General features: G+C 49.1%; 3 protein-coding genes across 3 annotated transcripts; 2 read left to right on the plus strand and 1 right to left on the minus strand.

Annotated features, from left to right (window-relative positions):
• The first annotated feature begins 26,833 nt into the window (after positions 1–26,833).
• On the plus strand, positions 26,834–60,769 carry PPP1CB (protein phosphatase 1 catalytic subunit beta). The gene is made up of 8 exons (XM_066595103.1): positions 26,834–26,973; positions 44,056–44,187; positions 46,116–46,346; positions 48,121–48,225; positions 51,472–51,543; positions 55,967–56,118; positions 57,022–57,156; positions 59,279–60,769. The coding sequence occupies exons 1-8, from the start codon at positions 26,922–26,924 to the stop codon at positions 59,381–59,383; spliced, it is 984 nt and encodes a 327-aa protein (XP_066451200.1). The 5' UTR covers positions 26,834–26,921; the 3' UTR covers positions 59,384–60,769.
• A 23,547-nt stretch (positions 60,770–84,316) lies between these two features.
• SPDYA (speedy/RINGO cell cycle regulator family member A) lies at positions 84,317–97,413 on the plus strand. The gene is made up of 6 exons (XM_066595105.1): positions 84,317–84,512; positions 87,596–87,654; positions 88,873–88,958; positions 91,664–91,835; positions 94,729–95,032; positions 97,188–97,413. Exons 1-6 carry the CDS (start codon positions 84,317–84,319, stop codon positions 97,268–97,270), a joined length of 900 nt encoding a protein of 299 aa, XP_066451202.1. The 3' UTR covers positions 97,271–97,413.
• On the minus strand, positions 97,302–108,100 carry TRMT61B (tRNA methyltransferase 61B). Its single transcript, XM_066595104.1, has 7 exons — positions 106,681–108,100; positions 105,703–105,805; positions 103,944–104,134; positions 103,777–103,868; positions 102,108–102,322; positions 97,842–97,925; positions 97,302–97,477 (listed from the first exon to the last, which is right to left on the minus strand). The coding sequence occupies exons 1-7, from the start codon at positions 107,560–107,562 to the stop codon at positions 97,410–97,412; spliced, it is 1,635 nt and encodes a 544-aa protein (XP_066451201.1). The 5' UTR covers positions 107,563–108,100; the 3' UTR covers positions 97,302–97,409.
• Between the last annotated feature and the right edge of the window lie 2,506 nt (positions 108,101–110,606).

Raw genomic sequence — 110,606 nt, forward strand, 5'->3', positions numbered from 1 at the left:
AACTATCAAATGACCTGATGACGGCAAAGTCGAGAGGTGACTAGTCCCTACTAATCCTCCTTGACCTGTCTGCTGCATGTGACACTGTTGACCATAATCTCCTTCTCACTATGCTCCGCTCTATTGGTCTAATGGACACTGCTCTCTCCTGGTTCTCCTCCTACCTCTCTGACCACTCTTTCAGCGTCTCCTTCGCTGGTTCTATCTCTGCTCCACTTCCTCTTGCTGTTGGGGTACCCCAGGGCTCGGTCCTTGGTCCCCTTCCCTTCTCTATCTATACTGCCCCAATTGGACAAACCATCCTCAAATTTGGCCTTCAATACCATCTCTACGCTGACGACACCCAACTATACACCTCCTCTCGTGAGATCTCCGAACCATTCCTCCAAAATATTTTATTGACTGTCTGTCTGCTGTCTCTAATACTATGTCCTCCCTTTTTCTCAAACTTAACCTCACTAAAACTGACCTCCTTGTCTTTCCGCCTCCAACCGACCTCCCCTCAACATCTCTGCCTTGGGGTCACACTGGACTCTGACCTCTCCTTTACCCCCCACATCCAATCACTGGCCCAAACATGCCACATGCACCTCAGAAATATTGCTAAAATCCAGCTGTTGCTCACCACGGACACGCTAAAGACACTCATGGTTGCCCTCATCCACTCCCGACTCGACTACTGCACCTCGCTATTCATCAGCCTTCCCCACACCAGACTCACTCCACTCCAATCCATACTAAATGCAGCAGCTAGGCTCATTTCTCTATCCAGTCGTTACTCAGACGCCTCTGCATTATACTAGTCACTGCATTAGTTGCCCATCCACTGCGCCAGCATACATCACCTCCCTCCTGTCAGTACACCACCCAGCCCGCTCACTCTGATCCGCTAACACTCGGAATAAAAACCCCTCTAATACGCAACTCACTACTCGCCTCCAGGACTTCACCAGAGCAGCACCCATCCTCTGGAACGCTCTACCCCAAGGCATCCGGCCAACCCCCGATACACAAAACTTCAGATGCACCTTAAAACGCACCTTTTCAGGGAGGCATACCAAATCCCCTGACCTAGTCCCTCGCCCCTCCCTATGGCTCCCCACACCTTCCACCCTGCCTATCACATACGACCTCTAACCCTGCACCTCCTTACCGCCCCATTTGCTTCTTAATAACGGATTTTCACATGTAATTCCAGTAGTGCCTGTGTTCCCCCCCTCAACCCCACTTGTACCTTCTGTATCACCCCCACCCCGTTTGTTTCAGACTGATTGTATATCACATATACTTGTTGTATTGTCTGCCACGCTTGAAAGCGCTGCGGAATAAGTTGGCGCTATACAAATAAAGATTATTATTATTTACTGCCCTAGACCACCAGGGATGCACTCATTCACACATTTACTGCCCTAGACCACCAGGGATGTATTCATTAACGCCTTACCCTAGATCACTGCAGACAGTACTAGTACAATACCACTACTGGCATTATTGTATATAAGGGGCACCATTAGTCAATATAGGAGTGCACTGCCTGCTGCACAGTTTCACAGGGACTCTGCTGGTACTGCTGTATATCGGGGTTAATCTGCTTGTACTATTTTGAGGGTACTCGGCTGACATGATTGTTTAAGGGGAATATGCCAAATTATAAAGTTACCTCCTATGATCAGGTGGGGTCTGACTGCTGGGACCCCCACCAATCCCAAAGGTCCCCAGCATGAATGGATTGGAGATCATGTATGTGCACCGCAGCTCTATCTACTTTAATGGGAGTTCCGGAGATTGCTGATCGGTTGCACTCAGCGATTTTCGATGCTCTCATAAATATAAATGGAGCAGCACGCATGTGCAACCTCTCTCCATTTATGCGGGGACGTTCAGGACCCCCATTTTCGAGATCGGTGGGGTCCCAGCAACAAAACTCCACCGGTCATACAGTTATTCCTTATTTTAGCCCAGCTGTTCTGTTGTTTATGGGGGTGCTGCTGGCTACAATAGCTCTATTAATGGGGAGACTCTGACAGTCTGTTAATGGGGGCACTCTGGCTATTGGGGTCCTTTGTGCTTTTATTCAGTCTAGGGCAGGGGTGTCAAACACATCACCGAGGACCACATCAACCTTAGGGATCCTTCAGACAAGCATATGTACAAATCCGCACGCTTCAGTATTTGCACTATGAACAAAGGTTGATTTGCGCAATATACGGTACTTTTTTGCGCACGAAGGGCCTATTCATGTGCGTGCGCAAAGCATCCACGCTCTGATTTAAAAGGCTATTTAGCCTAATGAGGTCTAGGCGTCATCTTTTCCCTGAACTTTTGTGCTGTACTTCGCAGATCCCCTCACATATTGTGCCCACATTTGCGCGACCCCCAAAGGATTCTATGGGCCCATATGGTGCACCAATGCACACAACATACAGCATGCTCCACTTTTTTGCATGTAAAAAGGCCACTGCAGTAAATGGGCCGCTGCAAATACGCAGTGTATTCACATGTGAATGAGCCCTAATAGTGACCCCTATAGTGGCTGAAGTAATAGTGGCCCCCATAGTGGCCCCAATAGTAAGTCCCTTATATAAGTGGCCCCCGTAGTAACAGTGCCTCCCATAGTAGTCCCAGTAGTAATAACCACCTCCATATTGGCCTCGAGCCGGGCAGCATCCGTACGGGCATTCCACTCACCTAGCCTCCGGGTCGGCAGCGGCAGTCCCGTCTGACTGGTGATCTCTCCATTTGGCATCTGTGCTGCATACAGGTCAACACACACAGACACCGGGGAGGGGGGGGGGGGGGGGCGGAGAGAGGTCAGCGGTCAGACTGCACTGCCGCTGTTGGGTTGGACCCCAGTAGAATGCTGCACGGCCGTTGGACCACATAAATTGAGGCGGCCAACCCGATTCGGCACACGGGCCTTGTGTTCAACACATGTGGTGTAGAGAATATTCAGTGAGCCAAATAGCTTTTTAGCCTCTGGATGTTAGACATTTCCATTCAATGACAGTAAGCAGAGGGAGGTCCTGAGTTCTCCAGTTTTATGTAAATGAAACTCTCTACAGCTTCCTAATGGACTTTGTTTCAGCTCATCTCCATTTTCAAGATCTCTGCTGTCAGTGAATGAGAACAGTCTTGTTTGCACCCAGAGACAGTAAGGGCTCTTTCACACCAGTGTCGTTGTAACACTCAAATAGCTGCGCTAAAACAGTGCGGCTATCTAAGAGTTAAATGGGGTGAACGACAAGCAGCCACAAGGCCGCCCGGCTGCTATTAGCGAGTATGCGGCTCCCCAGCCTTTTACGATACAAAATGATACAATATAATCAATGCAACGGAGGACAATGTGCGGCTACAAACGGACCGAGATAAGCCGGGGGCTTGGGGGGGGGGATGAAGTTCAGTGTTGATAAATGTAAGGTTCTGCACATGGGGAGGAGAAACGGATGTCACCAATATACACTAAATGGGATACTGCTAGGGAAACGTGATATGGAGAAAGACCTGGGGGTACTAGTGGATTGTAGATTAAACTGGAGTAACCAATGCCAGTCAGCTGCTGCAAAAGCTAATAAAGTCTTGGGGTGCATTAAAAGAATTCAATGCATCAGATGGTAGTGTATATCGTCCGACTGTGAAAGCAGCGGCCGATATACGTTCGTGTGAATAAGCCCTTAGGCTGTGCACAGCTAGTCCTGCTCTCAGCTAGAAATGGATACAACAGTATCCAGTGTAGACAATGCTCTGTGAGCTAATCATCCTGGACTCCAGACTGATACATTGTACATAACCAGTTCTGCTCTCAGCTAGAAGTGGATACAATTGTATCAGCCTACATAGTACCGTGTACAGTAAACATATCAATAGCAACTGCACAAATCTCTCTGCTAGTTAGCAACAATGTATCAGTCTGGACTGTTTAGCACACAGAGCATTGTGTAGACTGGGTGTGATTGTATCCAGTTCTGTGGTAAGAGCAGGACTGGCTGTGTACAAGGTGCCTCTGAGGCCTTAGTCAGACGGGCGTTTTTTCGCGCGATTTGCCGATCGCATGACGGATGTGCATGCGCAAATCGCGTGACCGGGGGCGAAAAATCGCGGGAAAAATCTGCACCTAGCCGCGTTAATCGTCGCAGCAAAACGCCCGTCTGACCGGAGTAAAATTGCCGTGCGCATCAAAATGCGCATGAAACTTAGAGAGGCCGGCGAAAAAAACGCTGCAGTAAATGATTTTGGTGCGCACATACACTACCGTTCAAAAGTTTGGGGTCACATTGAACAGTCCTTATTTTTGAAGGAAAAGCACTGTACTTTTCAATGAAGATAACTTTAAACTAGTCCTAACTTTAAACAAATGCACTCTATACATTGCTAATGTGGTAAATGACTATTCTAGCTGCAAATGTCTGTTTTTTTGTGCAATATCTACAAAGGTGAATAGAGGCCCATTTCCAGCAACTATCACTCCAGTGTTCTAATGGTACAATGTGTTTGCTCATTGGCTCAGAAGGCTAATTGATGATTAGAAAACCCTTGTGCAATCATGTTCACACATCTGAAAACAGTCTAGCTCGTTACAGAAGCTACAAAACTGACCTTCCTGTGAGCAGATTGAGTTTCTGGAGCATCACATTTGTGGGGTCAATTAAACGCTCAAAATGGCCAGAAAAAGAGAACTTTCATCTGAAACTCGACAGTCTATTCTTGTTCTTAGAAATGAAGGCTATTCCATGCGAGAAATTGCTAAGAAATTGAAGATTTCCTACAACGGTGTGTACTACTCCCTCCAGAGGACAGCACAAACAGGCTCTAACCAGAGTAGAAAAAGAAGTGGGAGGCCGCGTTGCACAACTAAGCAAGAAGATAAGCACATTAGAGTCTCTAGTTTGAGAAACAGACGCCTCACAGGTACCCAACTGGCATCTTCATTAAATAGTACCCGCAAAACACCAGTGTCAACATCTACAGTAAAGAGGCGGCTGCGGGATTTTGGGCTTCAGGGCAGAGTGGCAAAGAAAAAGCCATATCTGAGACTGGCCAATAAAAGAAAAAGATTAAGATGGGCAAAAGAACACAGACATTGGACAGAGGAAGACTGGAAAAAAGTGTTGTGGACGGATGAATCCAAGTTTGAGGTGTTTGGATCACAAAGAAGAACGTTTGTGAGACGCAGAACAAATGAAAAGATGCTGGAAGAATGCCTGACGCCATCTGTTAAGCATGGTGGAGGTAATGTGATGGTCTGGGGTTGCTTTGGTGCTGGTAAGGTGGGAGATTTGTACAGGGTAAAAGGGATTCTGAATAAGGAAGGCTATCACTCCATTTTGCAACGCCATGCCATACCCAGTGGACAGCGCTTGATTGGAACCAATTTCATCCTCCAACAGGACAATGACCCTAAACACACCTCCAAATTGTGCAAGAACTATTTACAGCAGAAGCAGGCAGCTGGTATTCTATCGGTAATGGAGTGGCCAGCGCAGTCACCAGATCTGAACCCCATTGAGCTGTTGTGGGAGCAGCTTGACCGTATGGTACGCCAGAAGTGCCCATCCAACCAATCCAACTTGTGGGAGATGCTTCTAGAAGCGTGGGGTGCAATTTCACAAGCTTACCTCCACAAATTAACAGCTAGAATGTCAAAGGTGTGCAATGCTGGAATTGCTGCAAAAGGAGGATTCTTTGACGAAAGCAAAGTTTGATGTAAAAACAATGTTATTTCAAATACAAATCATTATTTCTAACCTTGTCAATGTCTTGGCTCTATTTTCTATTCATTTCACAACGCATGGTGGTGAATAAGGGGGACTTTTCATGGAAAACACAAAATTGTTTGGGTGACCCCAAACTTTTGAACGGTAGTGTAAAACGCCGAACGCAGATAGGCGCGATCTGCGAATCGTCGTGTCCTATAATTTATCGCATATCTGCATATCTGCATAAAAAGTACATGTGATCGATAGCATAGCGAACCATTGGTTCTATATATGCGCAAATCGTGCGAAAAAACGCCCGTCTGACTAAGGCCTGAATGTGAACAAAAGTGTTCCCATTCACTGACAGAAAACACATCTTGAAAATGGTGAGAAACTGGAACACAAAGTATATTAGAAAGTTGCAGAACTTTTCATTTAGGCCGCCTGCAGACAACCGGGTCGGATCCCGCTGTGAGAATTCTGACCGTGCCCCTGCAGAGACCTGCGGCTCACCCGCTCCCGGCATTTCCTCTTCTCTGTGATGTGCCGGCTGCCGCCCAGCCGGCACATGCGCAGAGCGGAGCTGGCGAGTCTCTACTGACATTTCTGTGCGGGCCTCTGTGAGACCCGCACAGAAATAGAACATGCCGCGATGTGTTTTCTGCATGTGTTTTCACGCGGACAAATCGCGGCTGTGTGTATAGGATTGCGTGCATGCATGCAATCCTATGGCAGCAGGCACAGGCAGAAATTCTGCGGGAAATCCTGCCGCGGAATTTCCGCCCGTGTGGAGGGGTTCTTATACAGAGATTAAACTTTAGTTACATAAAACTGAAAAATCCCTTTAAGGAATGTTGACTGGCTAGAAAATGACCCAGCATATCAGCGGACTGCGGTCCGGACATGGGATTAGGGGGTGTAAAATCCAATGTGCTCCGCTGCAGCGCTTTGTGCCTCATTACACCAGTAGTGACAGCAGGGCGCAGGGAGCGGGGAACATAAAGCATCAGGAAATAAAGTGTGAAATGGGCTTTTACAAGCACAGATGTTACAGATTGTCAGGGTCCCCGACACCAGAGAGATACACAACATATCCATCTCATAAACAGCAACCTGAACATAATATATATATCGCTAGCGGGAGGGATATGCCCTCAAGACCGGATGTACAAAACACATCATGGATTAATTAGACAAGCAAAGATACAAATGTATAGTCATAACAGGGAAATCCGAAGCAACATAAGGGGAATGGGGAGTCTGACCACAGAAGTCGGGGAACCCTGCCTTAAAGCTGAGTCACACGGTACCCACCACTTGTAATTTTATGGACTCTTTGGAATAAAATATGCGTTTGTAAGGAGTCTGAGTTGGATATTCTCTGTGTTGTTTGACACATGGCCAGCCTGAGGACCTTCAAACTAAATCGACTTGCCCTAGATGGAAATAGGGATAGAGGCAGGGAACACCAGACTGGGTCAGAGCCACTACAAACAGGACATAGTTCACACCAGGCATCCTCTCACCTACAGACATCACCCATCTGACGGAGTAGGGACTATGGCGTCAGACATCATCCATTTGACAGAGTAGGGACTATGGCATCAGACATCACCCATCTGACAGAGTAGGGACTATGGCGTCAGACATCACCCATCTGACAGAGTAAGAACTATGGCGTCAGACATCATTCATTTGACAGAGTAGGGACTATGGCATCAGACATCACCCATCTGACAGAGTAGGAACTATGGCGTCAGACATCACCCATCTGACAGAGTAGGGACTATGGCGTCAGACATCACCCATCTGACAGAGTAGGGACTATGGCGTCAGACATCATCCATTTGACAGAGTAAAGACAGCCAATGTCTGGATCCACACCTGACAGAAGGGTAAGGGAGTAGGGGCCATCAAACCATGCAAACAGGGGAATCGAGTCTCCAGAAGTCCCGCCCTTTTCTCAAGACTAACTGGTGGCCACCTTGGCTATAAACAGATTTGTAGACATGCCAAAATACCACTATCACATTGCTTGATTTTTGGCATAGTTGGCAGGATGGCGTCAGCAGTGGCAGCAGAGGGCAGTGAACTCCCCGTGTGCCCGAGGATGGATAACGTAAAATAAGGAATAATTATGCACCCATGCAAATGTTTAATCGAACAAGCGAATATTTGTAGGGCTTGAGAGGAGCCCCATCTCTATCGCCAGACTATCTGGCAGCCATATTGGCTATAAACAGATTTGTAGCTGCGCCATAATACCACCATCATCCTGCTTTACTTGCAGCTTCAGAGGGCATGTAATATTATAGGACGGCCATTCACGACCATCCTTTAATAAGAGGACACCAGAAGGTCCTCCCGGGTAGGAGCTGCTCTAACAGAATGGCTCTACGTCCAGAGACATAGATGGGCTTCCAAAGCGGAGAACCCCACTCTATGGCGTTTATTTGCCATAACAGGGCATATGTCATCTTGGCACAACCCCTTTAACTACACTGGACTACCAGAGATATTGGCATTGTTCATTTACCCTGAAAAGACCACCAGTGACGCAGGAGCAAGAGGGGCCCTAACCAGTTAGCTTAAGAACGGGATAAGATGGTGATTACGCCCTAAAAATCACTATAAAAGGGGCGCTCCATCGCATAATGCCATGGTATAGTACTGGAATAGCCTACACATCGGGGTGTGACCTCTAGAAGCGCCGCTATCCATCTCTGTCCTATAATCCCCGCAGTGCGATCATCTCCTCTGTCACATGCAGGTGACAGGGCTCTATAAATGTCATCTTCATAATCGCTGCTATAAGCTGCTTTCTTTATGCTCTAAGTTTCCAGCAGGAGGATCACCTTTTCCATTATGACACGTCTGATTAGTACATTGGCAGTACTACCCTCCATAGGCAGACGGTGCAGCTCGGAGGGGGCTGAGACTGCCTGGTGACATAAAGGAAGTGATGGGACATAGCAAAGAATGATAACACCCTAAAAGGGACATAACGGGTGGATGTAAAACTGATACCAGCTGTACATATATAATTATATACTGGGGATACCCAGGTTATACCAGCATGGTACATATCACTATATACAGGAGATGTATAACTTATACCAGCTGTACATATATAATTATATACAGGAGATACCCAGGTTATACCAGCATGCTCCATATCACTATATACAGGAGATGTATAACTTATACCAGCTCTACATATATAATTATATACAGGAGATACCCAGGTTATACCAGCATGCTCCATATCACTATATACAGGAGATGTATAACTGATACCAGCTGTACATATATAATTATATACAGGAGATCCCCAGGTTATACCAGCATGCTCCATATTACTATATACAGGGAGATGTATAACTTATACCAGCTGTACATATATAATTATATACAGGAGATACCCAGGTTATACCAGCATGGTCTATATCACTATATACAGGAGATATCCAGGTTATACCAGCATGCTCCATATCACTATATACAGGAGATGTATAACATACCAGCTGTACATATATAATTATATACAGGAGATACCCAGGTTATACCAGCATGCTCCATATCACTATATACAGGATGTATAACTTATACCAGCTGTACATTTATAATTATATACAGGAGATCCCCAGGTTATACCAGCATGGTCCATTTCATTATATACAGGAGATGTATAACTGATACCAGCTGTACATATATAATTATATACAGGAGATACCCAGGTTATACCAGCATGCTCCATATCACTATATACAGGATGTATAACTTATACCAGCTGTACATATATAATTATATACAGGAGATACCCAGGTTATACCAGCATGATTCATATCACTATATACAGGAGATGTATAACTTATACCAGCTGTACATATATAATTATATACAGAAGATACCCAGGTTATACCAGCATGCTTCATATCACTATATACAGGAGATGTATAACTTATACCAGCTGTACATATATAATTATATACAGAAGATACCCAGGTTATACCAGCATGCTCCATATCACTATATACAGGAGATGTATAACTTATACCAGCTGTACATATATAATTATATACAGGAGATACCCAGGTTATACCAGCATGCTCCATATCACTATATACAGGAGATGTATAACGTATACCAGCTGTAAATATATAATTATATACTGGGGATACCCAGGTTATACCAGCATGCTCCATATCACTATATACAGGAGATGTATAACTGATACCAGCTGTACATATATAATTATATACAGGAGATACCCAGGTTATACCAGCATGCCCCATATTACTATATAGAGGATGTATAACTGATACCAGCTGTACATATATAATTATATACAGGAGATACCCAGGTTATACCAGCATGGTCCATAGCGCTATATACATCAGATGTATAACTGATACCAGCTGTATGCTGTATGTATATAATTATATACAGGAGATACCCAGGTTATACCAGCATGCCCCATATTACTATATACAGGAGATGTATAACTGATACCAGCTGTATGTATATAATTATATACAGGAGATACCCAGGTTATACCAGCATGCTCCATATTACTATATACAGGAGATGTATAACTGATACCAGCTGTACATATATAATTATATACTGGGGATACCCAGGTTATACCAGCATGCTCCATATCACTATATACAGGAGATGTATAACTTATACCATCTGTACATATATAATTATATATAGGAGATACCCAGGATATACCAGCATGCTCCATATCACTATATACGGGAGATGTATAACTTATACCAGCTGTACATATATAATTATATACAGGAGATACCCAGGTTATACCAGCATGCCCCATATTACTATATACAGGAGATGTATAACTGATACCAGCTGTATGTATATAATTATATACAGGAGATACCCAGGTTATACCAGCATGCTCCATATCACTATATACAGGAGATGTATAACTGATACCAGCTGTACATATATAATTATATAGAGGTGATATCCAGGTTATACCAGCATGCTCCATATCACTATATACAGGAGATGTATAACTGATACCAGCTGTACATATATAATTATATACAGGAGATACCCAGGTTATACCAGCATGCTTCATATCACTATATACAGGAGATGTATAACTTATACCAGCTGTACATATATAATTATATACAGGGGATACCCAGGTTATACCAGCATGCTCCATATCACTATATACAGGAGATGCATGACTTATACCAGCTGTACATATATAATTATATACAGGAGATACCCAGGTTATACCAGCATGCTCCATATCACTATATACAGCATGTGTAACTTATACCAGCTGTACATATATAATTATATACAGGAGATACCCAGGTTATACTAGCATGCTCCATATCACTATATACAGGAGATGTATAACTTATACCAGCTGTAAATATATAATTATATACAGGAGATACCCAGGTTATACCAGCATGCTCCATATCACTATATACAGGAGATGTATAACTTATACCAGCTGTACATATATAATTATATAGAGGGGATACCCAGGTTATACCAGCATGCTCCATATCACTATATACAGGAGATGTATAACTTATACCAGCTGTACATATATAATTATATGTAGGAGATACCCAGGTTATACCAGCATGCTCCATATCACTATATACAGGAGATGTATAACTTATACCAGCTGTACATATATAATTATATGCAGGAGATACCCAGGTTATACCAGCATGCTGCATATCACTATATACAGGAGATGTATAACTGATACCAGCTGTACATATATAATTATATACAGGAGATACCCAGGTTATACCAGCATGGTCCATATCACTATATACAGGAGATGTATAACTTATACTAGCTGTACATATATAATTATATAGAGGGGATACCCAGGTTATACCAGCATGCTCCATATCACTATATACAGGAGATGTATAACTTATACCAGCTGTACATATATAATTATATATAGGAGTTACCCAGGTTATACTAGCATGGTCCATATCACTATATACACGGACATGTATAACTGATAAAAGCTGTACATATATAATTATATACAGGAGATACCCAGGTTATAGCAGCATGGTCCATATCACTATATACAGGAGATGTATAACTTTTACCAGCTGTACATATATAATTATATACAGGAGATACCCAGGTTATACCAGCATGCTCCATATCACTATATACAGGAGATGTATAACTTATACCAGCTCTACATATATAATTATATGCAGGAGATCCCCAGGTTATACCAGCATGCTCCATATTACTATATACAGGGAGATGTATAACTTATACCAGCTGCACATATATAATTATATACATGAGATACCCAGGTTATACCAGCATGCTTCATATCACTATATACAGGAGATGTATAACTTATACCAGCTGTACATATATAATTATATACAGAAGATACCCAGGTTATACCAGCATGCTCCATATCACTATATACAGGAGATGTATAACTTATACCAGCTGTACATATATAATTATATACAGGAGATACCCAGGTTATACCAGCATGCTCCATATCACTATATACAGGAGATGTATAACGTCTACCAGCTGTACATATATAATTATATACTGGGGATACCCAGGTTATACCAGCATGCTCCATATCACTATATACAGGAGATGTATTACTTATACCAGCTGTACATATATAATTATATACTGGGGATACCCAGGTTATACCAGCATGCTCCATATCACTATATACAGGAGATGTATAACTGATACCAGCTGTACATATATAATTATATACAGGAGATACCCAGGTTATACCAGCATGCCCCATATTACTATATAGAGGATGTATAACTGATACCAGCTGTACATATATAATTCTATACAGGAGATACCCAGGTTATACCAGCATGGTCCATAGCGCTATATACATCAGATGTATAACTGATACCAGCTGTATGTATATAATTATATACAGGAGATACCCAGGTTATACCAGCATGCCCCATATTACTATATACAGGAGATGTATAACTGATACCAGCTGTATGTATATAATTATATACAGGAGATACCCAGGTTATACCAGCATGCTCCATATTACTATATACAGAAGATGTATAACTGATACCAGCTGTACATATATAATTATATACTGGGGATACCCAGGTTATACCAGCATGCTCCATATCACTGTATACAGGAGATGTATAACTTATACCAGCTGTACATATATAATTATATACAGGAGATACCCAGGTTATACCAGCATGCCCCATATTACTATATACAGGAGATGTATAACTGATACCAGCTGTACATATATAATTATATACTGGGGATACCCAGGTTATACCAGCATGCTCCATATCACTATATACAGGAGATGTATAACTGATACCAGCTGTACATATATAATTATATAGAGGGGATACCCAGGTTATACCAGCATGCTCCATACCACTATATACAGGAGATGTATAACTGATACCAGCTGTACATATATAATTATATACAGGAGATACCCAGGTTATACCAGCATGGTCCATAGCGCTATATACATCAGATGTATAACTGATACCAGCTGTATGTATATAATTATATACAGGAGATACCCAGGTTATACCAGCATGCCCCATATTACTATATACAGGAGATGTATAACTGATACCAGCTGTATGTATATAATTATATACAGGAGATACCCAGGTTATACCAGCATGCTCCATATTACTATATACAGGAGATGTATAACTGATACCAGCTGTACATATATAATTATATACTGGGGATACCCAGGTTATACCAGCATGCTCCATATCACTGTATACAGGAGATGTATAACTTATACCAGCTGTACATATATAATTATATACTGGGGATACCCAGGTTATACCAGCATGCTCCATATCACTGTATACAGGAGATGTATAACTTATACCAGCTGTACATATATAATTATATACAGGAGATACCCAGGTTATACCAGCATGCCCCATATTACTATATACAGGAGATGTATAACTGATACCAGCTGTATGTATATAATTATATACAGGAGATACCCAGGTTATACCAGCATGCTCCATATTACTATATACAGAAGATGTATAACTGATACCAGCTGTACATATATAATTATATACTGGGGATACCCAGGTTATACCAGCATGCTCCATATCACTGTATACAGGAGATGTATAACTTATACCAGCTGTACATATATAATTATATACAGGAGATACCCAGGTTATACCAGCATGCCCCATATTACTATATACAGGAGATGTATAACTGATACCAGCTGTATGTATATAATTATATACAGGAGATACCCAGGTTATACCAGCATGCTCCATACCACTATATACAGGAGATGTATAACTGATACCAGCTGTACATATATAATTATATACAGGAGATACCCAGGTTATACCAGCATGCTTCATATCACTATATACAGGAGATGTATAACTTATACCAGCTGTACATATATAATTATATACAGGGGATACCCAGGTTATACCAGCATGCTCCATATCACTATATACAGGAGATGTATGACTTATACCAGCTGTACATTTATAATTATATGCAGGAGATACCCAGGTTATACCAGCATGCTCCATATCACTATATACAGCATGTGTAACTTATACCAGCTGTACATATATAATTATATACAGGAGATACCCAGGTTATACCAGCATGCTCCATATCACTATATACAGGATGTATAGCTTATACCAGCTGTACATATATAATTATATACAGGAGATGCCCAGGTTATACCAGCATGCTCCATATCACTATATACAGGAGATGTATAACTTATACCAGCTGTAAATATATAATTATATACAGGAGATACCCAGGTTATACCAGCATGCTCCATTTTACTATATACAGCAGATGTATAACTTATACCAGCTGTACATATATAATTATATACAGGAGATACCCAGGTTATACCAGCATGGTGCATATTACTATATACAGGAGATGTATAACTTTTACCAGCTGTACATATATAATTATATACAGGAGATACCCAGGTTATACCAGCATGCTCCATATCACTATATACAGGAGATGTATAATTTATACCAGCTATACATATATAATTATATACAGGAGATACCCAGGTTATACCAGCATGGTCCATATCACTATATACAGGGAAATGTATACCTTATACCAGCTGTATATATATAATTATATACAGGAGATACCCAGGTTATACCAGCATGCTCAATATCACTATATACAGGAGATGTATAACTTATACCAGCTGTACATATATAATTATATAAGGAGATACCCAGGTTATACCAGCATGCTCCATATCACTATATACAGGAGATGTATAACTTATATCAGCTGTACATATATAATTACATACAGGAGATGCCCAGGTTATACCAGCATGCTCAATATCACTATATACAGGAGATGTATAACTTATACCAGCTGTACATATATAATTATATAAGGAGATACCCAGGTTATACCAGCATGCTCCATATCACTATATACAGGAGATGTATAACTGATACCAGCTGTACATATATAATTACATACAGGAGATGCCCAGGTTATACCAGCGTGCTCCATATCACTATATACAGGAGATGTATAACTGACACCAGCTGTACATATATAATTATATACAGGAGATACCCAGGTTATACCAGCATGCTCCATATCACTATATACAGGAGATGTATAACTGACACCAGCTGTACATATATAGTTATATACAGGAGATGCATAACAGGTTGTATTACACATAATTACAGTCTGGTAAATTGCCTTCCCTTTATCTGTACGGTTTTCACCTCCGGTTATATTCCGGGGACATGAAGGATGAGATTGCACTGTGTAATAATAGCGGCTGCCCCCAGTCATTTCCCGCGCTCACATCTCCCTGCCTATTAGCCGAGGCGCTGGGTTAACATGATACATGATGGGAGTCATTTTCTTATTGGTGTGCAGGAGATTAGCTCAGCGTGAGCGTAACAAATGAGCCAATTTCCTGAAATAGATGATGGCAGGATTATGTAATAAGCGGCAGGCAGAGGATTCCTATTGTCAGGCGCGGGGCTGAGTGATCTGCACCCGGCGCTGCCATTACTGCGTCTGCTTGGAGGTCGTGTTGTTTACCAGGAGGATGAAAGGCAATGTTCCTCACAGTCCGGACCCTTACATGGGACTGCCTGACCTCGGAGTGTGAACCCAATCAGCCGCGTTACAATGGAATGAAAAAGCAGCAATCATGAATCTTTGGGGCAGATTGTCGCATTTGCCTCTAGCAACCAATCAGACGTTACCACAACAAATACGAAATGAAAGCTGCGTTGTGATTGGCTGCTGGGGCAACTGGGACAGTTTTTCTTTTAGACAGTTTAAAAAAATGGCCCCCTTTGTTTACATAACCTCGTCCTATCAGACGCTTCTTAACCCCTTCCCGCTCAGCGCTGTACATTCACTGCAGTGGGGGTTAATGGCCAGGATGGGAGAACCTCTGATCACATCTGTGTAACCCTTGGGATGCCGGGGTCAATAGTGATCAATGGGAGATCCCTGCTCTAGTAAAGACCCTTAGGCCGGCTGTCCACGGGCGTAGCGTTTTTCGGCAGCGGATTTCCGACGCGTGATAACGCTAAAGTCACATTAATGATGGTTTCATCACGGAAAATCGTGGCCAAATCTCAGCATGACGCAATTTTTATACGCGAGCTGCACATCGCGGAGATATTGCGCTCGTGTACCTTGGGCTGCGCTTTCCATAATTATCCTATGGAAAGCCTTCATTACGCGACCCGCATGCGGATTATCACCGCGGACAACGCAATGGAATATCGCCCGTGGACAGGAGGCCTTAGCGCTGTCTGCAGATAATCCCTACTATGGGCGCACCCGAAGATTGTCCTAACAGTTATAATGTATCGAAGTGTGCAGGTACATTATAAAAGGGACGTTAATAGTATACACCGAATGTCTCCTTTATTAGAGCCCCCAGGCCTTTCTTGGACCTTCTCCCGACCCTCTTACGATTGGCGCTTCCCTGTACGGTAATTCTCCCCGTGACCCCGGAGAGCGACATAAAATCACGTGACAAGTTTTCCGTGGATCAGTGTGAATCCACATTAGATGGGAGCATTCAGCGGTCAACAACTTCCAATGAGGCCGGTCATCAGTGCTGGACTAGCGGGGAGCTCACTGCTGACAGTGTGGAAAGTACGCAGAGAATGGCGCGATCGAGGAAAACATCCAGCGAAAGCGGATCCTGTGGACAGAAACAACTCATCACTGAAAGGGGTCGGAGGAGGATGTCAGGAATCGTTCTGACCAACAGGCTGCACAGTCAGCTGAATACAACGCTGGAGCTCCAACTAACGTGTCCGAACGCACAACTCGCCGTTCCTCCGCACGGATGGTATAACAGCAGACGACCAGTTCCAGCGCCATTGTGTCTAAGAGAAACAGAAAGATGAGACTCCAGCGGGCAAAAGAGCGCAAAACTTGTATCACCGAGCAGCGGGAAAACATCCCCTGGTCAGATGTACCCTGATTCCTGTTGAGAATTCCTGGTCAGAATTTGGCACAAGCAGCATGAATCGCTGACCCCTTCCTGTCAGCTGAACAGAACATGTCAGCACCTCCATCTAATTTGCAACAACTACAAGAAGCTTCCTGTCCGCAGGGGCCGATATTCCCGCAGAACCATTTCATCCCTTAGCAGAATCTAGGCCACAACGAATTGCTGCAGTTCTGAAGGCCAAAGGAGTCCAACGCGCTCCTAGATGGGGGTCTCTAATAAAGGGGCCGTTCAGTGTATATAGAGTGAGAAGTCTGGACGCCATAATATGAGAAGGTTGCAGGAAGGCGCACTCCAGCGCAGCCCCTTTAGTTGAGGAAGCTTCCAGCTAATTGTGTTTGTCCTTGTGCAAAAATCCTCCGTTTTGTCGATGCCAGAACTGTCAGCAATGCCACAAGCTCCTTACCATAAACATCTTCTGACTCATTTGTATCAAAAAACAACCCGCAGACCGGTAGATCTGGCTCCGTGTGTGCCCCCGCCTTACTACATCCACATATAAGGGCCTCAGCTATCTGCTCCCAAGACCACCGCTATGGAGTTGGTAAGCCAAGCTTCTGACTCCTCGTCATTTCACACTTCGTCTCCATGCTTCACTCCCTCATAAGTGGCTCTCGTATAATAAAAAGCGATGAAAGCCTTACTGTAGCGAGCGGACATCAGGCTTAATAACTTACAGATCAACACATAATACAGTAGTTCAGATTTTTATTCTGGGACCAGTACATTTCTACCAACTCTGACTGCAACCAAAACTGACTCCGACTCCGATTCCATGACTCTGACTCCACAGCCCTGCCCCAAACCCTAGCTGCCATCAATGGACATGTTTTCTGCAGTGCCTGACGGATGCCCACCACTGTCACCCATGTGTATCTATCATGAGGATGCCTTTTCTGTCAAGTGACTCCTCCCCTTCCTTCATTCAGCTTTGTCAGAAAGCCAATGATAGTGAGAGAGCGCTGCACCTCCCATTCCTCCCTTGCAGAGACATAATGGATTTCCTCCATGTCTCAATCTGAGTGACAATTGGTTTATTTGTCCATCAGGGATGTGTCCGGGTGACTTGATTCTTCACCCTCATTTATAGAAGGGATTAAAAGTTATCCTCTAATCACAGATTGGGGAATAACTTTCAGATCGGTGAGGGTCTAACCATTGGGACCCCCACTAGCTGTGAGAATGGGGGTCCTGAAGCTGGTCAAGCATGTGCAATGCTTCTCCAATCATTGCAGTGGGACTGCTAGAGGTAGCCAGGCACTTGTACACAGCTATTCCAAGCAGTTCCACTGAAATGGATGGAGAAGCATTGTGCATGCTTGACCACAGCTCCATGAATAATAAGAACATGAAAGAGAGGTGTTACAGCCCCGCCCATGAATAACAAAAATATAAGAGGTGTCACAGCCCCGCCCATGAATAACAAAAATATAAGAGGTGTCACAGCCCCACCCATGAACAACAAAAATATAAGAGGTGTCACAGGCCCGCCCATGAATAATAAGAACATAAAAGAGAGATGTCACAGGCCCGCCCATAAATAAGAAGATGAAAGAGAGGCGTCAGAGACCTACCAATGAATAATAAGAACATATGAGAGAGGTGTCACAGTCCCGCCCATGAATAACAAAAATATAAGAGGTGTCACAGCCCCACCCATGAATAATAAAATGATGAAAGAAAGGCGTCAGAGACCTGCCAATGAATAATAACATATGAGAGTGGTGTCACAGGCCCGCCCATGAATAATAAGAACATGAAAAAGAGGTGTCACAGGCCCACCCATGAATAACAAAAATATAAAAGGTGTCACAGCCCCACCCATGAATAATAAGAAGATGAAAGAGAGGCATCAGAGACCCACCAATGAATAATAAAAAGATGAAAGAAAGGCAAAAGAGACCCACCCATGAATAATAAGAACATAAAAGACAGGTGTGACAGGCCCGCCCATAAATAATAAGAACATAAAAGAGAGGTGTCACAGGCCCGCCCATGAATAATAAAAACATAAAAGAGAGGTGTCACAGGCCCGCCTATGAATAATAAGAACATAAAAGAGAGGTGTCACAGGCCTGCCCATGAATAATAAGAACATAAAAGAGAGGTGTCACAGGCCCGCCCATGAATAATAAGAACATAAAAGAGAGGTGTCACAGGCCTGCCCATTAATAAGAACATAAAAGAGAGGTGTCAGGGGCCCGCCAATGAATAATAAGAACATAAAAGAGAGGTGTCACAGGCCTGCCCATGAATAATAAGAACATAAAGGAGAGGTGTCACAGGCCCGCCCATGAATAATAAGAACATAAAGGAGAGGTGTCACAGGCCCGCCCATGAATAATAAGAACATAAAAGAGAGGTGTCACAGGCCTGCCCATTAATAAGAACATAAAAGAGAGGTGTCACAGGCCCGCCCATGAATAATAAGAACATAAAAGAGAGGTGTCACAGGCCCGCCCATGAATAATAAGAAGATGAAAGAAAGGCGTCAGAGACCCGCCAATGAATAATAAGAAGATGAAAAAGAGGCATCAGGGACCCGCCCATGAATAATAAGAACATGAAAAAGAGGTGTCACAGCCCCGCCCATGAATAACAAAAATATAAGAGGTGTCACAGGCCCGCCCATGAATAATAAGGACATGAAAGGGAGGTGTCACAGCCCTGCCAATGAATAATAAGAACATGAAGGATAGGCGTCAGAGCCCCGCCCATGAATAATAAGGACATGAAAGGGAGGTGTTACTGCCCCTCCCATGAATAATAAGAACATGAAAAAGAGGTGTCACAGGCCCGCCCATGAATAACAAAAATATAAGAGGTGTCACAGCCCCACCGATGAATAATAAGAAGATGAAAGAGAGGCATCAGAGACCCACCAATGAATGATAAGAACATAAAAGAGAGGTGTCACAGGCCTGCCCATGAATAAGAAGATGAAAGAAAGGCGTCAGAGACCCGCCAATGAATAATAAGAGCATAAAAAAGAGGTGTCACAGGCCCGCCTATGAATAATAAGAACATAAAAGAGAGGTGTCACAGGCCTGCCCATGAATAATAAGAAGATGAAAAAGAGACATCAGAGACCCACCAATGAATAATAAGAAGATGAAAAAGAGGCATCAGGGACCCGCCCATGAATAATAAGAACATGAAGAAAAGGTGTCACAACCCTGCCCATGAATAACAAAAATATAAGAGGTGTCAGAGCCCCGCCCATGAATAATAAGGACATGAAAGGGAGGTGTCACTGCCACACCTATGAATAATAAGTACACACATGAGAGGCAGTCACAGACTATGAATAATAGGAACATGAATAAGAGGTACTCACAGTCCCACCAATGAATAACAAGAACATGAGAGAGGCATCACAGCCCCACCCATGAATAACAGGAACACGAATGAGAGGCATCACAGCCCCACCCATGAATAACAGGAACACGAATGAGAGGCGTCACAGCCCCGCCCCTGAATACTAAGAATATTCTTACCTGTAGCCAAATATTATAAGATTCTGTAAGTATGAGCAGAATCATAGGCTCCTTGGTAGTAATAATATACATATTTATCGGGTGCGCAGTAATTGCTCATTAGACTCGCAGTAAGCGGATGGTAAAGGTTGTCACCTCTGCTGCAACTTATTTTACAGGCAACCGTAAACGCTGGCATGCAAGAACTATCACACAAGGCCAGAGTGAACCCTCCTGTTTATACAAGTCACTGAATATACAAGATATCCAGTAAAGCACATAATGTACACAATGAAAGGCTCCGTAAACAATATGTCAGCTAATAAAAGGAAATATTACCTGGGTGGATTTAGTTTCATGACATCTACTCATCCTTTCCTCCCCTCTATTGTCTGAGTCCATACAGCACTGATTCAGTCCCTGCACTCGTTCCAGGAAACAATAGTGTCTGATCTTCGATGAATAGAATGCTAGCACAGTAAAGACTGACACCTACAGAGGCAGAACGATAGAGCACAGCTTTAAAGGCCAACTACTGGTGGACTACCCAGAGGATAGGTCATCAGTTAAAAAACCCCGGAATACGTGCCAAGAGCATAACCCCTAATATTGGGTCATGTGACCATGATAGAGCGGGGTCATTCATGCGCTGTCCGGTAAGGCCGTATTACACAGGTGAGTGTGATATCGCACTTGTATTTCAGTGATTTTTCCTGCGATCGCAATGCATTTTGTGAAAAAAAAAAAATCGCACTTTGTTTCGATAGTAAAAAAAAAAGAAAAATTTGCATCGCGATGCAATATTTTTTTTCTCTCATAGGAAATAATGGCCGATTCCTGAACGGATTCACGAAAAACGGGACGTTCTGCCATTTTTCTATCTTAAACCATCAGTCCGAAAAAAAAAAATTGTTCATGTTTATAAAGACATTGAAATTTTTGGGTTATTTTCACAGACGAGTCACACCCATACCGCTATCGGACGGAACTCGCCCGTGTGAATACGGCCCAACGCACCTCCACGGGAAATGTATCGCTGTCCATGGCTCCTCCTGGTGAATTCAGCTGATCGCCGCGGGCGCCGCATTCCCAAATGGGATTGTGCATCCCTGAGACTTGATCTGTCTCGGGCAGAGGTGCGGAGCGGGCGGGCGGGGAAGGTGTATGTTGGCGCTATATAAATAAAGACTATTATATTATTATGATTTTTGGCTGTTTTTGCCCGGTTGGTCCCCCATCGTCACATGGTGCGAGCTTTACAGTTGGGATACATCAGTCATACACGGCAAAAAGGAAACTTATGGTATCAGACGAGCGGATGTCACATCTGTCACCATGGAAACTTGTTGCTTTGAATCCATATAGAAAACGGAGTCACGAAGCGACATCTTAGGGTCCCTCATGGCAGAGGGAACGTGAAGGGGCCGCAGTGCGTTCTCACCGGCGGAGCGTCCGATTATAATGTAACGTTCTCTAACGTCTCAAGAATAACGGCCGCGAACCCCAATATCCCTGGTGATGTCACACGCGCCTGTGCAGCTGAGATACGAGGAGCTGTTTGCAGGGTCCTGAACTGTCGGTGACATGCGGAGCACCAAGTTCCCCAATACCTTAACCCCTCCCTGTACAAATATGGCGCACGTTGTATGAAGCAAGCGCAGGAGCCGAGCCCACTCCGTATGCAGCGGGTATTGCTTGTCAATGACAGCTGAGAGCGAGCTGCAGCCGCGGGGTGAGAGGTCAGTGACCTACAGCACACTGGATGCTCCTTCCTATGTGGCACAGGGGTCACTCGGCTGTGATTTCCACCTTTGCCCCAGCTGTAGCCACGCGCCGGCCCTCTGTACTACTAATCCGCAGCATTTACAGCAGCAACAACGTGGAGAAGACTTTCAAAATCTCGTCTGCGCGGCGCCGCAAAACTCGTCACCTGCGATGCGGAATACAAATCCACAACATGTCGATGTTAGCAGCGGATTTGGTGCAGAAAACTTTTAGATTTCTGCCTCCAGATAGTTTCGGACGGCCGTTTGCGCAAATGCACTCGCAGGTACGGAGCTTAGTTGTGCCTCAACAAGGATTTTCGCCGTCCGCTGAAACTCCGCGCAATAGTACAGGAGTCTGAAAAAAGTAGCGGGAAGACAATACTAATACTCTATGCAGGAAAGGCAGGGCAGGTTCTATACTTGCTGGCCCGTTAACAGGCGAGAATCCCACTAATGAAAGTGAAGCCTTTGAGATCGGTGGTTTCGTTTCGTCCCATAATGCGGCCGCGGTAATCGTAAATCACGTTTGTCTGAAACCGTCCTCAGACTTCAATGGCGAGGCAACAATCCGCAACAGTAGCTGCAGATCTCACATACACCACTGTTAAAAAAAAAAACGCCGCCTTTTGAACGTGGCATTTTAACGCATTTTCAAACGCATTCGAAAGCTTTTTTAACGCACCCCGTCATGACAACGGGTGATGAGGTGCGATGAAAAGCGCGAAAACACACTACAATAGAGCAGACAGCATTCGAAAATCGTGGCATTAAAAACACCATGTTCGAACGCTACTCCGCGAAGCCAAATTGAAATCAAGCGCTATGGTAAATGCTGTAAAAAGCGTTGCGTGTGACGGCGGCCGTGAGGCTTTGTCCACGCGGGGCGGATTTTCTGCAGTATAAAATCCATGTTGAAGTCTTTACATGAGCCTTTTTTTTCCCGCAACGCGGTACCGGAAAAAATCATGGCTTGTCCTATCTTTGGCGTTCCCTCAGAACACCTCAACATTGTTTTCAACGGGGTCAGCAAAGACGTTTCGCGGCAGGCGAGGGGCACGTGAATGCCATGCAGGCTTTCTCGTTGAAAACAATGGAAAATTCTTGCAGATCACCTCGGGATCGCTGCTTCCCTGAAGTGGCGCGACGCGTTTTTGACACAAACGTGGATTTTGTCAATTAGTGCGGACTTTGTTGCTTTCTGTAGAACGAATTTTTTGCGTTTTTTTTTCCATGGACTTTAATTGTGGAATTATATTTCCTGTATATCAGAAATCCGCAACAATTCCGCAAGACGCTCTTAATTCTACAGCAGGAAGCTTTAACGCTGCGGAGTTTAATGTCGCGGGTTTGAAGTAACGCCACGCAGATTTTAACGGCTGCGGAATTCAAGCCGCAAAGGGATAACATTGTGACACAGAAATGTCGCCGCGGACGGCGGCTGCGACAGAAGCGGTGGACCAGCACGTCACTGACACGGGCGGCGGCTGCGACAGAAGCGGTGGACCAGCACGTCACTGACACGGGCGGCGGCTGCGACAGAAGCGGCGGACGAGCACGTCACTGACACGGGCGGCGGCTGCGACAGAAGCGGCGGACGAGCACGTCACTGACACGGGCGGCGGCTGCAACAGAAGCGGCGGACGAGCATGTCAGACACAGACGACAGCTGCAACAGAAATGGCGGACCAGCACGTCTCTGACACGGACGACGGCTGCGACAGAAACGGCGGACAGCACGTCTGACACGGACGACAGCTACAACAGAAGCGGTGGACCAGCACGTCACTGACATGGACGACGGCTGCGACAGAAGCGGTGGACCAACATGTCAGACGCGAACAGCGGCTGCGACAGAAGCGGCAGACCAGCACGTCACTGACACGGACAGCGGCTGCGACAGAAGCGGTGGACCAACATGTCAGACGCGGACAGCGGCTGCGACAGAAGCGGTGGATCAGCACGTCAGACTTGGATGGCGGCTGCTACAGAAGCGGTGGACCAGCACGTCAGACACGGACGGCGGCTGCGACAGAAGCGGTTGACCAGCACGTCAGACATGGACGGCGGCTGCGACAGAAGCGGTGGACCAGCACGTCAGACACGGACGGCGGCTGCGACAGAAGCGGTGGACCAGCACGTCAGACACGGACGGCGGCTGCTACAGAAGCGGTGGACCAGCACGTCAGACACGGACGGCGGCTGCTACAGAAGCGGTGGACCAGCACGTCAGACACGGACGGCGGCTGCTACAGAAGCGGTGGACCAGCACGTCAGACACGGACGGCGGCTGCTACAGAAGCGGTGGACCAGCACGTCAGACACGGACGGCGGCTGCGACAGAAGCGGCGGACAAGGCACGTCAGACACGGACGGCGGCTGCTACAGAAGCGGTGGACCAGCACGTTACTGACACGGACGGCGGCTGCGACAGAAGCGGTGGACCAGCATGTCAGACACGGACGGCGGCTGCGACAGAAGCGGTGGACCAGCATGTCAGACACGGACGGCGGCTGCGACAGAAGCGGTGGACCAGCATGTCAGACACGGCCGGCGGCTGCGACAGAAGCGGTGGACCAGCACGTCAGACACGGACGGCGGCTGCGACAGAAGCGGTGGACCAGCACGTCAGACACGGACGGCGGCTGCTACAGAAGCGGTGGACCAGCACGTCAGACACGGACGGCGGCTGCTACAGAAGCGGTGGACCAGCACGTCAGACACGGACGGCGGCTGCGACAGAAGCGGCGGACCAGCACGTCAGACACGGACGGCGGCTGCTACAGAAGCGGTGGACCAGCACGTCAGACACGGACGGCGGCTGCTACAGAAGCGGTGGACCAGCACGTCAGACACGGACGGCGGCTGCGACAGAAGCGGTGGACCAGCACGTCAGACACGGACGGCGGCTGCGACAGAAGCGGTGGACCAGCACGTCAGACACGGACGGCGGCTGCTACAGAAGCGGTGGACCAGCACGTCAGACACGGACGGCGGCTGCGACAGAAGCGGCGGACCAGCACGTCAGACACGGACGGCGGCTGCGACAGAAGCGGTGGACCAGCATGTCAGACACGGACGGCGGCTGCGATAGAAGCGGTGGACCAGCATGTCAGACACGGACGGCGGCTGCGACAGAAGCGGTGGACCAGCATGTCAGACACGGACGGCGGCTGCGACAGAAGCGGTGGACCAGCACGTCAGACACGGACGGCGGCTGCGACAGAAGCGGTGGACCAGCACGTCAGACACGGACGGCGGCTGCTACAGAAGCGGTGGACCAGCACGTCAGACACGGACGGCGGCTGCGACAGAAGCGGCGGACCAGCACGTCAGACACGGACGGCGGCTGCGACAGAAGCGGTGGACCAGCATGTCAGACACGGACGGCGGCTGCGATAGAAGCGGTGGACCAGCATGTCAGACACGGACGGCGGCTGCGACAGAAGCGGTGGACCAGCACGTCAGACACGGACGGCGGCTGCGACAGAAGCGGTGGACCAGCACGTCAGACATGGACGGCGGCTGTGCCTGATTCTGCAGCGGACCCGTGATGGCGGCTGTGCCTGATTCTGCAGCGGACCCGTGATGGCGGCGGTGACCTCACACGCACGCAGTAATTGTTTACTATTAGCAGATGCTTTTATTATCATTTACTTCCTGAATGGGGATAATTAGTTTATTAGTCAGGGTGTAATGGCGGGTTTTCTCCTCATGGTTCGCAATGTCTTCCTGCTGAGCCCCAGTTATTCCCATTGCCGCCCAGCTCTGGTTGACAGGGCTTATCATGGCCCATGTATCCCCCATTGTGCGGCCAGCACGGCCGCCACACATGACAGCAGCCAGTAATGCCGCCACATATTACGGCTCTCTCGGCTCCTCTCAGGATTTTCCCGCCTCCCTCTCCCTTCGCCTCAAGTGAAAAACACGGCTCAGTCACATGACGTCACTGTTGCCATGACACTCACTGAAGAGGACTCAGGCCAAACCCAGCACAATTCATCCTCCCCGAGTCTCCATGACAACGGGCGGGTTGCGGGGCGGAGCTTTATGAAGTACGATCCAAAGCAAGGACGCGAACGATGGGAGGGGATTAAAAAGGCGGGATGTTTCTTACCCCTCCCAGAAGGGCGTGGCGAGGGCATAAAACTGCCATAGCGCTCTAGAAATGTCAAGGCTTTTAACCACGCCCACGTGCCTAGTTCCCTCCCATTGGTGGATTTTCCTTCTCCGTGCCATTGTTTCTGGAAAAAAGGGCGTGCCTCAGGGGGTTAGCTCCTCCTCTTTGCATGGTTGGCCGAGGCTCTCCTACGTTTCCTCCCCCTGGGCGTGGCTCTCTCGTGTTGTGACGCAGCTCCGCCCGGCTTGTACTGCTCGGCTCTGGTGAGGGAAGCGCAAAATGGCGGACGGAGAGCTGAACGTGGACAGTCTGATCAGCCGCCTGCTGGAGGGTGAGTGCCGGCGGCAGGCCGGGGAGGATGGGAGGGGCAGCGGGGAGAGGCCGGGGTGTAGATGGGGAGCTGTGAGGAGCGGCGGGCGGCTGTGGGGTGATAAAAGCGGGCGGCGGGCCCGGGGCGCAGGAGCTCCGCTGACGCCCGCCAGTGCAGGCCGGGGGGCTGTTACCATAGTAACTCATGGGAGTGACGGGCGGGGCAGCAGTTGGGGTGCAGGAAGTGACGAGGGGGTCACCTGTGGGCCCTCGGGGGGCCCTGGGGGTTGTAGTCACGTGACGCCTCTCAGTGGGGGCCGTTTCTGGGGTGTTGGTCATGTGACTCGCTCCGCTTTTTGGTGCAACAAATCACTTTGCTTGAAATAAATTGCGCCAAATTTGTTGAGCTGAAAACTCCGCCTCCCCCGCGGCCTCAAAGTGGCGCCTGCCGTCCCGGATAAGTGGCGGAGGCCGCGGGTGACGGCTTCGCTTTTTCTTTCTCCCCATCAATCTCTCGCTCTCCCACGTAGTCGGCGCTCCGGCTGCGACTGGATTACAGATGAGCCGCGGAGCGGGCGGCTTCCGTAGCCTTGGATGTAGGCCGTCCGTGCCGAGACGGCGGTGCTGCGCCTTGTTCTCCTGACCAACATGTCCGCCTGCTGTAATGCTTCTCTACGGGCAGCAGGGTCTGTGGGTCTCCTGGGCCGTGGTCTCTGGGGAGCACCCCACATGTCTCGACTGCGGGACCCCTGGTTGTGCGGGGGCAGGACGACCTGGCGGGGGGCGGTGTACCTGGCGGGGGGCGGTGTACCTGGCGGGGGGCGGTGTACCTGGCGGGGGGCGGTGTACCTGGCGGGGGGCGGGCCGACGTCTCGGGGCGGTGTACCTGGCGGGGGGCGGGCCGACGTCTCGGGGCGGTGTACCTGGCGGGGGGCGGGCCGACGTCTCGGGGCGGTGTACCTGGCGGGGGGCGGGCCGACGTCTCGGGGCGGTGTACCTGGCGGGGGGCGGGCCGACGTCTCGGGGCGGTGTACCTGGCGGGGGGCGGGCCGACGTCTCGGGGCGGTGTACCTGGCGGGGGGCGGTGTACCTGGTGGGGGGTGGGGGGCGGTGTACCTGGTGGGGGGTGGGGGGCGGTGTACCTGGCGGGGGGCGGGACTACTTCAGAGTCCTGAGGGGATCAGCGGATAGTCATACACCAGCTGCTCCCGGCTCTTCTGTAGCCCAATGTTGGGTTTTGTCGGCCCCTCGGCTGCAGAGCTTACGCTCTATACTGAGGGGTGACCGGTGCTGGCTGTGTACCGCGGGGTGTGATAGCGGTTATGTACTAAAGGGGTGTGAAGTTATACTTCTTCTGGGCTTGTGTGTTGTTTGCACAGTGTTTGTTTGTGCCCGCCGCTGGGCTGCAGAGCTTGCACTCTAATCAGAGGAGAGAGGGGTGTGACTAGTGTCATACAGGGTCGGTGTGCGAGGGATCTACTGTGGGCGTCTAGAAGTATCCGCTCCTCCCAGTACGCTTCAGGGGGGTCAATACTGGTGACGCCGCGGCACAGAACCGGTCAGGTATCGGGGGGGGGGGGGGTATATATCTGTTCCTTGACAATAGGACAGTGTCTTATATTAACTCTTGCTCAGATGCACCTTTTCCCGCGTCTCGCTGCCTGGACACTATTTGAATTGACTCTTTTAATTAACTGTAAGCAGGGCTTAATTTTGGAGTAGGGCTTATACTTCAGGCATCCCGGAAAATCATGCTAGGGCTTATTTTCAGGAAAATGGTGTGTATATATAATTTCTGGTTAATGTTTAGCTTTGGTGAGCACTTGGCTGCAGAGCTTACGCTCTAGAAGGCTGGCCTGGAGATGGCTGTGAATACTTGGCCGCTCTCCCTCTTTCTATAGGTGTTCTGGATCTCTTGGCTGCAGAGCTGACCATCTAGGTGGTGAGCTGCGGGGGAGGGGGCGGCCCCCGGGGTGATGTCTGTGTAGACAGGACAGTCATGTGACAGAGATGGGGGGGCGTGCAGAAGGGGAAACCGCCAAATTCTACGCGCAGTGTCGCATGCGACCGCAGTGTGTGGCGCCTAGAGCCCGTGTCGGGTGCGTGGATTGTGCCGCCTCCGTGATGGCGCTCATCTGCGGCTTGTTGCTAATCTACTCCTCCGGTCCAAACCAAGGTGTAACGAAGGGACGACAACGCTGCGACTAATTAGCCCCGCCCCTTTACTTCCACAAATGATCCTGTTCAAAATGGAAGAGGCGAACAGACATGAGGCGTCCGTGGGGCCGGTGTGTGGGGAGGGGGACACAGTCTTAGTAAATATTGGCGCCTCGCTCTGACTTTTGGACTAGATCCCCGTTTACAAGAATCCTGTTACTCGTTTGTTGCGATTACAGCTCATCTTTATCGCGTTTTGCCCCGCTAACAGGAGATCGATGACGGTAATGATCGGTTTAGTGTTTGATGACTTAAAGCCCCCCCGGGCGTGGAGACGGCATCGCGGGGCGTGGAGACGGCATCGCGGTCCGCGGCGGGATCCAGCTCCGCCTCTAGAGCCCGCCGCACAGGCCACGGTTTCGGCCGCAGATTCGTGCGCAGGTTTAGCACCGGAAAAACTCACGTGTTGAATTCTGCCATGAAAAATGGCGTTTGCGCGTCCAGGAGTAACTTGTGGAAACGTGACGGAGTTCGGCGCTGGGATTCCGCCCGTGGACGGGGATCACACCGCTGTCTTTAGAGGCGGAATTCGCATGGTAAACTCTACGGTGAAACGGTCATCTGACCGCGTCTTTGGTTGTAGCCGGCGCCTCCACGTAGAGCGTAACGCCGCATTGTATTATATTTGGGGGGGGGGACGGACTACTCCTGTCGGAGTATTATACACGGCGGGGGGGACTACTTCTCCTGTCGGAGTATTATACACGGCGGGGCGGGACTACTTCTGCTGTCGGAGTATTATACACGGCGGGGCGGGACTACTTCTGCTGTCGGAGTATTATACACGGCGGGGCGGGACTACTTCTCCTGTCGGAGTATTATACACGGCGGGGCGGGACTACTTCTGCTGTCGGAGTATTATACACGGCGGGGCGGGACTACTTCTGCTGTCGGAGTATTATACACGGCGGGGCGGGACTACTTCTCCTGTCGGAGTATTATACACGGCGGGGCGGGACTACTTCTCCTGTCGGAGTATTATACACGGCGGGGCGGGACTACTTCTCCTGTCGGAGTATTATACCCGTAGCGCCGCATCATAGAGGGATCCGCTGTCAATTTAAAGGCAGAATCCCCGCAGTTTTGCGCCCCGATACGCCCGAACGCGACGTGGTGAGATATTCACGTGTTCTCGCCGCAAGGACCGCAAAAAACAACCCTCAAAAGCCCCCCTTGGTTTCCCCGGCCTTCATGCGTGAATCCGCTCGTGTGGTGCGCACTTGTGATCCCGCTGTCGTCAGTCCGGTTTTATCCTGATGTTGCACTAATAACGCCGTGTAGATGAGGCGTCGCGGCAGATGTAGGAGTCTGCGTCAGAATCCGCCTGAATCACCGGCGCGGACCTCCTCGTGCGCCCGGATCCGCAGGCAGGTTTGTGGCGCGGCAGCTGAAGACGCTCCACGTGTCGGGACGTTACAGATGAATGGAGTCTGTAAGCATATTTTGGCGCGTACTACACCGCGCAAACACAGCGGCTGTCCGGTTTTCCTAGCGGGTTGTTGGCCGCTCTGGTGGGGGGCGTCTTGCGTGTAAACCTTCCGTGGCGATCAGCGAAGCCGCTCTGACCGGCTGTCCGGGCGCTCGCCGTGGGCCGCTGTGTCGGCCAGCAGGTTTACAGCCGCTGCTGCTGTGGAGCGTCTGCAGCTTGTGGGGTGGCAGTCGGAGGTTGGTGCCACAATGCCACCTTACATGGGCATGTAGAGTCTGATGTGAGGCAGGAGCTGCGGGCTGCTGATCAGCTCCAGTAGTTACCGGCTGCAGTATCAGGGGGGCCGACAGAAGCCGCCTGCTGAGGGGTCGCGTCTCTGAGGCCGCAGGGGATCCGACCTCTATTACGCTTATAGGCTTTTCTGTTGTAACCATTTGTATAGATCCGCAGGGCTGCTCAGGGGCCGCGGCGTCCTACGGCGGGCCGCAGCGGGGGATTTGGGTGAAAAAAGTAGATATTTACCGACTAGGAATATAAAAACCCGATGTTATCGTTTCACTACAGTAAACTTGTTGCTGATTTACATATGAGCCGCGGGGCGGACATGCTGGTAACGGCACTAGGGTCAGCCGCTGAGCGTGGATCCAGAAACCCCCCCAGCATGCCCTGGAACTACAACCCCCCCCCCCCCCTCCCCCAAGCATGCCCACAGAGCCGCACACATGGATCCTGTTGACCCCTCTGTTTGGTGGTGAGTGCCTCTCGGTGGTTGTCAGGTGTTTGCTTGGCTACTGTTTATCGCCCGGGGTGTGGTAACTCTGCTGCCCCCCTCGCCGTCCCGCTGCAGCCGCAGGGCCTGCTCCCCTCTGTACCCCCCGGGCCGCTCTCGTCAGCAGTTTCCCTGTTGCTAACGGCCCCCGGTGGGCCGGCCGCAGCGCTCACTGAGGCAGCGCTTTCTCGCAGCCGCTGACTTTGTCCTCATTGAAGTCGATGGATGGCGGCGCAGTATCTGATGGCAGAGAATCCCATCGCTCTGCGTCCCGAGGTGCCGGGCTCCGGGTGCATGGAAGTGACGTCTCTGCGGAGCTGAGGTTCCAGGAGGAGACGCTCCGACTATATTTGGCCATAGTTGGGACAGAGGAGATCTCCTCCTGTACGTGCGACGGCGAGACGCTCTGCAGGGTAGATCGGAGCGCAGAGCGCGGCTTCTGATTGGGTCGCCTCAGACGCTGCAGCTTGTTTTTGTTTTCTTCTTCCCTCTTTCAAAAACTAACGTTCCTTCTGCGTGGATCCGCCGGCCGTCTCGCGGTTTGTGGATCCGCCGGCCGTCTCGCGGTTTGTGGATCCGCCGGCCGTCTCGCGGTTTGTGGATCCGCCGGCCGTCTCGCGGTTTGTGGATCCGCCGGCCGTCTCGCGGTTTGTGGATCCGCCGGCCGTCTCGCGGTTTGTGGATCCGCCGGCCGTCTCGCGGTTTGTGGATCCGCCGGCCGTCTCGCGGTTTGTGGGTCCGCCGGCCGTCTCGCGGTTTGTGGGTCCGCCGGCCGTCTCGCGGTTTGTGGGTCCGCCGGCCGTCTCGCGGTTTGTGGGTCCGCCGGCCGTCTCGCGGTTTGTGGGTCCGCCGGCCGTCTCGCGGTTTGTGGATCCGCCGGCCGTCTCGCGGTTTGTGGGTCCGCCGGCCGTCTCGCGGTTTGTGGGTCCGCCGGCCGTCTCGCGGTTTGTGGATCCGCCGGCCGTCTCGCGGTTTGTGGATCCGCCGGCCGTCTCGCGGTTTGTGGATCCGCCGGCCGTCTCGCGGTTTGTGGATCCGCCGGCCGTCTCGCGGTTTGTGGCTCTCGGTATGTAAAGCGATCGTGTGATAATCAGCGGGCGCCGTACGGGGTAACCTGGGCGTGCGTGTGCGAGGCCGCGGTCATACGGGCAAGTGCAATATTGGTCCGAGAAACTCAGAACGGCGTCGCGCTCAGACCTGCGAGTACGATGCGTTTTGGGAGAAGTGCGTCCAGCGCTGCGCCTGTTCCTATAGCGGACTCGCATGGCGGTCGCACAGCAGGCGGCGTGATATTTATTTTTTAAGGATCCCATAAAAATAGCGATTCTTTGTGGATTTACATTAAAGTAGGACCTTCAGCGGGTTTCTCTGAATTAGATCGTTTCCGACGACGGGTCCGTCTAACGTGCGAGGCCCGTCCGGATGCAGTTGGACAGAACTGTGCATGGGAATGAACCTTTAGGCTGGGCGCACTTGCCGTGTGCCCAAGAGGTTCGGTCACAACGCTCATTGGCCGCCACATGAACATCTGCCCGATACTGACATGTTTGTGCCCAGACAGGAAGTTGGGATGGGGGGGGGGGGGGGGGGGGGTACTGACGTCCGTGCAATCCTCCCCCTGCAGCGGACCTGCATACAGAAGGCGAGGTATCTACACGTGGACCTCGGTGGCAGCGCAACGGCTGCGGGGTTCGGCCGAGCGCTGCGCTCACTCCTTCTGTTGGACTTTTTAAATGGCGCGATCATCTGACGGGCTAACGGCCGTGCCCGGAGTTCGCTGTCCGCCTCACATCTTGTACAACGAGCTGCTACTCGGAAAATCAAGTGACTTCCTTTAAGGTGAACCTGATGGGATCTGCCGGGGGCCGATACAAAGTGACAAGCCGCACGTTCTGGGGCCGACGCGCTTCAGCTCCCCCTGTCCGGTCTGTCTGCGCCATTGTCTTGGAGCGCCGTAGCTGCTTTATCTACATATTTATACGTCAACTTCAGCTCCGACCACAACGATATTTCTTGCGTCTCGTAACGCACGAGAAAATGGCCGCCGTAAAGAGGCCGCATACCTGACTGCGCTGCTGGAGGATCTGTGTCCTTGCCGTTTCCGCTCGTTGGGCGCCGCGGCTCCGTGCTGTATTTAGCCTGGTGATCCAGGCGCCCCGCGGCGGTGATGTCGCTGTAATGAGATCCTCCCGGTATATTTAGCCAACAGGTCACCCGTGTCGGTCTCGTTTCTGCGGCTCGTGGTCTGATGACGGAGAGGCCGCAGCGCCCGCCACACTGTTCAGCTGCAGAGTAGACGTGCGATTAGTCGGTGACTAGTGTGGTACGTGCACCTATTGTATATAATGCTGGGCACCCAGATGGCACCATATCTCACCCCTGCTGCCTTTGGACCGTCCCGTTGGCTGAGCGCCCTGTACCATGAAGTCAGTGGGAATGGAAGGGTTAACGGGATATTGCAGGACGCGCTTATTTACACGGTTTTGCATGCCTTCTGTACGATTGCGCAATGAACAGAACCGGCGCGGCGTTAACTCATTATTTCCAATGGGTTACCTTCATGCAGGTGTTTTTCTTCTCTTGTACCGGTAGTGCGATACGGAAAAACTGCAGCGGGTCTAATTTCCTGCAAACGGGACTTGCAGCGCGCAGCGTGTCGGCGCACGGACGGCCTGAGAATCTCGCGGGGAGCTTGCCGGCGGCTGCATTCAAGGTCTTCGGTAGTCCCATTGACATGAACAGCGGTGCACGTGGTGGACCGCGGCCCCGATCATTGGAGGACGCTTGGGACCCTGTTGTCTTCAGCAGTCGGACCCCCACAGATCAGCTCCGTTCTCACCTTTCCTACAGACGGGAGGATAACTTTTTGTTAACAGGGATCTCCTCATCTTATTACGAGATTGTACCACCACTTCCTGACAGCAGGGGGGGTCCTACAAGTTAGGGGGTCCACCATCTGACACACACACTTGTGCTGCTAGTGCACGCCTCTTGTGTCTGCTACACAATGCAGGTGAAGCTACACTGATTGCAGCCGGTACCAGGTGTTGACGGGCCAGTCTGTGCGATAGGTGTGTAACAGAGGTTTTGGGCTCTGTGGCAAAATATGCTTCCAGTATATCCCGTTGATGTATGGTGGGGACGGGCCCTCTTGGGATGCGGTGGGCCCCGGTCGTAGGGGCGGGGACGGGCCCTCTTGGGACGCGGTGGGCCCCGGTCGTAGGGGCGGGGACGGGCCCTCTTGGGACGCGGTGGGCCCCGGTCGTAGGGGCGGGGACGGGCCCTCTTGGGACGCGGTGGGCCCCGGTCGTAGGGGCGGGGACGGGCCCTCTTGGGATGCGGTGGGCCCCGGTCGTAGGGGCGGGGACGGGCCCTCTTGGGATGCGGTGGGCCCCGGTTGTAGGGGCGGGGACGGGCCCTCTTGGGATGCGGTGGGCCCCGGTCGTAGGGGCGGGGACGGGCCCTCTTGGGATGCGGTGGGCCCCGGTCGTAGGGGCGGGGACGGGCCCTCTTGGAATGCGGTGGGCCCCTGTCGTAGGGGCGGGGACGGGCCCTCTTGGGATGCGGTGGGCCCCGGTCGTAGGGGCGGGGACGGGCCCTCTTGGGACGCGATGGGCCCCGGTCGTAGGGGCGGGGACGGGCCCTCTTGGGACGCGGTGGGCCCCGGCCGTAGGGGCGGGGACGGGCCCTCTTGGGACGCGGTGGGCCCCGGCCGTAGGGGCGGGGACGGGCCCTCTTGGGACGCGGTGGGCCCCGGCCGTAGGGGCGGGGACGGGCCCTCTTGGGACGCGGTGGGCCCCGGCCGTAGGGGCGGGGACGGGCCCTCTTGGGACGCGGTGGGCCCCGGCCGTAGGGGCGGGGACGGGCCCTCTTGGGACGCGGTGGGCCCCGGCCGTAGGGGCGGGGACGGGCCCTCTTGGGACGCGGTGGGCCCCGGCTGTAGGGGCGGGGACGGGCCCTCTTGGGACGCGGTGGGCCCCGGCCGTAGGGGCGGGGACGGGCCCTCTTGGGACGCGGTGGGCCCCGGCCGTAGGGGCGGGGACGGGCCCTCTTGGGACGCGGTGGGCCCCGGCCGTAGGGGCGGGGACGGGCCCTCTTGGGACGCGGTGGGCCCCGGCTTTCTGCTGAGGACGCCTCTCCGCCTCGTCATCTGACGTGACGGGAGCGCTGGGATCCTGCGGATTCGTGAAGGACGAGGCTGGAGGTTTTCTCCGCGGACATAACTTCTCTCCTTGTTTGTTTTGCACACCAGAAGGATGTTGGATTTGGGATTTCACAACCTCACATGCAGATCTGTTACAAGCGATGGCGCGACTTGCAGGGGTTCGGGAAGAAGGATCTTACTCAGCAGCAATGAGATCAGTGGCAGCGGCCTAATCTGGTAAACAGGTTCACGTGGCATCGTGTCCGGCTGCCGTGTAGTCACTGACGCTGCGGGATTATGTGCTGCACAATGCAGACCGAGGACCGGGGGTAATTGGGTTATAAAATAATGTATCCCATTACTGAGAGCTCAGCCGGTGTATGAGCGCCGCTGCACATAAAGAGTTAATCTAAAACTGTTGGCTGACTATTAGTAATCCTGAGTTACATCCTGTATTATACTCCAGAGCTGCGCTCACTATTCTGCTGGTGGAGTCACTGTGTACATACATTACTTATCCTGTACAGCTCCTGAGTTACATCCTGTATTATACTGCAGAGCTGCACTCACTATTCTGCTGGTGGAGTCAAATACAGGATGTAACTTGGGGTCAGTACAGGATAAGTAATGTATGTACACAGTGACTCCACCAGCAGAATAGTGAGTGCAGCTCTGGGGTATATAATAAAGGATGCAACTCCGGATCAGTACAAGATATGTAATGTACACAGTGACTCCACCAGCAGAATAGTGAGTGCAGCTCTGCAGTATAATACAGGATGTAACTCAGGATCAGTACAGGATAAGTAATGTATGTACACAGTGACTCCACCAGCAGAATAGTGAGTGCAGCTCTGCAGTATAATACAGGATGTAACTCAGGAGCAGTACAGGATAAGTAATGTATGTACACAGTGACTCCACCAGCAGAATAGTGAGTGCAGCTCTGCAGTATAATACAGGATGTAACTCAGGATCAGTACAGGATAAGTAATGTATGTACACAGTGACTCCACCAGCAGAATAGTGAGTGCAGCTCTGGAGTATAATACAGGATGTAACTCAGGATCAGTACAGGATGAGTAATGTATGTACACAGTGACTCCACCAGCTGAATAGTGAGTGCAGCTCTGGAGGATAATACAGGATGTAACTCAGGAGCAGTACAGGATAAGTAATATATGTACACAGTGACTCCACCAGCAGAATAGTGAGTGCAGCTCTGGAGTATAATACAGGATGTAACTCAGGAGCAGTACAGGATAAGTAATGTATGTACACAGTGACTCCACCAGCAGAATAGTGAGTGCAGCTCTGCAGTATAATACAGGATGTAACTCTTGATGGCGGTAACAGTGGCATGTTGTCTGGAGGCCTCTTCATAGATCGGCGCAGTCTGTTACATGTAGAGCTATACAGGCCCGATGAGGACACTCGGCGGTGTTGGATCTGTTGGAATGGTGCGGCAGAGGTGTTAAACATCTAGATAAGTGATGGCGAACCTTCTAGAGACCGAGTGCCCAAACTGCAACACAAAACACACTTATCGCAAAGTGTCAACATGTCAGGGGGCGGGGCTTATCACGACATATGATCTTTACCTCCGTCGTTCTAAAAAGGACAGCGTGCAGATTTTAACTGCTTTTTGGATGCAGAAATGCTGCAGAATTTGCCACGGAAGTTTCCGCTGAGGATATTCTGCAGCATTTACACCACGTGTAACGACATCCCACAGCGGCCCCCAGTAGTAATAATGCCCCCCTCACCCCCTCAGACCCATATACTTACCCCTTCCTTCTCCTTATGGAAGCGCCGCTGCTCCTCTGCTCGGCGTTGCTGCTGCTGATCCTAGGTGCACACTGATGTCAGTGTGCTGCCGGACACCACCTCCCCTGCTCTCGCAGAACCGAAGAGGAGACGTCAGGGAAGGGGGATGAGGATCACAGTGTGCGCCGGATCAGCACTGCTAGCAGCGCAGTGAGTGAATGCTGGAAGGGGAGCCACTGCGCCTGCCGGTATTCACTAACGTGGTGAGCGGCCAACAGCGGCGTGTGCCAGCAGTGAGGGCTCTGCGCGCCGCCTTTGGCACACGTGCCATAGGTTCGTCACCACTGCTCTACATGGTACCAGAAAGATCTCCATTCGTTAATGGCAAGCAGAGATCTCCTTCATGGTGGCTGTGTACGTATGGTACATCCGCAGACTGCTCCCCTGACGCTTCCTCACTGCTGGTCTCTACGGCTTTTATTCTATCTGATGCCTGATTACCCTCTTTACATAATTGTGGAGCTCCCCTTCAATTATTGCATGAGTCAGTCCTATGTACGCAGTGGGGGCGGGGTGACGCTGGTACGGGACATTATGTTTGTAGTGGAGGAGTGTCCCGGCCGTCCCTGCCGCCGCCGCTCTGTATGTGTGATGGATCATGCGTGCTCGCTGCGTACTTGTGGCCCCCCCATTGTCACATGCGTCTGACGGCCGGCTCCTTATTAACCCTCGCAGTGTGGCTCCGGCTCCTGCCAGCTCGGTAAACTTCCGCTGGTGATTTTCCAGTGACTTGTTGCATCTCTTATAGCAGCCGGCTGGGCGGAACAATGGCCCGGCTCATCTGGCTTACGAGGGGTTAATGTGTCACCTTCAGGCCTTGGTTCAGACAATATATAACCCGCACAGTTACTGTAGATTAACCCCGCTGCGCCTAGTGCGACTTCTGTCCACCTTCCTGGACTGATATTGCAAAAATACATGTTATTTCCCTTTAATCCACAGCACATCGCAGGGTTGTATGGGACTCCATTAAGGTCGGCACATCCTCATGGTGAGGGCTCAGCGGTTAATTGGCGGAGGTCTGGTGCTGGGAATCTGGGCCCGTTATCAGTATGGATAGCGCTGTTAGTATGCAGTGGCCCATGTTGGTATTGCGTTTAATGGCAGCTGCAGTATGAAAACGGCCAGCAGTGCCGGGAATCGGTGGGGGATTGCTGAGGATCAGCTGTCAGTGACTTATCCTGAGGAAAGGTCACCAATGCCAAGTCCCGGACAGCCCCTTACTATTCATGGCGCAGATTGTACTGCAGACGTCCCACGTTGCAGCGTGTGCGGGGAAATCTGCAAACTGCTGCAATTCTACAACGAAACTCATTACAAAAAATGTTCTGTTTGCCCCTTGCATCGTTAGCAGATTTGTTTTGGCTTTTCCACTGTGGACCTGCAGCACCCGGACGGACCCCCAGGCGTAGGACGACTAATCACTGACTTGGGGAACAGCTGGGCGATGTATGTAGACATGATGGAGGTACCAGGGATTCCTCCTGAGGGCTGTGAGGAGCTTTCAAGGGGTCACGCTGCACCTAAAAGGGTCTTGGTGTGCTCTCGTTAATTGGCGCTCGTTACATGGCTCGGATATAAGGACCCCCAGGCACTTCTTGATTTCTGAGTCGTCTCCGGTGCGTGAAGATGTGGGATCTGCTGCTGTTGGGTCAGTGACTTAGCTTGGTGACACGAACTTCTGGAAGACTTAAAAGGACTCATAGGCCACATGTTTCAGGGTGGCACGGGTCCCTTCTGTATGTCGGGCAGGAGGCTGATGAAGGTCCTATAATACCTGATAGTTGAGCATTTACCCACTGATCCCCGATGGTAGCGGGTCTCGCCCCCTCCTGTCTGTACTCCGGGACCTGTCTGGGCCCGCGCTGCGCACCTCGCCCGGGTCTCCCCTGCTGCCCGGGTACATTGCAGGTAACGGGAGGGGTTGCTCCGGCTTTATGAATGGCTCATTGTCCTGCCGCTTATCTCACCATCTAAGGGAATAAACAGGGAGATGCCGGCGCAGCAAGAAATGATCCCACTTATAGAAAACACGCCAGAAAGCGCTGACGTCAGCTTAGTGAGGAGTGTGGGAAATGTGCCGTAAGTCCGGGACTGTAGAACGCAACGGAGAGTCCCAGGAGGGGAGAGAACTATCAGCTGGGACCCCAATCATGAGAACAGGGATTATTTGGGCATCGTCTGCCGGTTTTATGCTGTCGCTTTAGACCATGATCTCCCCGATGTTTCCTCGTCCCGCAGGCTCTGCTACCGCCGCTCTGCCTGTGGATTAGAATGGCGCTGTGGCCTGAGATGCGTGAAGTATCGCAGGTCACATCGCTGTTTGCAGGGGTTTCGCTCCTTAAAGCATGTCTGGTGATTTCTGTAGACCATCGTCTGGGAACGGGGGGCCCGGCATTAGGACCATTGCTGTCAATTGGTAAAAAGGGAAATGTCGTGTGTCCTCCGTCTGTGACGACTGCCCAGAACTGTTGCAGTCGACCAGACCTGCACTTTCCATAGTGACAGTCCGAGCGGCAGACCCACCGGTGATCTGACGGCCCGCTCTGAGGAAACACGGCGGCTGTCTAAGGCTGGGTTCACACTGAGCGGATTTGCCACAGAAATTCCATCTGGAATTTTGCCGCGCAAATCCGCCTGCGGCCGCTAATCCCGCTGTTAACCAGCCATGTTCATTATATTTTATCTTATTTTTTTCTGCTGCGGCCACGTTCTCCTTTATGGGAGCGCCAGCCACAGCAGAAAAGCGTGCGGTCAGGCCGCTTCAAAACCCGCGGCTTTTGAAGCAGCGGATTTCCGGTGGAAGTCTCGCAGTTTTTCGCTGCGGCCAAACCGCGAGATTTCCGCCCAGTGTGAACCCAGAATAAGAGTCAGCAAAACACTTGCTGGGAACGATGCAAAAGAACGCGCTAAGCCTCCATTCACATCACTGGATCCACCGTGTGCCCGAAGAACCGAGCTGTGTTCTGCTGGATGAAATGGCGCAGCATGCCGCTCTGTTGCGTCTGAGATTTAAGCAGAAATCGGCAATTGGGGGAGGAGCCAGCTAAGAACCGTCCGGACCGCCTCCATTCACAGTAAGCTGGTAGTCACTGATTGGGCGGCTCCTGTTTATAGGACCCCTGACTACTCATCGGTCAGGTTTGCTCGTCTCGCACAGTGGTCCAAGCGGCGGTCATTGTCTAAGGGGCCAATCCCTGACCACCTGCGGTCACATGGTTCATGCAAATATGACTAGGCCAGTGAGTGGGCACCCGGGGTACATATAACTGGGGAGTAGGGCTTCCATGGTACCAACTAGTAAGTGCGGGGATGGGATGCTGATGGCCTCTGGACGGTATTCGTTATGTGAGGGGAATCGTTCTCATCTGTAGACATCACAATCGCCCTGGGAACGGCTGTGGTATCTGTAGCGCGGCACAAGGGGGCGCCGCTGCAGAGAAACGCTGCTGCTTGTTAGACCAAAGGGTTAACTGCACTCTGAACTTCACCCCATGATGCCCACCGGGGGTGTAAATGCTTTTTACCCACCCCTCTATGACCTTAGGGGCCACTTGGGAGCGTCGGTTTTGATCCCACATTAGTTGGGTATACCCGCGGCATCGGTGACCTTTTTGCCATATGACTCGATTGATTTCTATTCTCCTTTAAGGACTAGGATTACGGCTCCTGCCACTGTTGGCATAGACGGTTGGCACAAGGGCCGCCTTTCACCTCGCGGCTCTGGTATGCGGATGGAACATGAGCTTCAGTTTTCCAACAAGTGAGGTGTTGCTTTATTTCGCTGGGGGTTTATTGACCTTGGCAGCTTGGTTTGCCCGTCTCCTATTGCATAACATGGCGGTGCCTACCTGTGCCAAAGCGGAGGTGTTTACTGTCCTTGTGCGGCGATCTTTATGGGGCGTCGATCATTTGGTTGGTTCCAATGAACGTGTTTGTCTCGCTGCGGTCGGCTTCCGGGTGAAGGTGTCTGTTACTTCGTGGTTTGCATCTTGCTGCCCTCCTTGCGTTGCACAATGGAAGCAGAATGCCAGTCCGAGAACAAGGCCAACCTGCTCTAATCTACACGCCGACCAAAGGGGTTAACCACTACTTAAAATTGCTGAACAACCACAATATCCGTCCTGGTTGGCTGCAGACCAGGACATGTGACTGCTGCAGCCAATCGTTGACTACAGTTCTATATGTGGTGATTGGCTGCAGCAGTCACATGTCCTCAGCAGCAACCAGGAAGTACTGAGTGGTTGGGAAGCTGTTCTTATAGTGGGAATGCCCCTTTAACCCTTTCATTGCCACGGGTCATTGATGTGCCTGCGTCCAGGTCACATTTTGCAGCGTTGGTTCATTAACATGTCGGATTAATCCCACACGGTGAACCATGTACCAAATTAATGCACAGCGCTAGAATTGTGGAAGTGATGTGCTTGATGGTCCGACCGCTGGTACCTCCACTGACATTAAGATCTCTGCTCCCTCCCCTGTCCACACTTCAGGATACACCAGAGCCTGAAATTTCAAGATTGGTGGGGGTTCCAGCGGTCAGACCCCCCTAATAAGTTATTCCCTATTGTCTGGGTTTTGGGGTAACTTTCTTTGATGGGAATACTCTGCAGTTTTAAGCTATTGATGGCCTAGCAGAAAGCAGACAGCTCTGTTCTCACTGCGGTGGCCAGGACTGGTATTACAGGTCATTCACTTAAATTGGAACTTGATCTGTAATACTGAGCCTGACCTACTAATCTACTATCGATGACTTATCCTGAGGGTAGGCCATAAATGGTTTACAACTGGACGGCCCCTTTAATTCTTTACACTTGCAATCTGCTGCAGGACTTGAAGTCATCAGAAATCCCTTTAATCGGAGTAAAAGTAGACGTTCCGCTTGCAGGGAACTCGGCACATTGAAAATGCTGCTTGTTGAGGAGCCGGAGGAACGGAGCCGATGGCTGTGCCGGGCCCCTTATACGGGCTGTGCCGGGCCCCTTATACGGGCTGTGCCGGGCCCCTTATACGGGCTGTGCCGGGCCCCTTATACGGGCTGTGCCGGGCCCCTTATACGGTCTGACTGGGTGCAGAACGCCTTCAGTTCAGCAGTTTGTCCTCTATGGAGATCCTCTAGATTCTCTGAGGTATTCGGCACTGATCATGGCTGCTGACGGGTCGGCTGATTGTGGAAGCGTTGTCCAGAGTGGGCCGTCCACGTTAGAGCCGCCCCGTTAAGACCGTGTGTTGGCGCTGATCTGTGGGGGTCTGCCAGCCAGCAGGGCCCCTTTAAGCGCACTGTGTTCTGTAACGTCCTCCTCCTGGCATCGTCTGCTGTTGTCTCTTGTATTCCGGGTTCTGTGATGCGTGAGACGCCATCTGTCTGCTCGGCACCTGTAGGACGGCACGCGGCGCGGCTGGAGCGAGACGCTTCCTGCAGACATGGTGATTTAGGGAACGAGCCTCATGGCACACAAGGTTTGAGGATATCATTCGGTGGTTGGTCCGCTAGGATAAAGGGCGCCAGTAAATAACGAATGTAAAAATGGAGCCGCCGCTTCCAGCTCCAGCAGCCGTGTATCACCGCTCCGGGATCGCCCTGTCGGGTCCCGTCATACAGACCATGTAGGTTTCCAGTCTTGCTGTGACGTCCCTCTGCGCTCCGCTTCTCATGTCGTTGGGCGGCTGCCAGGATTTTCCGTATGTCTAAAAATAGTTGGATGGTTGTTGGCGCAGAGCGGAGATCGGGCCGTGAACAGACGGACGGGCGCTGTCATGTGCTGAAGCCGAGAGCCTCGGAGCCCGGCCGGTGCCCCTGATGCGATGCGCCGGCAGTGGCCGGGGCCCCTGATGCGATGCGCCGGCAGTGGCCGGGGCCCCTGATGCGATGCGCCGGCAGTGGCCGGGGCCCCTGATGCGATGCGCCGGCAGTGGCCCTGGGTTGTTCTATACTGGCGAGCTACATCAGTCTTCTGTTAATCTCATAGGAGGCCAATTGGATTGCATGTCTGATAATTCAAGTGCAAGAAAAAATGTGGAGAATCTGGTGCAAATACATAGAAAACATACAAACACCCTGCATGTGTTATCCCAGCGCCAACCAGTGCCATGTGCCAGAGATGCCCAACCTCTAACGGGGCAGGAAGAACACCTCTGGGGGAAGCTCCTATAAATTAAACTTGTCTCCTAGGAGCTGAAGTACAAAGTGTTCACACGGGGCAGATTTTGGTACGGATCTGCAGCATATTTTCCGCCGCGGGGTTGATGCGTCTGTAGTGGGCGTCAAGGTGCAAAATCTGCTGATCCACATCAAAATCCACACTAAATCCGGGGATGTGGCTGTCATGGTGCCTTCCTTGCCGTGTGCTGACCGGTCTCTCCACCTTCCTGCGGGCTACTTGTGCGCACACCTACTCCTCTCGGACAGCATTGGAACGGTGAGGGAGGTAAGTCACATCCCCAGATTGAGTGCTGCTCCTAGGAGCCCCATAAGCTAAAGGCCAATGGGAGCAGATGGATTCCCGCTGGGGCCACACGACAGCATGAAGTCTCAGGAAAGTGGCGCGACTTTCTGTCTCAGAACTGCTGGTTACCGCGTTATGTTTACCTGTGGGTCATCGCCGCTGAATCTGGTGGCTCGTGATGCACCTATTATGGGGGGCTGAGAACATATGGCACACTGGGTGCCCACCGTGGGTTGTTCTTAAAGCCTCACACTTTTTCCTTCTCTCTGCAGTGCGAGGATGTCGCCCCGGAAAGATTGTGCAGATGACGGAGGCCGAGGTACGGGGGCTCTGCATAAAGTCCAGAGAAATCTTCCTCAGCCAGCCCATCCTGCTGGAGCTGGAAGCCCCCCTCAAGATCTGCGGTAAGTTTATGTCAGTAGAACTCATTACAGGAGATTTGGGCATTTCTGTTCTTCAGCGAAGCATAAACTAAAAGTTGTACTTGCAACCTCAGTAAAAGTTCTTTACGTTTTGTCCCTGTAGGGTACCTGAACCTGTAATGGTACATTGCTGTCACAGCATTGCATTATCGCTAGTCCTAGTGATCTCAGGCCATGGCAGGTCCGGACGCCAGTATCTGGCACATGTTTAACGCTGCAGTCGGTCCTCTGCGGTAATACGGCAGAAGGCTGGTGACATCAGAGTGGGCGCTTGACCTCTGTGAACACCTTACATGCCACACTCAGCATTGATAGCGGCATGTAAGAGGTTAACAGTGGGGATCTATGTTCTCACCGATTCCTGCTGTTGCAACCGTAGGCCGGCTGTCAGTCGCTGTGGCTCCCGCTGCGGATGGACGGGTTCTGCTTCCGAGCCTGCACCATCCATAGGATGTAAGTGTCTGTCGATTTGCGGAAACTGCTCCCAAGCCAGAATGCACATTTATGACGTGAGGCGGGAAGGGGTTAATCTTCCCTGGACTTTCCGATCACTGATGACTGTTCATGAGGAAAGAAGCTGCTTGCAGAACTAATAATGATTGAAGGGCTTACTACCACTACAGACTTTTCGTGCCCAAATGATATGGAATAAATATCTGAAATTGGTGCATCCCAAGTATCCAATGTGACTGGAGCGGCGGTGCGGGGGATCGGTGTGCTCTGTCCATATCACATGGTGGCATCGCCGCTCTGTTTACACTGGATGTTTGGGTAGTACCGGTCCTGGAGATCAGACACCTATCCTATATTCTGTGGGTAGGGAATAACTGTTTTAGTTGGGAAACCCCCTTAAAAGTGACCCTTCTGTTCTGGGACAAAGTTCTATCCCAGGATTGGAGGGGGGTGTATTACCTGCTGTCGCCGTCCCTTCAACCCGCTGGTTCCGGGTCCAGTTTGCAGCTGTCCAAGATGGCAGCCACAATTTGTGCTACCTTAATGTGCACTCTGTACTACTGATGGTGAGCACTGGTCACATGAGCAGTGCTGGCCAATCGGAGCATAGTTGATTTGGTAGCCTTGACTACCAGTGTGCTGTAGGGATTGTAATCTCAAGATTGTCAGCCATCTTGGACAGGAACTTGGACTCGGACGCGGTGGATCAGAGGCACCTGGGCACAGAAGACCCAACAGCAGGTAATGTAAGTGTCCCCTTCGGTCCCAGGTCACTTATTTCTCTCAAGAGGAGGGTTGCGTTAAGGCCCTTTTAGACGGGACGAGTGTCAGGCAAACAATGCCCGTCTCTCATCCCCACACATACTCTCTGCGGTGCTGCTGCATGGGAGTTAGTATCGTTGGCTCACAGCGGGGCAGCTGCAGGAGATTTCTCTCTTCACTCCCCCGTCCCTCCCTATTGACATAACATAGCGGCCGTTCAGTACTGAGCGGCTGCTATTTACACTGAGCAATCAGATCATTGTCCATCGTTTATGCTGCATATGGTGATGAACGATGAGCTGATCTGATCGTTCAGTGTAAATAGCAGCTGGTCAGTACTGAACGGCCGCTGTGTTATGCCAATGGAGAGTGGCGGGTGAGCGAGAGGAGAGCAATCTCCTGCAGCCCCCCTGTTGGCTGCTCTGTGAGCGAGCCAGCACTACTAGCTCCTGTACAGGAGCGAGGACACACAGAGACAAGTGGCGGGCATTGCTTGCCCGACATTCGTCCCATGTTAACCCAGCTTTAAACTTTATCAGAACAGGCTGGAACACCTTTGGACACCCTTGTGCCGCCCCTTCTGCAACATGCGATTTTTTTTTTTTATTTTTATTTTTTTTTTTTTTTTTTTTTTTTTTAAATCGAAAAACTATGGAGTTTTCTGATTTGGTGTTTTTGCTTTGCTTCATCCGCAGGTGACATCCACGGGCAGTACACAGACTTACTCCGGTTGTTTGAGTATGGCGGCTTCCCCCCAGAAGCCAACTACCTCTTCTTGGGGGACTACGTGGACAGAGGAAAGCAGTCGCTGGAGACCATCTGCCTGCTGCTGGCGTATAAGATCAAATACCCCGAGAACTTCTTCCTGCTCAGAGGAAACCACGAGTGCGCCAGCATCAACCGCATCTACGGCTTCTACGATGAGTGTAAGTCCGCAGCCGCGCCCCTGGGAACAAACGGACTGATACGCCATATTCTAGGTCACAGGGATCGTTAGTCATCCGGGGAGAAGTAGGAAGCTGCCGACAACCTTTTCTGGATGTTTGTGTGCTACCTGGCTGCTGCTGCTTGGATCCTGCTTGAGGTTGACCCCGTAGTGGCGGTGCAGGTTATGGGGGTTCGCCTAGATTAGCAATTCATGGCTGATCTGTGGAGAAAATGGAAAGTTACTTGGGAAGCATTGAAAACTGCTGAGGCAGGGATGTGTTGGGTCCCCGGCTGTGTGGCTGCCGCAGTAGAGGTAATGGCATCCTGTCTGCCCCTCGTCTTACAGCCATCTGGTCTGACCAGCGCAGGGGGCGGCCGCCTTCAGTGGAGACCTCCCCGCACTGTTCAGACCTCTAACCTCCACCATCCGAGCGCTCGTGGGGACAGTGGAGAGCGCTGCAGTCAGACGGCTCTGGCGGCGCCTTATCAATGTGGGAGTAAAGGATCAGGTGTTAAATTCAAGGTGCCAGATACTTGTTCTGCCTGATGACATCCGTCCTGGTGGGGAGATGGTCGCCCCCCTCCCGGCATGCTGTAGTTTGGTCGCACTGAAATCGGCGGGTTTGAGCATCTGCTCTCCGTATATAATGACGCTACATTTTTATTTTTTTTGCTTTCACATTCGGTTTTCTCCTCCACTATTAAACAACTTTTATTTATCCATCGCCATAGCTGTCTGAGGATTGTTGGTGGTTTTGGGAAGGCGATCCGGGGGAACGGATTCATTTCCCCCCCCCCCCCCCCCCCTTCCCCCTTTTTAAAAAAAATACTATTCTCTACTCCAAAAACAGACGCAGAGACTGAGGGCGCAAAGCCCAGACGCGGGTGTGAAAGGGCCCTAACTTGCATGGAGGGCCCCCCTAACTGAACAATGGTTGCTCTGTAGAAAGGTTCCTTTTAAAGGGGTTGTACTAGAGTCACAAATTATCTCCTATTTACATGATGGCGTATAACTTGCTGACCGGTCAGACCACCTCCCCCCAGAGTGTGAGAACCGAGGTCCTGTCTCACTGTGGCCGTACTGATTCCCCATCCCCCGCCGTGAAGAAATGAAATGAAGCGCTGATGGCACAAGTGTGCCGCTGCTCCACTTATTTTCAGTGGGGCTGCTGGAGTTGGCCGAGCGGCACTTGGGTGTTTCTGTCAGCCCCACTGAAATGAATGAAGCGGGGGCCACACATGCATGACCAGGGCTCCGTTTGTTCTATCACTGCGGAGGGTGAAGTGAGCCGGCAGTGATGGGGGACACGGGACCACCGTTCTTGAGACTAGTGGGTTCTTGATGGTCGGACCCCCACCTTGTGACCAGGTAGAGCCCCTGTACTTGTTTTTACTTCCCCTTGTTGCCTCTATGCTCCGGCCGCATCAGCGCTGTATCGACAATACTGGATTTCGCTTGCTGCCATCTGAGACCAGAGCCGCCGTACATTACGTGCCGCATCATTCTGACTCTGTGAAACCTACTAACTTGGAGGCACACGGACATGCGGTCTGGGAACGCCATATGGATCCGTAATGCAGCAAAGTGCGCGCTCCTGTAATTGTGGTGAACCGCCTGGCTTGCAATCTGATGGAGAGGCTGATTTGCAGCTGGGGAATAATAGTGTTTGTGTCGACTTTACTCGTTAACTGCGACTTTACCGCATTACTGAAGCTGCTGCTTCCTCTCCTCGCTGTGACCCACTTATCACTAACCCGCTCTCCTCTCCTTAGGCAAACGGAGGTTTAACATAAAGCTGTGGAAGACATTTACCGACTGCTTCAATTGCCTGCCGATTGCCGCAATCGTTGATGAGAAGATCTTCTGTTGCCACGGAGGTAAGAGGACTCGTGTTGCTATTGTAAGGCTTTGCAGGGAGGCATTCTGTGCTCCCCCATGGCATCCCCACAGCTCGTGGCACATGAAGTCCATGCGGGTAGTGTTAGATCCTAGAGCACGCATGTCAAACTCAAGGCCTGTGAGTCGAATGTGGCCGAAGGTCCCAATGCAGAACAACCGGCTCTCCACTCTTCCCAGAGGACGCGGCCAGTGCTTGTCAGAAGGGGTGGTGCCAGCATTGGGCCAGTGCCATCTTGGATTCTGAGCTCCGGTGTTCATCTCCGCACCACTCTATTCAGCAACTCACAGGTGGTGGCATAGCTCTGCCAGCTCTACGCGGGCACCCTAGCCACCCTGATGGGTAAGAAGCTCAGAGGGGGAAGGTGAGAAACCCATCATAGTGCACGGAGCTCCAACACCATGTTAGTAGTAGTTACATTTGGGGATCATTCACACCTGTGTATACAGTTTCAGTCTGGGAAATATACAGTGTTTTCACTGCGTATTCGGGCCACAGTGTGTCCTTTTAAATGAAGTGGTGGTTGAGCATGCGTCCCATAAGGCAGATCTCAGCATCACTGGGGGTCACAGTGGTTGGACGCTCACCGATCAGACATTTACACCCAATGCTTATGTATAGGTAATAAGTTATTTTTTTCAGGGAGAACCCCCTATAAGCCCCCCATATGAGTGATGACCTGCTGTGTATAGGCGATGGCTTTTGAAGGGTTTCCCCACAAACTAGAACACCAATGGCTTGAACAGATCTACGTCAGGATGCTGCATTTAGCTATAAATGTCTACAGGAAAGCTTACGTTCACTGACTTGTAGCAGAGATTTTATAAATGCAGGCTGCGTATTGTATATTAGACTGCTTCAATTTCCCTGCTGCAGTGGTCAAGCTTGATTTGCTTAAGTCGGGGCAGTCTCTTCAGAGTGCTACAGGTCTCGTGCTGTCACTTGGCACCGGCTTTTGTGCAGCATGTTTGTTTATCTCGAAAATCCCGGTAGTTGCGCTCGTCACCCTTATTACGGGACAACATGTGATAGAACACGCCAGACCGGTTCTCGGAGGACAAGCTGGTGCTTGGTGCTGTCACGGCTCGGTTACTAACGCACATATAGATGTATACACTAAAGTGATCTGTGCCTCCCAGCATGCCCTGCAGGTCGGCAGGCTTGGATCCCCGCCGTTCAACCATTTACATGGCTTTACAGAGGGAGGAATCTTGTGTCTTCATCGCCTGTCCCCCTTTTCTGGTGACCAGATTGTGGGGTGCCGGTTGTGTGTTACCATGACAACTTGAAGGCCCCCACGGTCACCATGGATGCCAATATATGTGATCACACGATGGTCCACTCAAGCCCCCATATTTAATTAAAAAGTTTCTTAATTAGTAAATTAAAAAATAGTCAATCATTCACTTTCTCCAGTCACATTACTAAAACCTGTATCCCCACATCCATAAGTCCAGTTTATATCCCGCTTTATCACCTGGCGAATGCCATCAGGAAGAGGTCCGACACGATGCCAGAACTGTGAGTTTTGTTTTTCACCCGGTCTCCAAGGGTAAATGGATAGAAAGTACATCCAACCCTGTAGAAACCAGACGAATGCCTTCTGTGGGTGCAGTGATGGCACAGAGCCGCTACCAGATGAATGCCTGCTGTGGGTGCAGTGATGGCACAGAGCCGCTACCAGATGAATGCCTTCTGTGGGTGCAGTGATGGCACAGAGCCGCTACCAGATGAATGTCTGCTGTGCGTGCAGTGATGGCACAGAGCCGCTACCGGACGAATGCCTGCTGTGGGTGCAGTGATGGCACAGAGCCGCTACCAGATGAATGCCTGCTGTGGGTGCAGTGATGGCACAGAGCCGCTACCAGACGAATGCCTGCTGTGCGTGCAGTGATGGCACAGAGCCGCTACCAGACGAATGCCTGCTGTGCGTGCAGTGATGGCACAGAGCCGCTACCAGACGAATGCCTGCTGTGGGTGCGGTGGTGGCACAGAGCCGCTACCAGACGACTGCCTGCTGTGGGTGCGGTGGTGGCACAGAGCCGCTACCAGACGACTGCCTGCTGTGGGTGCAGTGATGGCACAGAGCCGCTACCAGACGACTGCCTGCTGTGGGTGCGGTGGTGGCACAGAGCCGCTACCAGACGACTGCCTGCTGTGGGTGCAGTGATGGCACAGAGCCGCTACCAGATGAATGCCTGCTGTGGGTCCGGTGATGGCTCAGAGCCGCTACCAGACGAATGCCTGCTGTGGGTCCGGTGATGGCTCAGAGCCGCTACCAGACGAATGCCTGCTGTGGGTGCAGTGATGGCACAGAGCCGCTACCAGACGACTGCCTGCTGTGGGTCCAGTGATGGCACAGAGCCGCTACCAGACGACTGCCTGCTGTGGGTGCAGTGATGGCACAGAGCCGCTACCAGACGAATGCCTGCTGTGGGTCCAGTGATGGCACAGAGCCGCTACCAGACGAATGCCTGCTGTGGGTCCAGTGATGGCACAGAGCCGCTACCAGACGAATGCCTGCTGTGGGTCCAGTGATGGCACAGAGCCGCTACCAGACGACTGCCTGCTGTGGGTGCAGTGATGGCACAGAGCCGCTACCAGATGAATGCCTGACTGACTGGCTGCTATTTACACGGAACAATCAGGATTTTATGCAGCATAAACGATGGACAATCAGCTGATCGTTCAGTGTAAACAGCGGCTGTTCAGTACTGAACATCTGCTATGTTAAGGCAAAGGGGAGGGGCGGGGGAGCGAGGAGAGAAATCTCCTGCAGCTGCCTCGCTGTGAGCCAATGATACTAGCTCCCCTGCAGCGGCACTGCAGCCAGTATGTGTAGGGGTGAGTGAGGGCATCGTTTGCCCAACACTCGTCCCGTCTAAATGGGCTTTTAAAGGGGTTTTGAGTGAATCCCAACTAATCAACTTCTGATGACCGACCTATCTTGAGGGCGGGTAGGTCATCAATAGTTCATCACCTTTTAAATGGGGGTTGTCCAGGAATGGAGTCGGACCGTCTTGAAGTACCTGCCCTATTATTGTGATTGTTCCTGTAAGACCTGTGACTCTGTATCTAGCCGCCTACTGCTGTATCCATACCCGTCATTGCTGTGTTGCGTTCCCCATGAGCTATTTGTAGTCTCTAACATATCCTTCAGCTGTTTCCTGTCCTCTGACGGATCGGGTCTCATGTATCACTAATAATGAGATGATTTCTCTTCCAGGTCTCTCCCCAGATCTACAGTCTATGGAACAGATCCGCAGAATCATGAGGCCCACAGACGTCCCTGACACAGGTAGATCTCCGTGAGAAGCCTTCACATCCCACCTAACCCCCTTTATATGGTGTATACACGTTACGCAGGACTTTAGATCACTTGGTTTTGGGGTCTGTTCCCATTGGGGTCTACAATCTATCTGGTTCCTCCCACACTCCAAGAACAGAGTCCCTGGAGGAAACCCATCCACGGGTAGAAGCTGCAACCTCCAGGGGCGTTCAGTACTAGTTAGCCCGCCACTCAATGGGCCTGACAACCTGATGTCCGGCATGGGAGAAAAATGGCCCCACTGAACCAAGTTGGTTCTCGCTGTGATGGTGCTTCTTCCGGGAATGTTCTGTTCACTCCTTGTGAACGCCACAAAAATGGAATCCGAAGTGCTACAGCGGAATTTAATTTTTGCCCTAAAGGACGATAGACCAACAATACGCAAACCCTGAAATAATGGCGATAGTTTTGCGTGAAGTTATATTTTTATTTTTCCCGTTGACACAGCCGGGGCTCTTGGAATGCTGAGATGAAAGAAATAAAATGAAAAATTGGTTATTGGGGCCCTAGAATTGGCCCATAGATCCATTGGGGAGGATCGTGGCATGCCGGGGTTTTTAGATGCAAACTTTTTTTTTGTTTTGTTTTTTCCGCTCATGTACATCGGGCTGCGGTTTACATATTTACCCAATGGAAAGCTTTCACTGCGTTACCTGCATGCGGAATATTGCCGAGGGTAGCGCAGTGAAATATCACCGTGGACAGGAGGCCTTAATCTGCCGTGGGGGGCCTAGAATGGCCAGGGCACCAGAGGGGTAATCTGCCGTGGGGGGGCCTAGAATGGCCAGGGCACCCACCAGAGGGGTAATCTGCCGTGGGGGGGCCTAGAATGGCCAGGGCACCCACCAGAGGGGTAATCTGCCGTGGGGGGGCCTAGAATGGCCAGGGCACCCACCAGAGGGGTAATCTGCCGTGGGGGGGCCTAGAATGGCCAGGGCACCCACCAGAGGGGTAATCTGCAGTGGGGGGGGCCTAGAATGGCCAGGGCACCCACCAGAGGGGTAATCTGCCGTGGGGGGGCCTAGAATGGCCAGGGCACCCACCAGAGGGGTAATCTGCCCCTCTGCTAGTGTATTGGCTGATCAGTGCAGCCACATAAATGTGATTGTTCTCAGTAAGAGAATCCAAGTCATCTTGTAGATACGAGACCTTTCAATGGCTAACAAAAATACATGTTATGGCGAGCTTCCAGCCCAACGCAGACCCGAAGGGGCACGCGTATTTATACACCCTTATGGCGCGGCACAGACATGGGTGCGATTGGTTTGCACTTAAAGAATACTGCAGCAGACATATAAACCTTTTTACCAGACGCTGATAAGGGAGTGAGTCTGCTGGTTCTCCTTTAGCGCCCTCTGTTGGTTCGGAGGCTCGCCATGACCTCATGTATTCTTGTTGGCCATTGATGGGCATCACATCTACATGATGACTCGGTTTCTCTTGCTGGGAACGATCACACTTTCCTCTACTGGCGACACGGACCGGACCTTATGCTGACATAAATGACGCTTCTGGTTGCACGTTCAGTGGGCGGGGCCTGGCGCCGTGGGCGTGTTCACTATGGCAGCTGCCCCTGTATTGGGCGCTCCGTGCTGTAAGCCGGCATCCAGGAACAGCTTGTTCTCTTGTCATTTGATACGTCTGAGAACTCCACCGTGTCGCTCCTGTGACTCCAGCTGTGGGGGTCCGCGTCATATAAGGGGGATTCCATAGGAATGAGTGGGGCTGCATGAACGCCAGTGCTTCCCACAGGACCTGCTATATTAACCCCTTAGTGGCTGCCTGTTTTGCACCTTACCAAAGTGCTTTTTTTTCTTCTTCCTGTTGAGCTACAGGAGTGTTGTGGCTTTTTTTAGTTTTTTGGGGGGTTTTTTTTTGTTTGTTTTTATGGCCCCACTTTGAAGTACATATAATTTGTTGCAGCATTTCCTCTTTGGGGGCGCAGAGAACAAATTCCACTTTTTATTTTTGTTGTTGTGGCATTCCCATGTTCTCTGGTCGTCTTCTGCCCTCCGACACGTTATTTCTCTGCCACCGCATTACAGGACTCCTATTTATTATTTTCACTGACTGACTGCAGACGGACTTCATTCTTCTCTAAATCTGTAGGATGTATTGATGCCACTTTTGGATACTTTTTTTGATTCCTTTTGGGGGGAGGGGGGGTAGGATTAGCAACAAACAGCAATTCTAGAAATAAATGTTGTTGACCTTTTAACTGCTCTCCTGCGGGCCAATACTACTGCAGCGATGCCACATTCAGGGGATTTCTTACTACGTTTGCACAATAACACTTTTTTATTGAATAGATTGAATACAGCGGTGCAGATACACGGACCCATAAGGGTAGTTTTACACGGACGATCACAATTTTGCTGTACCTCTTTTTTTTTTTTTTTTCTCTTCCCCTTGCAACATGGCATCGGTGAAAACCTGCCTAATGTGAAGGGAACCATTGGCTTCATGAGTCGGCTTTTACTCTCACATCGCATGATAATCGCACTATTTTATCGCCGTGTGAAGGCTCCCTTATTCTCTTTTGCCGCCAAGAGTTGAGGTTGTTTTTTGAGAAAAGTTGTAGTATTTGATACCATTTTGAGGTACCTGCAACTATCTGATGGCTTTTTATTGAGCGTATGGATGAAAAATAGCAAGTCAACAATTATTTTTTTTTCTTTGTAAATGTGTTTCTGGCGTTTACCTTGGGGAGTAAATGACACATTTGGGTTGTTATGAACGCATCTATGCCGATTTTGACTTTTTTTTTAAAATGTGTTTAAACCCTGTATTTGTGGGTAAAAATGTTTGCATTTTCAAAAAAAAAAAAAACTATCGGACATCTTGCGCTACTTTTTAGTATCCTAAGGGGAATTATAGATGTGATCGGCTGCTAGCATAGTACATTATTTCTGTACTGCAGTGTACTATGCCTGTAGTAGCAGGGTCTGATAGGCTGTGTTATATGGCTGTCATAGGAACCAATTGGCACCTCATGATCGCATCGCAGGGTGCTGATGGGTGACGGGTAACCTCCTTCCCTGTCATCGAATTATATGCTGTGATCACTATTGATTACAACATTGAAGGGGTTAAAGAGTTGGTAACTGAGGAGCCTCTTCTCTTCTGGACCCGGGACGTTAATGTGGGGTTAAAGCTACCCTGAAGGTGTACGTGCAGGAGGGTGAAGGCCTCTTAGTGACTGCTATAAAAAGTTTTAAAGTTCACTAAAGGGTTAATGAAAACTTTCTATTCCCTTAGTCGGTCTCCCCATAGAGCAAGAACAGCTTGCGGCTGAAACCGCACCCATCCACGGCAGCCAATCATGTCGATAAGATCCTGCGACTATTGGCAGCCATGGCTAGGCAGAGTTTCAGCTGCAAGCAGTTTTTGTTGTGGGGATGCAACAGCGCTTTCTCCCTTGAAAACGTAGGTGGCGCTCTGCTTATTGGGGCTGGCAACTGGAATAGTCAGTGATTGAACTGATGAGCAAAAGTGCCAGCCAGGAGCAGCGGAGACTGACGCGTTGTGGAACGGCGCCCTAAAGGAAGCATCCTTAGGCCCCCTGCACACGGGCGGAAATTCCGCGGCGGGTTTTGCCGCAGAGTTTCTGCCCGTGCCCGACTGCATTACAAAACGCAATCCAATGCACCCAGCTGCGATTTTCTCTGCGTGAAAACACATGCGGAAAACAAATCGCAGCATGTTCTATTTCTGTGCGGGTCTCGCAGAGGCCTGCTCAGAAATGTCACTACTGACGCGCCGGCTCCGCCCTGCGAGCGCGCGGGGTGGGCGCAGACGCGGAAGTAGGTTAGCCGCACTGGTCACTGCAGGGGCACGGGTTGGATCCTCGCAGCGGGATCCGACCCGGCCATCTGCACGTGGCCTTACTTAATGATTGGGCGGTGGTTGTTTGGGGGAGGGGGGGGGGGGGTGTAATTCTTTGGGTTTCAAAATCCATAACTTTTTCCTATTTGAAGTTTTATTTTCATCGCTTTTTTTATTTTTCCCCCTTCTATGTTCTAGAAAGGACTTGATTCTGCGATCCTCTAACTGGTATAATGCACTGTAATAACTTACTGCAGTGTATTCTAGTTTCGCTTCACATTCGTTAGTCATGGCAGACCCGGAGGTGTGTAACCGTGATGTGAGCAGCCCCCAGGATGTAGAGCTGCAGCGCTGGGACATGGAGATCTGCGCCAGATTAGTCACTGGGGATTGAGGGCTTACTGTCAGTGCCTTTGTCCTCGCGCCCCCCGGTCATACACGGGTGTGGATTACACGGCTTGACACACTTCTCCTCTCTTCCACTGACCTGACCTTTCAAGACCTTTGCGTAACGCTCAGGGCAGATGAGGCGTCTCATCCTGACGATCTTCCCCTCTTCTTCCGACAGGCTTGCTCTGTGACCTGCTGTGGTCAGATCCTGATAAAGACGTGCAAGGCTGGGGCGAGAACGACCGTGGGGTGTCCTTCACCTTTGGAGCAGACGTGGTTAGCAAATTCTTGAACCGACACGACCTGGATCTGATATGTCGGGCTCATCAGGTAGGTTCGCGGCGTGTGACGTAGCCCGCTGCTGCCGGGTTGTAAAGCCTCGGACTTCTCGCCACACGAGTTAATAAAGAGATTGGCATCTCGGACTGTCACGGGTTATCCGGTGGCCGCACCAGGAAATCCTGATCAATGCAGGGCGCACCTTTCTCTAGTTCTGGTCCTCGCCGCCCCTTGCCTGGCTGATCAGGGTGCGCAGGACTTATGGAAACAGCCAAGTGGACTTTGTTGTGGGGTTTCCTTAACTTGTATATTTGTATGTATCGTACAGCAGTATGGGACAGACTTGCATAAAGGACTACTTGTAGTCCTCCATATTCATAAGCTGCATGCTAGCCACACATACCCCTCCCTCGGCCAATAGTTGGCAGTTCTCTCTTGCGCAGTAATAGGCATACTGCTGGCAATCAGTGGCGGGGTGGGTGGGACTAGCCTACAGCTCATGAATATCCAGGACTACTTTCTGTAGTCCTCCTATACATGTACTGCTGTAAGTTTCTCCTAAACTACTGCATAGATGCATATCGCTACAATCAGCAAGTGCAAAAAGATGGTGACAGTCTCCTTAAAGGTGGCGTCAGCAGACTGTCTCCTCCTTCCTAGACACTTGTATTAATACGTGTCGTCGCCTCCAAAAAAAAAAATATATTCTATTAGCTTGTGTTTCCCTAAAAATAAGACTCTTATATTATTTTTGCCCCAAATAGGCTGTGTCTTATTTTCAGGATTGGGGGGGGGGGGGCTGGCTATAACTGGGTAACCACTGGATATCTATACGGTTACACGTTATGGTCCAACTATTTACAGTTCATCCAAGGATTTAGTTGCTGTGGCTGTTGACCCTGGTTTGCCTCCAGACCTGCTTGCTGACTGCCTCCCGTTTGCTCGTATCCGCAGGTAGTAGAGGATGGTTATGAATTCTTTGCCAAGCGGCAGCTGGTGACCCTGTTCTCTGCTCCAAATTACTGCGGGGAGTTTGATAATGCCGGCGGCATGATGAGCGTGGACGAAACCCTGATGTGCTCCTTCCAGGTAATGCATCTCCTCGGTCGCTGACTGGGTCCGAGTCCTGTGTGCGCGGTGCGGGCCGCTCGATCACGTGGTTGGCCATCTGCTGACTGTGGTTTATTAATGCATTGCCCTCGGTACCCGCAGGCACTTGGCTCTGACTGACTTCACCTCCCTCATGTCTGCGGACATTCTTGTGGGCCAGAAGAGTGCCGCTCCGCGCCCGTCTGATGCACAAACGATGCTTTATACCAATCACTAGAAAGCCGGAGCTCTGCGAGGGTTTTACACGTTTTCGTTTGTTTTTGTTTCTTTTCTTTAAATCAAGAGCTTTACAGTGAAAGATGTCTAGGGTTTTCATATAGATTCGGCCCGCTGTACGGCTATATACTATACACCAATGTACATGCTTAACCCCTTAGTGACCAGCGGACATTTTTCCTGAAGGATCTAGCTATTTTCGTTGTCTAATGGCAAGAGCCACGACTCGCTGCCACACCCGTCCGAGGGCCTCTGATGGGGAACAAGCTGTATGTTGTAATGGGGGGAACTTTTTGTTTTGTTTTTTTTTTTTTGCGGAGGAGGTTGGGGAAAAACCTCCTGGATTCCACCGTTGTGCTTTGGGTTTTGGTAAAAATATCCCTTTATGTGGATCGGCACAATTACTGCCAAACCGAGTAATGGAGAAAAGAATAAAGTGCAGCAGCTGAATCCGAAGACCCCAGAACCATCGTTAGCTCTGAGGGCGTGCGTCTCGCAGGAAGAGTTCTACCCCCAAGTGGTTCCAATATGAGAGATGTGACTCGGGGAAACTTGGGATTTGTATTTTTTTGAGGGTTTTTTGGGGGGGCGAACATTCTGGCATTACTTTTTAAAATTATTTTTTCATCCTTCACCACATGCGATAAATAACTATTTTATCCGGGCTGTTACAGGCGCAGTAATGCCTAGACATTTAAAAAGGGCTTTGTGGAGAGAAAATGTTTATATATTTTTTTTCCTTATTGAATTTTTCTTTAAATGTAAACTTTTCTTGCACTTATAATTTTTTATTTTATTTTTTTTTGTCTCAAGGCTAATTGAAGATTCGGTCATTTGATTGCTGGCATAGCACACTGGTTGTTTACGTAGTGCGTTCTGACAGCAGCCTATTACACTCTTCTGGAGGCGGGGCCTAATGGGCTGCGCTACATGGAAGACCAAAGGCCTTTGTCGGCCTGAAAAATGTGTCAAATCGTCCGTGTAGCCACTTGGTGGAACTTATGGGGATTGTATATTATTGATGGCCATCATCTGTGGGATAGGTCATCAGTAGTAGATCAGTGGAGGTCTGCTGACAGGGACCCCGCTGATGAGCTGTTCACTGGACTGGTAAGCTGATGCACTGAGCAGACTTCTGCAAGATGCAGAAAGCTCCGTTCTCACTGCAGTGGCCTGAATAGGTATTACAAAGTTCCTATTTACTTCGGTGCATGCAATACCAAGAATGGCCACCGCAGTGACAGCAGAGCTATTTGCTTCCTGTAGAATTGCACTGGCCTTGCAAATAGCTGATCTGTGAGGCTACCGGGTGGCCGACCACCTCCGATCTACAATTGATGGCTTATCTTAAGACCATCAATAGTTTACAACCCCTTTTAAAGCAACCCTATCTTGTCCTGGGACCGATGGGCATTACATTACCTGTTTATCCTCTGTTCCATTGGCCCTTACATCCATCGGTTCTGGGTCCCGGTTCTGATCTTCCAAGATGGCTGCCAAAATCTAATCACTTAATGCACACTTTGCATCAGTGGTCCGAGGCACTTAACACTAATTTGGCCCGTGCTAATCACCTAAGGGCGCTGGCCAGTCGGAGCGAGTGCAGTATTGTAACACTATTGATGCAGCTTGCATTGGGTAGTCAGAGTATTGTGGCAGCCATCTTGGAAGACTGAAAACTGGGATCAGGAACCGTCGGCTTCGAGGGAGGATGTCCCAGAGGACGGCCGGCAGACCACAGCACGGTCCCTGGTCCCTGGAGAGCCCTCTGCTCCGGCACTGGCGGGTCGCTGTAATACGGCATCCGGGCTCTGTGCCCTTAAATATCCGATGTGTTGTAAGGTATCCTGTTCTGTAACTTTGTCTGCCGCTTCTTCCCCAACAGATCCTGAAACCCTCAGAAAAGAAAGCAAAGTATCAGTATGGGGGCTTGAACTCTGGGCGCCCCGTGACGCCCCCCCGGACAGCCAACCCTCCCAAGAAGAGGTGAAGAGCATATCCCGCTGACGAGACGCCAGATCCTCCATCAAGACGAACTCCACCTATAATAAGTGTGCACTGTAACATCACCCAGCCATTCTGACCCCCTTTTAAAAAAAAATGTCGCACGCGTTTACCTTCACGAGACGGGTAAAAGGATTCCAGAAAGAGTTTTATGTCCGCTTCATCCCCCCCACCCAAACAACCGAGTATATTATGCACATAATGAGGTCCATGCAGCTATTCCCCACCACCCACCCACCCACCGAGGACCCTGCAAAGACCGCTGCCATGCTGTCAACGTCCCACCGCCGCAGCGGCGTGTTTTGTCACGTTAACCCTTTCAGTGCCGGCCGGATCTGCAGGAACTTCAACCGTGCTAAATTTACACTTTACAGTGCAACGTTTCTCTGTTGCCACTCCCAGAGCCAGGGCGCCAGCCCCTCCCCCGCCCCACTCCGCCTGGCATTGAAGGGGTTATACTTTACCTTTTGTCTCTCAAACTTCACTGCTTTTATTTTTTTTTATAGCGTTAGTTGTATATTCTGACTTCTGAGAACAAAACCTAATAATCATCACCCGTTGTGTGTGCGCGCCCTGTGGTATTTTCGGCTTTCCACGCTTTTTCAGCGTTTTTGTTTTTTGGGGGTTTTGTTTGCCCCTCCCCCACCCATTTCATCATCACGACCACTTTTTTTTCTCCCCCGTTCTAATCTGCTTTGACATTAAAGATGACTTTTCTTGGTACATCTGGTTTGTGTACAGCTTGCTTTATGAAGTGTACCGCCCGTCGTTCAGAGAATGAGCCGGTAACCGCAGCGCATCCATCCCGTAACGTTCATTAGACGTTTCCTTTTTTTCCCCCCGTTTTTTGATACTGACATTCTGCGTATCGGGGCACCTGTGGTCCGCCCGCTCTCCTCCCACATCTCCCCTCTGTTTTACCTGTTTCTGTTGCGATCTATTACAGCATGTATAGCATAAATGTCGGTTCGCACACAGACCACCTTCGGCGTTCCGCCGGCACATCCCGCCTTTGCACTTCTTCTGGATGCATTGTCTGGAGCAACGTTGCATTCGAGACAAGTTTGCAAACTCGTATGTGCTGCTACGTCCCCCTCTACCGCCCCCCTCAGGATTAAAGGGTGCATGTTGCCTACACGCATCGGGAGAGCACTGCGACTGTTAGGGTACGGCTCGCTGGGGAGCAGTGCGGCTCCTGCGCTGGGTGTAGGCCGTGTGGACACTTTAATTTATTTGCGAGCAGCAGTCACTCTTATCAATAGTACATTGTATTCTTTACAGCAATCTACTAACTGCTTTACGTCTTTATTTTTGTTTTTGTTTTTATTTTCTTTCCGTTTAATTCAATAAAATGTCATTAGAAACCAAGAAACGCCTCATTACTGTCCGGAGGGCTCCAGCAAAAGACTTTCCACGTCCTGCAGAGTAGATGGTTCCGTATTATCAGATATTCCGGATTATTGGGTTTGGAAGAGTAGTAAGTGTTTAAAAAATAAATCGCCAACAGAATAGTGAGTGCAGCTCTGAAGTATAATCCTGTACTGCTCCTAAGTTACATATTGTAGAAGTAATGTATGTAAACAGATACTGCAGAGCTGCACTCACTATTCTGCTGGTGGAGTCACTGTGTACACTACATATCCTGTACTGATCCTGAGTTACATCCTTTATTATATACCCCAGAGCTGCGCTCACTATTCTGCTGGTGGAGTCACTGTGTACATACATTACTGATCCTGACTTACATCCTGTATTATACTCCAGAGCTGCACTCACTATTCTGCTGGTGCAGTCACTGTGTACATACATTACTTATCCTGTACTGCTCCCGAGTGACATCCTGTATTATACTCCAGAGCTGCACTCACTATTCTACTGGTGGAGTCACTGTGTACATACATTACTTATCCTGTACTGATCCCGAGTTACATCCTGTATTATACTCCAGAGCTGCACTCACTATTCTGCTGGTGGAGTATAATACAGGATGTAACTCAGGGTCAGTACAGGATAAGTAATGTATGTACACAGTGACTCCACCAGCAGAATAGTGAGTGCAGCTCTGGAGTATAATACGGGATGGAACTCAGTCTCAACTTTATGTAGATTCATTTGAAGCTAAAATGTTGGTCAGACTTTAGGCCCCACTCAGACGGGTCTATATCTTGTCTGCACATTTCACAGGCAGCACACAGACCCACCATAGCCAATTTGGCTATTTGCATTGCTCTGCATGTCCTATTGTGATCCTTATCGCGGATGAAAACCGAACAGGACCATGTCCACCGCCCCCGCGCCTCGGGCAGTATATAGATGTGCATCTGTGTGCTGTTTGATGCAAGTTGCACCCCAGCATCTCTGGCGCAGCTCGCATGCAGCCGTTTGGGCCTTCCAAGTGATTGTACACGGAGTTAGTAAACCTAAACGAAGTGTCCGGACTACAATCTGCCCTCCAGGGAATCTAACAGCCTCTAGACCCTATTAATAGTCGGGGTGGGATTACTAGAAGCCGCTCTGATGGGCTGCTCCCTCCGGTGGGACGGAGTGCTTGAGGTGGAAGATCACAAGTTCTTGACTCTGCTGTTTCATAGTGCAGCCGAGCTAAGATTAATGCCGCTAACTCTGCAGGACGGCTTCCATGACGCTTGGGAATTACGTAGATGTAAACCTGCGACTCCTTCCCTTCTCTGGGTGTAACGGAAGCCGTTGTCCCAGTTTATGCAGTTGGCTCGGCTCTCTGGGGTTTGCAGACATCCGGGATTGTGTTGCAAAAACGCCATTTGCACAGAACCAATTTTCAGTTGCAGAAATTTTTGCAACAAGTCGGCTGTGTGAGGGTTCTGTCGCTGTACGGGAGGAAGACGTGGTGCTCGTCCAAGGGGTCATGCGGGAACAGTGGCTGATGTACCCTGGTACAGGTGCCCATACGGCTTTCTCACACATGAATGCTTTTGGGGGATGATTTCCATCTCTCCATTGGCTTCTGCTGGTAATTCCACCTCAAAATCTGTTCGTTAGACCTGCTGAATTTTCCACCTGACTGCAAATTGCGCTAACACTTCTGTCCTCTGTTAAAAGTCCATAAAGGACCAGAATTATGCCGGAAAGACGCGGCCAAAGCATCAGCTGTGGAATTCCACAGCAAAAGCTGCGAATTTTGGTGCCGGGTTTAAGCTTTTTTTCTTTTCTTTTTTTTTTTTTTTTTTTTTTTTTTTTTTTTTAAACCTGCATAAAAATCCTCCTGTAGCCTGAAGATTTGGGTGCAGAATCTACGGTGGTGCGTTGCGTGGCCTAAGAGAATGTTGCTGTGTCCCTGCCCACGTGTGAACACATTCAGTTATTTAAAGGGGTTGTCCCGGATTAGCGTCATGCAGCTGCTGTCAGTGCAGAAGGTGGAAGCAAGAAGTCATGTGCAGCTTGGTGAGGGAAGGGGTGGAGCCTAATGCTGCACGGTTCTGAGCGCTATGTACCTCTGGTGGTGGTGTCCGGTGCTGCACATGAACTCTCTTGTGTGTACCATTAGGCTATGCCCTTCCGTCAGCAGGTCCACCCTATCCTCCTCTAGTCTGGGTAGGAATTTCCTCACCCAACCGCTTGTTTCTACAGGCTCAAGTGTTGGCAGACATTTTACACTATTCCCAGACATCCCCTTTAAGAAGGTATTACACAAATGATTTGCACATACTGACCAACTGCAATACGGATGCAACTTGCACATGAAATGAACCCACTGATTTTTTATTTTTTTTTTGCTCACACCTATAGTGCGAGATTGAAAAATCACGGTATGTCCTGTTTTAGAGCAATATTTCCCATCGTTGTCTATGGGCGCAAAAAAGAATTTACATTGAAATCGCACACAGTTGTGTTTTTTGTTAGAAAAACTTGATTTTTCAAAACGTGTTAAAATCGAGTGTTCTTCCAAAATATATCTTATTTTATAAGAAAAAGCGTGTTTACAAGTGTGCTATCAGACAGTTTCTCGGACTGATATCACACCTACCCGTGTAAATATAACATCAACTGATCTTCCCTGTGCTATTGGGGGAATAAAAGAACACAGGCTATCTGTAAGCAGAGAGATGGTGAGGGAACACTTAGCTAATTTACATCAAAGTCTCACGGTCCAGATAAATTACATCCTAGGATACTAAAGGAAGCAGCTGAACCACTAGCTGTAATCTGTGAACATTCCTGGAGAACAGGAGAAGTCCCAGAAGATTGGAGAAGGGCAAATGTCCCTTCAAAAAAGGATGGTGGATCCAGGAAACTACAGGCCTGTGAGCCTGACTTCTATAAGAGGAAAGATCTTTGAACACATTATTAAACAGCACATATGCAAGTACTTGGATGAGAATGGAGTAATTAGATTTGTCTGGCATGACTTGTTTTTTTTTTTGTTTTTTTTTTTAACAAAGCCATGATGGCTCTAGTTAATTTCCTTGTATGGCAGAATCACTAACTGGGTTGATCAGGGAGGGAAATGCGGTGGATATAGTATATCTTGACTTTACTAAAGCATTTGGCAAAGTATCTCATACCATACTTATTGAAAAAATGACCAAATCTGGGAATGACAAGGCAACTGTTAGGTGGATTCACAACTGGCTGAGTGATCGTACTCAGAGGGGTCATAAATGGCTGCACATCCAAGTGGAAGAATGTATCAAGTGGGGTACCACAAGGCTCTGTCCTAGGCCCAGTGTTGGTCAACATTGTTATAAATGATCTGGAGGAGGGAACTGATGGGAAACTGATCAAATTTGCAGATGTCACAAAGCTAGGAGGGATAGCTAACACTAGGGAAGAGAGAGGATTCAAAAAGATCTAGAAAAGCTTGCACAGTGGGCAGCAACTAACAGAATGGGATTAACAAGGAGAAATGCAAAGTCCTACATCTGGGCAAGAACAATGGAAAAAGCACATACAGAATGGGAGGAATTGGGCTAAGCAGCAGCACATGGGAAAAAGACTTAGGTATACTAATACATCACAGACTGAGGGCTCTTTCACATGAGCGTATACTGTCTGCCGGTTTCACGGCCGGCCGATATACTCTATGATGTGAGGTGTAAAAACTCATGAACGGGCACACAAATCTAACATTTGTGCGCCCATTCAGACGGCACGGGCTCCGATGCATATACGCCGAGGCCGCCATGCTGTTGCCGGCTCACCTCTCTCCTCCCTTCGAGCTGATTGCAGTGGGATGGGAGTAGAGCTTAGCTCCACCTCCGTCCTACTCCTTGTCTGCAGCTAGCAATGGTAGCGGGCGGGACAGGGTGGATCTTAGCCCCGCCCCCTCCCATTGCAATCAGCCGGAGGAGAGAAGAGAGTGAGAGTTTAGCAGTCGCGCTGCTAAACTACCTCCCTTCTCCAACCACTGTGATTGGCTCCCATAGAAGCCCATGCAGCGGCTGACGTATTCTGGGCCAAAGATCGTTCCGGGAACTATCTTTTCAGCCCGACGCTATATTGGCCGACCAGGCGCTTTTACTTTGTGGGAATACAGCCATGTGATCTGCTGTATAGGAACTTAATGCATTAGATCACAGTGTATATTAGCCGATCGTGAAAACGGCGGGCTAATATATGCTCGTGTAAGAAGAGCCCTGAACATGAGTCAACAATGTGATGCAGCAGCCAAAAAGGCAAACACAATTCTGGGATGTATTAAGGTAATTATCCTCTTCCTTAGGCTGCATTCATACAAACTTATATCAGCTCGGTTTTCACGCTGAGCCGATATACGTCGTCCTCATGTGCAGGGGGGGGGTTGGGGGGAGGATGGAAGAGCCAGGAGCAGGAACTGAGCTCCTGCCTCCTCTCCACCCCTCTGCACTATTTGCAATGAAAGGAGGCGGGATGGGGGTGGGGCTAAGTTCTGAGAATTAGCCCCGCCCCATCCCGCCTCTCCCCATTGCATGTGTCCAAAAACTTTCGCACAAATTGCAGTTAGATGGTTATAAATGAGTTTTCCATGCAGACAAACTAGTGATGAGCCATCCTCAGGATAGGTCATCAGTAGTTGATCGCCTGGGATCCCCCGCTCTAGATCCTAGCTGATCAAGCGCTCACTGTCAGCCCTGCTACACACAGGGTTCTGTGTGGAAGGTGCTGCCACGGCCTGTGTTGTGGCCGCTGCTTGTAACAGCAGGCACAGATCCCACTGATTTCAATGAGACTGCAATTACAAGCTGCGGTCATTACACAGGTTGGGGCAGCAGCTTCCACTCGAACCCCAGTGTATTTTACCGCACTAACAGCGGGCGCCCAATCAGCGGACCACAGCCGATCAACTATTGAGGAAAGGTCATCAGTAGAAGTTCAGGGGAAAACCCCTTTAAGCGTGACACCGAGTTCATGTCATGCAACATGAGGCAGAGTTCGTTCACACGGCCATATTTGCGCGGTGTATCGCACACCATTTTTGCGCGTGTAATAATCAGCGGATGGAACTCATTGATTTCAATGTTTTTTTCACACAATGTTTGATCATCGTCAGGCTCCATCTTGGCGCGTATTACGTACCGCGACAGGCTATGGAAGCAGGAAACCTGCGTATTTTGCAAATTTGCGTAGCACATTAATGGGCCCTTCTGTATACTTTTTTTGCGTGCACAAATACGCAGTGCATTTACACGCACAAAAACCCGCAGGCAAATGCAGTTTTCACGGGCGTACATACTCGGCGTATTTACACGACCGAAACCCGCATCCGCCGTGTGAACAAGTCCTCGCAGTGCAGCCTGAAGGTCAAGTGCTCCGACTAGGATTGCTCTACTTTTAGTCTGCAGCATGCCTCCTTTCTAGGAGGGGGCATCCTGCCTGGCACAGATCTGCCTGGCACAGATCTAGATTCTACTTCACCGTACCGCGGCCGCGCTATTTTGGGAAATTGTTTTAATTTGTGCTCTACATGGATTTAATTGCTGCGTTCTCGTTGCCTGAACCAAATTAGGTATTTTTCTTCTAAACCAGGAAAGGATTACGTTGTGGTGGGCAGGGCGCCAAGGAGCTTGCAAAACGATCGGCGTACACAGCGCCCCCACCTGCCCTACAGCAGGGAGCCGGTGCTCATAGACCAGGTTCTACAGCTGCAGGTAAAGGCCTAGGGCGCATGTCCGTGCGTGTGCGATACCCAGGCATTCGCAGTACACTCGCAGCTATACGCGGTCTCTGCCAGCGGACCCGGTATTTGCTCGGTACCACCATGGAAATGAGGCCTTACACGAGTCATTTCCTTTTTTACAAGTGTGATGTCTGTCGGAGGATATCGCGCTCTGCCATGTAAATGCAGCCGTAGGGCTCCGTCAGACGACCGTAGGCGCAAACACACTCGCCGCAGCGTATCTGTGCAGGAACGAGGTTGGATGAGGTACATTGCTCTCCTCTGTACATATTACTGCACTTTTTGCGCATGCAGCGCCAATTCACAGGCGCCTGACAACCCTTTCCGTGATGAGGTCCGGATGTATCTCTTCCCTGCATTGTGCGCCGCGTTCCACGCTCCCCCTTGTGTATTTGCGCACCTCCTGTAGACCTCTATGGGCTCTTGACTCCACAAAATAGAGCCGGTCCTACTTTTCTCCGCGCGCAAGACGTGCTTATAAGAACGAACCCACTGAGATCGATGGGTGTTTTTTTCTGTGTTTAGCATGCGCAGGTGTTGCATGCGCAAACACAGTTGTGTCAAGAAGTCCTTAGGCCTCATGTCCACGGGGAAAATCAGGCCCGGCGCCGATTCTTCATGGAGAATCCATAGCAGGTCCCTCCTGCCCCGCGGACATGAGGCCTAAAAATAAGAATAAACTCACCTCTCCGGACGCTGCGGTTCTTCCTTCCTTCCCGGCCGGATCTTCTTTCTTCAGCCTGGCGGATGTGCTCGGCACGCCGGCAGCTTGCCGCGCGCATTCCCCCGGGCACACTCACCGGGCCGAAGAAAGAAGATCCGTCCGGGAAGGAAGGGAGACCTGCAGCGTCCAGGACAGGTGAGTTTTAATTATGGTACGGGTGTTCCGCGGATCTGGACGGCTTTCATAGGCTACAATAGAAGCCTGCGGGAGACCCGCACTAAAATGGAGCATGTCCGGATTTTTTCCCGCACGCGGATCCGCGCCTGACGGGAAAAATGACATCCGCAGGTATTTAACTACCTGCGGGTGTCCAATGCATCCCTATGGGGCGCGGGTCCGCGTGCGGGAAAAACGCTGCTTATTTTAACCCCGTGGACATGAGGCATAAGGACTCTCCCACAGGGGCATTGCAATTTTTGGCCACCCACATCGCGGCCCAAAATTGAATGAACAAAACAAATCGCAGCTACTCCTCGCATTTTCTCGCCTATTCAGACGGACCGGGAGCGGCATAGACACACCGCAGCCTGGAATTCCATCGGCCGGGGAGAAGGAGTTTAGTGTGGGAGAAGGTCTAGCAGCCCGAGCTGCTGTTGAAGTCACACCCTCCCTTGCCGACAGCTCCCATAGGCTTCTATGGGATTGTGTGGCCGGCTGGAATCCGCAGCGTATGCGACATCTTTTCCAAGCGGCCAATTTTACGCGCCGGGAAATCACCAATCTAAATAATTACATTTGGATCCGACGCGTCGGATGGTTGCGATTTTTGGCTGACAGTTTAGCGCAGCAAAATAGTCGTGATAAACGTGCGTGTGAACAGGGCCTCAAGGTTACGTTCACGGAGCCTTTTTTTTTCAATGGCGTTAACGCGGATTCCCTGATAAATCCGTGTCCCAATACTTTTAATGGAGTCCACATGGGTGCTGATCTTTTCGGCACGTAGACGTAAGGCGAACTTCACAATGGCGAGCGCAATATGCGGCCTTGAATCCCGCCCCCGTATCGCGCTCCCTGCCCTGTGAGCTTCCCAGGGTTGCGAGGCGTTCAAAACAGCCTCCATCACTGCGGGGAAGGAGCTGCGGCTGAGGAGCGCGGAGTTCTGCCATTGTTCTCAACGGAGCCGGCCACATTGAAAACAATGGGCGGTGCGATGCGAGAGCACGCAGACGGATAGAACATGCCGCCATTTGTCTCCCTCATCACATCGCGGTGACATACGGGAAAACATTGCTCATGTGTATGACCCTATTCAACAGGATGGGGTTCATGTTATTCGAGACTCGTGTGTCTCGCAACGCACAAATCCTGCACGATTTTCTCGCCCGTGTGAAGGCAGCCTAACCCCAAAGTCATTTTTTCCGTAGCAGCCATGTACTCCGTGGCGTCCTCCTTACTCGACGCTCAACTTGGATGCAAAATGTTTTCACGCACTTTAATTCTGAAATTCCACATCGAAACCTGCGATAAAAAAAACTGCACAAACTGCGCAAAGGCTAAAAACGAAGGAAAATGTGCCGACAGAAATTCAGTCTGGATGTTGGACTGCGATTTTATGGCCGCTCACCTACAGATGGCGTCTGAGCTAAACGCTATCGGAAGGGATGTGGCGCCATCTGCTGGCAGCAGTGATGCGGTCAGCTAAGTGGGAATGAACCCTTGAAGACAGAACGTGACGCGGCGCACATACGTACACGATTTTACCCAACGCTGGAAGCTCTTGCTTTGAAATGAGCGGCAAACTAAAGAAATGGGAGCAAGTTTCCCATCAATTTGGGGCTTTCAGCACAGATGGAGAAACCTCGGTCGTTCCACCATTAAATCTGCATTCAAACCAGTTAAAGGGATTTCCTTAAAAAAAAAAAAAACATCTGCGGCCGCGGAAAAAAAAACGTATTCGCCTCCTTCAGTTGCTTCCTGTTCAGCGCTGGAGCCCCGATCCCCGCTGCTCCGGACCCTGGAAGCAGCCAGCTATGCGTCGCTCTTTGTACATGTGACCGCGCCGCCAATCACAGGCTTTAGCAGTCATAGCAGAACCACAACTGAAGCCTGTGATTGGCTGCACCGACCCGCATACAACCGACATCGGAGAACCCCTTGGGGAATGTTCACACATAACGGATGTCTGCAAGGAGAGCCTGCAGCATTTCCGCGGGTAACATCCGCTTCGGGCCGCCTTCACGCGGGCGAGAAAATTGTGCGATTTTTGGGCAATGCGAGAAAACGCAGAATTAAGAAATCCATCATTTTCACTGACGCCATTCCCATCCGCGGTTTCCTGTCATGTTGCGTCATTTGTACATCGCTGCCTTTTGCTGTTTTCTCGCCCGCGTTTCCCTACGGAGCCTCCGATTTACCGCATCACAACGCACGAACATGCGCTGTACATGTGATGCGTCTTTAATATAAGCAACGCCTGTCGTTGTCTATCACGGGAGAGAAAAGCGCAAGCTGCAGCGATTATTTACCTGGAAAAAGCATGGCCGACGCTCAAACATGGCGCCGTGCACGCGAGGTATCCCACTGAAAACGATGGGAAACACTTGACGATCCTCCAATGCGGCTGAAGGATCGCAACGGTGATGAAGTGATCGGAGATGCTTCTTTCCACAAAACCGCCTCTCATCCGCGGGAACATCGCACATTCCCGACCGCAATATCGCAACCTGACATCGCGCTCAGACGTGTAAAACTAGCCTAAATTATATATGTGACGCCCCTCAGCTGCTGCGGGATCCCACTACAAGCCATTTGGTTCCTTGTGCTTTCCACACATTTGGTATTTTATCCCAATGGTTACTGCGATGTATTGTATCCCCACAATGGTTACTGCAGTGTATTATATTCCCACAATGGTTACTGCGATGTATTGTATCCCCACAATGGTTACTGCGATGTATTTTATCCCCACAATGGTTACTGCGGTGTATTGTATCCCCACAATGGTTACTGCGGTGTATTGTATCCCCACAATGGTTACTGCGGTGTATTGTATCCCCACAATGGTTACTGCGGTGTATTGTATCCCCACAATGGTTACTGCGGTGTATTGTATCCCCACAATGGTTACTGCGATGTATTTTATCCCCACAATGGTTACTGCGGTGTATTGTATCCCCACAATGGTTACTGCGATGTATTGTATCCCCACAATGGTTACTGCGGTGTGTTGTATCCCCACAATGGTTACTGCGGTGTATTGTATCCCCACAATGGTTACTGCGGTGTATTGTATCTCCACAATGGTTACTGCAGTGTATTGTATCCCCACAATGGTTACTGCAGTGTATTGTATCCCCACAATGGTTACTGCGGTGTATTGTATCCCCACAATGATTACTGCGGTGTATTGTATCCCCACAATGATTACTGCGGTGTATTGTATCCCCACAATGGTTACTGCGGTGTATTGTATCCCCACAATGGTTACTGCGATGTATTTTATCCCCACAATGGTTACTGCGATGTATTTTATCCCCACAATGGTTACTGCGATGTATTTTATCCCCACAATGGTTACTGCGATGTATTGTATCCCCACAATAGTTACTGCGATGTATTGTATCCCCACAATGGTTACTGCGGTGTATTGTATCCCCACAATGGTTACTGCTATGTATTGTATTCCCACAATGGTTACTGCGGTGTATTGTATCCCCACAATGGTTACTGCAGTGTATTGTATCCCCACAATGGTTACTGCGATGTATTGTATCTCCACAATGGTTACTGCGATGTATTGTATCCCCACAATGGTTACTGCGGTGTATTGTATCCCCACAATGGTTACTGCAGTGTATTGTATCCCCACAATGGTTACTGCAGTGTATTGTATCCCCACAATGGTTACTGCGGTGTATTGTATCCCCACAATGGTTACTGCGATGTATTGTATCCCCACAATGGTTACTGCGATGTATTGTATCTCCACAATGGTTACTGCGGTGTATTGTATCCCCACAATGGTTACTGCAGTGTATTGTATCCCCACAATGGTTACTGCGGTGTATTCTATCCCCACAATGGTTACTGCGGTGTATTCTATCCCCACAATGGTTACTGCGATGTATTGTATCTCCACAATGGTTACTGCGGTGTATTGTATCCCCACAATGGTTACTGCAGTGTATTGTATCCCCACAATGGTTACTACGATGTATTGTATCCCCACAATGGTTACTGCAGTGTATTGTATCCCCACAATGGTTACTGCAGTGTATTGTATCCCCACAATGGTTACTGCAGTGTATTGTATCCCCACAATGGTTACTGCGGTGTATTGTATCCCCACAATGGTTACTGCAGTGTATTGTATCTCCACAATGGTTACTGCGATGTATTGTATCCCCACAATGGTTACTGCAGTGTATTGTATCTCCACAATGGTTACTGCAGTGTATTGTATCCCCACAATGGTTACTGCGATGTATTGTATCCCCACAATGGTTACTGCAGTGTATTGTATCCCCACAATGGTTACTGCGATGTATTGTATCCCCACAATGGTTACTGCAGTGTATTGTATCTCCACAATGGTTACTGCGGTGTATTGTATCCCCACAATGGTTACTGCGGTGTATTGTATCCCCACAATGGTTACTGCGGTGTATTGTATCCCCACAATGGTTACTGCGATGTATTGTATCCCCACAATGGTTACTGCGATGTATTGTATCCCCACAATGGTTACTGCGGTGTATTGTATCCCCACAATGGTTACTGCGGTGTATTGTATCCCCACAATGGTTACTGCAGTGTATTGTATCCCCACAATGGTTACTGCGATGTATTGTATCCCCACAATGGTTACTGCGATGTATTTTATCCCCACAATGGTTACTGCGGTGTATTGTATCCCCACAATGGTTACTGCGATGTATTGTATCCCCACAATGGTTACTGCGGTGTGTTGTATCCCCACAATGGTTACTGCAGTGTATTGTATCCCCACAATGGTTACTGCAGAGTATTGTATCCCCACAATGGTTACTGCGGTGTATTGTATCCCCACAATGGTTACTGCGGTGTATTGTATCCCCACAATGGTTACTGCGGTGTATTCTATCCCCACAATGGTTACTGCGGTGTATTGTATCCCCACAATGGTTACTGCGATGTATTGTATCTCCACAATGGTTACTGCGGTGTATTGTATCCCCACAATGGTTACTGCAGTGTATTGTATCCCCACAATGGTTACTGCGATGTATTGTATCCCCACAATGGTTACTGCAGTGTATTGTATCTCCACAATGGTTACTGCGGTGTATTGTTTCCCCACAATGGTTACTGCAGTGTATTGTATCCCCACAATGGTTACTGCAGTGTATTGTATCCCCACAATGGTTACTGCAGTGTATTGTATCCCCACAATGGTTACTGCAGTGTATTGTATCCCCACAATGGTTACTGCAGAGTATTGTATCCCCACAATGGTTACTGCGATGTATTGTATCCCCACAATGGTTACTGCGATGTATTGTATCTCCACAATGGTTACTGCGATGTATTGTATCCCCACAATGGTTACTGCGGTGTATTGTATCCCCACAAGGGTTACTGCAGTGTATTGTATCCCCACAATGGTTACTGCAGTGTATTGTATCCCCACAATGGTTACTGCGGTGTATTGTATCCCCACAATGGTTACTGCGATGTATTGTATCCCCACAATGGTTACTGTGATGTATTGTATCTCCACAATGGTTACTGCGGTGTATTGTATCCCCACAATGGTTACTGCAGTGTATTGTATCCCCACAATGGTTACTGCGGTGTATTCTATCCCCACAATGGTTACTGCGGTGTATTGTATCCCCACAATGGTTACTGCGATGTATTGTATCTCCACAATGGTTACTGCGGTGTATTGTATCCCCACAATGGTTACTGCAGTGTATTGTATCCCCACAATGGTTACTGCGATGTATTGTATCCCCACAATGGTTACTGCAGTGTATTGTATCTCCACAATGGTTACTGTGGTGTATTGTTTCCCCACAATGGTTACTGCAGTGTATTGTATCCCCACAATGGTTACTGCAGTGTATTGTATCCCCACAATGGTTACTGCAGTGTATTGTATCCCCACAATGGTTACTGCAGTGTATTGTATCCCCACAATGGTTACTGCGATGTATTTTATCCCCACAATGGTTACTGCGATGTATTTTATCCCCACAATGGTTACTGCGATGTATTGTATCCCCACAATAGTTACTGCGATGTATTGTATCCCCACAATGGTTACTGCGGTGTATTGTATCCCCACAATGGTTACTGCTATGTATTGTATTCCCACAATGGTTACTGCGGTGTATTGTATCCCCACAATGGTTACTGCAGTGTATTGTATCCCCACAATGGTTACTGCGATGTATTGTATCTCCACAATGGTTACTGCGATGTATTGTATCCCCACAATGGTTACTGCGGTGTATTGTATCCCCACAATGGTTACTGCAGTGTATTGTATCCCCACAATGGTTACTGCAGTGTATTGTATCCCCACAATGGTTACTGCGGTGTATTGTATCCCCACAATGGTTACTGCGATGTATTGTATCCCCACAATGGTTACTGCGATGTATTGTATCTCCACAATGGTTACTGCGGTGTATTGTATCCCCACAATGGTTACTGCAGTGTATTGTATCCCCACAATGGTTACTGCGGTGTATTCTATCCCCACAATGGTTACTGCGGTGTATTCTATCCCCACAATGGTTACTGCGATGTATTGTATCTCCACAATGGTTACTGCGGTGTATTGTATCCCCACAATGGTTACTGCAGTGTATTGTATCCCCACAATGGTTACTGCGATGTATTGTATCCCCACAATGGTTACTGCAGTGTATTGTATCCCCACAATGGTTACTGCAGTGTATTGTATCCCCACAATGGTTACTGCAGTGTATTGTATCCCCACAATGGTTACTGCGGTGTATTGTATCCCCACAATGGTTACTGCAGTGTATTGTATCTCCACAATGGTTACTGCGATGTATTGTATCCCCACAATGGTTACTGCAGTGTATTGTATCTCCACAATGGTTACTGCAGTGTATTGTATCCCCACAATGGTTACTGCGATGTATTGTATCCCCACAATGGTTACTGCAGTGTATTGTATCCCCACAATGGTTACTGCGATGTATTGTATCCCCACAATGGTTACTGCAGTGTATTGTATCTCCACAATGGTTACTGCGGTGTATTGTATCCCCACAATGGTTACTGCGGTGTATTGTATCCCCACAATGGTTACTGCGGTGTATTGTATCCCCACAATGGTTACTGCGATGTATTGTATCCCCACAATGGTTACTGCGATGTATTGTATCCCCACAATGGTTACTGCGGTGTATTGTATCCCCACAATGGTTACTGCGGTGTATTGTATCCCCACAATGGTTACTGCAGTGTATTGTATCCCCACAATGGTTACTGCGATGTATTGTATCCCCACAATGGTTACTGCGATGTATTTTATCCCCACAATGGTTACTGCGGTGTATTGTATCCCCACAATGGTTACTGCGATGTATTGTATCCCCACAATGGTTACTGCGGTGTGTTGTATCCCCACAATGGTTACTGCAGTGTATTGTATCCCCACAATGGTTACTGCAGAGTATTGTATCCCCACAATGGTTACTGCGGTGTATTGTATCCCCACAATGGTTACTGCGGTGTATTGTATCCCCACAATGGTTACTGCGGTGTATTCTATCCCCACAATGGTTACTGCGGTGTATTGTATCCCCACAATGGTTACTGCGATGTATTGTATCTCCACAATGGTTACTGCGGTGTATTGTATCCCCACAATGGTTACTGCAGTGTATTGTATCCCCACAATGGTTACTGCGATGTATTGTATCCCCACAATGGTTACTGCAGTGTATTGTATCTCCACAATGGTTACTGCGGTGTATTGTTTCCCCACAATGGTTACTGCAGTGTATTGTATCCCCACAATGGTTACTGCAGTGTATTGTATCCCCACAATGGTTACTGCAGTGTATTGTATCCCCACAATGGTTACTGCAGTGTATTGTATCCCCACAATGGTTACTGCAGAGTATTGTATCCCCACAATGGTTACTGCGATGTATTGTATCCCCACAATGGTTACTGCGATGTATTGTATCTCCACAATGGTTACTGCGATGTATTGTATCCCCACAATGGTTACTGCGGTGTATTGTATCCCCACAAGGGTTACTGCAGTGTATTGTATCCCCACAATGGTTACTGCAGTGTATTGTATCCCCACAATGGTTACTGCGGTGTATTGTATCCCCACAATGGTTACTGCGATGTATTGTATCCCCACAATGGTTACTGTGATGTATTGTATCTCCACAATGGTTACTGCGGTGTATTGTATCCCCACAATGGTTACTGCAGTGTATTGTATCCCCACAATGGTTACTGCGGTGTATTCTATCCCCACAATGGTTACTGCGGTGTATTGTATCCCCACAATGGTTACTGCGATGTATTGTATCTCCACAATGGTTACTGCGGTGTATTGTATCCCCACAATGGTTACTGCAGTGTATTGTATCCCCACAATGGTTACTGCGATGTATTGTATCCCCACAATGGTTACTGCAGTGTATTGTATCTCCACAATGGTTACTGTGGTGTATTGTTTCCCCACAATGGTTACTGCAGTGTATTGTATCCCCACAATGGTTACTGCAGTGTATTGTATCCCCACAATGGTTACTGCAGTGTATTGTATCCCCACAATGGTTACTGCAGTGTATTGTATCCCCACAATGGTTACTGCGGTGTATTGTATCCCCACAATGGTTACTGCAGTGTATTGTATCTCCACAATGGTTACTGCGATGTATTGTATCCCCACAATGGTTACTGCAGTGTATTGTATCTCCACAATGGTTACTGCAGTGTATTGTATCCCCACAATGGTTACTGCGATGTATTGTATCCCCACAATGGTTACTGCGATGTATTGTATCCCCACAATGGTTACTGCAGTGTATTGTATCCCCACAATGGTTACTGCGATGTATTGTATCCCCACAATGGTTACTGCAGTGTATTGTATCTCCACAATGGTTACTGTGGTGTATTGTATCCCCACAATGGTTACTGCGGTGTATTGTATCCCCACAATGGTTACTGCGGTGTATTGTATCCCCACAATGGTTACTGCGGTGTATTGTATCCCCACAATGGTTACTGCGGTGTATTGTATCCCCACAATGGTTACTGCGATGTATTGTATCCCCACAATGGTTACTGCGGTGTATTGTATCCCCACAATGGTTACTGCGGTGTATTGTATCCCCACAATGGTTACTGCGATGTATTGTATCCCCACAATGGTTACTGCAGTGTATTGTATCCCCACAATGGTTACTGCGGTGTATTGTATCCCCACAATGGTTACTGCAGTGTATTGTATCTCCACAATGGTTACTGTGGTGTATTGTATCCCCACAATGGTTACTGCGGTGTATTGTATCCCCACAATGGTTACTGCGGTGTATTGTATCCCCACAATGGTTACTGCGGTGTATTGTATCCCCACAATGGTTACTGCGGTGTGTTGTATCCCCACAATGGTTACTGCGGTGTAATTTGTTGCGCACATTCCTGTCAGAAGCACTTTGCATTCTAGATGGCAGGTGGGGAAAAGCACAGAAAATAGCTATAACTAATAAGCCCACATTTATTCTGGCACTTATCCACTTATTAAAATATGGGCCCAACCGGCCTCCCTGCAGTCACACAATATGGCGGTCAGACCGGCTCGCATATTTCTGTTTTCAGCCGCACTTACGCAGCGCTGCTGATTAGAGCCACCTGATTGGCTCTTCGGCACCACGTGACTACACAGTGTGCACGCGGATTGCCTTCAGCAGCCGTGCACTACACACTACAGTTAAGCAGCACGGGGTTTGGTTTAGGGTTACCTAAACCCTAACCCCAACCCTAACCCCTAACCCCAACCCTGTACCCTAACCCTAAACCCAACCCTAACCCTGTACCCTAGCCCCCAACCCTAACCCTAACCCCAACCCTGTACCCTAACCCCCAACCCTAACCCTAAACCTAACCCTGTACCCTAACCCTAACCCCAACCCTAACCCCTAAACCTGTACCCTAACCCTAAACCCTAACCCCTAACCCTAACCCCAACCCTAACCCTAAACCAAACCCTAACCCCGTGCTGCTTAACTGTAGTGTGTAGTGCACGGCTGCTGAAGGCAATCCGCGTGCACGCTGTGTAGTCACGTGGTGCCGAAGAGCCAATCAGGTGGCTCTAATCAGCAGCGCTGCTTAAGTGCGGCTGAAATCGCAAATATGCGACGGGCTCTTCGCCTCACTTTCCCGCCTCTTTCCCTTCACAGCTGCACGGTTTTGCGCGCTGTGAGAGTAGCGCCGCTGATTGGCCAGCAGTTAGTTCTTAGCCGCAGCTGATTGGTTGCTAAGCCCGTACCTGGATTGTGATTGGTGGATTTAACGCTGCCATCAGCCCGGCTCCTAAGTGCCTTTCGCTTGTGTATATCGGAGTGGCCTCGGACGATAGGTGCGTGCAGCCCCTCATCTATCGTGCGGTCAGAGGCTGTATCGCGAGATAACGAGTGACGTAAACCCCTTCTGTATATGTGCTGACATCAGAGGTCTTTTATGTGGCGATACGACCTGGTTTTCAGTCAGGCATTGCAGAGGGTCGGCGGGCCCCTCCACAAATACATAAACTGTGACTGGAACTGCTTCCTTTATCTCTTCTGGGAGAGATGAGGTAAAACAATAAAGCTTCTGTAAGGCGAGTGCGACGTCCGGCCGCGAACCCCGTCCAATATGGCGCTCGCCAACGTGCGACTTTTCCGTGGATGCGTTTTTGTATAAAAAGTGTGGCGCATCACTTCAGGGAAGAAGCGTTCGTGCGGCGCTGCGGTCAGCGGAGGATGGCGGCGCTCTCCCATCGTTTTCCATCAGAAGCCTTGCATTGCGCTGACATGAAAGCTCGCGGTACGACGCTTCGCCAGCCACATTGAAAACAATGGGCGATATGGGATTTCAGCCGCACTTAATGGGCGATGCCCAAATAGTTCGGGGCACAATTTATGCCCCGCATCACGATACGAAAAAAAAATAAAAACCGCTCGTGTGTGTGACCATATTCAGCAGAATGGAGGTCATAATCGTGCGTCTCGCTACGCACAAACCTCTCGCGACATTCTCGGACGTGTGAAACCGGCCTTCATTCGTGTCAACAGATATACGCATCAAAAACCACCATTTGATGCGAATTTTAGTGCGGATTTCACCCCTCATTTGCAAAGATGGAATCCGCAACGGAAATCCGGTAGTAATTGGCGCTGCGGATCCAAAGTGCGCCCTGCGGGTCGGTTTCCGCAGCGGATGGATTTTTCCCGCAGTGTGCGGCCGAGATTTATACGGTGATGGAATGAGCCGGCGGGACGCAGCGCCATCCGCAGGCGTAACCGCGAACTTTAATGCAGAATTTCAGGCATGTTTTCCAATTCCGCATCACAATTCGCAGGCAGCCCGCAGATTTAGTTGCGCCGTTTACGTCCGCCTTTTCTGAACGCGCTTTTACAATCCCATCCATTTGGCTGCTGTAAATACAGCGGATTTTTCGTGCATGGGGTCCGCGCTGAAAGTCTGCGACAAATCTGCCTGGTGTGAACGCAGTGCTGGAGGGTAAACGCACTCAGCGCTTATTCACATCCGCAGAAGACCCACAAAACGGGGAAAACCTTCCCTTTCGCTTCCCGCTGATTTCAGTAGATTTTCTCAGCCTCAGTGAAAGCTTTTGTGTCCAACGCCTCCCGTCAGTTCAGGGAAGCAGCGATCCTTCGGCGCGGCGTTCGGCTGCATGGGACGATCGGCAAATGCTTCCCATTGTGTTCAGTGAGATAACTCGCATCGCACTTGTGTGCGCATCGCATGCTGCGCAATGTGTTTTCCGGTCCCATTGAAAACAACGTGCGAGGCGCTCCGAGGGAACGCCCAAAGATGCGACGTGCCGCCATTTTTTTTCCCGCACCACAATGCAACGAGGGAAAAAAAATCCCTCATGTATATGACAGCAATCAAAAGAATCGGGTTCAAATACGTGCGAATTTGTGAGTCTCACAAGGCGTAAATGGAGGCAAACTGATAGAAGTAATCCTTTAACCCTTTCCAGTCCAATTTGTATCCTGGTTTTCCTAGGGGGTTTACTGTTTTTCTGCCATTATACAACGGCGCTATCTGCTGGCTAAAGCCAGTACTGCATGAGGTGGCACGTTGGATAAGCTCCGACAGCAGAGAGGCTGGCAATATACAGGAAGAGAACCCCGGCGGATGTCTTCACACATCAGAGCTGTACAGCCTTAAATCATAATGTCTTCAGAGGTCAGACAGTGGGTTGGAAAGGGTTAATGTCCTGTCTGACAACTGGATCCATTAAAAAACACAAACTCCGGTTTCCGGTTTGTTCCGTTTTGCTGTTTAATTTGAAAACGGATCCGTTAAAAACGGAACGGAAGCCGCTGATGTGAAGGAGCCGCTAGTCATTCAGCGATGCATCATCAGTAGGCTTCGCGCCATTCTGGGGTCTGGGAAAGCCGAGGCCGTTTTTCTCTGATATGGGCTGTATTGCTGGTCACTCAGCTTTCCAAAAAACAAGGGCAGAAAATTCTCAAAAATTTGACAAAAAAATGGGAAATGTGGGAAAACGAGGAGAGGAGGTGATAAAGAGCGATACTAAGCGATCCAGAGGCGGTCCGATCGACTGGGGGTCCGGATTTGCCAGGCCGTTAGTTTAATTTATCTGTTTTATTGACGAAAAAGAAACATTTGACGGAAATGTTACGCGAGTCTAAAACTCTTTTCACGTCTGTGTTGGAGGCTCCATTCAGCGCAGATGTGTGTCAAAATACGTGCAGCGTGATATGCTGTTTAATCTGGGAAAATGCGGGCAGGATGGGAGCAGGAGGTTACCCGTTATACTCAATGGGGTCCGTCAGGTGCCGATTGTGTTTGTCATAGGACACATCCAGCCCTCTGTTCTCCTGCCCCCATGACGGAACAGGAATGCTGAACACAAGTGTAAACAGAGACACTGCCATAATATCGCCATACAGTGCCAACATTTTACTAACCAAATAATACCGCACTATAGCACTCTTGTAAGGGCTCCCACAGCCATATGCGTAAAATGCGTGTATCATGCAGCGACGTATTTGTCCTGTTTCAGCTTACTAATGGAACGACTACTGAGCGACGTCCCGCTCAACGATAACAGGAGTCATTCAATCTATTTATTATGAATGGAAGCAGGAGAGCAAGAGATCCCCGGCGCGCTCCACCTCCATTCTCTGACAGACTATCCCTCTTTTATGAAACTACTGGGGTGATAGTCGCCTGGACGGCTTATATGCCCGACTAGAATCCCATGTAAAGGGACCTTAACCAAACACCACCAATGAACAGTGACCACAAAATACTGCCCAAATAATATCACCATGCTGTGCCCTCATAGTACTTCCCAAATAGTAGCAACATTAGAGCACTTACATAGTACACTCTTTGTAAAAAAAAAAACACTCCCACCCCGAGAAGGAGTTATTTTTCTGTAAAACTCGGCATGCTTTTCCATCTCAGGTCTTGTCACCTGAGACCCTAAAAGTGGTTCCCCCCTGGCCTATAAGAGGCTCTCGGAGGCTCCTTGTGTGTAGTGACGGCTTCTTCCGCTCGTGTAGAGCTTGTTGACCACTAAACGCCTTTACGACGCAGAGAAGAGATTTCACCCCGTTACCAGAGTCTGAGAGGGGCGCATTATCAGGATGTGAGAAGCTGGATGGTCGTATCGATGAATTGTCCCCACTGGGCTGTTCATCGATACGACCTGGGCTCGGGACACCAACCTACAGACCACAAGTAGAAAGGAGCGTCTGACCAGACTGTTAGGAGGTGTTGGGACCAGTGGGTGGAGGCACACAAGTTGACCAGGCTCAGGACGCCCCGACAGACCACCGGTAAAGAAGAGCATCTTACCAGACTGGTAGGAGGTGTTGGGACCAGGAATGGGGCACACAAGGTGACCGGACTCAGGACTCCCCCCACAGACAACCAATAGAGAGGAGTGTCTGACCAGACTGGTAGGAGATGTTGGGACCAGTGGATGTGTGAGGGTATACAAGGTGACCGGGTTAGGACCCCCCAACAGAGCACCAGTAGAGAGGAGCGTCTGACGACACTGTTTGGTGGTGTTGGGACCAGTGGATGTCTGAGGGCACACAAGGTGACCGGGCTCTGGAAGCTCCCTACAGACCACCAGTATGGAGGAGCGTCTGACCAGACTGTTAGGAGGTGTTTGGACCAGTGGATATGTGAAGGCACACAAGGTGACCGGGCTCAGGATCCCCGACAGACCACCAGTAAAGAGGAGCGTCTGACCAGACTGGTAGGAGGTGTTGGGACCAGTGGATGGGGGCACACAAGGTGACCGGACTCAGGACGCCCCCTACAGACCACCAATAGAGAGGAGTGTCTGACCAGGCTGGTAGGAGATGTTGGGACCAGTGGATGTGTGAGGGTATACAAGGTGACCGGGCTCAGGACCCCCCCCCCCCCCCCCCCCCCCGACAGACCAACAGTAGAGAGGAGCATCTGACCAGACTTCTAGGGGGTGTTGGGATCAGTGGATGGGAATACACAGGGCGATTGGGCTCAGGACCCCCCGACAGACCACCAGTAAAGAGGAGCATCTGACCAGACTGGTGGGAGGTGTTGGGACCAGTGCATTGGAGCACACAAGGTGACTGGACTCAGGACGCTCCCTACAGACCACCAACTAAAGAGGAGTGTCTGACCAGACTGTTAGGAGGTGTTGGGACCAGTGGATGTGTGAGGACACACAAGGTGACCAGGCTCAGGACCCCCGACAGACCACCAGTAAAGGGGAGCGGCTGACCAGACTGTTAGGAGGTGTTGGGTCAAGTGGATGGGGGCACACAAGGTGACCGCGCTCAGGACCCCCCGACAGACCACCAGTAGAGAGGAGCGTCTGACCAGACTGTTAGGAGGCGTTGGGACCAGTGGATGTGTGAGGACACACAAGGTGATTGGGCCCAGGACCCCCCGACAGACCGCCAGTAAAGAGGAGCATCTGACCAGACTGTTAGGAGGTGTTGGGACCAGTGGATGTGTGAGGGCACACAAAGTGACCGGGCTCAGGACCCCAACAGACCACCAGTAAAGGGGAGCGGCTGACCAGACTGTTAGGAGGTGTTGGGACCAGTGGATGTGTGAGGGCACACAAAGTGACCGGGCTCAGGACCCCCTGACAGACCACCAGCAGAGAGGAGCGTCTTATCATCCAACAAGCACCTGCAGCTCTAACTCTTTCGTTGTTTGCGATCCAGAGACAGGGAGCGCCATTGTTACACCCCTGTGTATGTCAGGACCATTTCCAGGCGCTTGGCTGAAGGACATTTGATCTCAAGGCCCTTCATTACTTGTACGACCTCTGACCCCCACCGTCGCCTCCGTTTGCATTGATGTCCTAAACAACGAAACTGGACTTACTTTAGCAACAAATCCAGGTTTAGTTTGGGCATGGACAACGGCGGTGTTAATACCTGGAGACCATGGATTTTGCTCTGATCTTGTAATCACTTACTTAGGCTATCCCCGTGGATGTGAAGCGTAAAAAACGCCTCCCATGACTTCTCCGAGGTTGCGATCCTCCGGCCATTGAAAACAATGAATGTGCGTTCTGAAGAATGCGCAGTGATACAGCACGCTGCGATTTTTCCCCCGCAGAGATTTTCTCGACCGCGTGAATGCGGCCTTATATGAACGTTACGATCACACATAGAAAGTTTCATTTGATTCCGACAGCTCCTTCTAGGTGATTTTCTTTTACAATGAGTACTACACAAATACCACCACCATACTGCACCCACATAGTTCTACCCTACAACACCCAAATACCAGCAACATACAGTGACCACACAATACTATCCATGTAATACTAACCAAATAATTCTGACATACAATGCAAAATACCACCATACTGTGCCCACACAGTAAAACCTAAATATTAGCAACATAGCGCACCCACATAATACTACTCTAATACAACCACATAGTACTACACTACAGCACCCATATAATACCACCCAAATAAAACCACTATAGTGACCACAAAATATTGCTCAAACAGTATCATCCATGTAATACTATCCAAATAATACTGACATATAGTGCAAAAATACAACCATACTGTGCTCATATGGTATCATAATAGAGCACCCAAGGGAACTACCCAAGCATCACCAGCATACAGTGACTACAAAGTACTTCCCAAACAATGCTGCCAAATAGTGTCCATGTAATACTATCCACATAATACTGCCATACAGTGCTCACATAGCTCTACCCAAATAGCACCACCTTACTGCACCCACATGATGTCCAAATAGATGTCCTCATATCCTAAGTTTGTCTCATTTGGAGCAGCAGAGCGCCCTCCAGAGGCTTCTGAGTTGGGGTAATGTCATTTTGTTAACTGTGTACCTGATATGAAAAGGCATGTGGCGCTCCCCACAGTAACAGTCAGCTCGTTCATGGGGGCTGCCTCACAACAAGGCGCTCCTGGATGGACAACCCCTTCTGGTGTGAAGGTCGCTAGCGGGAGATCAGCCGACCGTGAGAGTGGAAATGGACATCCGGACGGGTAAATGCCTGCTTTCCTGAATAATGACTTGCGCCACCTAGGGGCGGCCGTGTGTTTGCATTATTACATTTTGTGTTTTTTTCCTTTCGCCTTTTGATAAATGTTTGAGCGTTTCCCGACCCACTTTTTGTTTTATTTTCCTAATTTTTTGAGATAGGAAAAGTGTCTCAAAAAACTTGCGCAGTTTTGTCACAAGTTCAGGGTGCCTTTAAAAAAAGTTCTAAATTAATGTAAAGAGGTTAGTAAATGTGTGTAAGGACCTGCGGGGGCAGTACTGAGCGTGTATCCATAGTTGCTCATCTCTCCTGCTTTATGATCCGACAGTATGAAGAACAACCACGCTTGTTATCAGACGCCCAAGACCGCCCCGCTTCACATGAAATCCGGCTCCAGATCTCGCCAACAGAGCAAGTTCAGGCTGAAGCGTTCGCTTTATAAGAGGAATGCGTCCGCCGACCGTGCGCCTAAACTGTGTCTGACCATCCGACGGCAGGAGATGGCAACTTACTTCAAGTTATTTGGTAGGTGACCGAGTTTCAGTCTCAGTTATTAAAACACTCCTTTTCTTCACTTGGGCCAATCGTTGTAGAGGGATAATGAATACATTCTGCGGGGCGTTGGTCCCGTATTCTGCGGGGCGTTGGTCCCGTATTCTGCGGGGCGTTGGTCCCGTTCACATCTGTGTAGATATTCCCATCGTTTGGCCGTCCACAGAGCCGAACAACAAGGATACCGGAAGCCTTAGGCTCATACGTGAGGCCGTCGCCCAAAGTCCTAGCCTCCTAAGGGCTCCTTCACACGGGCGTCTGCAGTTTCGGTCCGTGAAATACGCAGCGTTTTCACAGACCATAACTGAGCATATTCACTGCGTTTTGGGTCTTTTTTTATACGCATATTTATTGCGTTTTTCATGTTGGGCAAAAAGAAAATCCAAGAAGGCCCCATTGATTTCTCCTGCCTTCATACATAATCACCGCCCATTTACACGATCCCAGTGACTTTAACGGACAATTTTAGTCTGTAACTGGGATCAAAATAGGACATTCTGGGATTTTTTTAAACCCATTGAAATCTCCATTACCCCATAAAATCAAAAGGGGAAATAAGGAAATGTTTAATTTTGCTTTTCTACTTAAAAACTGAACAGACAGATGGAAATGAGATAGAAAACCCCAACGCCGATGTAAACGAGCCCTTTGGGCGGCTTCACACAAGCGTATTTGCGCACGTAATACGCAGAGAATAGAAGCCATTGGTTGCAATGGCTTCTCTCATATTATGCAGCATGCTCTATTTTAGTGCGTATTTGCACACCAGAAGTCCCCATTGGAGTCTATGAGGATGCGCAAACGTGCACATATGTACGCTGTACGTACCTGTGAACACCGGCACCTTATTTGTCTTAATAGCCATTTAACCCCTTGAGTGGCAGGTTTCCTATCACCCTGTCGTGCCCACCAGGGCAGGTTTTTTAAAATGGTCTAATCATTGAATTTCAACTAGTTTTGCAGTTGCGTCTCAAGAGCCATAACTTTTTCATTTTTCCATTGACATGGCCATATAAGGGCTTGTTTTTTGCGGGACAAGTTGTGATTTTTTAAACAGGGGGGAGGAAAAAAAGAAATGGGGAAAAAAGAAAAAAAGGGGCCATGTCATTAAGGGGTTAAATAATGTATTAACTTCCTTCTCTGGGTCATTACAACGCATGGATACCACATGTGTGATTGTATTTTTGATTTTTTACAAAGTAAAGGGAGACAAGTGTTTTTTTAATTTTTTTAATTATTTTTTTACTTTTTTTTTTAATTTTTTTATTTTTTTTTTATTTTTTTTTGTCCCTATAGGGGACTTCCACAGGGACCCATCAGGACCCCTGATCACATTCCAGGGGTCCGATGGTGACAGCCCTTTACATGCTGCAGTGACAACCCTTTACATGCTGCAGTCACATAGACTGCAGCATGTAAAGGGTTAACACAGCAGAGATTGGAGGTTTTCTCTGATCTCTGCTGTAAGAGCTAGTACCTAGCTGTCCTCTGACAGCTAACAACTAGCTCTCCCTGCCACAGAGACCATCGGCTTGCTTCTGACAAGCCGATGGTCTCTATGGCAACCTGTAAACAAAGCAGGACATTGCCGACATGTCGGCAATATCTTCTGCTGGTTTTTCAAAGCCCTTGCACTGCTCTGTGTGGGTCTGTGCAGGCAGAGCACACTGTCACAGCTTGTGGCATTGTGCTCTGCAGCTCCCATAGTGATACATAGCCCGGAAATCTTCCGGGCAGTATCGCTATGAGCAGTGGAGCTCGGCCCCGGAAATTTTCCGGGCGTGCCACTCAAGGGGTTAAATCAGGGTGGGGTGATTCCCCTGCACATGTGAACCAGCCTGCGCAAACACACACAGTACTTGCACAGGCACTCGCGCAAAACAGACTCCTTCACGGTGCAAAAACATTGCGCTACAACGTGTATTTTTCTGGTTACGCTCGTGTGAGGCCTCCCTTAAAAGCAGAGGCCCTTTTTCTTTTTTGGGGGGGAAGAGGGGCAGCTATGTTTACCGGTAAAGTGCTGTCATGGTGAGGCTTTACAACAGCCTAAGGGCCCTGTTACATAGAACGATAATGGGTCAGTGTAAACATTCCCGGCGACCGAACGACGAACAATAACTCCTTGGTTCATCGTACGTTCATCATTTGATTTTTTTTGCCCAGAGAAACTGAAGATCGTCCCGTTTAAACAGACAGTCGTTCATCTATGGAAGCAGAGGAACAATTACCGCTGGGACGACAGTTGTCCCATGTACAAGGATCCGAAGGCCTCGGTCAGACAAGCGATTATTTTTTTTTAAAATTCATGAATAGCTGTGCAAAAAGACAAAACAATAAAAAACCGGCAGCGTGTGTAGAAAAATCGCGTGAGCGGGTGTATTCGCACTGGCATGTCCTATCTTTTGCAGGTGCAATTTTTTAGTGCTTCTAAAAACCGTACATGTGAACGCTTTCATTGGTGACATTACATGTAAGCGTTCACAAGTAGAGATGAGCGAACGTACTCGGTAAGGGCGATTTCGCAGTCGAGCACCGCGATTTTCGAGTACTTCACTACTCGGGTGAAAAGTACTCGGGTGCGCTGTGGGTGAGCGGGGGGTTGCAGCGGGGAGTGGGGGGGGAGAGGGAGAGAGAGAGGGCTCCCCCCTGTTCCCCGCTGCTACCCCCCACTCCCCTCTGCAACCCCCCACCCCACAGCGCACCCGAGTACTTTTCACCCGAGTAGTGAAGTACTCGAAAATCGCGGTGCTCGATTGCGAAATCGCCCTTACCGAGTACGTTCGCTCATCTCTATTCACAAGTCTTGTTCTAAAAGAGACATTTAAGTGCGGCAATTCATACTAAGGCTCTGCTCACATTACTTACCATGGGTCAACAGATTTCAAAAATTGTGATGCAGTCTTCTTTATTCTTGTCTGAAACCTGCCGGAATCCAGAACTGTAATGTTATAAGATCCTGAAAAGCTATATTTTATCCTTTTTAAAGAAAACACAGGAAGCATTTAATTCAGTGTTCGCTTTCATTTACAAGTGTTTTTTGAACATTTTTATTCCAGATGATGATTTGATTCAAGATTTCTTGTGGATGGATTGTTGTTGCAAAATAGCAGATAAGGTAAAACCGGATTCGTGGTGTGTAAGTAGCGAATATTCCTTGTGGACATTCGTGTGGATATGATGAATATGAGGGGTGTTCAAGGGGTTAATGTGCATCTCAATAGTCTAAAAATGCCAAAATAAAAATCTTTGCCACATACTTACCTTTACGATTCCTCCTTGCCCCCCCAGTGGTGCGGTAAAGCTGCAGTCATACTTACTGGTTTGCACTTTGTGAATTTCTGAACTGCTGCAAAAAAAACCTGCATAAAAAACACATGCTGTTTTTAACTAAGCATGCAGTTTTTTATGCATTTTGATACGCACCACAAAAACACAAAGTGTGGACACAGCTTCGTGAGATCATGGCAGCAAGTGAGCATTGCTTCCAGGAAGAACATGCAACAGCCTCAGGGCTTATTCACACAACCGTATTTACGCAGGTATTTCGGCACGTAAAACAAATGCACCTACAACGTGATCATACGAAGGATTGGACTTCAATTACTTCATTCAGACAAACGTATTTTTGTGTAAAATAATCTTGCGTGAAAAAATAGGACATATGCGATAACTTTCACGCGTATATTTTATACAGCCTGTGAAAAGGCAGATCCTGACCTATCTTTCGCTGTGTTACGCAGCAAGCTCCCATAGACTTCTATGGCAGCTGGAAAAAAGAAGGTTGAGGGAGTTATCCTACATACAACACTGGGAAAAGAAGACAGCTGCCACGATCAGGCATTTTAATGCCATTCCGAGCGTTTTATTCCCATCGTTGCTTGCCAGTAAGCCCCCGGCTAGTCCAGCACCGATGACCGGCCTCGTTGGAAGTCGCTCCGATCGCTGGATTTTCCCATTTAATGTGGATTCACACTGAAACTGATCCACGGAAAACTTGTCACGTGATTTTATGCTGCGCTCCGGGGTCACGGGGAGAAGATCCATGCAGGGAAGCGCCAATCGTGAGAGGGCTGGGGGTCTAATAAAGGGCCGTTTAGTGTATAACTGCATAGTTTTAGAAGGATTTTCCTGCAATAAGTATTGATGTGTGTGTTGAGTATTTCGGCAGAGCCACTTCCATCTCCGCGGAGCCGTCCTGCACTTCTGACGCTGCTTTGGGTCCGGAGCGGAGCAGTTTTACAGATGTTGTTCAATCTCCTTGAAGGAAAACCCCTTTGATAAACAAGTGTTCTTTGTGATCAGATCTCACCTCTGTATTTCTCTCTTTGCACAGTACCTGTTAGCGATGGCCTTCGTTTATTTCAAGAGAGCTGGATATAATTTGGAGGAGTACACCAGAGCCAATTTCTTTGTTGCTTTGTGAGTAAATCTGATCGTTACACTGTGTTCATCTTAGAGTTAAACTAAAGAAAAAATAAGGTTCTGTTCAGTGAGGTCCCGTCTATTCTTAGTATTGAAAAAAGGCTTACCAGCAGCACATCACCAGAACCCAAATAGGGGAGGACGGGAGTAGTGCAACAGCCGGCAGAGAACTTGAACCCTGCAAAAGCCTTCATAGTTTTCAATGGGGCTTCTCAGACTAGGGTTCAAATGTGGCATTTCTAAGGCTGTGTTTTTCGAGTGCTGTATGTTCCATTTTTGGCGGTTCAGTGTTTTTAAATGCAATGCATCCCCATTGAAATAGATGCTGCACTAAAAGCCCAGTAACAACACAGCGGAATCCGGACTGGTGCCGGCCAGTGACCCCCGCGTACCTCTCCGGATATTTTCTCCTCTGTACTGCAGCTGTGCCAGCCGGTGCACATGTGCAGAGAATACTGCACTGGCGATGACACAGATTTGCAGCAATTTCGAAATTGACAATTCAGAATCGCCGTGGGTCAGACGGCTTCCATTGACTGCAATGGAAGCTGTCCGTGCAAGTCCCGCACGAAAATAGAGCCTGCTGCGATTCTTCCTCCAGAAAGAAAAAATTATTTTACATTTCATACTATGGTCAGACATTGCTGCGGAATCCGCTGACAGGCGCCCACCGCGGATTCCGCAACTACAATCTGCCCATGTGTATTGGGCCTTAAACAGCGGGGAGTGGAGGCTTCTCTGGTCCCGGCTGTTTGAGCAGGTACCAGGCTGTTATCCAATACCTGCACACCCACTCCTCATGCCAGGCTTTTGATGCAGCCGCTGTAAAAAGGCAATTGCATCAGAATTAGGGTGCCTACCCACTGGAGTTTTTTTTTCCCTGCGAAATTCGCAGCATTTTTTTTTCTGAAGAGGTCTATGGGACTTGTAATGCTAAAATCGCGATCACGCAAAATCGCAATTTACCGCAAAATCGCGGTAGGCACCCTTAAGCCCATTAATAGCCACCGTAAAAAGACGTATAGGGAAATTGTTAAGGGATTTAGGGCTCATGTCCACGGCCATGATGGGCTCCGCAAGCCGAATACCGCAGCGGAGTCTGTCATGGCGCCCCCTTCCCCAAAGACCCCATACTAACCTCTGGATCTGCTGTGCAGCTCCTGCATGATGCACCGGTGCGCATGTGCAGTACAGCACATGACGCGCCGGCAGTGTCATATGATGCAGCCGGCAGGGCGCGTATTCATGCTATACTTCCGCTGTGCTACAGCAGAAGTATAGCATGACAGCCGACTTCCATTGACTACAATGGAAGGTAGCTGGCCGCCCGTATTCCAACAGCAAATAGGACACGCCGCGGGTTATTTCACGCTGCGGAATTCCGCAGCATGAACATTGAGCTATTAAGTTCAATAGAACCTAATAGCTGCGGTTAGATGCGGAGTAACTCCGGACGTGGGCATTAGCACATAATAGAGCCATATTTTACTTCTGTATTTGCATCTGCAATAATAGAAAAGCACCAATTACAACAAAGCTGAAAATCTGCACGAAAAGCACAAAAAAACCACTGACAGAAATATGGAGCTTAAAATGGAGCTAGTCACCAAACATTTATCACTGAGCCTGACACTTATTTTATCGCCGGGGGCCCATTTGCTGTGACCCCCAGCGATCCCGAATGCCCCTGAAGTTAATAGGACAATGCTGTATTCCCATTCCTGGCCACTGCACAGTTTTTGGCTTCTGATGTGCCTGGGCTCCTTCACAACAGCTGATTGGCGGGGTGCCAGACGTCCGTCTGATATTGAAGACCTATCCTGATAGGTCATCAATGTAATAAGCCTGGGAACCCCCTTTATCCTATGAATGTCTTTAATAGGACTTAGCAGCTGTGGGCTGCATTCACACGAACGTATATCGGCTCGGTTTTCACGCGAGCCGATATACGTTGTCCTCATCTGCAGGGGGGGTGGGGGGGAGGATGGAAGAGCCAGGAGCAGGAACTGAGTTCCCGCCCCCTCTCTGCCTCCTCTCCGCCCCTCTGCACTATTTACAATGAAAGGAGGTGGGATGGGGCGGGGCTAAGTTCCAATAATCAGCCCCGCCCCGCCTCTCCCCATTGCAAATAGTGCAGAGGGGCGGAGAGGAGGCAGAGAGGGGGCGGGAGCTCAGTTCCTGCTCCTGGCTCTTCCATCCTCCCCCCCCAATCCCCCCCCCTCACATGAGGACGACGTATATCGGCTCGGCGTGAAAACCAAGCTGATATACGTTCGTGGGAATGCACCCTTATGTTGCTGAAAAATTGAGCAGTTTCTAAAGGAGCATTTAGACTAAACGATTATAATTACGATTCTAAAACTCGTTCAAACAAGCAAAAGTGAAAGGTAATTGTTCAGTCTAAATACGAGCTAATGAATGAGAATCATTCGCCTTTCATTCGTTGTTCAGTTTCAGCCGGCATAAAAATCATTGCTGGCTCGTTCACTTCTAGTCGCGTTTAAACACTTCCCACACAATGTATACATAGGAATGTGAAACCCTGAACGAGAAGTAAACGATTCTCAACGATGATCTGCCTGTCTAAACAGGCTGCTGGAGCGCGAACGAGCGGTTGATGATGTCACCAGCTTGTTCGCTCTGCAAACGAAAATTATTCCCATTATTCCCAGAAACACTTACAGACTGTGTTTACTTTACAGATATCTAGCAAATACAATGGAAGAGGATTACGAAGAAGCCAAGTATGAAATCTTCCCGTGGGCTTTAGGAGAAAATTGGCGCAACCTCTTCATAGGTTTTCTGACATCAAAAGATCATTTATGGTCTAGAGTAAATTACAGGGCAGCTGTGAGCCGACGGTGCTGTGATGAGGCGAGTTACTACTCTACAAAACTTTCCATAAAACTGCAGTGTATACTGTTTTGATAGATCAGTCAAAATGAAAATTTGTTATTTAGGCTGAATTGTAAATACATAACTTATCCCTGATCCCGAGTTATGTACTGTATTATACTCCAGAGCTGCACTCACTATTCTGCTGGTGGAGTCACTGGGTACATACATTACTTATCCTGTATTATACTCCAGAGCTGCACTCACTATTGTGCTGGTGGAGTCACTGTGTACATACATTACTTATGCCTGATCCCGAGTTACATCCTGTATTTTACTCCAGAGCTGCACTCACTATTCTGCTGGTGGAGTCACTGTGTACATACATTACTTATCCTGTACTGCTCCTGAGTTACATCCTATATTATACTCCAGAGCTGCACTCACTATTCTGCTGGTGGAGTCACTGTGTACATACATTACCTGATTTCACCCTTTTCAATGAATTTTACATGCCTATTGACTTGAATAGGCAAGTCTCATCCGCAAATTACTGTATATACTCGAGTATAAGCCTAGTTTTCAGCACATTTTTTTGTGCTGAAAAAGCCCCCTTGGCTTATACTCGAGTCAGAGAATGCTTAAAAAGAAAAAACTCCATACTCGCCTCCCAGCCGGCGTCTGTGTCTCTGGCGGCAGGCTGCTAGAATTCTCTCCGCTGTCATCCCCCGCGGTCCCCTTTGCTCGGCTCTGTTATTCCCCGCCGTCAGCGCTGTGTAAGTAAGAGCTGTGATTGGATCAAGCGCCGGCCAATCACAGCCGGTGCTCGATCATTCACAGCTAATCCAGTCGCTAAAGAATTCTCCCTGCTCGGCTTTCAAATCCCCTGCCGTCAGTGCTGTGTAAGTGAGCGCTGTGATTGGATCGAGCGCCAGCTGTGATTGGCTGGCGCTCAATCCCATCACAGCGTTTACTTACACAGCACTGACAGAGCCAAGCAGAGAGGACGGCGGGGGATGACAGCGGGGAGAATTGAAGCAGCTTGTCGCACAGACACCGACGCCGGCTGGGAGGTGAGTATGGAGGGTTTTTTTTTTAACCTAGTATATACCCGAGTATAGTTATACTCGAGTCAATAAGTTTTCCCAGTTTTTTGTGGGGAAACTTACTGTCTCGGCTTATACTCGGGTCGGCCAATACTCATAGATAAAAATAGCGCTCGCTGACTTTTTTTTTTCACGTGATCTATGTGTGAAAAACTGATGTGTACTTAAGGCTTTGTGCTGTTTGAGACTAGTCAGTTGGAGACTCAGACAGCACGTAGACTTCAAATTCACTTGTGTGCCTTAGGCCGGTTTCACACGGTCAAGAATCTCGTGCGACATTTGTGCGTTGCACGAATATAAACAGCATCCTTTTGAATAGGGTCATATACATGAGCTTTTTATCCCGCAACATGATGCAATGTGAAAAAAAAAAAGGTCCCATCTTTGGCCGTACCCTCGCATCTCATCACCTGTTGTTTTCAATGGGGTCGGCAAAGCATTGAAAACAATGGGAAACACTCTGCAATCCTCCGCCATGTGAAATAAAACAACAACAACAAAAAAATAGTGCCCATGGAGGGCATCCGTGGGTGCTCTGTTTTTTATGGATTATTGCTAAGCAATGTTAGAGAAAAATATTGGCTCTTCTTCTGATTTTTATTGTGCTCAAAAAAATAAATAAATAACTAAATGACGCAGTAAGCAACAGAAGTAAAAAAACGGACATATACAAAGATTACTATTACCTTACTATTCCAGGACGTAAATGTATGTCCTGGCTGGGAAGGGTTTACTGTGAATGGATATAAACTTACGTCCTATGGATGACGCAACTGGCTTCCCACTGAAACAGCAGGGATCGGTGAGAACACTGATCCCTGCTGTTAACCCCTTAATTGTGGCATGTAAAGTGTTCATAGAGGCGCTCCATTGTGACGTAATCGGTCTTCTGTAGAGATGAGCGAGTATACTTGCTAAGGCACATTACTCGAGCTAGTAGTGCCTTAGCCGAGTATCTCCCTGCTCGTCTCTAAAGATTCGGGGGCTGGCGGGGAGCAGCGGGGAGGAACGGAGGGGAGATCTCTCTCTCCCTCTCTCCCTCCCCCCGCAACCCACCTGTCACCTGCGCCGGCCCCCGAATCTTTAGAGACGAGCGGGGAGATACTCGGCTAAGGCACTACTCGCTCGAGTAATGTGCCTTAGCGAGTATACTCGCTCATCTCTAGTCTTCTGCCATGTAATCGCAGTGGGCCGATGGGTTGCCATGGCTACGGGATGCCAAACAATCACGCCCGGATCTGCTGAGACCTGGGATCACTATAAGAAATGATAATACATTGCAGTATATATGTACTGCAATGTATCCTCATAATAAATAAAATATATAAATATAAAAAATATTTTGTTATGGTCATAATTATAACAACTCGCAAGAAAAATGTATCCTGTCCTTAATGCTGCATGATTAACGCTGTAAAAAAAAAAAGACAAAATGAGAAAATTGATGTTTTTTTCTCCCTGCCCTCCAAAAAAATAAAAATTAAAAGTTATACAATACATTATATGTATCAAAAAAAACACAAAAAACCTATAAATACTACAGCTCGCCACACAGAAACCAAGCCTTCATACGGCCATGTCGATAGAAAAATATAAGAGCTATGGCTTCCGAAAAGTGGAGATGAAAATCCCCCCAAAAATAGTTTCGCCCTTAGGAGCAAAATAGGCCGCGTCATTAAGGGGATAAAATCGGTCTGTTTTTCAAGGACCGAAGTTGCACAAGATCATGTGAATAAGCCCCAAATGTTGTGGTGAAAATGATTCAGGTCTTCAAGTATGATTTACAGATATTTGTAGCAGTAGAATAAACAGTGCTTTACCTGCAGGTCATGGCAGTAGCACCGACACACTACATCTGGCAGCGTGAACGATCCGAACAGCACAGCGGAGCACTGAGAAACTACAGCGGTGATGAGTTTAGTATCCCCCGTGGACCCTGTGCCACACCACAAACCTGCATCCTCTGTGGCAAGAGTGGACGCTACCTAGGTCTGGGCCTATATGACTCTTCATCGGCTTCATCTGACAGCACATTACCTGAGAGAGGGGAGAGAGCGCCACACAATACTCCGGAGTCACCCGGGAACACAATGCTGATTGATCCTCCGCAGCTTTATCACTACAACCGAGGTTTGTACACTTTGTTTTATACTTTATGCAAATAACACTTATCCGTTGTTTAGTGAAAAAGTTATGCGATTTTCCAATATACATTATTAAGACCTCAGAGTAGGATCTGGCAACAGAGGACCCGCCTAAAAAAAAACTGAAAAAAAACTCCATTAAAAACATTGGGAAAAGCCAGCCTAGGGGGCGCTCATGAGACAGGATTATGGTCAGTATTTTGCATCTGTATTTGTGAGCCAAAAATCAGGAACCTGCGGAAAAAGTATAATGGAAAGATTTGCACCTCTTCCATATTTTGGACCAACTTCGTGTTTTACAAATACTGATGCAAAATGTTGCATACGGTCGTCTGAATGGGGCCTCAGAGGGAAATCACACATGCAGTTTTTGGTGCATATTTTTTTTTTTTTTTAGGAAAAGGAGTGGATTGCTAAATGATGGGAAACAAAGGACCTCTACCTCTCTTCCTGCTGGATCCACTTCTGGATTTGAATTAAAAAAACAGCATCAGGGCTTCAACACATGACCGTCATTTTGTCCCATTTTGTGGGTGTGAAAATCACGACCACAAAACGAGACAAAAATGAAACCACTAATTTCAATAGTTTCGTTTTCACTAGGGGATTCTTGTGCATTAATATTAGGGAAAAGATAGTGGAGGACCTATCTTCCTGCTGTTTTTTTTCAAACTTGCGAGCAATAGCTTGAAGTTTGAATATGGGAAGAGGGGGACTTATTTGTATAGCGCCAACTTATTCCACAGCGCTTTCAGATTTATTTATTTATTCCCCCACCACCACCAAGCTGGCTACTCATTTTACCGACCTCGGAAGGATGGAAGGCTGAGTCAACCTTGAGCCGGCTTGAACCCACAACCTTCAGGTCATGAACGAGAGTATAAGAACAGCATACTGCTGCCTTAACACTCTGCACCACACATCAAAAAAATAAATACAAAATCACTTGCGCGAATACACTCCGTATTAGCAAGTGTATTTGTGCATGAGCCAGTCTGAAGCTGCTGTTAAAGAGAACTGATCAAGTCCCCTAAGTGGCCCGAGCTTCAGGCAACACAGTATAGAGACAGAAACACCAATTTCAGCTACTTATACCGATCGGCGTAGTGTTTTTTCAAATACTACTTATGAAACAGGGCTGGACTAGAGAAGAGTCCAGTGAAGCTCCCGCATATTCCTATTTGCACACTCCCCCTTCCTTCTCCTCCCAGATGCTGATTGACAGCTCTCTCCCTGCGCTCAGTAATATCAGCATCTGACTAAACCTAATTCAACTCTTCCGTTAGGTTCCTTTTGTATAGGTTGACAATTGGCACATAGTAATGAACACCACTCAACAAAGCCTATCCATCAGCACGTGTTTACACACAACAGAAGATCCCAGGTATGGGGACAACCGATCATTAATGGGGTTGTATCACAATTACAAGTTATTCATAACTTGTTGATGGGCGGGGGTCTCGCAGCTGAGATCCCTACCAGTCTTGAGAATGGAACTCTTGTGTTCCCCTCTGCCTGTCATTGTGATGGTCATTTCTTCCCCTCAGTGACATCACTGTGAATGCAGCGCAAGTGCGGACAGCGCTCCATTCACTTCAAAATGGGGCTGACTGACATACCTTAGCAGGTGCCGCTCGGGTATCTCCGCAGTCCCACTGACAGTGAATGACACACTAGTGCGATTGCGAGAGTAGCGCTCCATTCAGTCTCAATGCACCCCCTACAGTGAGGATGGGGGACACCGGACCCCTGTTCTAAAGATTCATGGGGGTCTCAGCCGTGAGACTTCCACCAATCAGCAAGTTATCCCCTATCCTGTGGATATCCTGTTGATAGGGGAGAACCTGTAATTGTGCTACAACCCCTTTAAAACGATTGTTCATTCCCATACAGCTATCACTCATTGGCTGCACATCTCTGTGTTTACAAGTCTATGAGCAGCATATTAAAGTATCCATAAAAGACACAATCAGCTGACAGATGAGCATCTAGTCATTTGTTGGCCGACTGTGGTCACAGGCCTATAATCGGGCAGATGAATTCTCTTGCCTGGTCATGGGGCCGTATAAACTGCTTAATGATTTCCACCCAACCTGCACGTGTCAATTAGGAAAAACTTTTTCTGCTTCTGCCTAATTCAGATAAGCAAGGAAACGGCAAGACGAGGCAATGCGTGTGGTGCGAAGACAAGTCCGTGGATTGGTTCATAAGCAACGAGGATTAACGTCGTCACTTCTAAACTCAGAAGCCTCAAATATTTATAACTGTTTTATTCCAGGAAGTTGAATGTTCTAGAAAAATAGTATTTAACACAATGTAATTTATACACGGATTGGTTTAAATTATCTGTAAAGTCCTTGGCGTCATCTGGGGGCTCCTCGTTCTGTAGCTTCTGCTGTTGCTTTACATTTCCGCAGCTGCACAAGAAAAGCTGCAAAGCAAAATGAACATTTGATTAATTGCAATTTTAGAACAAGCCGGTGCCGGAACGCTGAAAAAAATTATTAAACAAATTACTGGTTTCTCCCATTATTAACGCTATGCAATTATTTTGCAAACTAGATTATGAAACTGCTTAACCCAAAGAGGAGGACTGCAATAAATGTCACATATGGATACACTGTATGTGAATGTTCGTAGACATTCTCTGCACTGCGGATACCTTGCGGATCAGAGGAGGTAAGTATATATAAGAGACACTATCTGGCACCTCAGCAGTCTATACCCCGTGTAATAATGTCCGTAACAACCAGAACATTCCTCTGAAGCTCCCCTAAACAAAGAGCTGTACTTACCTGTATGTCCTACCTGCCAAGGCAACGGCCGTGCAATATAAGGCAGCTGTCCAAACGGCCGAGAGCCGATCACAGAATCGTCCTCTAGAAAAAAAATGAAATATCAAGTCACCGTTCTGTAGTAACTAATGTAACCCTTTCACTGCCACAGAGTCTTCGCTTTCAGATGTTACTGTGACCTCTCCCCCCTGTACGGCATTCAGCGATATTGTGGGCTTATCACTTTTACTAATCACAATCATCATTCTCCCTCTATATGATGCTGCAACCCAACAAGTGCAGGAAATCCAAGTTTGATGGATTTCTTGTTGGGCCACGTTAACACGCAGGTTGTCATGTGACCGCCATTACTACTGCTACATTGCAATGTGACAGCGGCCTACTATGATCTTGTGTAGCCCAAGTGCCACATTTAAGGGGGTTATTCATACTATAATGAGTGTGAAATTCCTAGTCCAATCACTCTCTGCACCCAACATTCATCACCTTCATGAACGGCTGTTGGCATCCGCATCCTGGAGATTTTTGGTCTATTCATTCTTGGTACGCATGTCATGATATGTGACGCAAGTCAGCGTTTCTCAACCCCAGTCCTCAAGGACCCCCAACAGGTCATGTTTTCAGGATTTCCTCAGTGTTGCACTGGTGATGTAATTATCGTAGGGGCCTCAGACATCGCCAAAGGTGTTCTTACTATAGGATATCCTGAAAACATGACCTGTTGGGGGCGCTGAGGACTGGAGTTGGGGAACGCTGACGTACGTGATCTGCATGAACTCTGCACATCTGATACCTTTGTATTTAGTAGGTCTGCACACTGCCGACTTCGCGGTATTCGTCTGCATCTTTTATAAAGTGTTGCACTAGGATGCAAAATTGCATGAAGGCACAACATGATTGTAACATGCCGGGTAGCGCCAGGTGTCTGCATTCAGAAGACGTCCGTCTACGGGGGGTATGGTTTGATTTCAATAATGTTATCATTTGAGTTCTATTTGTATTGGTAAAAAGCATGAAAATTGTCCTGGCAGTGAAAGGGTCTGTTTTTGGCAGAAACAGTGCCGCTCGTCTCCATAGACTGTCTGGTATTCACAAATTCTCGGGGAGAATGCTGGTCTCCCGTGAAAAATCCAATTGCCGTTATTTCAGTGTGCCATATTAACAGATAAAACATAAGGAGGCGTTTCTACTCCTTCACGGAGTCTCGGCCGCCTTTCAACAATACCGGTTTCCGTTTCCTCTTATAATATATACTTAAAGGGGTTCTGACATGAAAAAAAAAAAAAAAAATTGCTCACCTTGCCTGGCCAGGACCGATCGCCAGGCATGTCCCCTCCATCCGGCATCATCTTCTGTGGCTTCTAGAAGCAGAGCAGGAGCGGTCAAAATGACAGCTTCCTGCTCTACTCCAGGCGTCAGCCACTTCCGAGGTGAACGGACGGGCCGCCCACAGCAAGCACGTCACAAGCAGTGCTTGCTGTGGGCAGCCCGTCCGTCCTGGCTGAACTCCGAGATTTTGCACGTGCACAGCGCAGGCGCGGCCTGTCCTGACTCCTGTCAGAGGGCATCTCTTCACTGTGCATGCGCGCGATCCCGGAGAGGGGGGGGGGGGGGGGGGGGCGGCCCATCCTTGGCTCGTCAGAGGAAGAAGAAGCCTGCTGGAAGATGACCCCCTGATGACGACAACAACAACAGAACACAAAGGTAAGCATTATCTTTTTATGCTTTAACAGCCAAAAATCGTGGGTTCCCTGGGTCCATTAGGCAGAGCAGGAACAATGGCTGTTAACGCACAAAAACATTATTCGTGTCAGAACCCCTTTAACTAAACACAGGCGGTGTACATCTATTAACCCCTTATGGCCCAGTAGACTGCATATTACTTCTGACTGCATGTATTCTCCCTAGTTAGGAGTTCAAGTTTAAAGAATTTGACAACAAAAAAAACTACACAGAATATATGCAAAAACCTGCGATATTATAAAATGCAAATGTACATGAATATAATACCAATGATCAAAACAGTTTTATAAGAACATACTGCGTTTCCCTGAAAATAGGTCCTACCCCAATAGTAAGACCTATTGGGCTTTCGGGGGAGGCTTAAAACATAAGGCCTCCCCCAAAAATAGGACTTAGCTCAGGTGGCAACCCCCCCCCCCCCCCCCAAAAAAAACACCACAATACTTACCTGCGTCCCGATGGTCTTCGGCGGCGTTGCAGTAAGCTGCGTCCTCCTCGTCTCACAGCAGATATCATTCACTGAATGGCTGTGATTGGCGCATCGAGCGCCAGCTGTGATTGGCTGCCGGCACTCAATTAGCCAATCACAGCGCTTGCTTTGCTGGAGGCGGGGTATTCAAAGCCCCGTCACCAGCAGAAGCTCCGCTGTGAGACGAGGACGCAGCTTACCGCAGCGCCGCCAAAGACCATCGGGAGGCTTTGGGACACCGCGAACCAGGTGAGTTTAAGCCCCCCCCCCCCAAATAAGACACTGTGCCCATTTTGGGGCAAAAAAATAATATAAGACAGTGTCTTATTTTCAGGGAAACTCAGTATGTGCATTATTCACCATTCTAAAAAATTAGAACGAACGGGTTCTCACTCATTGTTATATAAATTCATTATATCAAGTTTAAGATCTTTATAAAAGGAGTTTCAGCAGCTTTATAAAACTTTTTTGATTGCACACCGCTTGTTTTTAATTATGTATGTATATAAGAGGAAACAGAAACCGGTATTGTGGAAAGGCGGCCGAGACTCCGTGAAGGAGTAGAAACGCGTCGTCCTTATGTTTTATCTGTTAATATGGCACACTGAAATACAGGCAATTGGATTTGTCACGTCAGACCAGCATTATCCCCGAGGATTTGTGTATACAAGGCTGCCAGGACTGGGCAGGGAAGCTGGATCCTAATGAAACATGCCGTACTAATCGGAGTATCGCGGGAAGAGGGTAGGTGAGCAAAACCTCCTTTATATGTAACATGTCTGGTATTGCAGCTCAGCCGACATTCTACATCTACCGCAATCCAACTGTCTCAAAAACCGCCATTGAAGGGGAATTCTGTGTTTTTTTAACTGATGGTCATGGCATCATGACATGGAAATATAAGCCCTCCCCCGGCACTCATGATCCAATCACAGCAATCTCTTGCTGGAAGCGGGGTAGTCAAGCCCTGTTACCAGGAAGAGAATGCTCTCTCAGCACTGAGAACTACACGGAAGACTGCTGGAGCGCCGCAGCCCAGCGAGAGGGACCCAGACGCCGCCTGCTAGGTGAGTATTAGGACACCCCCAAAAATAAGACACTGTGCCTTTTTGGGGGCAAAAATATAAGAGCGTGTCTTATTTTTGGGGAAACGCGGTAGTTGTATGGACAGGGGTCCACCGCTAGGGATCCCCATCCATCAGATGATTGTCCCACCTGCTGTCAGTGCAGCAGGACGGACATCAATGGGAGCGCTGCGCTTACACTTCCTGCTCAGGACAAGATGTGACTGGATGAGGGGACAGGTCATCAGTCAAAAAAGGAGAACCCCAGCCATCCTCTTCAGGCTGCAGTGGAAGCCTGTGAAGGGCCATCCAGCCACATACTCCTCTGCCGTTAGTGTATTTCCTATGCAGATGCCTGGGTGGCTCACAGCAATGCCTCCTGGGAGTATTTACCCAGCAGTAGCTACAATCAATGTAGTTCTCTCTGTATTAGAGATATCCTAAACTTGGAAGGACCCTCACCGACCGCTGGAATAACAGACCCCGCAGCACTTCACTGAGGGTGCTTTTAGACGGAACGATTTAAAAAAAAAAAAAAATCGTTCAAACGAGCGAAAGTGATAATTGTCCAGCCTAAACGGGAGCGACCGGCCGACGAGGATGGTTTGCTTTTCACTCGTCCTTCGTTTTATGCAGACATAAGAACCATGGCCGGCTCGTTCACTTATCATGCGGTTTACCCAGCGCTCGTTCAGGCGCTCTCATCACTTATGCAGCAAAGACTGAACGATTCCGAAGTATTTCTTGTTTGAACGAGCCAACGATGTATCTGCCGGTCTGCACGAGCGAAGCATGACGAATCGGCTCACCTAAGAGGCCCCTGAACTCTGCGCCCCTTCTAATTCTAGCTGGGAGATTTCCATACCTTGAAGTCCTATTACACAAGTACTAGCGGCCGCCTGATAACTGCGAGGCAACTGCAGCCCAACAAATAGTGCAATTACATGGACCTGTGTGATGACGCCCTAATGCAGACTTGATTCATCTTACCCTCTGTCTGACCATCATCATCATCGGACTGATCTTGTGTTTGGCCTTCAGCAGTCACGTTGCACTGTGGTGTCACCCTCTTGGAGATTCTGCCGTCCTTGCGTAGCACGGGGGCCACCAGCCAGTTGGTAACGCTGACCTCCATAACCTTCTCACAGATTAGGGGAAGTTGACAAGAGCGAATACCCTCCAAAAGATCGATCACCTGCGTGATACTAGAGGAGATAAAGAGGGGTTTGTAGCATCTACTGTACATCGTTTATGTAGTACTGCTTGATACAAAGTCTACTTCCTGTCGCCGTCTTCCAACTCCCAGAACTATTTTTTTGTTGATGGGTTTTGTTTTTTGAGATGCATGTGACTTTTTGTTCAGTTTACGTTGAACTTTGTGGTGAGGCTGGTGCTACCAAAAAGGCCCGATCTAGCACTGCATGCGGGATGAGTAATGCGATATTTTAATAAGTTGGACTGTTATGGATATAGTGCTGCCTTTTTAAAAAAAATTTTGGTCTGACAACCCAGAAAAGGTTTTGTTTTTTTTTACATTTTTATTTTTTGAAGTAATTAAAATCTTTATTTTACTAGTTTTTACTTTGTTCTAGTCCATCGATTCGTTTCGCCACTTATACAGTATACTACAACGCTATGGTACTGCATTACATTATATTCTGACCAACGTTCTATTAAGCCCTGCCACAGGCCACAAACCTCTTCATAGGCAATTAAGGCAGCCCTGGAGGCCTTCAGAAGTTCCCGGGCTGCCATGACACCCGAACAGCACCCCATAAATTCATCACAGGGAGGCCATTTGGGACATCTCAATCCTGACTGAGACATTCAAATGCTGCTGTCAGAACCGACAGCAGCGCTCAGGGTTATCGCGGGTTGCGGCTATTGCAAGCAGGCATCGGCTGTTAAAGAAAGTCGACTGCTGCCAAGTATGTGGTAGGCTCGGCTCCTGAGTCCACTCCACACAATGGCAGCTGAACATCGGGAAGGGGAGATATACTGAAACCTCCACCTGTCCTGCAAAAAGGTGAAAAACATTTTAGTGCAGACTAAGGGCGAGCACCCACTGGCGTTTTTTTACCTGCGTTTTGCGTTTTTCCTGCACAGGCATAGAGATAACATGTGTTCCTGTCCACTGGCGTTTTTTTTGCGTTGCGTTTGCGTTTTTAACATAGGAACTGTCAGTTGCATATGTGTCCTTATTTTTCTCCTAATGCACCCATGAAAGTCAATGGAAATTAATGGAAAAGCCGCGAAAACGCCGCGAAAAACGCCGCGAAAAAATCGCGGGAAACGCGGCGAAAACGCTGCGTTTTTTTCCCGCGGAAAACGCAAACGCCAGTGGGTGCTCGCCCTAAAACACGAAAAAAATCCTTAAGAATGTCGTTTTGCAAAAAGGTGAAGTTTTGCTCCGTATATGAAAGCTCAAAAGACTCCTGGTCATAAAGGGGTTAATCCGTGCAACCGCACCAGCCTCCTGTCACTATTGCATCGGGAAAGAAAAGGCGTCTGACTGACCCGAACTTGGAGCACCATAGAAGTCTACGATGTTCTAAGTTTGGGTCAGTAGACCCACAAGTGAAGCATTATGGGAGAGCGCATACACTGAAGTGAAACCGGCCTTCGGTATTGCGGTGGGTTATCTGAGCTGGCCACTTACTTAACTACATACACGGCACATACAGCCCCCTGCTTCAGATTTCGGACTATCCCTGGCAGCACCACTTGTGGGTTCAACATATCCAAAGCCACCTGTAAGACAAGAAACACGGGACTGAAGACGAGCCGGTAACGGGCGACACCGCAGGAGGCCCGAATGTTACTCACTGCATCAAACGCCACAGCCTTGAGGTCAGACATGGCGTCCAGCACGTCCTTGTTGATGAAATTCACATTATCCGGCCAGCGTCGCCCGCTTCCAATTTCCCACGCCGACTTCCATGTTAAGAAGTTCTTCCTGGATGCATAGTGGTGGTCAGAACGGACTTCAACGCTGTGGATACATCCCTCCGGCCCCACTGGAAAGGACGCAAAACGGAACGATGTGTACAGTGGTGTCACAGGTTATTGGCGGGGTCACCCCAAAGAGGAACACAAACTACCATATACATCTATAGGCAAGATATAGGCAGCCAGAATACTAGCAGCACGGACCGATGCAGTAAGGGGGCCCGAACAATGGCGATAAAACTAGTGAAACCCGTGCTTTTCAATGGTTTCATTGATATCTGAGAGGTTTTCACTCATTCAAGATTTTAAAATCGCGGAATGTCCGATCGCGTTTTGTAATTTTTATCACCCATGTTTTCCTGTGGAGCCTTCATTTTATCGCATCACAGCGCACAAACTTGCGATTATGCGTTTTTAACAATAGAGGCTCCTTTTATCTTTGGTGTGAGAAAACTGCGAGCGGCAACGATGAATGAATAGCTAAGAGCTATCTGCCATTGGCTGTGTGCTCAGCCAATAGCTAAGCACTAGCTGCTATTGGCTGAGCCCTCAGCCAATCCGCACAGCCCTTTCAGGAGGCGGGGATTTTTAAATCCCCGTCTGCTGAAAGAGCTCAGTAGCAGTGCCGGGGAGCCAGCCGGAGGACGCGGCTGACAGCAGGAGAGGTGAGTAACTTATTTATTTTTTTAACCACTTTTTTGATGATTATCGGCGAAGGGCTTACATTTCAAGCCCTTCACCGATAATCATTCTGCGGGGCTTGTCAGAAACCACCGCTTTCAATGGAAAGCAATGGGATAGCATCCCACGGACTTATGCCACGGACTTCTGCCACAGCTGTGGCAGAAGTCCGCGGCATTCTCCATATCTTTTCAATGGGGCTAGCGCTGCTGCCGCTGGCCCCATTGAAAAGACTGGCAATGTCGCAGCGATAGCCCAGCAATTTTCTCACACTGCTCTGCGAGAGTTTTCACTTACTCTCGCAGCGCAGTGGAGAAAAAAACGCCAGTGGGTGGGAGCCCTTAGTGTGGTTTTGGTGCATATGCACAAACCGCTTGGGAACATGTCAAAGAGATCGCAGCAATGATGACTCCTCCCAGATCTTCTCCGATCGACAGAAACAAAAAAAAAAAAATGAAAGAAGATAAACCCAAAAATGTCAGGTCTTCAAAGGGTTAAGGAAGCAGGAGCTATAATGCCACCCCCTCTTTGAAGCTGCAGGGTGCCGCCTGAGGCCAGAGGTTTAAGCTGCCTCATGATGGGAAGTCTCCGGCCAATCACACGGCTGGATTTCCAGGCTCCGTGCATTCAGTGGACAGCATTACAGCCCACGAGGCAAGTCAGACGAACGACTGGTCCATGTAAAAAGTAGTTGCTGCCTGTCCGGAGAGCAACACGCAGGGTCTGTGGAGATCGGACAGTGCGCCGATGAGTGTCCATGCGCGGTCTAACGCGAGGTCGCCCGAGCCGCTCGAACACAAGGCACATGAAGCCACGTGGAGTCGGCCTTACGCTGAAGATTAACTGAGCCATTCACAATCCACGAGATCTCAGAAATCGCCAACATTTCCGCAAAGTCGCGTTATTTTTACGCCGCGTTCCTCTCATATTAGACTGTAAGTAATATCATACCTACCCGCACGTGACAAGAAGAGACTCAGCGCTCCAGAACCCGATCCCGCCTCTAGAATCACATCCCCAGGGTTCACATCCATCATCAGCAACATGGTGGCCGCGTCCTGGAGGTGACAGTACAGTCAGCGTTACAGAGACACTCCGGCAGGTAATGTATGACTATGTGGCGGTATAACCCATTCACTGGGGCGCAGGGAGTAATGGGTATTAAGGGGTTGCGGCTCACCCATACAGCCCCGCTCACTCAAAGGGGGTTTCCAGGACTCAGATACTGAGACCTAGTCTCAGGTTAGGGTCATCAATATCAGATCACTGGGGGTCAACTGCCTGGGACCCCCACTGATCAGCGGTAACCCTACAATGAGGACGGGGGATACGGGACCCATGTTTTTGATATCAGCGTTGGTCTCAGCGGCGAGACCCCCACAGATCTTTAAGTTATTCCCCTGTGGATGGGGAGAGGACTTGTAATTCTGGTACAACCCTTTTAAACCCCCTTCACCGAGGCTACATTCACACAAGCGAGCGCGATATGGTGTCGAGAAACTCGCCGGATATCGCATTTGCCAACGTGCGTTTTACCCGTGGATGTGCGCTTTCATGCAAAAACGCCTTGTATCTCTTCAGAGAAATTGCGTTCGTCCGGCGTATCAGAGGATCGCACGTGTTTCATTGGGAATCACCGCATCGTGCTTACGTGCGCATCACACGGCGGGCGATGCATTTGACTGTCCCATTAAAACAATGGCCGGTGGACACGGAAAAAATTGGACATGCCGTCATTTTTTACCTGGCAGCATCGCTCGTGTTCATATTTGCGCGGCTTTTGCGCTCGTCTGCATGTCACCTTCCACCTTACTATTCATTGCTGGGGCATTTTGGCATGAAATCCGGGGGTCTCATATTCCGCAGCTCATCGCCCTAACTGACCACCATATAAATAAAGCCCCCGATGGTTAGAAGCGGGTCAGGTGCAAACCTTTGGATAGGAGATGGTGGGCCCCCGCCTCATGTGCAGGACGTATTCATCCAGCGAGGGTCTCTTCACCAACAGCTGTTGCCCGCTGGACATCCTGACTCTCTCGCCGGGCAGTCTGCCCAGCAGCGCCTTGTAGTCGATGGCCCCCCAGGTGGTGACCAGTTTCCCAGAGTTCTTCAGGATGAACATCTTCCTGAACATGGTGTAGTATCGCTTCTTGTACTCTGCGATCAGCAGATCTCCGGGCTGGAATGGGGCGACCAGCGATGGCGATTCTGGGGGGCTGCGCAGATTGGGGGAGACATTGTTCTGTTGGAGGGACGCAGAAGGAAGCGGCTCAGGGCTGCCAGGGGCTGTGCTTTCCTGCTGGGACGATGGGTGGCTGAGGTGGTCCTGGTGGGACGATGGGGGGCTGAGGTGGTCCTGGTGGGACGATGGGGGGCTGCGGTGGTCCTGGTGGGACGATGACGGGCTGAGGTGGTCCTGGTGGGACGATGACGGGCTGAGGTGGTCCTGGTGGGACGATGACGGGCTGAGGTGGTCCTGGTGGGACGATGACGGGCTGAGGTGGTCCTGGTGGGACGATGAGAGTTCTGAGCCTTGCAGATCTCTGAGCTCCTGTGAGATGCACTCCGGGGGGATGAGACCCCTTAATCTGTCTAACGGAGACAGAGACCTCCTCCTCTTTATGCCCAGGGCGCTGGGGGTGAATGTGGGGGCTTCAGGCCGCCCCCCTCCTCCATCTCCTTGCTGTGAGTTACAATACTTGATACAATGTTGCAGCTGCTCCGGGATCCGCAGATTCCTCGCACGTCCGGCAGGGGGCGTCCGACACCAGAGCGCTACAAAGCAGAACCGTCTACCTGGACGGAGCGCCGACATCCCGGGGGGCTGCAAACCCCCCAAGCCCCGGGACCGGCGATCAGCACGTCATCAGCCGGCGACAGGAAGCAGAGCACGCACGTGGGGAAGCAGCAGTCCTCCCCATGTGCCACCAGGGGCGCTGCGGACTGATGGATTACAGGACCCTATAAAGCAGCAGGGGATGGAGAATATAAGCAGCCCGCAGATCCCGCAGGTCACACAGGGCGGTTATTACTCCGTTATTGGTAGCTGTGCCAAGCTGGAAGAAAATGGTTCAGTGTAAACGCTGCCTGCGAATGGGCGGCCGACCAGAATTCGCTAATCGTTCGTTGATCGGTTTAGGCATGCATAGAAATCGTACAACGATCGGCCGTGTAAAGAGTCATCTATGAACGACGGCCTGTTTACTGCAAATGGGGGCCGTCGGCTGGAACGATCCCCCTCCATTCACTGACCGACCCCCCTCAATTCACTGAACGATCCCCCTCCATTCACTGAACGATCCTTAGGCCCTCTGCACACCAAGCAGCATCCGGCCCTGCGCCCGGCCGGTGACCCCGCTGCATATTAACACTAACTGCTTAGGTTAAGCAGCGCTGCTGATTAGAGCCACCAGATTGGCTCTTCGGCACCACGTGACTACACAGCGTGCACGCGCATTGCCTTCAGCAGCCGTGCACTACACACTACACTTAAAGGGATTGTCCCGCGGCAGCAAGTGGGGTTATACACTTCTGTATGGCCATATTAATGCACTTTGTAATGTACATCGTGCATTAATTATGAGCCATACAGAAGTTATTCACTTACCTGTTCCGTTGCTGGCGTCCTCGTCTCCATGGTGCCGTCTAATTTCAGCGTCTAATCGCCCGATTAGACGCGCTTGCGCAGTCCGGTCTTCTCCCTTGTGAATGGGGCCGCTCGTGCCGGAGAGCTGCTCCTCGTAGCTCCGCCCCGTCACGTGTGCCGATTCCAGCCAATCAGGAGGCTGGAATCGGCAATGGAACGCACAGAGCCCACGGTGCACCATGGGAGAAGACCCGCGGTGCATCGTGGGTGAAGATCCCGGCGGCCATCTTGGTAAGGTAAGTAAGAAGTCACCGGAGCGCGGGGATTCGGGTAAGTACTATACGTTTTGTTTTTTTTTAAACCCCTGCATCAGGTTTGTCTCGCGCCGAACGGGGGGGCTATTGAAAAAAAACAAAACCCGTTTCGGCGCGGGACAACCCCTTTAAGCAGCACGGGGTTAGGTTTAGGGTTACGGTTAGCTAAACCTAACCCTAAACCCCAACCCTAAACCTAACCCTAAACCCTCAAACTAATCCTACACCTAACCGTAACCCTAAACCTAACCCCGTGCTGCTTAACTGTAGTGTGTAGTGCACGGCTGCTGAAGGCAATCCGCGTGCACGCTGTGTAGTCACGTGGTGCCGAAGAGCCAATCAGGTGGCTCTAATCAGCAGCGCTGCTTAACCTAAGCGGTTAGTGTTAATATGCAACCCCGCTCCTCTGTCCGGATTCTTCTTTTTCTGTACTGCAGGATCACCAGCCGGCATGCATGCGCAGAACAGATAGAGCCACACGGTCGCTAGGCGATGATACAGCGCAGAACAGATAGAGCCATACAGTCGCTAGGCGATGACGTGGGTCCTGCGACCCTTCTGGAAGGACCGCGGGAAGGAGGGCTTCCATTAACTTCAATGAAAGCCATTGGTGCGAAAAACCGTACAGAATGGAGCATGCTGCGATTTCTCTGCCACAAGTGGGTCTCCATAGGAGGCTATGGGCGGTATTTGCTGTGGAATCTGGGGGCAGCCGCTGGCCCCAAATTCTGCAAATCAAATGTGCCTGTGTGCAGGAGCCCTTACTCTTGTGTGACAGCACGCCTCCCAACTTTACAACTTCACACGTTCCCTATGTGGGGGATTAAATTATGCATGTGAAATGCCCACAATGTAGCGCGCCGCAGACAATTATCCCTAAATTAACTGCTAAGAAATCTGATTGTAATTCTTAATAGTACAACAGTTCATAACATAAGTACGGCACCAGAACTAAACTCAGAACATAAATACAGCACCAGAACCCACATCAATACATAAATACAGCACCAGAACCAAGCTCATAACATAACGCACCAGAAGCAAACTTGGTACATAAATACAGCACCAGAACCAACATCAATACATAAATACAGTACCAGAACCAACATCAATGTATAAATACAGCACCAGAACCAAGCTCATAACATAACGCACCAGAAGCAAACTTGGTACATAAATACAGCACCAGAACCAACATCAATACATAAATACAGTACCAGAACCAAGCTCATAACATAACGCACCAGAAGCAAACTTGGAACATAAATACAGCACCAGAACCAACATCAATACATAAATACAGCACCAGAACCAAGCTCATAACATAACGCATCAGAAGCAAACTTGGTACATAAATACAGCACCAGAACCAAGCTCATAACATAACGCACCAGAAGCAAACTTGGTACATAAATACGGCACCAGAAGTAAGCTCATAAAAGAAATACAGTACCAGAACCAAATTCCTGCAGTGGTTCTCTGCTACCCGCAGTGCGCATCCATTCTCAGAGTCACATGTGACATGGATGACATCTCCTGCATCATCGGCAGTCTCATCCAAATCTGCGCTGTCTTACGGATCGGCACATTTGCAGAAGAGTTGGTTGATTTTGCCCACAACAGGGCTGAATGATATGCACATATTCCCAGGAGTCTGGCTGTGGTTTGTGAGAAACGGACCAGCTGTAGTCAGTCTGTATGTCTGTTCCGCATCCTTGTGTTTGTATTTTACTTCCGTGTCATCCGCTTTTTTTTTCTCGCATGCAAAAAAAAGTAAAAAAGATCATATTTCTCTAGCATTGCTCAGTAGTGACCGCAGCACCCAGACGCCATCCGGACGCGCTCGCTTTTTTTTTCTCACCCAGTGACTTAAATAAGTGACTGTTGTCTAAGAAATCGGACCAGATTAGGACCGGACGCTATTTTCTTTTACATGAACCACCGTGTAAAAGACAACAA

Source organism: Eleutherodactylus coqui, chromosome 3, assembly GCF_035609145.1.
Source record: "Eleutherodactylus coqui strain aEleCoq1 chromosome 3, aEleCoq1.hap1, whole genome shotgun sequence".
Lineage (NCBI taxonomy): Eukaryota > Metazoa > Chordata > Amphibia > Anura > Eleutherodactylidae > Eleutherodactylus > Eleutherodactylus coqui.

Coding starts and splice junctions, on each gene's coding strand:
- SPDYA (XM_066595105.1), top strand. CDS start 84,317: ATGAAGAACAACCACGCTTGTTATCAGACGCCCAAGACCGCCCCGCTT. Junction 87,655..88,872: donor GTTGCAAAATAGCAGATAAG/GTAAAACCGGAT, acceptor CTCTTTGCACAG/TACCTGTTAGCGATGGCCTT. Junction 91,836..94,728: donor GCCGACGGTGCTGTGATGAG/GCGAGTTACTAC, acceptor CTTTACCTGCAG/GTCATGGCAGTAGCACCGAC.
- PPP1CB (XM_066595103.1), top strand. CDS start 26,922: ATGGCGGACGGAGAGCTGAACGTGGACAGTCTGATCAGCCGCCTGCTG. Junction 48,226..51,471: donor GATCTTCTGTTGCCACGGAG/GTAAGAGGACTC, acceptor TTTCTCTTCCAG/GTCTCTCCCCAGATCTACAG. Junction 57,157..59,278: donor CCCTGATGTGCTCCTTCCAG/GTAATGCATCTC, acceptor CTTCCCCAACAG/ATCCTGAAACCCTCAGAAAA.
- TRMT61B (XM_066595104.1), bottom strand. CDS start 107,562: ATGTCGGCGCTCCGTCCAGGTAGACGGTTCTGCTTTGTAGCGCTCTGG. Junction 104,135..105,702: donor TCTCTTCTTGTCACGTGCGG/GTAGGTATGATA, acceptor CGTCCTTTCCAG/TGGGGCCGGAGGGATGTATC. Junction 97,926..102,107: donor TGATGATGGTCAGACAGAGG/GTAAGATGAATC, acceptor TTTTTTTTCTAG/AGGACGATTCTGTGATCGGC.